Raw genomic sequence first — 144,179 nt, 5'->3', positions numbered from 1 at the left:
AATGTAACCCAGAAACAGAATTAGTTAAAGTCCCGTGTTGCTTAGTCCAGTCAGTGAGTTGTTGTCTGGACTCCACTACTTCTGAATATAAAACATCAGGGCCACTGTCTGTGTTGCTGTAAGCCTTTCTTATTCTAAGTTTAGCAGCATATGTATGTGAAGAGCACTGTATGTATAGACAGACCATTAATCAGAGACAGAGATCAGAATGTGATTTGATGGGCATTGTATGGGGAACACAGATCTAACACAGGCATGCAGTGTCATTCAGTGCATTTTAGATAGCAGGTATTGTGCCAGCACAACTCTCACTGACAAGCAGAGGGAAGAATGCTCGAAGACTACATTATAACCCCCGATCAGACACCGCCAGTGTTTGTAACACCTTCAGACTCCATCATTACCTATTCAGAGCCTATTCCACCAGACTGTCATGGGACTCATTACTCCATTGCTTTGTGAGGCTGCAGACAGTCGCGTAGCTGTGTGGTGGGTAAGAGAGAGAACGCGTACGCTGACCCAGGGCACAGGTGCTGACATGGAGTGTCTATCAACACGCACACACACAGACCACGGGGTTTGACTGCACTAAGGGAGGTTTAGAGGTAAAACAATGGTGTGGACAGTCCACCAACTGTTCAGGGCCCTACTGGGGTCCACGCAAGCTGCATATATGTGCAGGTAATGTAGTACTATATGGGAGTATCACTGGTGAGAGAATACGCCAGGTCTTCTCTCTCTAATGCGTGAGATTTCGAGTATTAAATCATACTGCAATACATGCCCATATGCAAATTTGAAAAGTGCCTGTAATCATTTCTTCTCTTCATGCTTGCTTCAAAAAGATTTCTTCAAACACATTTCCACTAAACGACGGTAAAAAAATCTCCACTCTTTTTAAAGCTGAGGCTCAGTCAGTCAGAATTAGTCAAACCTCATATTACCAAGTTTGTCCCTGTTAGTTTTTTACCACATATGATAATGAACACTTATCTTTGCACCTCCTTGACCAAAGCATGCGGTTAGTTCAGTATAAATTATAACAACTTATTATAACAACAATAGATCTGAGTTAAAATTCAAAATCACATTGTGTATCTGTGATATATAATAATGTCATATGACTCCACCCATAAATTCAACAACCACACCTGAGTTTAATTTGCACCTCTGCCTGGTTTCCAGTGCTCCTGCTATTTTTAGTTTGTTCTGTGGAGTCTTGTTCTCTCACTTTGCACTTTGTGATGGAGCTCCTCCACTGTTTCAGAGCAGTGAGCCTTTAACTTCAGTTTTATGGAGGAGTTGAAGAGGATGAAGTGACAGGACACAGATCTAAAGGTAAATTAAGAAATTTTTGGAATAGTCAGAAATTTTAAATTTTTGATGCAATGTGGTGATGTTATAGCAGAACATTGAAAGTCTGATCCTGGACAATGAAATCTCTGTGAGTTTTAATAAAAAAAAAAATACTGATGCTTATCTGGCATCTTTTGAGCTGGAAACAATGGAATCTTTTACTGAAAACATCTGTTTGGTCCCTGGGGCCAAGCCAAAAATAGGACCTCTGAGGAGCGTTATAAGAATTCAATTCAATTCCATTTAATTTATATAGTTCAAGAGAACAATACAATCAATAATGCAAGACTTGCCTCAAGGCACTTTTATATTGTAAAGACCCTAAAATAATAGAGAGAAATCAGAATCAGAATCAGAATCAGAATACTTTATTGATCCCTGGGGGAAATTATTTTTTGTTACAGTGCTCCATTTTAAACCAACATTAAGACAAGACAGACAATACGCTAACTAAGAATAGTACAATATATACATATATATACATACATACATACATAAGTCACTTATAAATAAATATTTGGAAAAGAAACATGTGTAGTTGTAGCAGCAAACAGTGTGTTAAGTGGATGCGTTGTACAGGGAGATGGCCACAGGCAGGAATGATTTCCTGTGTCGTTCAGTGGTGCTTTTCGGTAATCTCAGTCTCTCACTGAACGAGCTCCTGTGACTGACCAACATGTCATGGAGTGGGTGGGAGGTGTTATCCAACATTGTCTTTATCTTGGACAGCATCCGCCTCTCCGACACCACCTTGAGGGAGTCCAGCTCCATCCCTACAACATTGCTGGCCTTACGGATCAGTTTATTAAGTCTGTTGGCATCTGCGACCCTCAGCCTGCTCCCCCAGCATGCAACAGCATAGAGGATCGCACTGGCCACCACAGACTCATAGAAAATCCCAGAGCGTTCTCACTCCCGAGGCGTAACATGTCGACGTTTTGTCACGTCCCGCGGCGTTCCTGAGGAACGCGAAAGGAGACCTTCGGCGTTCTTATGGTACGCGGCGGGTTATGGCTGGAATCCAGTGCAATGACGCTCCCGCGGTAATAGACGTTCCAGCCCTGTATTCCAGCCCTAAACCTAACCTTATCCCTAGCCCTGACCATAACCTTATTCCTGACCTTAACCAGGACTTTAATGATGTTAAATAGCGTGTTTCTAAGCGATTTGAAGAAAAAGAGCGAACATGTGTAGGTTCAGTCCAGACGGTTCTCATATTTCCTCTTTTTCCGAGGTCGTCATTTAGGAACGTGGTGGGTAGCCGAAAACGTAATATGGTGACGATTTGTCACCTAGCGTAAAATGTTACGCTTTGGGAGTGAGAACGGGTTGAAAATCCTCAGCATTTTCTGGCAGATGTTGAAGGACCTCAGTTGCCTCAAAAAATAGAGACGACTCTGGCCCTTCCTGTAAAGTGCTGTGGTGTTTTTAGCCCAGTCCAGTTTATTGTCAATGTGTACTCCAAGGTATTTATAGTCCTCCACAATGTCAACACTGACCCCCTGGATTGAAACAGGGGTCAAGTGTTTCCTGGTCTTCCTGAAGTCCACCATCAGTTCCTTGGTCTTTGCCACGTTGAGCTGCAGATGATTCTGCTCACACCACGTGACAAAGGAGTCGACCACAGCCCGGTACTCTGTCTCATCATCCCTGCTGATGCATCCAACCACCGCAGAGTCATCAGAAAACTTCTGAAGATGGCAGGTCTCTGTGCAGTGGCTGAAGTCTGTGGTGTAGAGGGTGAAGAGGAAGGGGGAGAGGACAGTCCCCTGTGGTGCCCCTGTGTTGCTAATCACCTTGTCAGGCACACACTGTGGGAGACGTACATATTGTGGTCTTCCTGTCAGGTAATCAACAATCCAGGACACCAGAGAAGCATCCACCTGCATCGCTGCTAACTTATCACCCAGGAGGGTCGGCCTGATGGTGTTGAAAGCACTGGAAAAGTCAAAAAACATGACCCTCACAGTGCTCGCCGGCTGGTCCAGATGGGTGTAGACACGATTGAGCAGGTAGATGATGGCGTCCTCTGTTCCAAGACGAGGCTGATAAGCGAACTGAAGGGGATCCAGATGTGGTCTTACTATGGGTCGCAGCTGGTCCAGGATGAGCCTTTCCAGGGTCTTCAGGATGTGGGAGGTCAGTGCCACGGGCCTGTAATCCTGGGGGCCACTGGGACGAGGCGTCTTTGGTACAGGGACGAGGCATGATGTCTTCCACATCACCGGGACCCTCTGCAGACTCAGACTCAGCATAAACAGTTTATGAAAGACTCCACACAGCTGGGGGGCACAGGCCTTGAGGACAAGGGGACTCACTCCGTCTGGTCCAGCAGACTTGCCTGAGTGAAGTCTCCTCATTTGCATCTCAACCTGGTATTGAGTGAAGGTGATGGGTGGGGGAGGGGTGTCAGGAATCTCACAGGAGGCAACATGTGAAGAGAGAGGCTGGCACAGTGGTGTGGCTCTGGATTCCAGGCTGACTGCAGGTGAGGTTGTGGGGGTGGGAGCAGACACTGTGGTGTCGAATCTATTGAAAAACAGATTCAACTCGTCGGCTCTATTCTCACCTCCCTCAGCTCCCATGCTGTTGGTTGGCCTGAATCCAGTGATGGTCTTCATGCCCCTCCACACCTCTCTCATGCTGTTCTGCTGGAGTTTCCACAAAGCCCAAACTATGAGAAAGCGCTACGTGACAGTGGGAACGAAAAACTCCTTTTTAACAGAAACAAATCTCCAGCACAACCAGTGTCAGGGAGGGGCAGTGGACTTTTGCACTTGATTTCACAGCAACTGCAGCCAGCAACCACTTGCAACCAGTTTTCCATTGTGACCGGTGATTGCTAGCTGGTCATGCGCTGTTCTTTAGTCCTTTGTGTTTGACCTGGCTTGGGAAGTTCATGTTCATGAAATTTATAGTAATAATGGTAACACAAAGAGGCAATTTTGTACAAAAATGGGCATGAGAATATGATATTCACAGTGAACAAAAACTGCGACCATGTCATTTACACGTGTTTTCATGCACATGTGTTTGTGAATCTGTTTGTGTCTGTCCTTTATTTTCCCCCATGTAACAAACAGTGTGTGACTTCCTGTGTGCAAAGTAAAAAGAATAACAACTGCAGCATGTCAGTGAGGTGTCAGACGATGAATGAAAACGTTCTCTTTATCTTACATCCTCCGTCTCACTGCTGTGCTCCTCTCCTGCTCCTTTTCTCTGCTTTCCTCCTGTGAATTTCTCAAGACCTTAGGCACCAGTTCAATTAATATCAAACGCGTCTGTCATGGACCTCAGTTGGAAGAATTAACCAGATATTAACAATAAAGATGTAAAAGAACAGCAGGGCTGGATGGAAGTGCAAAAAACAAAACAAAAAATGAACAGGGATTGGTTAAACACACATTGGCATACATATTGATATACAACACACAAATACACACAGTCACTGCCAAATACTGAACACGCACACACTCACGCAGCCCTGTGTTATATGGTCCAGAAAGAGCAGGATAATGGAAAAGCCTGGGGGCGTTTGTGGATTGTGTCTTCTCCCTAGCTACAACTCTCCACTGTCCGCTGCCTTACAATCCTTCAGGAGCCTTCAGCCAAGCTTCAAAACACAGCTCATTACGGCAGTTTTGCAGCAAAAAAAGGAAATAAGCTCACATTGTAGAAAAGCCCATTTATTTAATCTGTCTTGTGTGCAAGAAGTGGCTGCTCAGGCCAGTATCAAAATAATTCTGTGTTTAAAATCTGAGCACTCGCAGAAGCTTCTGTTATCCTGGGAGGGGATGGGGGATCAGGCTAGCCTGTGTTTAAGCCAGCAGCTATCACAGAATATTTATATTTCCTGCTTCATGGATTCAATTCCTTTGGTTCTGCATATGACGAGTTCATGATGAGCCCACTTCAATTAGTGCCACCATTAGTGGCTCATTAAACAGGTGTGCTATCCCTACATTAGAGACCACTTGGAGGAGTCACAATATACACAACCAGATTGGCTCCTTGCAGAATGGAGACCCCTACGTTTTTCTGTTTTTCTTTCACCCATTTTCTTTTCTTTTTCTTTTGCTTGTTTGTTTTTTCTAATTAAGAGAGCCACATTAACCTCCTAAGACCCGAACTCTTCCATGGCATGCATGTTTAATTTCTCTTTGATATTTGGGCATATTGGGACCCGATGAATGTAAAAACAAAGAATCACCAGATTTTCTTTTTAACCTGATTTTTGTTCCTAAGAAAAATGAGAGCCACATATGAGGATATTTGTTTTACATTTTGATGAAACAGAGGCAGTATAATGTCCTTGTGAGTGGATATCAGGCCCTTGTAGAGCAAAATTTAGTATTTTGGTCTAGACAACCCAAAATGTGATGTCCACATATGTGGACGCCAGGTCCCAGGAAGTTAAGAGATAAGCAGAATTCAAGAATTCAAGAATCACACTTACATTTTTGGAAAAAAAATTCACATAAAAAGATTTTAACAATTCGGCCTGTGACTAAAGGCCATAATTCTCATGTAAATAAATTGAATTTCAGTGTATTTTGTTTGAAATTGCAATGTAATTTGCAATTAGTATTGATTTTAATTGCAATATTAGATTTACTTACAAAAACTTAAAGGTAGGCACACTGGAATAAGAGGTAACAAGTGAAGTTTTTAGAGGAAACAAAGAAATAATTGTAAGTAAATTTAAGTATAGCACAAGTCATTTTAAGTAGTGTGCAAGCTCATCGTGGTTTTTCAGAAAAGCTATTATTTTCACACCTTACATCATAAATATGCTGTACTTTTTGGGGCACAACCCATATGATATAGAATAATTTAAGTTATTCATACACTACCAGAAGTTACTTAGACATTACTTAAAATTATTTACAAACTACTTCAATTTACATGCAGTGTAGTCATTTATTTGTTTCCTGACTTACTACTCCCTTTTTCTAGTATGCTCATATTTACAGTAATTATTTTGTAATCTAAGGTGCTTGGAAAGAAAGGAGACTGGACTTCTTTAATTTTCTTAAAGACGTTTCACCTTCATCAGAGAAGCTTCTTCAGTTCTTCCTTATTGTTAGGTAAATATAATTACAATGTAATTAATAATAAAAAATTAAATGAAATTCAGGGGAATTAAAAAGTGTTACCTAACAAATTTACAAGCTTTAACAGCAATTCATTCTTTTCACTCATAACTGCACAGAACTAATTTTTTTATAAGTTTTATAAGCCTGTCAATTTTCTGTCTTTTTCAAGCCACATATATTCTGACCACTTCTCAAAGTTAAGGTGTGATTAAGCCTGTTGGACACTGGATAGGTCAGTAATTCAGTTTTAAGTTTCAACACTTGGTACACAGAGGTACACAGTCCTGTAAGAGGATATCCATCAGAATCACTAGTGATTATAGTCCAGTCCTACTGTGATAAAACATTAACATGAGGCAAAGTGTTTCCATCCAGCTGCTTGAGTTTATTTAATACCTGCAGCATCACAGGAAGCACAGCTACGCTTTTGCGTCTCCAAACGCGAGAGCATGATGCGCATTTATGAAGGTGCCACAACAAGGGTGACTTTGTTAATTATTCAGTTATTCCCAACACACAAACAGAGGACTGATATTGTGAATCACAATCTACTTTTATTCAACTGAGACGAGTGAGGTATCACACACGGAGTCCCAGTTTTACTGTTAAATAATTTGTTACACAGCGGTGGTCCTCAGGTCAGGAGTCCTGAGCTCCAACAACTGTCACATATTTTTATTAAATTTTTTTCTTAGTAAGTCTAAGCTGTAGGTCTCGTCTGTCTCAAGTCAAACGTGTTTCTTTTTGATTATTTTCTGTTTGTCTCAATCTAACAATATTTAACGCAGCACAGTTTTGCATGTTTGTGTGAAGGTTTTCAGAAATATTTTCAAAATAAGAACTATGATATTGAGGTTAGTATGTATTATTTGTTCACAGTATAAAATACATGAATTTTTCCATTTGATAAATGCTTTCATTTTACTCGCATCTTCTTTGGTTAGCAGTACTTTGTTTAAAATGTATTTTTTATGGCCCAGCATGCCATGTAACATCACAAAAAACTGGAAGAAGTATAAATATCTCCTCCACTTATTTTGACTGCTCTGTGTGCAGAAGAAGCTGTAGGAGGAAAAGTGTTTATTTTTAACGCGTAATGTAAATTCAGCACACATGACATTTATAATTCAACAATGTTTTAAATCCAAGGCTTATATATTGTATAAGCCACCCAGTAAATGTCAGATGGGTGAAATAAAGAGATCTAATGTGGTGAATTCAGATTTTATGTGATATTTCAGCAAATTAAGTCACAAAGGCACATTTTTATTGTTGGAATGAATTTCTGCAGGTATGAAACTGTGGCGTCTGATGTGCACTGTGAGCTGGAAATTTATTTGTATCTCTGCATGTACTTTTTATATCTTCATGGAACAAAACATGCCAGTTTGTCAGAGTGAGCAATAATGTGTTTCTGGCTAATCAGCCAAAATTCAGAGAGGACAGAAACTGTGTTTTTTGGGCATATTTTACAAACTGGCATTGTCCTGACAGTTTCACATTACTGGTGTTAGGATTCTCTTTAATGTCAGGCAGAAAAGCAGAGCTCGATTAACACTTTTCATTCCCAAACTTGTTAAATGTTCACCCCTTTGATTTCTGCGAAACACTCTCATATATCACTTTGACAATCTACCACAGCTTTATTAGCGAGTGTTGCACTTTGTAAAAAAAAAAAAAAGGTTTTGTGGCAAATTTTCAGTTTTTCAACTACCACACATTTGTTTTCCAGAACAATTAACTTTCATCAGTTTAAAAGTAAAGAAATTATAAAAGATGTAAATCTCCCTCCTTACAGTTCTCTGATGGAGTATCACTCTCGCTGGTAAGTGTACCGTTTCTAAAATGTTTATGCGTATTTCTTTCTTTTCTGCCTCTTTCTTCAATTCATCAATTTGTATGCAGTTAGGTCAATTTGTTGAACAAAGACACAATTTTTGTAATTTTATCTCTGTACACCACAGTGGAGTTGAAATCAAACAATCAAGAAGTAACTGAAGTGCAGATTTTCAGCTTTAATTCAGGAGGTTTAACATGATATTTTCTCCTCTGTAGTTACAGTCAGTTTTAATTCCATTTTAAGAGGCTGAAAAGTAAATGGACAGACAGACATCATTTTAAATATAAGCATTGTTTTTAACAAGGATGGGAAGCCTCTGCTATTAATGACTGTCTCAAGTCTGGAACCCATGGATGTCTCCAAAATGCTGTGTTTCCTCCCTTGAGATGCTCTCTTAGGTCTTTACTGCAGCCACCTGCAGTGGCTGCTTATTTATGGGCTTATTTGTGGGTCTTCCTGCATTTTGGTTTTGTATTTAGTAACTGCAAAGTATGCATTGTAGACATCCCATTTCTTTGACTTGTCTTGGGTTTCTTTCACTGCAACCTTTGGGTAATTACAGTCCATTTGCAACATAAAACATTTATGTTTTATGTCTTCTGTGGTCTATCAGGCCTTTTTATGTTGCTGAGCTGGCCAGGCCATTCAGTCTTTTAAAAAATTTACCAGGTCAGCCTGATAACGGCCTCCCTTGCTTGCACTGACACATCTTTGTGCACCATATGTAAAATTACAGTAAAAAGCCATAAAATACAAATTCAACACTCTGCATCAACTTTATCTATTATGTTTCACTGCTTCACTTGTCATAAATAACCAGGCTTCACCTGGCCTTGAAACTTGTCAGTTAATTGTCCAATTACATTACATCCTCCCAAAATAGGAGACAGTATAAAAATGGCTGTAATTCCTAAATGGTTCGCAAATATTGTCCAATTTGTCAAATAACATATGGATCTAACTATATTATCCTGTAGAGCTGTATGCCAGACTGTGAGACAGCAGGAGGAGAATTTTACCCTGATCCCTCACACAAAGTTCATTTTATTTCTGTTTGAGACCGTGTGAGAATAGAGCAGGTAAAAGTCGAGTAACTTTGCAGCGATTCCAAGGGTGTTTTATCCTGTTTATCCACTCTACTTGGGCACCACCCCTTAACTGACAAAATGCATTATTCCAAGAAGTTAGAACACTTCAAACAGGCTCCAGTTAAATGCTACATGAGAGACAGAGCAGATGTGAACCATATCCACACTGTAATCTTCCAGTGTTTGTGCGTGAAAACGACTTTACTCAACCCCTTAACAATCTTTCTGGCTTTTTTTTTTTTTATCGTTCTTCATGCACAAACTGCTATTTTAAGTGCAAATCTTTCAATTCAGGCAAGAAAAGACAACCTAAACTTGCATCTTCAGATAAATATGCAAATAAATTCACATAAATAATGAATGTATCTGTAAATCTAAAAATGCCAAACTGTGTCTGTTGGCTATCCCATCCTTCAATCCGTATGTGTCATTTGTTATGATATAATTAATGTTAAGCTATTAAAACTATTATGTTAATCCAGTCCCATACAGTATATTCTCCTTTAATGTCAAGAGAAAGTCTAAAACGTGATGAGTGCCCAATTCTAATTCTTATTTTTGCTATTTAAAACTACAGAACTCATATTAAATAGCTAAAGTAAAAAAGTTGCATTACCCAGTTTATATTTCTGTAGAAGTTGGCATCCTTCCTCTTTTGCTGGAGGCTACCGCCTTCGTTCACACACATTCTCTTCATCATGTCAGTTTGTCCTTTGAACACACAGAGATGAAACTAATATTTTCTCGTATATCCAGCAGCTGGTGGGGCTGCATAATAGCAGATCATGTACAACTTATTTTAATCTACGCATCCATACACTTTACATAAAAGACGTCGCAAAAGCTCTGGGTCTGAAAAGTGAAATCAGTGTTGTCATGCCTAAAACTTGCATGCTTTCTACTGGCCAGTAGGGGGCGTCTCCTCTTGTTGCTAAACGAAGTAGATCAGCGGTCCCCAACCCCCGGGCCTTGGACCGGTACCGGTCCGTGAGTCGTTTGGTACCGGGCCGCGAGAGTTGAGGCTCAGGTGTGAAATGTGTGGTTTTCAGGGTTTTTATCGGTTTTCAGCGTTATTTTGTTATCGTTTTTATCGTTAACTCGGTTTTCCTGGGTCTTTTCACGTGTGTTATGAATAACTCTTCTATTTTTCAATAGCGGTACTAGTTTTATTTTGTTGTATTAAAGACCACCTTAAAGACAGTTCCGTGAAAATATTGTCGGGCATAAACCGGTCCGTGGCGCAAAAAAGGTTGGGGACCGCTGAAGTAGATTACATAAGAATCTATGTTGAAATGACTTTGACGTTATATTAAATACAAGAGTATTTTAATTCAAACTACCATCCCAGTTTTCACAAAAGATATGTATTTTTTATGGAGTGTCTGGCACTTGCCAAAATGCTCAGATGGAGGCTAGTATAATTTCATGACACAATGGGTGGAGGCACAGTGGCTACTTTCTTATATGTCGTATATGCTCAAATCAAATTTTTGCTCTAGAAATTAAAACTTAGAACAGAGAAGCTGCATGCCATAGTTTTTTTTAACAAAGTTGTTGCCTGCGTGGTTCAATTACCTGCTTTATCCTCATTTACAAATACATTATTACTGCCCACTTCTTTCCTTTCTGCTGATACCAGCACTTACCCCTCTCAAGTTCCTTGTTGTGAACTTTTTGCTGCATTTCTGCCGGGTTCCCTCATTTCTCACTTCCTGTCATTCTGATAACTATTTAACATGTCATACTCTGGATCTACTCCCCAGGGAAACCAGGGGAATCCGAATTCTGAGCAAAATGACTGAATAACAGGGAATATGGGAGTTGGAAAGCGATGGTAAAGCAAGTCATGAGAGGAGTGAGACAAACCTGAGTATGGCTGCAGGAATGAGACACAGAAGGTGGGCCGTATAATAACTTTGTAAATACAGAGAAAGAAATAGAGTGGAGATGATTGCTGGCACATGATTGTTTTAAAGGGATTGCCTCTTAACAAGCTCCCTGGATATAAAAGGAACCCATCCCTGGGCTGATGAGAATGCACCGAGGAACTCATTAAAGCCACAGCCCGTCCCTGCTAACCTGCCATCTCCTGCCCTGCCCTACTCCATCCACATTTCAAACTGAAGGACAGGACGTGAGCACTGCACCCCACTTTGGACGGTGCATGCTAATGAATCAGCTCATGCTGCGAGGGAAGGACTGGCTGGATGATTGTTGGCGATGTTTGTGTGTAATTGCTGGCTCGGTATACAGCTATATTATTGATAGTTAGCACCAAATGCTTTGATATTTTGAGTGACCTTTCTCAGGTGGAGCATGATAAATTCGTGTTCGCTGTGATGTGAGGTTTTTACAATAACATGAATGCTGCATTGTCAATAGTGTCTCAAGTGGAAGCTGACAGCTGACTGTAGCCACTGGCTTTCAAAGAGGAACAAAAACAAGATTTTATTCGTAATTGCAGAGAAATTTCTTTTTTCCCTTTCACCTTTTGTGTCTTTGTTTCTCTCTTTGGTCTTTCTGTGTGACGCAGAGTTACAGTTCGTGGTGTAAAAATGCTTTTATTTTCTAGTCAAAAGCTTTCTTTCCACTTGTGGCTTGCAAACACATTTAATTGCATGTGCCATATGATGAGGGCTCAAAGCCTTTGTTGTAAACAGTGAAGAGAAAATAACTGGACCATCATTAGCTGCATTTTCTGTTGTAAATGGGTAGTGGGTGTTTTTTCTTTTTCTAACACAATTCATCATGCAACCAAGGGCCCTTTAGACAGAAGTTGTTATCATGTGGACCTTACAGCCAGTAGGCAGTCACGCTGATGATAGTGTGCCCAAGTATTCTAATGTAAATTTGTAACTTTAGTCCCAGAGTGTTCCAAATCCTTATTATCTCTTTAAAACACAATGATGTTTGTACAGCAAATTCAATGTGAGGTTGTGGTCAGTGAGCATTCAATTTATTGTCAGAATTTGGGCCACTTCTAATTGGAGCATCAAAAAAGGTGTTCAGTCTAAAAGTAACAAAAAAAGAACAAAGGCAGTTTTCTTATGTGTTTTTTTCTTGGCCTATTTTTTTGCACTTGCACCTTTATGGTAATTTCCTGACATCAAATATCTGTTTTAATGATATGATTGAGGGCAAAGTGCAGCTGAGGCAATTCGCCATTTTGGGTTAGTATTAAAACCTTCTCAGACCAACTATTATTATGGATTATCATAGATGCAGAAATTTATCATGTCATAGCATGGCATGATGTTGTCCAAGATAAGGACAATGCTGGACGATACCGCCCATCCACTTCATATAATATTTTTCCTTGAATTTTCTTTTGCTCACACTAGTTCATAGGGGAAGACTTAGGTATCGATTTATCTTCAAAACTGTTTTGGTAATCAGTTACATAGATAAGAAAGAAATATTTATAAGAGATTTTGGTCCATATTGACATGACAGCATCACAGTTGGTGCAGGACAGCATGAAGGTGCTATACTGGATTATGATCTCATGACAGTCATTTGACCAGAATGACATGTTCAAGAAACCCGTTTCAGATTCTCTGAGTTTTGTCACACTTTATATTGCTAGATGCAACAATCAGAAGATGGGTGCACTGGGATCATAAAGGGGTTGGCATGGTCAGCAATGATCCACCACACCATCACTGTCACGGACCCGGCTCTGGGGACTCGGGGTCCGTGGGCAGTGGGGACTGTGACTATTATTGTTATTGTTGTTATTATTATTATTATTATTATTTGGTGTGTTGTCTGCACTGCCCCTATGCACATCTGTATGTAGGCAGGTATGTGCGTGTGTGTGTTTTGCCTTTCTGCTGTGGCCAAGTTACAGGCACCTTCAGCCCTGGGGGCGTGGTCTAACTTGAGGGCTGGCCACACCCGAAGTCCTGGCCGCACACCTGCTCCTCATCTGGGCTCGTCGGGGGAGCTACACTCAACAAAAATATAAACGCAACACCTTTGTTACTGCTCCCATTCCCCATGGGATGGACGTAGAGACCTAAAATTCATTCCAGATACACAATATAACCATCCCTCCCAAACAGTGGTCACAAATCAGTCCAAATGTGTGGTAGTGGGCACATCTGCTATATTGAGATAATCCATCCCACCTCACAGGTGTGCCACATCAGGATGCTGATCTGACATCATGAGTAGTGCACAGGTGTACCTCAGACTGCCCACAACAAAAGGCCACCCGGGAATGTGCAGTTTTGTCTCACAGCAAAATGCCACAGATGCCACAAGCAATGAGGGAGCGTGCAATTGGCATGCTGACAGCAGGAATGTCAACCAGATCTGTCGCCCGTGCATTGAATGTTCATTTCTCAACCATAAGCCGTCTCCACAGGCGTTTCAGAGAATATGGCAGCACATCCAACCGGCCTCACAACCGCAGACCTCGTGTAACCACACCAGCCCAGGACCTCCACATCCAGCAGGTTCACCTCCAAGATCGTCTGAGACCAGCCACCCAGACAGCTGCTGGAACAATTGGTTTGCACAACCAAACAATTTCTGCACAAACTGTCAGAAACCGTCTCAGGGACGCTCAACTGCATGCCCGTCGTCCTCATCGGGGTCTTGACCTGACTCCAGCTCGTCGCCGTAACAGACTTGTGTGGGCAAATGCTCACATTCGATGGCGTCTGGCACGTTGGAGAGGTGTGCGCTTCACGGATGAATCATGGTTCACATTGTTCAGGGCAGATGGCAGCTGAGAATGTCCCAGTTCTTGCATGGCCAGCATACTCACCGGACATGTCACCCATTGAGCATGTTCGGGATGTGCTTGACCGGCGTATACGACAGCGTGTACCAGTTCCCACGAATATCCAACAACCTCGCACAGCCATTGAAGTGGAGTGGACCAACATTCCACAGGCCACAATTGACAATCTGATAGACTCCATGCGACGATGTGTTGCACTGCATGAGGCAAATGGTGGTCACACCAGATACTGACCGGTTCTGGGTCCCCAGGCCCCCAATAGTGCAAAAAACTGCACATTCCAGGGTGGCCTTTTGTTGTGGGCAGTCTGAGGTACACCTGTGCACTACTCATGATGTCAGATCAGCATCCTGATGTGACACACCTGTGAGGTGGGATGGATTATCTCAATATAGCAGATGTGCCCACTACCACACATTTGGACTGATTTGTGACCACTGTTTGGGAGGGATGGTTATATTGTGTATCTGGAATGAATTTTAGGTCTCTACGTCCATCCCATGGGGAATGGGAGCAGTAACAAAGGTGTTGCGTTTATATTTTTGTTGAGTGTATTTAGATGAGCGATGGAGCTTCCACCGACGCTGGATTATTGCGTTTGACTACACGTCAGTCTTCAAACAAGTCAAGTGTGAGTGTATGCCTGCTGGGATAAGTGTTAACGGCTGCCTCTATTGTTTTCCCCTCAGGAGGAGTGTGGGACGAGAAGGAGTAGTGAGCACGGGGAGTGCAGGGACACTGGGGCAGAGAGCACTACACGGGGACTTTTGGGAAGAAGACACTACACGGGAGTCTGGGAAACTGGGGATTTATTGTTGTTTACTTCACCACCTTGTAAATAAACACTGTTGCACTGAAGAGTCCGGCGTTTGGGTCCTATTTCCCCATCTCCCCACGGTCTGCCAGCCAGACCGTGACAATCACACCACCAGCAGCTGTGTAGGACGGACTGATGCTTTTTATATTGTTTGCAAAAAATGCTGATCCTACCATGTGAATCTTTCAATAGAAATTGAGACTGTAGCCCATCTGGTTCAATCTCTGATGAGCTGTGTGTTCAGAGATGCTCTTATGCATACCTTGGTTGTAAGAAGTGGGTACAGTATGCAAGTTATTGTTGCCTTCTTATCGGGTTAAAGCAGTCTGGTCATTCTTCTTTGACCTTTGACATCAGCAGGACATTTTTGCCCAGAGAACTGCTGCTCACCTGGAATTTTCTGATTTTTTGATCATTCTTCATAAACCCTAAAGATGGTTGTTCAGGGAAATCCTAGATCAACCCGTGTAGCATCAAAAAGTGCACTACCTTCAGTCACGAAATTACAATTGATGTATAACATGATGTATAACATTAAAAAGAAAATGGGACACCTAAAAAGTAAATAACATTAGACATCTATGTTTTATATGTTGTTTAAATTGTTTAAATTGTTTTTTAAAATATTTGTATTTTATTTATTTACTTTTTCACACAACAAATGTATTGTTATGTCCCTACAGTTCAAGATCCCAAATCTATATTAAAGATAAATAGATACATTGCATGCGATTTGTTTAGTTTGCTTTCATCTAAGCAATAATTTACCAGGTTCTTAATTTGTCCACTCATAAAAGTTATGCTGTTTTTCTTTTGTTCAGCCTGATAACGGCCTCCCTTGCTTGCACTGACACATCTTTGTGCACCATATGTAAAATTACAGTAAAAAGCCGTAAACTCTGCATCAACTTTATCTATTATGTTTCACTGCTTCACTTGTCATAAATATTTTTTTGAAATAATTGAAAATAATTTTTTACCTCCCAAAAACTGGCATCAGCATTGGTCAAGCCTCTGGCAGGGGGACTTGTTCTTGCAGCTGAGCCAGCAACATACTATTTGTGTTCATTGTTCCATTTACATCACTGGAGTAGTGGATGTTAACATTTAGGATATTATTTATTTTTTAAATATGTTCTTTTGTTTGTTCTTTTCCTCAAAGACTAGAATCTAGCATCCCCATTTCACTTGTTGCTGCTTTCAAACGTGTTTTAAGGAAAGCGTGTGTGATTTGTGATTATTGAAACTCCACCACTCCACCTGCTGATCCTTTCCACTAATATTATGTGCAGTTTCTCTTTCAAATTATGCCCAGCTCCACCAGGTTTGCATCACCACCTGCAGTCAGCAAAATTGCAAAAACGTACTGGTAACATTTATTTGTGATTGTGACCTGAGATTTTCCTTGCTTGTGTTTGTAGCTGTGCTCTCTTTCAGGAAAAGTAGAGCCCCATTTTCTTTGTTTTTTAAAGTGTGCTCTACTGTGAAACATATAAACTCTAGGTAGAAAATAAGTATACCATGTGTATGGTAGAATAACACATCTGCAGCACAGTCTGTAGTCCTTCAGCTGATGTTTTGGTAACAGTATCCCTTTTTCAGATCTTAAAGGAAATGGCAACATCACACTTAGCACTTCCTGGGGAACCAGAAATGTTAGACCATGTATTTTATGTATGATAACCATCTGGCCGCTGAATTAATTTCCTTCTGCATATGGCATGCAAAGTCACAGAATATATAACACGATTTTATCATAAATTTCTATCCCTTCCAAGAAAAGATACAGCATATAAGTAGTACGTTTAAATTGTAGAATGAAAAAAAAGGGGGTTAAAAAAACACTGACTCTTTTCTTCTCTTGACATGTAATAATGAGGGCCAGGGTGGCACCTAGACCTGTTCCTAGTTGCCAGCCTAGGGGAAGTTCACACTAATCAGCCTGGTGTGAAGGTATTAGCCTTGCCTGTGCACTTGGACTGCCTCATTAAACACCTCACCTGATGGGTACCACCAACCAGATTCTTATCTTAAGTCTTTTAGCTTGGCCTTTCACTTTTTTTGAAAGTCTCTCACCATTCACAAACTCTCTGGTCCCAAGGAACCACTGTTTGCAACAGGACAGCACATTCCTCACGAGTAGTGAGAAAGTATAAATTTAACTTCAGCTGCATCTTTAGTTTAGAATATAAAAAATGGAGCATAGCGTTAATGCAAAGGTTGATAACACTTTAACACACTCATTAACATGAATTTACACTTCTGATTTAAGCTTGCCAAATTTTCTGTTCAGTTTTATACCAGCAATTTACAACAACAGTTGCCTCAAGGCATTTTATATTGTAAGACAGGTCTGTCTTACAATATATGAGACAATGAGACAAACTGGTAGGGGTTAAAACTGATGGTTGTCCAAGTCTTACTGGGGAAAATGTTGGACTTTTGAAGCAGATTTGAAATAAAGTGACTAAAAAGAACCAGAACTGAAATTATTTTTGGATTGCAGTACACACTGTGGTGTGTTGCATAAGTCAGATCTGAAAATTATCCATGTTGTTGATGTTTAAACTAAAACTGGGAGACAAGGACAAAAAGTCTCCCAGCAAACTAACCTGTACTTGGTTCAGGACCGCCTGTTGCAGAAATTTTAAAGGTGATTTTCAAAAGCAGAGAGGATCTCTGTCTTCTTGACCCAAACTTGGAACTGGTTCCACACTAGAAGAGTCTGTTTTGCTTTTAGAAGCTCTAGGATCCACAAGCCTGTAGTCTGAGGTCAAAGTGCTATATTAGGATAATATTAAAATATGATGGGGTCTGGTCATTCAGGACTGTGAGGACAAGGATTCTAAAATTCTGGATTTCACTGGGAGCCAATGAAGAGGAGCTTATATGGGAGAAATATGATTTCTCTTTGAGTGGACAATGAAGCAGACCCAGACACGCTCTCTGTTGGGTTGACAGCACCTATTCTTTACATCAGCTATCATGTTCATTGTTACAAAGTTTCAAATAATATCAAAACCAACAAAAGCCCAAAATGTGAAATAACGCACACAAGCAAGACTGTGGTGGATAAGCAGCCCAAGAAAAAACATCACTGCTGTGATACTTTCTGACTACATTGTATTATTTCTATTAGGTAAGTACACAAAGGAATCTCTGTCCCACTGCATGCAGGGTGCATAATTAGTTATTAAAGGCATATTTTTCTTTTATGTTCTCTTCTGGAGGAATAATGAAAAGCTACATGGGAGAATAAATATTCTGGACGAAGAAAAAGTGACTTTATATGATTAAATGCTTCCCAGTGAATATTGCTGGACAGAAGAGAGCAAACAGAATGGCCGCCAAGCTCCTGTGGAAGACAAACAAACAGGGAACTTTCAACCTCTTACAAAACGGTACAATCTAAAGGGGAATAAGAATAAGTGCAATCTTTGCCCCCACATATGGCTGCCGTGGGGAGCTGTGTATTTGCTTTAACAGCATGGTGGATCAGAAGTCAAGTGGCTGGATTCATTTGTTGGAGTGCTGAGGGAGTGCTCAGAGTTACGAGTGCCACAGAGAGAGGAGGAGGGAGAATCAGTGTCAGAGGATAAAGAGACTGGCAAGCCGTAGGAGGTGAGAGGTAGGTAAGCCTGGAGAGAAAAGAGAGACAGACAGACAGAAAGCAACACTGCTAGTAAGAGGACAAGTGAGAGGGAAAGAGAGGCTTCAGTTCCCAGAGCTCTCTGACAGACACTTGTCCCCAGAGACTTCTTATCTGCAGGGGGCATCTTTGACTTGATAATCCTGTTCTTCGTCACCTATACCGCCCTGAACCCTGAGCACACACACACATACACCTCCACCTCTGCACCTCTGCCCAGGGCCCAGGGGACCGAAAATCTACCTGTCACTGTGCCTATACCTCCAGGCAGCTTGTGGGGCAGTGCGGTGAGGGGTGGGGAGTTGTCAGCGTGCCCGACTAAGTCACCTTTCAGGGATATGAATCTTAATAAGGCGGGGATGAAGAGGAGGTGGGAGCAGATGCATGCTGCTGTTACAGTATGTGTGTTGTGTTTGTGTATGCATCTGTGTATGTGTGTGACAGATGGGGAGTAGCAGAGTGCTGACAGGCCCTCTATGCTTCCTGGCTGCCAGATTATTTTTGGTAATTTATAACCATTGTTGCTTAAAGGGACTTTTATATTCAAGGGTTACTGATACCACAAAACCCCAATAATAGCAATGGAAGTGGCTCCTGCAGAATGGATCTGCGGTTATTTCTGTGTTCTTGTCTTTTTTTGTGTGTTTGAGCATTTGTGTGGTTCTTTTTTTGTATTTATATATATGTAAGACAGCACTGAGGATTCGAATACACTCACTCATGGAGATGAGTGTTTGTGAGAAGGTGTGCAGATAAAAAAAAAAGAGTCTGAAAATGTACTATACTTTATGTGAACACAGAACATGGAGGCCAGATACCATAACCTCTTGAGTTTCTGAAAAATGGCTTGTTTATTTGGAATCACTGATGTTTATTGTATGGAGCCTAGTGTTATCTCAAGCACAGCAGTGAGCTCACACATCGGCTTCTTCATGCATGAGTCAGTTTTACTGGCTCCCTCAGCATCCCCACTACCTATTCGCAAAGGTTTTGGTAACTGAGAATTTATTTCTAAAAATGACTCTGACTAAGCGATACAGTGCAACGCACTTAATGCGAGTGTTTTTGATACAACGAATGGGAACGGTTCCCTTAAAAGAACCAACAAAATCTGCATTAGGAGACACATGAGGTGCAGGTTTTTAAAACTCCCATTCAACAAAGAGAACGAAGTCTGAATCCCATTCGGGATCTCTTTTCAATTTGGCCTTTACTTTTTCCCCCTTTGTTTTTATTTGGTTTTACTGGTTGGGCTCTTAAAATGCCGTCTTTTACAATATTAAAGCTCCAGGTTCACTTTCACTCCAGCGGAAAATACCAATGTCTGAGCACATTTTAGGTTGTAATAGCACTCACACAAATGATATTTTATCAATTACAGTAAACATATGTTTAACGGTCATCTTGTAATTTACCAATGGATTGTGTGGGAGCTCAAAGGGAGCAGAGCACAAGTATTTGACATAAATCTATAAATGATTGGCATCCTAACAGATTTTTCTTAGACTGAATAAGTTTTTTTTTTCAATGTTTGGTCTTATATAGAACATATCATGTTTTTTAGTCTAGAAGTGCTGTGACATTTCTGCATAATTCTTAGAGTGCAGAATTAGAATCCAATTGTTGAAGCACAGGAGACAGAACGAGTCAACAAAGGGTGAGTCATTTAATTAAAAATCCAAAAGAAGCATGGAGGAGTATACAACAAAGGAAGTTCAGCAAAGCCAGGCTTTCTTTATGTTAGCTGGCTCGGCAAAACCTGAAATCCCAATTGGAGATAATTAGTATCAACTTTTTCTGTTAGGTTCTGCTTTAAGCTCCTTGTTCTCTCGTATAAAAAGGGGTGTTTCACTCATCATATGACGCTTCTTCTGAACAAAATAATATTTATGAGTGCTGGTTATGTTACGACTGGTTTGTAAGGCAGCAATACGAGGACGAACACAATATCCTTACAAATCAGTCGTAAACTAAAACCGGTCGCAGCAGATGGCCCCGCCCCTCCCTGAGCCTGGTTCTGCCGGAGGTTTCTTCCTGTTAAAAGGGAGTTTCTCCTTCCCACTGTCGCCAAAGTGCTTTCTCATAGGGGGTCATATCATTGTTGGGTTTTTCTCTGTATGTATTGTTGTAGGGTCTACCTTACAATATAGAGCGCCTTGAGGTGACAGATGTTGTGATTTGGCGCTGTATAAATAAAATTGAATTGAATTGAATTGAATTGAATTGAATTGAATTGAATTGAATTGAACTGGCAGCACGGTGGCACGGTGGTGAGCACTGTTGCCGCACAGCAAGAAGGTCCTGAGTTCAATTCCACCATCAGGCCGGGGTCTTTCTGTGTGGAGTTTGCATGTTCTCCCCGTGTTTGTGTGGGTTCCCTCCGGGTACTCCGGCTTCCTCCCACCGTCCAAAGACATGCAGTTTGTGGGGATAGGTTAATTGGATAATCCAAATTGCCACTAGGTGTGAATGGTTGTCTGTCCTTGTGTGTTAGCCCTGCGACAGACTGGCGACCTGTCCAGAGTGTACCCTGCCTCTCGCCCTATGACAGCTGGGATTGGCTCCAGCACCCCCCGCGACCCTGAAAAGGATAAGCGGTAGCGAATGGATGGATGAATTGAATTGAACGCCCTTCTGGCAGCTGCCAATAAATGTTGATTAGTGGGTCCGATAGCACAGCAACTATGTAGTATTTTGGCTAAGATAAACTCGGTTGGAGGGCAAAGGGCTGCAGCTTTGTTTTTGCCCTCCAGGTGCGCATGTCCTAGTAGCTCTGATGTCACGTAAAAACTATGGATGGTTATTGTAGCAAAAGTTATTATAGATAATATCTCCATTGAGTTATGATGGTCAACCAAACTGTGATGTGAACGTGTGAAAATGTGTGTGTAGATTTCTTTTTTTATACCAGTCAGAACTCAAGTTGACTGGGGCCGGCCTGACAAAAAAACAATTTGCCAGCACTGCTGATGAGAAGTTCCCAAATGATGGAAATTGCAGACAATTTTTTGAGCTATACAGAACTCTCACACATGTGCATGTGTAATTCAAAAATATGGCTTTTGATTCAAATGGTGAAATGAGTCAGATGAGATGAGCTCATGTTGCGCAGCTTGCTTGTAAAAATGAAAAAAGATAGGTCCCACTGTTTCATTCAAAAAGAGGACACAAATGAAGAAAAAACAAAACAGGCAATGAAAACCAATCCAAAAAAACACCTAAAGACCTACACATGAAAATGGACATGTGAGGGAAGAGGCGGTAAGCAGATAAATTTGACCAGGAAAGGTGACAGGGAAAACTGCAAATACACTCACATGTTAATGAGAGTGTGCAAACAAAAGAGAGGGAAACCAAAGAATGAAGTCCGGAAATAAAATGCAAAATAACTCATAAGGAAAGGACCTTTCAAAATAAGACAGACTGTAATGATTTTTCGAAAGTTAATTAAAAGAGGCATGAGAAGCACAGCAGGAATCACAAGAAGATTCAATAGATACCAGGACACAGCAGTACCTGTGAGTCTAGCGCTTTATTTTTAGCAAAACATGCACCTGTTAAACAGTTAGGATCACACACAGGAACACAGTAGAAGCTGAAATGTTGCTGAATCAGATGGGAATGCATTTATGTTTGATCAACGAGAATTTTAAATTTATTAGACTAGATTATGTGCGTGTTGTCATTGAGCTGAATGTGCAGCCTCTGATGCGATTGGCTACATCAACTATGTGATCTAAGGTCACGGAGAGTGTTTAGGGTCTTTTCAACATTAGACACACTCACCCATCCCTCGAGGCATAAATCGATCAGTTCCCAGCTTGTGTCCAAGTCTGGTCAGCGGCCTATGTATCAGCCTTCATCATCCATGGCCATCCTGAGGTTGTTTATATAATCTTGGATAGTATCAGTGGTAAATAAAGTAAATTCGAATTGCAGGTTTTGCCACCAACTCTCCTGGCTTCATGTCAATTTTTTTTAAAACCCACCAGTGTTCCAAAAATGAAGAATATTAAGATTTATCTGTATTTATTCATAAATTAAAACATGCAGAGATATTCATCTTATGATCAAATGCTAATAATACACACACATTCTCATATTATTTTTCTCTATGCTGAATACCACATTTGCATTTACCTTGTAGGCTAGAAAAGTATAAATCCCTGGGAAAATCACATCAACAAACATTAACTGAAGTCACAAGTTAGCAAACATGAGGTCTAATCAGTGAAACAAGATTGAAAGTGTGGGTCAGAGCTCATTTGACCTGTACAAAAATAAACATTTCAAGTTGTCTTATCACAACAGGCATCTGCTGATGTTAATTATGCCTGGAAAAAAAAGAGTACCTCTGAAGACTTGGGGTCAAGAATTGATGAGTTGATTTACATAAAGCTGGAAAGGGTTACAAAGTCATCTCAAAGTTTAGATATTGATCTGTCTACAGTGGGACAAACTGTAAAATCTATATATGGAGATGATTAAGTACTGTGGTCATTCACCTTAGAAGTGGATGACTCCAAAAGCACAACACAGAATGCTCAGTGAGATTTCAAGAAGAGAGAGAAAGACTTTCCAAAAAGATGTCAGTAGAGCAATATCAGCTCCCAGTCATGGATTTCTACTGTTTGCAATGCAATAGGATTAAATGGCACCTCAGTGATTTGTGATGCTTTCTGATACGCCTTCAATTTCTTCGATCTGTTATTCAAACTGGATTTTCAAAACAGGGGCTTTTTTTTCTCATCCATAACATTGAGCACATCTGAAGCTCATGAGAATGTGATTCAGCTGAAGATAAATGAAAGAATGACTTCTTTTTTAATAAAATCTTGCAAAGGCTAACATTAAAACGCATTCAGATCTGTACCCTCCATTCAAAACCACACTTTTAAACTAAATTTAGTCCAGTTTTACAACCTTAAAATCATTTTAGCTGCATGATAATCAGAAATATTCACATAATCTTCAAATTGATACCAAATGCAACAGAACTTTTTCCTTAAGGCAAAAAAAAAAAAAAAAAAAAAAATCAAAACACGACAAATGATTGAGCTCTGAAGATTGGCTGATGTCTCTAAAGCTGCACACAGGTACATTTTATTGAAAAATGTGCTGACTAATGTACAGAAAATGTCTCAATGCAGGCAAACTGGTTGGCAGTTTGCTCACATTGTTACAAAGAAAGACAAATTATAGGTTTAATTCTGACCTGAGAATTGAACAATTTTCAGCAATTCTTGTCTGTTTCCTACACCGATTACAAATCAATCATAAAAGTTTGCATGTTAAAGACAGCCCTTTGGTATTGAACTATTATCTACACATACCGTAATGCTTTTTTGAAAGGTGAATTTGTCAAAGTGTACATTTATGTGCTTTTATACTGAATGCATGAATCAGGAAATAAAACAGTCTATCAAACCGGTAACTGACCCGCGAAAAGTTGGCTCTTCCTCCTGAACAGAAAACCCAGAGTTGCCCTTATCATGATTAATAGATTAATCATATGACCAGTCACAAACATGTCTACAAGCATGGACTGTGGACTGTGATTTGAAATTACATGCATTTTGCAGTTGTGGAGAGAAATCTCTCCGGTGGATGTGTCACCTTAAATCAAAATTTTCCCTGCTAGAAACATTTTGTCCTGCTTAAACATCTATGCTATTTAAAATGCTGTATGCAGTATATTTTCTGATGGCCCTGACAAGGGCTGGAACCTATTGGTCAAGTAATAAAGTTGTTCTTCATATTACAAGTGTTTCTGCACCTTTCATCTCTTCAGATATTTCCTCTCCTCCATGCACCTTGAGCCTTTGCCAGAAAGCTTTATTCTGTTTCTGCAAACAAAAGAAAATGCCAACTGCATTAGGTATAGACTTATACGTATCGTGACCCCACCATTACAAAAGAATGTTTTGACTGTAATTATATTCCATTAAATTAAGGTGTTGCTAAAGATTAACAAGGGAACAAATATTAAAACATAATTCAAACCAGTAAATATACTTAACTGTGTTTTTATAGTTCTATCACTATACTAATGGTTATAAACCAATGAAAAGATTTTCCCAGCAGGGGAAAAGGACAATGCATGAAGTTGATTCTAAAAATTATACATTTTTTATTGACACTTGTCAGGAGAAAGGTAATCTATAGACTCCCTTACTGTCTGTGCACCAGAATGACCTTAATCTTCCAAGAATGGTAACATTATTTTCAAGAGAAATGATTGGTCTGTCATGGTCCTGTACTGGTCAAGGTTTTTTTCCCCTGTGCTATTTATTAAGACTGCTCTCCTGCAGGCAGAGTCTCCTGTTCCCACTCTTCAGCCGCCTCACCTGTTCCTCAAGGCCATCACTAAAAGACCAGTGTAAGCATCCACTCTCCACCAGATTGTCTTCAATCTATAGTTTTCAGTCACGTCACTATTCTGGCAGGCAAAGCATCACTCCATTGTGAAATAATTTCCCCCAGGGATCAATAAAGTATTCTGATTCTGATTCTGATTCTGATTCTGATTCTGGTCAATAGTGGAGAGGGGGTTGTATCTGTCTTGAGCCAAGACTACTTGGATCATTTATCTATAGAGCAAAAACAAAGATATGAAGAGAGACTACAAGTATTGGGGACTTGTAATCCATATTCTGCCTTTCATCTTTATTTGAATCCCTCAAAGTGGTGACGTCTTTTCAGTGATATCTAGCGGTGTCTTATAGAGAACCCCTCACCTTACACTGCCAGTTTGTGGCAAGTGAAAAACAAGCAATTATTCATCGTTAAAGGAAAAGAAAGTAGTACATAGCTAGCTTAAACGAACTACCACATGTAAATCTTGTGTTTTGTTGACTTGGACTTTTACAGTTTATGGCCAGGACAGTTCTGGCTGACAGCCAGGGTTGCTGTGGAGAAGCAGTGATTGGTGCAATTTGGCCTGTAAAGCAGGGTTAGGAGAGGTGTGTTCACAAGTTGGTGCCATATTAAAAGCCCTTCTGGCTGATGTCAATAAATGTTGGTTAATGTATCAATAGCACAGAAACTCCTCCTCTCCCTTGGCTTCCCTGCTTAGCCTCTTGTGTCCTTGTCTAGTCTCGTGTTTTTTGTATTACTTTTCCCTGGAACACTCTCTCACAGTCTGTTTTCTAAAACCCAAAGAGGAATTATGGATTTGATCAGCTGGTCCCTAAATGCAATTGACACCCTTTTCTCAACGAGAAGTCTGGGCTCGGGTGAGCCTGAGTGCTGAAGATATCTACCTATTCGGAACAATGATAACAGGGTTCTTGCTGATCGGAGCTGGCTTGGCCCTGACTTATCGAAGAATCAAGAAAGCGGAACCGGCTGTTCAAACCCCCACAAGGCTGCCCGCTGGGATTGAAACGATGGAACGAGGCGTGAGTTTCTAAAAATGGGCTCATTGAGTGCAGCACGGATAAGATCTTGGAGAAGCTTACGGCTGCCGTGAATACTCAGAACAAGACCTCTGAGTGCAAACTGGATTACATCTTGGAGGGGCTCGCTCAGAATAACACCTCTGAGCGCACACTGGATTACATCTTGGAGAAGCTCACTGCGGACGTGAGTTCTCAGAATCGGCTCTTTGAGCACAAGAATGACAACATCACGGAGCGTATGTTTGATAACATCATGGAGAAGCTCACGGCTCTCCAACGGGAGATTGAGAGACCAGTGTCGAACTGTTAGAACAGCTTTGAAATTCTCATGAGTTGTTCGCACTAAAGTAAAATCCACCATCACTTCATGCGGATACCCCTTCTGCGCCAGCTGCGGTCTCAAGGCTGGAGCTGAACAACAACACCCTGATAACGACTGTGTTTAGACTGTTCTTCCCATTCTATGCAAGGCCACCTGGGTTGGCTGGAAGACTGTTTACTTAGCCTGGCAGGGCGAAGGACACTGTCTCAGCTGAACTCTGGACACATAAACACACACACAAACACAGACATATATACACATGCAGATGTACACTCATCCCCCCTTCCCCTCCAAACGCCTTCGACGCTTATTCCCCTCCGATGCTGACGGTGGATCAAGGAGACCAGCGCTTATGCTGCAGGCCCGGATGCACTGTCTACACTGGCTGTCTCTCACCCTTTACCCACCCCTGTTGCTTGTCATGTGTTTCTTTGGTGTATTAAGAGTTTTTTTCATGTGCTTTGTGCAGAGGTGTTTTTTTCTGTTCTCAAACTGATCTCCCTGTTGGAGCTCAGTCTGGGGGGAGTTATTTTTTTCTCCTTATCTTTCCTCATGTTTTGCATTTTCCATTGTTATACCTCTCTGACCTGTCTTCCCCATGTGATGTTTGTGTCATGTATGTATGGTCAGAAGGGTGAGATGGTGCTGGCAAAGGTCGGCAGCCTTAACCCAATTTCCTTCGGGGGTCAACCTTCAGGATCAATAAAGTTTTATTGAATTGAATTGAATTGAATTGAATTGAAACTATGTGGCATTTTGGCTAAAGGGCAAAGGACCACAGTACTGTTTTGTCCTTCCATACCCCAGTAGCTCTGATGTCACATAAAAACTATTGATTGTTAAAAAACTGATTGGTAATCCAGCTGCTCTGTGGATCTTGTGTTTTCCATCTTTGGTTTCTTGTCTTCTTGTCTTCTTATTACCAACAAGACTCACTTACCCTGTCCTTGAAAGAACTGGGATCTTTGACCAGTCAAGCCCTTAGGTTCTCTCATGATTCTTCGAGTGAGAAAACACTCCAGTAATAATCCAGTGTCTGCTGCAAAACCTGCCTGGACTAATTTCCTTCTCCTGTCTCACAGAGTTACTCATCCAAACTGTGATTGCAGTTGCAAGTTTCTTCGTCATTCCTGGGTCTTTGCTGATTAATGAATGTAAGAAAACATGTGTTTTGTCTTGTGTTGGATTCTGCTTCAGAGTTCTCAGACTTCTTAAACTTAGACTTACCTTTAATGGTTATGCCATGACCAGACTCTTCTCCCAAACATAATGTGGCAGGTTAGAATTGCAGCATATGGCACTACGCCTCAGTAAAAAGTCCACCATCCCTACACTGACACCCTGAAACCGAAAGGACTGCAAAGAATAAAGGGTGACTGACTGACTGACTGACTGATAGACATTGCTGTGCCTAGAGTCACACTGCCAGTGGGTCTAAAAATCTCGGATAAGAGTCGAACTGAGCTGTTCTCGATCCAAAAGTTCTTCACATCAGACCAACTTCACCAGAAGTTGTGCACATTGTGTCACTGTCCAAATAATTCCTGTCACATATTATGTGCTGCCCTGTTCTGACAGACAGACGTAATCAAATCCAATTATTCCACTTCTCCCTTTGCTCCCCATTAGTGCTCATCTCCCATTCTCCTCTCAATTTCCCTTCCTGCAACAAAACATTTGAATGACAATGGCATAGTCCAAACACCAGCGACAGACACAGTGCTCCTGCTCTTCTCCTATGCCTCTCTCACCCTCTCTCCTTTCCACACGTTCTCCTTTCTGAAATCGATAGAAAGGAAAACAAAATGACAGGGTTTCATATCACTGCTGTGATACCCCGAGACTACACAGGGAAATGACTATTTCCACACACAAAAGGCTCCATTACTGCCAGGTGACCTCTCGTCATTGTGTTCCTTAACCTCCGAGTTAGACACCCCAGAATCGGCACGTCGGTGTGTGTGTTGGCAGGCGTGTTTGTGTGTGTTTATGTGTGACTGAGCGATGTAATTGTGTCTGTACCAGAGCTCCTCATGCAGTGAGGAGGAATTCATCCTGTCATTCATCCTCAGGTTTTTTTTCCTCACCCTCTTTTTGCTGTCATGTTTGCAATGACTGCGTGGCCTTCTATTTTTAGTCGTAAGACTTCCAGCTTTAAAAAAAAAGGTGCCAGAGGCAGTGCTAATTATATTTTCCTTTGTCCATTGAAACATAGGTGCAATTATTTAGGAAAAAAACATCCTATTGGTAGTTAAGACACTTTATTCTGTATATTCACAATGGACAAATTATTGAAGTGCTTCCACAACCCACTGCCTCTGTGTGCATTAACATATAAACAAGTAATCTTGGTATCTGTGAATACACACAAAGATTTAATAGATGTATTGTAACAATACTGATTAATTCTTTTGCATATTTTTCTTTCTGTTCCCCACATTTATCCCCATTTCTTCCTCTGTTACGGCTTCGCTATCTTTGTTTTTCTTCGATTGTCCTCCAAGTCTAAGTGGATTTATAATGTACATTAAGGACAGTATTAGCATCCACCCACTGTATATTATACATTCATATTCACATTATGCATGTTTAAAGTTTAAAAAATTCAAATAGTAAGTCAGAGTATGTTCAAGTAATCCCCGTGGGCCAAAAGCTCAGGCTTTCTGCTTATAACTCTTGGTCTTAACGCATGATGTAAAAGCAGCTATCCCAAATATGGTAATCTCAAGTACACAGCTCTCCCTGAGATTACAGAAATCTCACCTACCTGTTGTTCATACCTCTGCATACGAGGGGCAGCCAATCAGAAGAAAGTTGGCATTAAAACATGTTGGAGGAGAGCTCAAACCAGTCTGTTTTATACACTAAAGATTATTAGAATGATCGTAAACTGTGAATCATAAAAAGCTATATTCATTACGTGACGTAGATTTCCTGGAAATTGTAACTACCCATCGGGGTTGCAGTGGCTGAGGAGATACCACAGGAAGATTTCTGCCAGATTGGGTTCCACCTTCTAGGTTCCCACTCTAATGGAGATTGTTGATAATGGAGATGTCATGCACCAAGCTGCTGAAAGACTCAGTGTCAATAATAATACATGTGTTGTCAATTTGCTCATCAGAATTATCATGTTCTCAGTAAAAGAAATAACTGCAACACATTCATTGTTTAGAAACAGTTATTTCTCACGAAACTAGTGTCCCGTGGTGTTTGGAGCCAAAGCAAATAAGTGTAATTTCTCTGAAACAGGGGTGTCAGTAATGAGGTGAGGTAAAATACATTGTAGGCAATTCAACTGAGCCTGGTATTCTGATTAGAATTGGTTTAAAGCCCCAAAGAGGATTAAAAGCACTCCATATAAACACCTCAATCAGGCCAAAATCGACCAAGCAGATTCAGAGAGGTGAAATAAACATTTTCATAAACAATTTTCCAAAAATGGCAGCTTCAAAGTTGAACCGGTGCTTTGCAAAGAGCAAACTCTTAAAGACTGGAGAACAACACATGATGGTAGCTACTGTGCTGAAGAGACGATAGATAACCATAATCAGGTAGCTGATAGCTGTTAAAGACAAATGAATGACATTTTCATCACTATTTTGCATGTCACACTGTTACGATTAAATGTGCCGGATCACCTGTTTAAATGTAAACAGAATCTTCAATCAGAGGATTATAAATCAGAAGGAAAAATGATGTATGTGCGTTCACACTGTGTGCGTACTAGTACACTGTCTCTTTTCATGACAAAGGAAATCCCATCCAGCCATTGATTCATCATCCATCATCCATCCATTTTCTTGTGCTCATTAAATGCTAAAAAAAAGTCTAATAAGAGCAAATAAGTAACATGCAATACATTAATCCAGTGTACACTTTAACACATGAATTTACCCATTCTACAACAAGATTCCCTCTAATATAAATCCAGCTTTTTTTTCTTAGCTTCATCCCTTCCTCTTCCTTGAGATATTGCATCCTTCCTTCCCACCCTCTGCTCCTCCTCCTCCGTTGTCCATCTTTCCCTCTGTCCCTTTCCCCCACCACTGCCTATTCTTCTTGGCCTTCCACTTCTGCTTTTCCTTGGATTCTAATCCTGCTTCCACTACCTGCTTTCTCCTCCTCCGTCATACTCGCACCATTGTCCTCCTCTCTTATCCCTCTTTACCACCTTCTCTCATCCTCCACCTGGCTTAAGCTCAATCCATCAAAGAGCTTTAACGATAAAACGTGACCATTTTCCTACTCTTAAGTCTTCACTGTAATCTGTTTTCTTTAATGATACGTGTTTGTTAATTTGTTTGCGAACGCGGCGATGATAAACACGAGCAGCCTTTAAGTGTGCAGTTTTAGAAATGATGAAACTTTCTCCTGACATCTTGGGAGGCAAAAGAGGAATAATGATGCGGGGATGATATTTGTGAAAGTAGATGCACTCGGCTCTTGCTCGGAGCATGTTCATTCATTTACTATAACCATGCAGCGACTGAGTGACTCGGAATAGTAGTGTCGCTGCTAAGTGGAACAGAGAAGGGGAGCAGCTGGGCGAAATTCACCTGCCACTTCCAATGTGGATCAGAAATTGCACTCACACCAGCAAGTTCTTCTCCAGCAGTGGGAAGAAAAAAATTAAGGGAAACAGAAGGACAGAGCATGCTGTAGCCATACAAATCACAGACAGTAGATTGAATGGGGGCAGTGATGGAAATGGGAAATGGTCACATTCTTTGAGACCCGCTGTGTTTGATAGACAGCGTTTCATGGTCTGCTGAAGATGAAGCAATGGGTGTAACACACTGATTTACAGCAGCCGTAACACTGACAGAAGCCATAAGAGAAACTTAGTCTGCTGGAAGTAGTTTATTCTTTAAAATCGATGAATTACGAAGTAGAAGTGCAGTTTCATTATGTCCCAAATTGTTTAGCCAAACATCATGCAATATTTATTTGTATATTTTGAGAGAAATAAATGTTTTTACAATATATTTTATGAAAAAGTTAGTCAGGTTGGATGATCGGTGCCCAGCGTCCATAACTTTGACACTGACTTTGACTTTGTGCTTGCGTCCTCAGTGCCTGTGTGCACTTGGGTGCATGCAACAAAAACTTTGGTTTGAAAAAAGAATTTTCTATTCAGTTTGATACTACTAGAGAAAGCACACAGCAAGTGGTTGGATTTCCCAAAATGTACTGAAATTCTGAGTTTCCTAAATTCCAAAAACAAGCTGGATTTAGCTTCAGTTCCGCAGCAGATATTGTTTAAAGTAACAGTTGGCAGCAAAAACATGGAGATAAATCCACAATAAACATTTTATTGTAAAAATTACATTTCCAAACTGATATTGTTTTAAAATACTCTCAATTTACTGTGTTATGATATATTTAGCTGTAGATCACTGTAATTTTAAAGTGTCACTTCCCCTGGCATTATCTGTTGGTAACCCACAGATGACTGAACAAGATTTTTTAATAATAGAATATTTGGTCTTGATTTTTGTTCTAGTTTCCAGGATTGTACTGTTGAAATGATTAGCAGTCATTATAATCGTTGTGCCACTGCATTTCCTCATCACTGTTTGTGTCTTCTCAGCTGATTTCAGTGTTTGCCCCCAGTGTGCAGTGACGCTTTCCTTCGCAGGGAGGCAGTGCTGTGTTATTCACACATTGATGGGAGCTACAATCAGGCTGAAAAGAGCCTGCATCCCAAAGACTGACAACAGATTGCTAATGTACAATATATAAACTCACAGATAATCACAAAGCTCCAAATTTTTACAGAGCACCTCCTCTCCATCTGTGACCGACCAGCCCTACTTTGCAACCTCTGAGCCCATCAACATGGCTGCTGAAGCGGTCCCAGTAGCTGGCCTTGTCAGCACAAGACTAGAAGTATAATGGCATGCTACAGGTGAAATATGCTGTATCTGAAGAAGAAAGTAGTTGATCTGCAGACTTATATCCCCAGCTGTTGTTTCTCTTCATGTGCAGAAAATAAAATCTGCAATATTGCAGATGAGGAATGTGGAGAGAAGATCAGAGAAGAACATCAGTAATTTCTTTTGGGAGACACAGGGAAAAAGAAAAGTTGGTATACTGGATAAGAACCTCATAGTATAAATGTTGTAAATATTGGGTCAAGCTACTGACAGAAAAACAGGTTGAAAAACAACAAATCAGACACAGAAAAATAGACAGCTGGTCAGTCATTCAGACAGACAGTTATACAGGAGGGACATGCTTCATCATACGCCGACAGAAAGTCAAGACAGCCATTATGCTTATACTGAAGAGCCCGTCGCTCAGTCGCTGACAGCAGTATATAATGCCACGCAGACAGAAACAATTCAGCAGGCCAACACACTGATCTCTGCACAAACTTGCAAGACAGGCAAGTAAACACTGTGCATCCCAGATCAGCTCATTTTAAAGGTGGCACAATCAGGCAAGCGGCAGCTGGGACTGGCCATCAGGGAGAAATGTGGGGCCGCGCTGCCCCAATATATCCATGCAACATTAATATTTCAAAATTGTTTTTCTGGGAATTTATAGTCTGGCTAGCTTGGGTTGTTGCCCTCCATCACACACAGTCACCTAAATGTAGCAGTGGAGGTTTGAGATTTTTGTGTAAGATAATGATTGTTTAGCAGTCACAAAAAGGAGACAATGGCATACATTAGTGTTAGACAGTGTCTGTCTGTCTGTCTATCTATCTATTAAAATGCAAGTTGATTCCATCCATGTTAATAAATCCTGCATTACAGCCAAACAAACTAAGAACAAACTATATGAAGATGTCATATAGGAGGAAGTATCACACAAGACTTGTGCTAAAATTCCCTGCAATCTATGTGTTGATTAGTGTATAACATATCTCCTCAACTAACGTCAAAAACAAAAGCAGTCAAAGCAACGGGGGACGTTTTTTCAAACTGACTGATTTGTCCAACTAATGAGTCAAAAATATTCAATTTGCTGTCGCATATAACAAAGAAAGGGGAAAAACAACTTTGGAAACTTAAAAAAGAGACGTTACGCTTAAAAATCAGTCCAGTATAAATAAATATCCAACAAAAGCATCCTGTTTGACGAACAGAGCGTCAGATAGTGTCAGCAGTCACCTCTCGGTGTAAACACTGACTGGACAACATAATCTACATGCAGTTGTGGTCAGTGCGGTTTCCAATAAAGGAGAAGCAGCTGTGCGCCGTGACGCCCGCGCGAAAACAGGGAGAGAAAGACAGAGGGGGTGGGGGGAGGAGAAGGAGAGATAGGGCGCGCGACAGATCTCATCTCTCAAAATCAGCCAGTTAGTATCACAAAACACAAGAAGCGCAGGTGATCTTCAAACGTTCCGCTGTTTGCCTCCACCTTCCAAACTGACTTTCGCACCAAACTTCCGTCAGACGTCCAGCATGAGCGGAGGCAAACACCATGGATGTGCCACATGAGGCGGACCGGAGAAACTGAAACCACCGCTCAAAGTTTGTCTGTAGAAATCACTGTGACTCCGACTAAGCAAACAAACAACTTTATCCGTGTTTTTCTCAAAAACATCACTTGTCGCCTGCCACTTGGGATTGCTTGGATTCCGCGGTGTGTCTTTATATGTTCAGCTGGGGAGACGCGTAGCTTTTCGGCGTGGTCCGCTAAAAGGAAGGTGACATGCAGGTTCTCAGCTGGACCATAGTTCTCCTGAGCCAGTGGATCCTACGGAAGGTGAGTTAACTGTCATATCGAGAAAAGGGAATTAAATGTGTGTTGGTCCACGGAGATTTGGATGATTTCGTAGAGAATCGTCTTCCTTCTTCCTTTAGAGGTTTAGTTTCCTAGAGATCACTCACCTGAGAAAATGATGCAAGCAATAACCTTTTACTATTTCCTCGTAAGAAATCGCATTTTAACTGCGTAAATCCTCCAATTAGTCTAACTTGGCTTAAAGTTATATCTTCAAAACACCAGTTTAACCACGAAACAGACAACAACACGCCTGTTTGGAGGCTTAATTTTGCTTTATTTGACTGCAGAAAGGGTATGGTGACTTTTGCCCGTCTCCAAAAGGCGCAGATTTCTGCTGTCTGAGCATTTCCCCTATTAAGAAGCCCCCTCCTTATCTAGTTATCTATTTGTGCTCTTAGCAACTTCCTCTAATTTTCCTTCTGAAGTTAAACGCGCCCGTGGCTTCTTTTATTATCTCGTCATCGCTATGGCAAAGAGTTTGTGCGCCTAGTTTGGCTGCAGCAGCTGCTGCTGTGTGTGGATGAATATGCGCGTGCACGCACACGCGTGCTCAGTCGGCTGTGCACATTATATTAGAGTTTCTTCTTTTTTATTCTTTACACTGACTGTAATAATGCACAGACTTCCACACATGACAGAGTACAATACAGTACAACAGAATACAATAGAAGGCTGGCTGTCCCAGCAGATACACAGCATCTGTGCTCAGTGTGTCTTTGGCCTTAGCTAAATAAAAGAGAATAAAAACATGACCTTTCACCATATTCTTCCTCTTCATCTTTGCTCAATTTAGTTTTTCTCCAGTTTAGATCTCTTTATCACTATAATACGCCGTTTAATGCGTCTGCAAATAGAGTTTTGGGGGTTTTTTAAAAATAAAAAACTGTGAAACTGTTTAATAATTCTTGAATTTTGACAAAACATTTTAATTTGCTTTTTTTTTTTTTTAAAGTGAAGACTGTGAAGTCTTATTAACAAGCAAATGCTGCTTGATTTAAGTGACAAAGTGTATGAAAAGATGGCAGCTGGGCGAAAAACCTTGAGTTCCAACAGATTTGCCTCGTGGCCGACAATAACCAATATTCTCTCCAAGCAAAAAAACAAAAAGTGACTCAAAAATGACTTGTCTGTTTTGCAATTTTTTTAAAGACTTTTTGCTGCTGGCAGATTGGGGTTAGGTTGTATTGTGACAGGTAAAAGCCCCTGCACTTCTTTTGAAGATTGAATGCAAATCATTTCACCTGCCAAGTAGGACCGCTAAGGCTCATCGTGAGAGTGCCACTAGATTCAAGTATTAGGATTGACTTGGTAATAGATTGAATCAACCATGCTTTTCTGTAATGTGCCATTTGAAATTGTTGCGATAGAGATGAAGGAGGACAGAATCTTGTTTGTTTTCACCAACTATGCCGTGTAGATGATACAGTGATTTGGCTGGCATAATATGACAAGTTGCCTCCTTGGGAGCACTATTAGGTTGAGGGATTAAGGAGTGACGAGCTAAAGGAGGCAGTGAAGAAGTGAAGGCAGGTGAAAAATTGGGTAAACAGCGAGGAGGCATGAGGGAAAAGACAAGTCAGCAGAAGGAAAGAGAGGGCTACGCTAACCACACCTCTAACTTAATTTGACCACCTTTAATGGTCTATTAGAGTAACTTAAAGGGCTGTTTAAGTACACGTGTAAGTGCATAAGTGAGTTTGCAAGGGAAGACGGGGAGACAGAGCGAGAGAGAATCGGAATTCTCGCAGGGTACCTTAAACTCATTTTATGGTTTTTGACAGCATGTAAAATGTAAAACCTATTTTGTAGATCATTTCCATAATATCTTTAAAATGAATTTGCTTTAATGTATTTGAATGGGTGGTTTTCATATTCATGCAAAAAAAGAAGAAGAGAGAAACCTAATAAAACAGTTGCACTTCCTTCATAATATGTCCTCTGCTGCGATATTATAATTTTTTCCACCTTGTGCTTTGAAATGATAGCTACAGTAACAGTACTACAAAAGAAGAAAAGACGTGTGAAAAGCTTCTTTGCTGTTTTATGCTCCCTGTAGAAACAATAGCATTAGCCAGCATCTCAGCCTGACAAAATCCTCTTATCTCCCCCCATAAAACAACTAGCTATATACCCCAGGGATATTTCAGAAACTGAGTTGCTTTGATTTCATTATATATAGTCCTACTTCCTTTGCAATCATGTCTCATGTATTCTGCATAGCTTTGCGTTTCCATAGTCTCCGTAAACGTGTGTGAGAAATGCAGCCGAGTATGTTTCCATGCCTCAAGTGCGTGCCTACATATTATTCACTTATTCGCGCCATTGTGGGGGAAAAAATCTGGGCTATCAGAAACAGCAGGATCAGATGATTTTCCATCAGGGATTAAAGCAGGTGGTTGGTGGTTTCCTTCCCACTTGCTGTCTTTTTGCCCATCCTTCTGGCTGTCTGCGGATCATGTGAACTGTCAAGCAGACAGGAGCCACCACTGGCCTGTAATCTGCACAAATTATACTCTCCATTTACAAAGCGATTAGATATGTAATCTGATAAAACATGATGACTGAAGCAATCACATTACTGCTGTATGTGTTGCCTCTGAAATTATTCCCTGAGATCAAAGAATTAACCTACAAAAATAGCACAGATTCATACTGTATTTTAATTTTTTTAAATTTCAGTTCTAAGACAGTTTGCTTAAGGTCAACCAATGATCCATTTTATTTAATTTGATTTCTCCTTCTTCGACAGCACCATGCCCCATTTTTGACAAACCATTACTTGTGAAATGAGTCATCCCTTGCTTGATGCAGTGAACACCTCAGGCTTTGTATTAGCCTTAAGGAGAGGGAATTTAAATGTGCGAAGATTGATGTAAAATAAAACATTACATAGATTCTGCTTTGCATAAAACCACAATCATCATTGTTTAGTTGTTGGAGTGCACGTAAGACAGTAAATGCAAGCTTGATTGTATTTTGATCATTGAATTATTGCACTGTTTTTAAAATTTTGCAGAGGTAAAGTTGGGTACTAACAACCTTAAAATCCCACTAGTGTTATGAAAACTCTAGATGATCCACTTATAACAAATGGAGGCAAGCAGCAGGCAGAAAATCACTATAATGGTGCCAAAATTAAATTACAAACAAAGTGTACAACCCTCTGTTTGGCAGACAGCTCAGATACATGTGGAGTTGCAAGAAAGGAAGCATTATGTGTGAAATTATTGATAAGGCAATGGTATTATTTTTAAGATGCATGGAAAGAGAAAGCCAGAACATGCTGCAGATTCTGGAAAGAGCTGCTGCTCTTCTCACGGCTGAACAGGCCTTTGCGGGTGTTTGCTTCTTTCCCTGTCAGAGCTTTCAGTTTCTGTTTGACATGCAGATAGAAAAGATGACCCTGGGTCAGGCTTTCAGTTACCTTTCATGCACTGTGAATTTATTTTTCCAAAGTTTTATGTAGTTTAATCCAATTTTCTTTATATAATGCAAAAATTATAACAACAGCTACCTCGACGTGCTTGCAACCTTTGAAGCCAAAGCATAACACAATCTTTAATATAATATTCAACTCTCAATGCTGATAATTATTAGTTATAGGGAAATGGATGCAAACTGCATTTCGTTGCCTTGTACCTGTGACATGTGCAATGACAATAAAGTTGAATTCTATTCTATTCTATTCTATTCTATTCTATTCTATTCTATATGTTCAGTTGCTTAAGTAAGAGTTGTAATACTGACAACAGTCATGCATGCATGTAATGAGCTTCAAATAAAGTATTCACTAAAAGTGCTCATAAAAACGAAAAAGGATCCCAATCTTTTTTATATTATTCTACTAGATTATTGTTGCGCATGCATTAGTATTTAAGCAGGATTTTACTTTTGGCCAAACCAGTTTAATCTATACAATCAGTTAGTTTAATCAGTATCAGTTAATCCTATCTTTATTAACTGATCAGTTGTAGCCTCCAACTTTAAAGTAACTACAGCTGTAAGTTATTTATAATCAAGCAAGTTGCAAAAAATGGAAATACTACAGTGCAAGTGAATCACAGAACAGCCCTGAAGTGAAAATACTCAGTTATATATCACTATCACAAGGGTTTATTTTCATGTAATTCTGATTTTACTTCACAATTTCTATTTTTGTGTTGCTTCATGTAATGGTAGTGTCATCACAGCTGGTGAATTTGCATTCAAACTTTGTAATACAAGATTTCTAAGACTTAATTAATTTTGCTGGTTCTATATTTTCTGCCAGTTTTAATTCTGAGGATAAAAGTATGGTCATGCTGCTAGTAGTTGATGCTATTTCTAAACGCTCTAAGTTACCCAAGAATAAAAACACCAGGGGGAACTGATCCAGGTGAATTTCCTTAAATTCATATATACAACAAAAGCACGGGTCTTAAAAAGCCCAGGTTTTGTGTAAGTGTGAAAAAATCTAGTATGGAAGCTGTTGTTGATGTATATTGGGCTGTAAATGGCACGTCAGCTCATTTCCTTACTTCATTCTGCCAGTCTGAAGCAGAACATGCAAACAGACTTTTTCAGTTGAAGAGAAATATCAGGGAAGCAAAATTCAGGGTTCCCTTAAAGTTCTAAAAACTATTTTTAAATAAATTTTAAATATGAATATTTTGCATGTGTCAGTCCTCTTTTACATGTCCTGTTTTACACCTACTTAAAACCAAAGTATATTTGTGTTACTTTGTGAATTAAACACATTTTCAAAATTCACAGTTTTTTTTAATAGTTATTAAACTCTCACTCTGATTGACACCATCATAGTACAATCTGTTCAACGATCAGTAACAAGGTAAAAAGGTTTAGTCATTAAGAGTGAAAAACTGTGAATACGTTGGAGTGCTATTTGAATGAAACGTGAAACAATTTTCCTTTTTGTTTAGTTGTTGCTCATTTTTTCTATTGTAGGTGAAACATTAAAAAAATTTTGCCTCATCATTATCAGTAAAATGATCAGTACCATGCAGTCGTGTATCACTTTACTGCATTGATGGTGCTAATTCTGTTAGCACTGTTAGCTTTTCTCTGCAGAAAAGAGAGAGGAAGAAAATAATATAGCATGTAGGTATTGGTAATTAAATACAAATAAAGCTAAACTTTAATTATTAATAAAGTGGAACACATTTTCAGTCATATTTTAACAAACTGATAAGTTAATAAATAAAAAAACAATTAAAAACACATAAAATGAGCTGAAAAATGTACATTTTATATGCTGCATCTTGAACCAAATGCTGGCGTATTAGGCTGACCGGTTTCCTTAAAGCTAAAAATAACAGCAAAGTGAAAATCCAGAACCCATCACCTGAAATATTTGAACGTTTATAAGACTAATTCATGCTGATGCAGTGACGTTAGTTGGGCTGTTTGTGTGTTCTTGTATCAAATTGAGGGCTTGTGCAACAACTGCACGTGTAAACTCGCTAAAATCATCGGTTCACCCTTTTAACAGTACCATCCCCTGTAAAGGATCAGATGAAATTTAACTTAACTCTTAGTGTTTATTCCATGTCTGCTGTTTTCTATAAATATTCCAGAAAAACAAAATTTTAATTAAATTAACTAGGACAAGCTACTTATAGTAAGAAACAAAAGCAGTTTTGCATGAAATAAGCCAGTTTCTCTGTTGAATTTTGCAAACTAGCCCGCAGCTGTCAGAGGAGTCTTGCTTTGGTTTAGACTGACTGGGCTGTGAGTGCCAGATGGTGGGCTTTCACATTACTGCAAATAACACTGGCAATCGGTTGAAGCTTTTATGTTGGAAAGAAACACATGGAAATCAGAGCGGCAGAAGCAGACAACTTGAATAAATTCCCCTTTTCGTGTCTCGTCTGGTCTCTATTGGTGCTTCAGGAAGCTCAAGTTAATAGAAAATGGTAAACACAATGTCTTTTGTTTGGTAACAGTTTAAAGCATCATGGGAGATATGTCAAAATGTGTTTTCATTGGTTTAATGTTTGGTGATTCATCTTTACTGGCTCAATGAAACATATCTTACTGTGTTCCTGTGTCAATCTGAATTCAGCAAATGAGAGTTTAATAACTGAAAAAGGCTTTAGTGCTGCTGACTGCATGTACAATTTTCTCTTTCATAAAACACTAATGGGGAGTTTGGGGAGTTTATTCACTAATGATTCACATCATTCTTTTGTATATAACATCATAATCTGCAAATTAACACAGTTGTTAAAAATACTGTCCTTAAATTATAGAAACTGTGTTGTAGGGTGTATTTATGTAAAACACACACACACACACACACACACACACACACACACACACACACACAAGACCATTCAGTTACTAGTAAAAAAACATGAAGTTAAAATAGGTTGAAAAATGAAAATTAATAAAATGTTATTTATATTGCATATTTAAGGAAAAAAAATAGCAAAAATACTTTAAAACAAAGCTTAATAAGATGAGTTTTAGTTGGTTTTTAAATAGGCTGTCATTTTAAAATAAAATGCTATAGAGATGATTTTTGCTACCTCATAAATTTAATAGACACAGCAGGACACAAGCGGTTTTAATGTGTCAAATTACAAGTTCAGTGCAGTACATATACTTTATATATAGGTTAGACTGGCGCATCCATTGATTCAGAGTGGTATGTGTACTTGCATTCTAACTATATCCAAAATGAAGGTTGACATATAACATGGATTAGAGTAGCAAAGGCATTCCTTTATTCATTCAGACCCTGGTGAGACAAACACACAGCAAGCCAGTAAGTGTTCCAACCAACATGTCACAGTGTAAGCTTTAAAATTAGCACAAAACATCCCTGACCTGTTGCTGGAAAAGTGAGTTCTTGAGCTTCAGTGAAAACGCGGCCAAACAGAGAGAGGCAGAACACTGGGCTGCACATCGGACCATGCGACCCAGGTTTCACTGCCAGGATAATCTGGAAAAGAAGGCCTGTGGACAGCTGCTGCCTTAGCCTCAAGAGGGTCTCACGTCTCCCGGCCCAAGCTACCGTCCAGCCTCCGATGCTGATCTTTGTGTAACTGCCAGCTTGAGTGGTGGAGGATGTGGCAATAATGGAGATAGCTAGAGGTTTTTGGTATGAAACTGTGTTTCTTGTTCTATTTTCTGTCATTATCATTTTTGTTTTCTCACAGCCTTTTATAGTGGCTCAAAGTTTGTTTGGTCTGTATCTCTCGAGTGAAGGTGAGAAGGATGAGGGCAGAGCGGGCAAAGCACATATGGAGGTCCGGGTCAAGATAACCACACCTGAACTGTCTTGAACTGATCTCTAGGCACACTGCAGAACACACACTCACACAGCATTTTAATGCATCCCCGCCTATCTCAATGGAAGGTCTACCATTATTACAATAGTACTGTGTATGACTCACCAAGTCATATAGAGCAACAGTGGAAAATTGCTCCTCCAGAGGAGTTGGTTGGTAGCTTAGAAAAAGGGGGTGGGGGGTGGGGGTTCTGAGGAGCTGATAACATCAATTTGAAAATATGCCTCGTAATCTGTTGGCTGTAAATATGTGCGACACAGACGTGTGTGCAAAGAATGGACCTGCGATAAAATGAATTATCCCCAAACACTCGCATTTACAGCTGAGAGATGAAATTAAGGAATGCAGGGAATAAGGCTTCGTGATTGTTCCGTGTTGTCATCACCAACGTGGGCTTACACAAAGCTTATTTATCACACAGCAATTACCACTGAGGTGTTACAGCTATGATGGCAGGGAGGAGAAAATGAACACTTAGCTGACGCCGATAAAGGGACACTACAGCTGGGTGTGTCGTGACCCTGTAACGCATCTGCCAAGAGGGCAGACATCCATCACTGCGTGGTGTCCTGACCAGAGGAGAAGGGCAGCTGGAACTCCATCACTTTATCCATCACCTCCTTTTTTTCTAATGGCAACTTTAATTCAGAGTGAGACCCAAACGTTTGAGTGCATTCTTTTAAATATTCAGGTTGATTGATTTAGGAGTTGCTTTTTTTCTGGTGCACTTTAAACATGCTGTCTGGTCAGGTATATATTCTAATTATTTCGCAGTTTAAAACATCTCCCAGTTTTATGACGGGTTATAAAGACAAAGTCTTTGTTTGTCTTGCTTGTTTTTAGCCATGCTAGCAGTCAATCCACCACTTTGCTGCAAACTAAAATATCTCAGCAACTATTAGATGGATTGCTATGACATTTCGTACAGACATTTGTGGTCCCGATAGGATGTATCTTAAAGACTTTGTTGATCCCCTGACCTTTCTTTAAGCACTGTCATGAGGCTGACATTTTCCTTTTTAATGCAATATCTCAACTATAGGATGGATTACCATGAAAGACACACACTAATATCATTATAAAGATGAAATATTATCACTTTGGTGACTATATAACGTCCTTTAAAGCTCCACATCAGGTCAATAAGTTATTTTGATCAACGCTTTGAATTATGACCAGGTGAAACTAGTCCCAACTGTGTCTTGTATTTATAGTGAGAAAAAGCATGTTGCTAATATTCTAACATGGAAATAGTCAATATTTTAGCTTTGAAGCATCATAATCTTATTGTTGTATTTTATAAGTTAAACCCATAGATACAAAAGATGGATTTAAATCGGAAACGTTCTTTTTAATGGTCAGCAGGGGGCGACTCTACTGGTTGCAAAAAGATGCTTGGTTGTAAAGAAAGCTACAGGAAAACGACCCTTAGTTCTTTCAGTCAATGACCTCACTAAACGCTTTGCTGATGAGTTTATCAGTGATTGATGCATATTTTTGTTTGTTTGCTGTAATGTATTCTGCTGTTGTTTTTCCTGAATCTCCGCTGGGGTTTAGTTGTTGTTGCCCTCTTTTGCGTGACTTAATAAAATAAAGCAGCAGAGGGAGATTCTAGGTGAAGTGGTCAGCCCTACTTTGGATTGGTCTACTCGCGTTGCTCCACTTTGAGAGGTCCCCAGCCATCTTTGTGATGTGAGCAGCGTGTTAATCTCTCTCTCCCTCGCTCTCTTTTTCCTGGCTGCAAGGAGCAGAGTCGAGCTTTGGAAATAGATCACATCAGAAGGGACGCTTGGCTCCTGATGATGGGCACTGTGTTTGTTTCATACATGCATGATGAGTAGCTCAGCTCTCGGCGGGGGCCACCAGTTATGGCATAACGCTCAGCTCCCCCTGGGAGAAAACACATGCTGTGCTTCATACTTTTGCTATTTGATACAGCAGTGTGTGTTCACGTGTGTTTACTGGTGCGAGAAACAACCATGTGAACTGAACCCGAGCTCACACGGAGCAGTGAGACAACACGCAGAATCTTAAGACGATGACAGATTGTGCAAGTGTGTGTGTGTCATTGTGTGGCGGTTTGCATGCACAATTTCCAACTACTTTTATTAATACACTAAACAAGCACTTTAGTGGGAACACCTGTGCTGCATTATGCAATGACAGTTTACAATCAGGTCTTATACATTTTCAGAAACGTGATAATTCTAGGTTGTGCTTATTATTAAGGTCATAAAGGGTGGACGTGGACTTTCATTGAAAAGTATTGCGTATAGTTTGCTCCTTTTGCAATCTCTTGTGAAGTGAACAAAATATCTATATAATGCAGCTGAGTGCTCGCAAAGTGTGCACCTTATTTTTCCACCTTTTTTTATACATGTGCAAAATATTTGTTTATGAATATCACGCACCTGTAGCAGTTAGGTGGTATGATTGAGCCCTGGGTATTCACAGCATCTTATGATTAATAGTAACACACCTGGGGGAGATATATAGAATAGGATTTTGTAATGAAATATTAAAGCGTAATCCAAGCGACACCAAATATCATAACTCATGGTGCAGATGGCAGAGAATGCTCAGGGTCAGCTCAGTGTGAGGACCCTGCCTCACATGAGACTGTGGAGGAGGGATTCGTTTTTTATCATTTTTTAATATCGCAAGCACAGCTTGTAATGCATTAATTCAGACAAGCATTGAATTTATTGGAGAAGGGAGGGAGGATGAGATGGGGGAAAAAGACATAGGTAACCCAGCTGGATTGGTGACTCTTTTGGTAAGCCTCAGTATGCATCGAGACTCACAGTATCTTAATAAATAAAAGATCACGCAGCGGACATATGAAGGGTTTCATGTTATGTTTTTTAAGCAGATGTGTAATAATATAGTCTTGTCATCTTGCATTCTTTTTTTAGTCTGTGCAGGATTTCAGAAGCTACACAGGATGTATTATTCGATACACTTTCACGTTTTTGTTTGTTTTTTGTTCTTTGGGGTTTTTATTTTTATTTGTTTCCTGCACATTGTTCTCCCATGTCAAAACTTTCTTTATATATTGTTCCCTGGACTCAAGCTTAATGGAGAGTGGTCAGGAGATTTCAGTGGAGAAGCGAGCACTCCGCAAAGACCATTTGGTCACAGATCCCTCGCGCCTCGCACAGTCCATTTCCCTGTCTTTCGCTCTGGCTGTCTTTCATCTTACAGCTCTCTCACCTGCACCTGTCAAAACCTTCACAATTGAGCTTCTATCTTCCACTTCATTGTGCCATTTCTCCTCTTGCAAGCTCTTTCCACTTCCTTGTCTTCCCTGCTCCAACACCTTGATACTGGTCATGCCCGGCCTGCGACTAATTTTCCCAGTGTGTCTGATTAAAACGTAGCCATGGAAGAAATAAAATATGTCGAGAGAATTTCATAGTTTTGGCTTCCAGGTTCTCGTGTTCTGATATTTTTGTGCTAGGGAGACAAAATTTGGCCTTTACTTTTTCCTTTTTCCTCTCCTGGTGGTTTTTGGCTTCAGTCACCACTTTTTTCTCTGTGTGTTTCTGGATCGAGACGTGGCAGTTCTTGCTGCTGAATTATATAAAATCTCTGCTTGGTTTTTAGTTAATTAGCCCGAGCAACGAAGAAGCAGGGGGCACGGGGAGATTGATGGCAAGAGGAAAGAAATGGTCTGTGTGGAGGCGGCGAGGGTAGACTTTCCCTCCTTTAACTTAGTCCAAGTTGGCCCAAAGGAGGCTGCTGTGGAGGGAGTCTAGGTCAGGGGTAAAGAAGGAGAGGAGTGAAGAGCAAACTGAACTTGAGGCTGTGTGGGCAGAAGGAAACATCAGAAAAACATCTCACATCTTAACTGCCCTCACAAAATTGTAATATACTCCTTATGCAGAGCTTAACTGTCAGCATGTGTTGGAGGACCTTGACATGCATTTTACCACTCTGTGCTTTTAATGCTATTATAGGTTCTGAACGAGAGAACGATGCATAATGTAGCTCTGAGTGAGGAAGTAACCTCGTAGAACCAGTCAGCACATATTGTTCTCATAAAGCTTGTGGTATGTTTGTTTTCGCTATTAGCTGGGGTGCAACATTTTCTTGGTAAGAATAAAATCCACTTTTAAAAATGCCTGAGAGGAGAAATGCCTGACACAGTAGGCTGCGATTATTTCTTCATTAATCTGAAGTTAATTGCAGACATCTTGAATTTGTGTATCTGGAATGATCGCTAGATTTTTTTTTCCAGGAAAAATTGCATGGGCATCAGATTTATAGTGCGTGCCTTTTGACTTCTTTAGCGGTTCCTACACATTTTCATCCCGGGCTGTAATATATTGCTGTCCTGTCCCCTCTGTTATGTGCAAAATGTCCTTTGGCATTGATGCTTAGACACACAGCCCACTGCAATATTAGTGGCCAGAGATAATGGTTCTATTTTAGAGACCTGCAAAGTTCACCTTTGGATGTTGGAGGGAAGGTACTGGCATAAGTAGGAGGTTTGTCAACCAGGAAACAGATGTTTTTTATCATGTTTTAATGTGGTTTTTTTTTATTTATATATATATATATATATATTTAAAATTTTTACCTTCTAATGTCACTCCATTTTTTTTCCTTTGTGCTTTGGCTTCCATTTGCCGGTTAGTTTTAGGCACTAAGAACTAATTGGTTGGGTTTGAGAAAAAAACTGGACCTCTTATGAATAAATGAACCACGCCGGCAGCTTTGACAAAACTGCTTTACTTTACAGAATAACAATGGACTGGTATTTCTAAAGCAGGGGTATTCAATCTAATTTAAGTAGATCCAGTCAGAGAAAATTTTCTCAAACAAATGTCTGGAATATCATTCATGTCCTTTTATATTTATGTATATTTATATTTATACGTTTATCTCTATATTTATTTATCTTAATATTTATCTATCAATATCTCTTTTTCTACACTCAGTTTATATGAGTGTTTGATGTTTGTTGTATATTTGCTGCTATGACAACTCAGTTTCTCTCTGGGATTAATAAAGTTTCTCCGATTCCTATTCAGTGGCTCTTCTGTGTACATACATTACAATGACAACAATAAAGAAAAAGGAAAACACTGCACCAATTAAAATAACTCTACTGTAAATATGAAAAAAATAGAAATGTTCCGTCAAAATCAAATAATAGTTCTGTGTTTGTAAACGTGGGCCTCTGGGTACAGCTCTAAGTTCTAAGGTAATAAGAGATGTTATTTAAATTTTGCTGAGTCGTAAATGTTTTAGCAGATTATCTTTCATGTAAATCCTTTAAATCTTTGTGATGTTTAAAGGCTTATATAGGAAACTGTCCAGTCGTATTACACCAGACTACGCTGGTTGATAAGCACTTAAAATATCCATGCTTTACACTGTAATATTAAAAGCAACCTTTTGTATAACCACAAAAGGTCAGTATATTTAAACAAACATGGATAAAGCTCCTAATGGGAATAAATGTTCCAGGACAGTTATCAACTTGCAGGGAGACTGGTTTTTCATCATAATCAATTAGTTCCTACAAAATCACAATTGTTCCCCATCAGTAATCAAGTGTCTGAGCATATAAACTTACCAAACCTAACACATAAGTGATATATTAAGAATAACAGCAATGCTATTGTTGTCCACATTAGCTGTGCAACTTGCTAATGTGCTTTCCTGTTGTCATAGGAATGTTGCTATAAAAAAATGAACACACTTTATTTATGTTTAGCAGAGCTTTGACACTTTTGCTCACTTGTGCAGCCAGTAAGAGATAATTTGGTGCACTTGACTCATCAATGAGACATTGTGAAGTTAACCGAAGCAGCTCTAGGAAGTAGATATAAATACACATGCTTTGTTTTAGGCCAGCTTGGCAGGACTTATGCTAAATGTTTTACACGGTGACGTAGATAAGCAATGAGAGGAATCTCTGGCCTGCCAAAACGTTTACTGTAGGTGTTTTCTGTGGGAGAGAATAACTGCATGGACTTTGTGCTTTGTAACACTGCAGACATTTGACATGCTGAAACAGCTTGATATGTCTGCTTTAACACTAGAACCAATTAGGTGACAACAAACTCATCAACACTTTAGATTTAGATTCAGTAGAGGGAACCTCAGATTCTGGCATTAATGGAAGCAAGTGGGACTGCAGCACCCATCACTCACAGCTGGAGCAAAACCACTCATAAAGAAAATCTCGTTTCTTCTGTTTCCTGATCAAAAAGGTGCAGATGGAACCAGTTTCCTAAAGCCTCAGTTCACTCTGCTCAGCAGATGTCACCCTCCCCTCAGCAAACACTTGGACAAACCCCAACCTGCTTGTAGCGACATGACCAGTCAGTGACAGTGACATAATATGGCACCTAGAGAACCAGACAGACAGAGAATGAGTTCTAGGAAGTGATAGAGAGACAAATGAAGAAACAGAATCATATGTCCCACCAGTGAGAGGCTGGGCATCTCTCTGCAGAGAGCTGTGCTTCAATAAGTTCAGCTGAGGAGAGCATGAACAATACGATGCAGCAACAACAAGGAGAACAACAGCAGGATGCTATCCCTGAAGGACCGAGCAGGAGATTGCTGACCATACTCTTCTTTCTCTGCCTCTGACTTTGGGAAAATAAGTTGCAAACAGCATAACCTTAAACTCCCAGTGCATGTCTGCTGTAGGGAAATATGTTGCATCATAGAATGCATGAAGTGCAACTGACTAGAGTTTAGGGATGAAAACACAGTCATGGGTGAGCTGAGCTAATATGCAAGTTCTTTGATGCAGCTGGTCCATCCTGTTTTCAGTGCAGGACTTTAGACTTTGGAATTCATATTTGCGTGGGTTCTCTCCGGGTACTCCGGCTTCCTCCCACTGTCCAAAGACATGCACTTAGTGGGGATAGGTTAATTGGTTAATCCAAATTGCCCATAGGTGTGAATGTGCGAGTGAATGTGAGCGCGAATGGTTGTCTGTCTCTGTGTGTTGGCTCTGCGACAGACTGGCGACCTGTCCAGGGTGTACTCCGCCTCTCGCCCTATGACAGCTGGGATAGACTCCAGCGCCCCCCGCGACCCTGAAAAGGATAAGCGGACGCGAATGGATGGATGAATTCATATTTATTTATTATTCATATTTATTAACTGAATAGCTGCCGACCTCCATCAGGTAGTCTACATAACAAATTATAAGACGACTGCATTTGCACAAAGAAAATTTCTCACATGAAATAGCAACCCATTTTTAAAAATAAGAAGATATAAATAGCTTTGAAAGCTTTGCTTAAACACCTCTGTTCAGCTCATTCATCACTGTTCATGAACAAGTGTTTTTTTCTGGCCAATATAAACTCCTCGTGCCTTAAAATGGATTGGATGGCACTGCACACCTTTACCTTAAGCATGCACAGGTCTATGAACATTCATATTGTTCCCCACCCTTGTTTTCACCAACCATTCCACTGTAAAACACCCAGAAAGTGATACTGAAGAAGCATGCCAGTGTGTCAGACTGGAAATGTATTTAATGTAACCCTCTTTAACATGGTGAACACAGCAAAGTCACGTCCAGCTTGATAACACAAGTCTTCTGCTTGATTACATTTTCAAACAGCGAATGTTATTTTACTAGTCTTTAATCAACACTTCTGATCGACAGCTACACCCCACACGTTTTCAAGTTGTCTCTTTAGGTGTGTAATTAGCAAGATTTTTGAGATTTGAGTGGGTGAGATTGTGTGAGATTTGCCACTGTCGCCCTTGAGATCGGCGGTCCACACCAAAAGCGGTGTCACAGCTAGGGATGTTTCTGGCTACTGGCTGTTTAAACGAGAGAGACAAAATTAGGCTAGGCCTCGTCTGAAAGACAGAAACACCTCAGAAAACATTTAACACTGAGCACACTTCAAATGGACAATGTTCAACACTGGCCAGACAAATATTTAGGAGCTATATGAAATTGGTAATCATGCTACACGTTAATCAAGTGTTGCTGAAACATGCACAAACTTGCGCCATGTGTAACATTGCAAACACACGATGTCTGATTAGTTTGGCTAACGACAGCAACAGCATGGCCTTGGTTTCTGAGGGTGTTTTCACACCTGTAGGTTGTTTTCTTTGGTCCAAATCAGTTTAAGTGTTTGTAAACTTGTAGCTTTTCCTTGTGGTTTGGTTGTGAAGTGAAATCCAAGCGAACCAAACTGCGTCACTGCGGGAACGACAAAAGTAAATACACGAAGAAGCTGCTGTGTTCAAAGACTGTTCGAGAATCTACAGTCATATCACAGCTAGTTGTTAGCACATACAGACATCTATAGTGCCTTGCCACATTGACAATACGAAGCTTAAACGGCTATGTGACATTTTTAGCTCAAACTTACATTGTACGCCTGATTTGGTTCAGATTGAGGTCAATCATAGACCAGCGTAAGTCTAAGGTTGTTACACTATTAGAATTTCAAACTCAGTACCTATACTCGATACCATTTTCAATACCATTAAAAGACAATGGCAATACAAACAATAACATTAAGAACAAAACTACTTTTAACTTGTCTGAAGCAGGGCAATATTATAGATTAAGATAACTAAATAAGTGAATTTTTCCCAGAGATAGTGTTAAAATGCAATATTTGTAGGTTGACTGAGGGAGTGTTTTATACTACAGTTCATTGCTGATCAAACAGAGTTGGCAAGCTAAACGGCAACTGTTTTGTTTAATTGTTGGCAGAGTTTTCTCAACCTTAATCTGGAACGTAACACTTGTTAGAAACAAATGACTGGGCTCTTTAGTCAAACTAATGCTGTCTATTAACATTAAAGATGGGCAGGATGGATAATGTTTGCTATCTAGCTCCTGTATTAACAATATTCTTTTACTATTGGTCATTCGTGCTAGCTGCTACCTAAACAATAACTTAACAGATAGTGGATGTTGCTGGCATTAATGTGGTAGATGGGTTAATATTCATATTAACTCTTTAATACATAAACCAAACTCTCAAAATTCCTCATGAAATGTTGTTCGGGGTTCTGAATCTGCTCCAATTCATTTGTTATCCCGCTAGTGAGGGTTGTGTGAAGTTGTGCATCAGCTGGAGGAGGCATGTATTGTTGGCATCGATACTGTTACAATTTTTTAGTATCCATTAGTGAATATTTAAAAAAAAAATTGAAACCTTATTTAGGTCAGAGCAGCGCTGCATAAACATGCGGTCTCATGTATCCCTGCTGTCCTTTACCACTTCTCTTACCTCCTCCTCTCAACTTCGGTGTCATCCCAACTCTACTCGTTTTGTAGGTATTCATTTCCTTTGCATTTTTTTCTCTGTCACTCTGTGCTAGGATGTTTTTGCACACTAGAGATAAGGAGGCCAGGGTGAACTCATGTCTTGCTACATCAGACACCAAAGTACTGTGAGGCCAGCAGTGTGCCCTGATGGCCTGCTGAACCACATAAATCACACGCATGCACACACAAGGACAGAAAGAAATTGATTAAAAAGATATCTGTGAGAGATTGACTGCCCTGTTGCCTTGTAAAGCAAAGTGTACATTAAAAAAAAGAAAGGGAAAAAAACATAGTATTTCATATACGTACCTGTGCAGTAGTCTGGTATCAAAAAGTGCTGTGTGAGACCTTGAATGAGTAAAACCCTGACTTCTGGAGCACCACAATTTACGACGGGGTTTAGTAGATGAACATCATTCTTATGATGAGGACTTAACCTTAAAGTAACATCAAAAATGACACATCCACAAATTTTGCTCTGGTGTAATTGTGCACCTCAAGGTTTATAACATCTAACAAAATCTCATCAGGCAAAGCAATTTCTGTTGAACTAGATGGACATTATTTGAAGATAGCAACATCCACTAAATAGAGATTAAAATGAGATTTACAAATGAATGCTGCTGATGAATGTTTTTGTGTAATTTCCTCGGATGTTTAATCCATGAGGTCAGTGCTTCTCGCTAGCCCCTGCTGCACCACCATTTCAATTGTATAAATCACATTCCTCCCCCATCTTTTTTCCATTTTTATACCAGATGCACTCCCAGGTCTAGTTATGATCTTTCACAGGGTGCGGCATTAAAATTTTATGCGTTCTTAAATAATCTGTGTGTTGTAGACCATGTTAACATTTTTCCGCAGCACCTAACTAAACACCTCTGCTGCCTTTACGCCGATTGCATGCACAGTGATTTCTATTTTTGCAAGAATTGATTTTCATCTGTGATAACAAATGTTCTTTGTTGAGATATCTACCCACCCTCCTATTTTCATTTAGAACGTCTGATGTAGCAAAGATTAGATTCTGTTGCCAAACGGTTTAGTTAATGATTTCATTCTTGTTTCTTTATTGAGATATCAGACCCCACTGTCTCCTTTCCATTCACATTTCCCGTGTTGCAGAGATTACATTCTGTTGCCAAATAATTTCATACTTGTTTTATAGATCAGATTGAATGTCATGTCAGATAAAGAGATGTCAATTCTTAAAGTCTTAGTATTGTATGTCCAACCAACATTGAATGTGTGCTGTGCTATTTATTCATATTTATATTTTCTTCCTTCTTTTACCACAAGCTAGGAAATTATTTGTCGTTCAGCTGATCAAATGAAAAGAGTTCCACTACTTTGGAGAAATCCATCTGATTAGAGTTAAAATAAGATGTGTTGATGCGTGGAAACATAAAAAACATAGAAATGGGTGAACCCCCGTTCATAATGTAATTTGTTAAATTGTTATGAAACTCTTCCCCAATAACCTACCTATTTGAGGGTTTTTTGTTTGTTTTTTTGTTTCAATATTTGCAAAAAGAATGTGTTTTATTTTGTTGGAAGCTTTTAAAATGAGTAGAGATTCTGTTAAATATCAACCTCCTCATTGCTTTATTCAAAGTCTCTGTGGTGCTGCTTAGATAAAATCCTCTGTATAAAAATTACTGGTTCTCAGTTGATCGGCAGTGACTCACTTTGCTGACGGTTTTATCTGTGATACGTGTCTTTAATTTAAATTCAGTCTTTTTCTCTGTATTCCTCATGACTGTACTTTGTTTTATTGATGCTATTTGCTTTGTGCCCTCCGAATGAGTCATGAAGAAATATACACTCACCTGCCACTTTATTAGGCACACCTGTTCAACCGCTCGTTAACAAAAATATCTAATCAGCTAATCACACCGCAGCAACTTGGTGAATTCGCAAATTGCCAAGACCCCTGCTGAAGTTCAAATTGAGCCTCAGAATGGGGAAAAAAGGTGATTTAAGTGACTCAGAACATGGTGCTGCTAGACAAGCTGGTCTGAATTCAGAAAATGTTGATTTTTCTAGGATTTTCTGGCACAATTTCTGTCAGCTAAGAACTGAAATCTGAGGCTACAGTTTGCACAGGTTCATTAAATTGGACAATAGAAGATTGGAAAAATGTTACTTGGTTTGGTAAGTCTCGATTTCTGCTGTGAGATTGGCCGTGTGGCATAAACCACATGACAGCATGGATCCGTCCTGCCCTGTATCAACAGTTGAGACTGCTGCGCTGGTGTATTTGTGTGGGAGATGTTTTCTTTTTGCCCCCTGAGCCCCTCAGGTGGAGCTACAGTCTACATGAGGATTGTAGTTGGCCATGTCAATCCCTGTAACACACACACATCTCCTGATGGCTGCTTCCAGCAAGATAACACAACATATCACAAATCTCAGATCATCTCAAACTTGTTTCTCAAAATGAATCAATTGTACTTGAATGGTCTCCACAGATCTAAATCCAATAAAGCATCTTGTGGAGCCTTTGGTGGAATGGGAGATTCACATCATTCACATCATGGATGTACAGCCAGCAAATCTACAGCAGCCCTGTCATGTTGTCATGTCAATATGGATCAAAAACTCTGACAATGTTTTCAGCGCCTTCTTCAATCCCTGCCATGAAGAATTAAGGCAATTCTGAAGGCAATAGAGGTATTACTGTACCAAGGTGTAAAACAGGTAGCGGTGACTGTATATATTTAAATATATTTTAAATCACAAGGTTGAAAAATGTATGCCATTTATCGTCTTCATCTAATTTGAAATATTAAAAAAATACAAATTGTTAAAGGAAACCTTTCCTGGAACTTTTTTCTTTTTTGTCTTTGTTATTATGACGTTAAAGTCAGCGTAACTGAGGCTTTGCTTTACTTTTTACAGTGTAACTATTCCCTTACAGGAGAGGGAAAAAAGTAACCATAATCATAGATAGCATTACTTCCTACTGACAGTTAATTACTAGATCTTATTTTAACACACAAATTTTAGAAGAACTTAAAATCAAAGTATATACTTCAAAAAGCGAGAAAAAGAAGCAGGTTCAAGTTTGACATATTTTTTTGCATCAAAGAAAAAGGTTGAGATGGTGCACCAGCAGTAGTGTTCCCTGTTAGAAAAAAAAAAACCTCCACACTCAATTTTATTTTGAAGAATTCTCACTGCTTCACACTATTCTGGTATGATCCATGCAGCAGTTTGTAAACACCACTGTATGAATTTAAGTTGGCTCCACTTTTGTTGTCATTTAAATTGATCTGGATTTATTATAATTCTAGCACTCTCAAGAAGGCTCACTTTCAGTCTAGTTTCCCATTACCAGTTAATTGGGATGGCCCAACAGGGATGTGAACAGCTTTACCAAGACCACAAACAAATGTGTAAATAAAGAACGGCTGGCGGGCTGTATTGACTTGAGGATGTATTGGCAAAGCTAACAGACTGTGTTAGATTGGTTTGTTTGTGGGTTAAACGCTCCCTTGACATCAAACCAACTGAAATGAGACAATCTTAAAATTGTTGTTGCCTTTTAGAGCTGTTCCAAGGACACTGTAAAGGTTTATAGCTAGGAATTGTACAAGATAGTCCATATCTGCACTGGGGAGAAGACATTCATTCTTATTACAGGTGAAGTTTACGCAAGAGAGAGAAAAATATAGTCTTCATGTCTGATTTCACTTTGTACTTTTACCTACTTTACTTAAGTATTTATACTAGTTTGTTTTTGTGCCTCACTGAATTTAAGTGGAAGTACTTACTAACAACATTACACATTGCTGATTTAAAAACTGAGAACAAATGAATAAAGTTTATTCTAAACAAGTGAAATTATCCATTTATAAATGAGATCAGCAGAAAGTTTCCATTGTATAGTAATAAAGCTTGCTTCCCTTGCAGGTACCTTTATTTAGTGCAATGCTCACTGTCATATAAATAAGGAATCATAAGAGTTCTTTGACTAGTCTTACATTTTTCACCATGCCCACTTTGAGTCTGGTTGGACTCCTGTGTTGCATCTTTCTTTCTTCTTATCATTTTAAGCCTTTATTACATGTCTGTAATAAAGGCTTAAAAATATAACCTGGAGGATGGCTCTTGTCAGCGAAGGAAATAGAAACTGCAGTATTGATTTTGAAAAATTCACCTTTGTATTTTCTTCACAGTGTAAGCATGTCAATCTTAATTTCACTCATTTCCTTTGTCTCAATTAACCCTTTAAGACCTACAGAACCAAGTGCGCCAGAGCTTATATTATATTTTTACATGCTGTGGAGCCGTTTTTGGGAGCATTTCAAGTTGATATACATCAATACAACCATTATAGCCCAAATTTTAATAATATGTCTGCATTAAGTGCATAGTAATTACATAAATTGCAAAAAAGTGCAATAAACTACAAAAAAATTTTAAATCGTTTTTGTTTTTTTAACATATATTTCTAGTTAGAGAAATTTAAGAGGCTTATCCCTCAAAACTGTAAATACAAAAAAGTTGCACAAAATAGTTTCCCACCACAGGAAATTTATTTTGAGTGTCTTCATAGTTTTATTTTTGAAATACACCAATTTTTATATACTGCAGGAAAAACAAAAATAAATATTATAATGCAAATTTGCAAAAAAACCAGCATATGCATCAAAATAAACTATTTCCAGCAGTGCAATATGAGTCCTAAGCATCCCAGAAACGACACAGAAAGTCATAAAGTCAAACATAACTTTTAAAAACACCAGTATAGGCTCATAAGGCCCTGATGGTAAAAAACTACATTTCCGCAAAATGAAATCACTTTCGGTTTCGGGCAGGACATGGCGGACATGCGATAGTTGATGAACGTAGGAAGTGTTACAAACAGCTGATCGGATTGGCAAAGCGTGTTTCTGGAATATTATGTTTTTGTTGCTGCAAGTGCTTTTTATGCAGTTTTTGCAAAGCTATATGTGGAAGGAAACTGTGACCTAGGACAAGCTGATGGCACATGTATGTATGGATGTAAGTACGACTCCTCCGATTTCATATGCAAAAAAAATTATTGTGCTAGCTTACGTGGTTGCAGTGCTACCGGGATTTTACAAAAGTTATGCAAAACGGAGCGTGCCGCTCCGACCGGCTTTAAAGGGTTAACTGAGGACACCTCACTCCCGGAAATCTCTAAGTTTAAGAAAATGAAACTAAAATTATCTGCGGGATTAAACTATGTACAAAAAATATATATATATGTTTACGTTTGTTTGTTTTTTCATTTGATTGGTTGGTCAGTTGTTTTGGTTTGGGTTTTTTCTTCTGGATCTGTATGTGCTCACAGAGTGGCAATCGCCTCAGCATGCTACACACCTGGGTGTGAGCACTGAGCTCAGAAGCCCCTCCCACATGTTTGCAACGAACAGCCAGTCAGAGTTGGGTCATGGCCAGTTTATGCTTGCTGTTGTCATCACCATTAGTGAGGGCCCGTGTGTGTCACGCTATGTATCAGTTTGGCACAGCTGGGTTGGAGAAATCAGGTTGGTGACAAGTGACTTAGTCTTTACTACCAATGGCACATCGATGCAGGAGCTCAGATATGGAGAAGAAGATGCTTCAGCATCTTGAAAGGATCAGGCTTTCTGGAAAAACCCAGCACTGAAGGAAGGATTTTTTTCTTAGACTTTTTCTTAGCGATGACAGAATAAAAAGATGATTCTATAAATGTCCATAATAGATTCACGTGAATTTTCCATTAGAATGAAATTAATCTATTGTAACTGTACATTAATGTGATAAAGTTGTAACACTGAGCCAGACAAAAAAACCCTTAATATGAGTACAGTGCAGATCTCACCCTTTTCCAGTCTAGGTGCAGTAAGGGCAGAAATTGAATTGCTGAAAGTTACTGTTTGTTTTGGTGAAAGTTTTATAGTGCAAGATGCATTATGCCATTACTGATTCAGTCAGCAGAGGGGGTTGTCAGGAAGGATGGAGGGAGGGAGAGGAGGAGGAGGAGAGTGCAAAAAACTCTGGCTAAAATTAAAAAATGCCACAAAATGAAATAAAGATGAGTGCTCCACTGAGCCACAGACTGAATATAAAAGACAATCCTGTGAAATATACATGGCTGGCAGGAGAGATGAGCAGAATGCTAAGCTTCAAACCTGTAACCCACAACACAGGCCCTGATCCTGAGCCTGTTGATCACCCAGGAACATTAAGGGATCATGCCAACAGCAATGATCTGTCCAACGTAGTGGTTTCCTGATCACCTAGGCAACAAGAGACAGGAAGACATGCAGTAGAAAGGAAGAGACTATCTCCCATATTTAATAAGATTTGATGTTATTTTTCCCTGTCTGTAATGCTTTTATTATTGCAGATTGGCTTAGCTGTGAAAGGTATTGATTGTGAGCCAGAGCCCCAACCGGGACTGAAGGAAACAGAGATGGAAGGTGTGAGCTGTCAACTGCAGGTGATTTGTATTTATTAAAAAACAAAACAAAAGAAACTCTTTCCCTCAGTTCTGTATATGGTGATATTTTCCAGCGTACTTTACTCTAAAGCAGAGAATGGATCATTTATTAATTTAAATCAAAGCCGTTGGAACTTCAGGGCCTGAAACACTACCTTAGGGAGATTTAACCGTAATAACAGGTGTGTGTGCATGTAGCAACATGTCCATGCTCTGTTCATGTAAGGGCTAAATAAGTATATGCTTCTGCCTACTCCTTTTCAAACAACTGCATGGAAAGATTTTTATGACATGTTGGTGAATGTATATGTTTGAAATAAAAATGAACTGAACTGAAAACTGAAAAAAAAAAAAGATTAAAAAAAGGAGAAAAGGAATTTGATTAGATTTGATCATCAGAAAAAATACAGACATTAAAGACATACTGATTCCATATTGGGCTGGCTGTACAGATAATATTAATAGTTTAACTACGCTTAATCAGAGCTTTATGGTCTAATTCTGATTTAATCCCACTTATGCTCATATGAGGTACAGCAAGATGTTTAATTGTTTTAGTCGCTCCAGCAAACCCTGATCTAAAAAAGAAGAAGAGAACTGTGTGAAAAAACAAAGATGATGACTGAGTGATTGTGTTCACGTTCCTATTCTTAGCCCTGCAGTGGGGAAACAGAACTAATGATGCTTCCTGACCTTAATACCAAGAGCTCAAGGTCAGTCTCCACTGATGCATCATAGGCAAGGTGTCCTGGACGCCGAAGACTGCTGCCGGATTGAGTCTGTATAGCTGTTGTTGTGGTTGACTGTGACTTTGCCCCAGAATTTATCACTGTTCTTCCTGAAGGAATACAAACAGATACAATCAAAGAACAAGCAATCTATTCAGCGGTGGAGCTCTGAGGGAACTAGCAGCAATTCTTTGGCAAGTTTACAGACCATTTTTCACTGTGGCTTCAAGTTATGCGCTGATTATTTCACAATAATGCAAGTGGAAAATTAATGTAAGAGAGAGAAAAGCTGCAGGATTCAGAGATGGGGGAAGATTTTGATTTTAACGTGTGACAAGCTTTATTAAAACTTTCTTTTTATCTGGCAGCGTCAAAAAAGAAAAAAATCTCTAAATGTATAGGCAATTCAAGCTTTCAAGTGCTGCTGCTGCTAAAGTGAACCCTTTTATCCACATACTGAAACCAGCTCCATTTGGTATAATAATAGCGGATGGGAATTTAAAATGACTAAAAACATGCATTAAAGTGTTGCGTGGAGGAGATAGTTGAACACAGCAGGGATCGTATGTTCAGGTTTCATGTATGCCTTTGCATAGTCAGATTTCTTCCATTATGAGAAGAAGAAAACGACCATTTATCATAAATAAGAAGCAAACAACACTGGGATATACAGCAAAAAATATAAGCTTGCAAGATTGGCCACTCGCCTCCTATGTTTAACAAGCTTTTCCATAATGCTAATAAACAGATTTGTTGTAGTTGTTTGTTTGTTTTTTTGTTGATGGCACAGCCGATAACGACGCAAAACCTGAAAGAAACTCAGGTGTATAAGAAATATAATAACATTGGATGAGATTTAATATCAAAGCTACCAATTTACCTTGTTTACATATTTACTTGTTTAAACATTAGCAGAAGAAGTTCTACAGCCATCTTCCACCTGATTTTGTCAATAATCTCCCAGTGAAAGATCACAGAGTGTCTGTAAATAATCACACAAAGTCTGCTTTACTTAACTGATTAGAAACAGCTTGTTTCCACTCACCTGTTACAGAGAAACGAAAAAGGAGCACAGCGAGGCAATATGGAACATTATGAAAGAAAAAAAATAAAAGCGAAAGGGTGAATTGCAAAATAAAATGGAGGGAGCCAGCACAGAGGAAGTGGGAACTCAGAGGAAGGCTAAATGTTGACTAGAGGGAGGGAGAGCCAGCCTGTCTCACTTGCTTGGATCATTAATTTGTGTTCTAATTAGCAGGAATGCCACAGTTGGAATGTGATGCCTGCGTAAGGACGACGAGCGTGTGTGTATGTGTGTGTGACCTGCCCTGGCTCCGAGTCTCCTGGCTTGTTAGTAATGACAGATTGACGCTCTCCTGCACCCCCCACCCACCAGGCCCACCCCATACCCCTCACCCAACCCACCCATCTGCTCTGGAAAGACACCAGATCTTTAGACCTGTCTTGTGTTTGTGCCATGTGGGTGTTTGTGCGTGTGGGCGTGTCAGTCGGCTCAGTTTTTGTCATTCTTCAACTGGTCGGACCAGTAGGGAAGCTCAAGAAAATTCTAGTCATGCTTTGTAGCGACCATCAGTTTTTCTTCTGTAAATGCCAAGGCCGAAATGGCTTTATAGGCTCTTTTGCTTTTTAAGAATATACTGTTCAAAGTGAGGCTGTGCTACACGGATCGCAACATCACTGAAATTTTTCAGTTAATCAGGTTTGTTTGTTCAAGATGCGAAATATCACGAGTCCTTGGATTCAAAATTACAAAAGCCCGGCGAGTAGCTGAGTGAAAGGATGAATTCGCTTGAAACAACAGTCAAGAATTCCATCTGCTAAATCTGAACGAGTTCTGTGAAACGGCAGGAATTCGGCGGCATAGGTCACTGTTCATTTCCTGTGTTTTCTCACATTGTGGATAAACTGCATCGGCCAAGCTTTTCATCATCTGTCCCCTGATTTTTAAAGACCCAGACGGTGCAGTGAGCCTTTGCCTCCCCGGGGCCTGAAAACATTCATTTAGATAGTGCCAATATCCAATCTTCCAGTATGTTTCTTTTGGACATATCTTTAAGGAAGAAACGAGAGAAATGTATCAGCGCTGCTGTCCTTTGGTCAGTGACATCACATTTATAAAGTCTGTGTGTTTTTGCACTCTGGTGTGTGCTTCTGTATATGTTTGTATGTGTGTTAGTTATTCCAGTGAAGCATCTAGCCCAGGGACAGAGAAGAGCTGGTCCACAGTGTAATTGAACCACAGATCCTGCTAGACTATTAGTCACAAGACTTGTTCTGTCTATAGCCACTCTTGAATCCACATGAGTGAAGTGAATAGGCTGGTCAGTAATACAAATGCAGCTATCACAGTTAGCCAAATGTTAACTTTTTATAGGTTTTGTTTAGAGAACATAGTTAAACACCAAAATAAGCATCACAAATAAATGAAATCGGTGAGTAATTAGGTTCCAATATAGTTTGTAAACCATCTTTTTGGATCAATTTTAAGCTAGGTTAATTTGTTGGTAGCAAGTTTCAGAGATAAATAACCAGGCTTCTCATGTGTTTTGTTCTCTTGCACTTCTTTATTCCAATTACACTGCTTTTCAAATCTCTTATATATTGATATTTTGTTTAGGCTAGTGCCATAGTATATCACCTGTGATAATACCGCATACATTTTACATCAGCGGTCCCCAACCCCCGGGCCTCGGAACCGGTACTGGTCCGTGAGTCGTTTGGTACCAGGCCGCAAGAGTAGAGGCTCAGGTGTGAAATGTATGGTTTTTAGGGGGTTTTTTGGTTTTCAGTGTTATTTTGTTATCATTTTTATCGTTAACTCGGTTTTCCTGGATCTTTTCACGTGTGTTATGAATAAATCTTCATTTTTTCGGTACCGGTACTAGTTTTATTTTGTTGTATTTTTCCGCGACACCTTAAAGGCCGGTCCGTGAAAATATTGTCGGGCATAAACCGGTCCGTGGTGCAAAAAAGGTTGGGGACCGCTGTTTTACATGATATAAAAATGTCATATCGCAATATCTTTGTATTTACATTTCCTAGTGAGGTCTATAACAAGAAAAGGCCAGGAATGTCTGAGAACAAGAGCCAGGAGTGAGCCTCCAATAACAATTTAGTTTCTAAAAGGGGAATTTCACCAATAACCTCCAATGAAATACAGCATTTTAAAAAATACAAAGTTTAATTTTAACTTGTAATTTAATAAAATTTAAAGAACAAAAATACAGTACTTTGTAAACTATGCAAAAAAACTGTTCCCACTTGAGGTGAAAACCAACCTGTGTTTTTACTTCCCCAGTGAGGTAAAAACACACTACTGAGCACAAACAGGCTGTGAAAGAAGAAGTGCTAACAGCTGGTGATGTGTGACTCAAATGTAGACTCAATCGAGCATCACTGGAGCTCTGGCTAACTGCACCTCACATGACAAGAAGAGCAAAGGTGGATGCAAATTACTGTTGTGGTTAGATCTTGAAAATATTTTGTTATTAAATTATATTTTATATTTTTTATTGTGTGATAATAATGTGCAGCTGCTGAAGAATAACAAGGTTGCATTGTATTCAATACCACACATCAGCAGTGCGCAAGCTGCTAGCATTAGACCTAGTACAGTATGAAGGAAGCTAACAGAAATCGTTTAGCATTTTGAAGGCATTTCGTGGCTAAGACGCCAGCATCTTTTATTTGTATGTTTGCAAAAGCGTTGTACTTCACCACAGACTGTGGTCAAAGTAAGCTGAGACAAATGACGAGCTCATTGATGACGACAGTGCTTTCCCTGTCAGCTGCTCTCTTTCTCTTACTCCCTCCCTCTCTCTCTCTCTCTCATCTTTGCTGTCACTCGTCACATTGTTGGGAAGATTTTATTGCACTTACACTAACATATAATCATCAGTTCAATTAATAATATTACACTTCATCTGTCCTTAGGTGCTCTGTGATTTTACAGCGAGCCGGAGAATGGGTAATATTTATGGTCACCGTATTGATCACGTTGCAAAATTATTTTCATTTGTTACATTTTATTTTGCAAAGTTTGGAAAAGAATGTTTAACTTAAGTGTGGTTTAACTTACACACATAGAAAAAATGATTCCCAGTCTCTTCTTCAGAGTCTTTTAATATTTTTAATGCTACATATAACCAAACCTCAGGTATCGGTATTGTATTGTAACTAGAGACAGTGTCATTAGTGCAACCCTAACTGATAATAGCTTCGACGCGTGTGTTGACTGACAGATACTCCCTAGCGACTGTCTTTTGTTGGGGGGTGGAGGGAGCTCAGTTATTTTCAGCCTGATGGAAAGACAGCAGACAGGTGGCTCACATATAGGCCTACTTACACCATTGGATACCATGACACAAATAAACGCAGTGGACACAATTGTCTGTGGAAAGACAATCCTGTGTTTCTCTGCTTCATATCTACTTTGATATTGAGCCTCAGAGTGTGAAACTAACTTGAATGATGGAAGACCGGGGTTTCTGGAGGAGGGCGAGCAAAGAGGGGGAAAAAGAAAAAGCGAGCGTGTGAACGAATGCTTCGGACAGTTCTGGATGAGCAGACACTGACAGGTTTTCTTTCTTTTTTTCTGTTCTGGCCCCTGTCTCTCTCTTTCTCATTCGCTCTCAAAATATCATTACTGCACAATTCGACTTCTCTACATCTTTAGAAAGGATTTTATATGAGCAGTTGTTGGATTGATTAGGTTTCTAGCTACAGTGTACACCCACCCCCCATCTCTTCCTGAGGAACAGAATGAGAGCAGGGCCGCTGGTCAGCACTCTGGTTTTCTGCATCCAGATGGTAGATGTGAAAGATCCCAGTTAGGGGTCCCAATGCTACGTCCTTGAAGCTGGGTGATTTATACACTGGCAAAGGCATCTAAAAGGCAACTAAGGAGAAAACTCCTATACATTGTGTGATAGTATAAGGATGTGCTGGATCGTATGTTTAATTATCTTTTCTGATATGGGAGTTTTTTTAGTTCTTTATATTCACAATCATATTTGATATATTTCATACCTTTGCACTCTTTGTGCTAATAATGCTACAGGATCCTTGTCACTTCATGCTCTGACGCAGGTGTGTGTGTGTGTGTGTGTGTGTGTGTGTGTGTGTGTGTGTGTGTGTGTGTGTGTGTGTGTGTGTGTGTGTGTGTGTGCTTAACCTTCAAGTGAACCTCACTTGAACCTCAGCGTTTCTGAGGAGTTTTATTCACTGGCACCTCCCACTGTTTTCTCTCCAATTAAGTCTGCCATCACCCTTGGTGAAGAGAGTCTGCCCCAAGCGCGAGAGCCATGTATCCCCCCACAGGTCTGAGCTTTGGCCCCACTCGTCCCCACTCAGCTTAGGTCCCAAATGCATGGAGAGCATCCTTCACACCAGGGAACGTCCAGATATGTATTAGTATTCCCTTTTGCCAGCAGTTCCGAAATGGGTCTCAGAAGTGTGAAAGAATAGAGGATAAAAGAATCGAAGTGTGAGGAAACATAGGAGAGAAGAAAGGACAGATTTATGGAGAAAGAGTGGAAGTAATTAAGTTAAATGGATCAATAGATCAATAGTTAGCTGTGTTCTCGCCATGGGGTGTAGATGTCGGAAAGCAGGAGGTGCTGGAATAAAAGGAAAAGAGATCAAGGTAAAAAAAAAATTAAAGAAATTGGAATATTGTGAAATTTACCTTGTTGTTAATTAAGAGACTGCCATATTTATTTAACTTTTTTTTTTGTTAAAAAATAAACATGACCAAATGGTATCTGAATCAGATCTTCCATGTTGTGTAAACCATCATCTTTGCTTGGTTGATTCAGTTTTGTTCATTTAACAAACTGCTTTGGTACTTGTTTGACTTGCAAATCTATTCCAGCTGAGTAAAATGGTCTGTTCGATAAACTTTTGTTTTGTTTATTTGATTTATTTATTTTTATCGCTCAAAATCCTGTAGTAGTTATTTGCACTTATGCACAATGTTTGAAAAGGACTGTAGCTCCTTTTTTAACATGAAGTATTTTTTTATCAGCAGCTCCTTCTGTTGCTGTCATTTTGTAACAGAATCCGTAGAAATCGTCATGGTGAGCATGATTTTATGATTATGAATCCGTGCTGTAATTTAACATTGTTCAAATCACAGAAAGAATTTCCATCATATTTTGTAATACGTTTGTTTTATTCAATACTTTAAATATACTTCAGGTTGAGTGATCTTTAGCAGTACATTCATTGATCACCATTTTGAGTCAAAAGGTAATGTTCAAATCGAGGGATGAGAAAAAGAAAAGGAGCAGGATGGAAAGATGGAACTGAGCAAGGATTGTGTTCATGTGTAGTCGATGATAAGTGGAAATGTATTGGGAAAAAAGCAGTTATGGAGAATGGAATGAGGAACTTTAGGAGGAATGAATGGATGGAAAAAAGGCGAGAGCTTAAGGAAATTAAGGATAATTCACAGATCTGATCATGAGCTTAATGATGAGTGATTGGATGAAAAGATAGAGGGTGTGATAAGGAAAAAGAAGAAAGTGAGGGCAAAAAAAGTGGCAAGGAAAACATTAAGGATAGAAGTGGAAAAAAAAGGAAAAATAAAGTACAGTACCAGAAGACTTTCATAATCTCATCATGGATAGATGGATGTAAATGATGAACTGTCAAAGAAGGAAAGCAGCAGTGTAAGGATAAGGAAAAAAGGAAATCAAGGAATATGAGAGGACTGTGGGCTGGTGGTAAAACAAGGCAAATGGTGACATGAACAAGGTTTGAATCAAAGATAAAATGACTAAAGGAACTAAAGAAAAAACTAGAAACTAAAGAATCAAATCAAAACTAGAGACATATGCTAAAGAAATTTTAATTTTATGATTTTCTTTAAATATTGAGGTAACAAAGGAATTTTTTTCAGATAGAAAAACAACCAAAAAATGAAACTGTAGCTAGCAGAAAGATGGCATAACAGAAATTAAGATCCATCCAGGTATAAATGAAAGAAAGGAAGCAGGTAGAAGGTAATGGATAAAAAAGAATAAGAACAAAAGAAGGGAGGAAATGATTGTGGCATTATATTTATTAGCAACCATGCGAATGTACCAACTTCAATACCCTAAATGCTGCAAATTAGTGGAAAAGCACATAGAACAAGCATAAGACACAAATGAAGGCAGCTTAAAATGAAATGAAATTGGTTGTAGGCAGCAGGACTGCAAAGGGATTGAGGGGAGAAAAAAAGGGAAGGCGAATGGAAAGGAAAAAGAGCAGGTCTTTATTATGGTGAGTAACTTTGACACGCTCGCGTTGCGCCCAGTGCCAGTCCATCCGTCATCCAGCTCTCCTACTGATGAGCATTGGAAACAAATCTGAGGAAGCCGGGCTTTATTTTGCCGCCTGGGTGACTTGTCGGAGTCGTCACAAGCCCATGTGTCCCTGTACCTCTTCCCAACTGACATCTCCCAAGCTCAGTTTCACCCGCTGGGAATCTCTGCCGCTCTTCTCTCTGTTTTCCTCCATCTCGTCTATTCATTATGCAGATAAGTTGGTTTTTTTTTTTCTTTGCCAGTCCCCTGTGTTCGTTTGATTCTTTATTTATCTCCGGTGTTTTTGCTGTTTATCTGTTTGCAGAGAGTGTGTGTATATGCGCTTGATAAGTTGTGAAACACAGAGGGCATCAATCACTGTCACTTAGCTGCTCAACATGTCGCTCGTTGCGACAGAGCCCTCCTCCGAACCTAATCTCGATGAATTTCAAACTCTTCCAATACATAAATCTGCAAGGGAGGGGAGGAGCGTGGGTGGGGGGGAACTTTAGTGCTTTTCCAATCTGAGTCAAATATATGTTTACACATTTACAAATGAGAAATCCAGGAGTACAACGTCAGTTCTCATATTCTCCACGCCCATGGCAGCCTGCTTGGCGATGCAGCCCCTCCTGCAGCAGACTTCTGCAACAGTTATTTAGATGAATGATTAAAGTTAAACCACAGCCAGCAAGAGTCTCACCATTCTTATTTAAGGAAGAATGGGGAAGCTGTCATCTTTTGATGCATTACCCAGCATCTTGCATGCAAACAAGGCACCCCTTCTCTGCTGATGACACCATGCTCTTCTGTCCCCCCCCCCCCCCCCCTTCCTTTAAGATGTGTCCCCAAAGACCTGCTTTGGCTGATTGATCAGGTGGTGCGGTTGCATCAGTGGAGACATGAAGGGAGTGTGCCCACCCAGCAAGCCAGACAAAAACACTTCAGCATGTTGATCTGATGTGATCAGTAAGATAGAGGGAACAAAAGTGGACAAATATGACTCCTGAAGTCTGGCCCTTCAGTGGGAAGTTTTCTAATGGCTTCATAGATAAATTGTGTTTCGTGTCATCTTCCTGCATTTTAACTTTTGGTAAACTTCGTAGAGCAATACTGTAAATATACTGAATGCAACAAATGGGACATTAGCAGTGTTTTCAGCATCCTGTTTTGTAAGTTAGTTTTAAAGGTATTGTAAGCTTGTGGTAAATTGCAAAAAGGAAAGATTTTAAGAAATCACAATTAGTTATCTTTGTCCAGTAAAGTTTGTTTTTGCTGTCTTAGGTCTTTTCTAACTAATCTATATTTTAGTTGTTTTGTAACGATTCTTATGCATTGACCAAGGAAGGTTTAAACACAATGAGTGACCTTAACCTCACTAAAATTCGTCATCATTGTCCAACAGACTGTGTAGAAAGAAGTAACCACAGCTGATATTTCTTTTTGTTCAATACTTCCAATATTTTTAATTTCTACTTCTTCTGTTAATAAAAGGAAAACTGCACATTAAAACATATAAACTGCCCTTTGAAGCAAATCAAATTAATTTTATTAATAATAAATAATAATACAGCTGTAATGCTTTCAAATCCCTTCAAGTTAGAGTAAAATTTCACCAAATCTTTTTAGTCTTTTCTTAAAAAGATTTGGTAGTTGTTTGAACTTGCTAGTCTCTCTATTTGGACGTTTCCCATAGTGCGCTAAATGCTTTTTGACATGTTCGTGCTGCCAAAAATTGAACACAGCAAGATGAAATAGAGATTTGACCGTGAGCGTTGCTCTGACTTGTCAATCCTCGGACCACACCGTGCTAAGTCCTTCTGCGGTGATGATGACTATTTTAACACATAAGATTAAAAAAGAAAAAGTTTAAAAAAACAGTGCTACAACATTCTGTATGTAGCATGTGTGCTTTATGCTAACTGCCACTGTCAGTTAGCATGCTAGCTATCATAGGAATCAAGAGTGAATTCTTCTCTTACTGTCTGGAAATTGTTTGGTGGCCTCTCTGCTTCCTCTCTGTAGCCAAGATGACAACCATAGATGGTAAGAAATGGCAGTTTTTTTGTTTGTTTTTACCATTATGAGTACACCATCCAATGAGCTTCATTTAGCCGCAGGTTTTTCCCTTTTTGTGCACTCAAAAAGTACTAAGTGTGGACTTGAGACACAGCATTCATCTTAAACTGTTGCTACTTGGATGTAAGATAAAAATGATAAGTTAAGCAAACGTTTTTGAAATGTTTCTGCTGCTTGCACAGCAGGTCGAGTTGAAGGTGGCAGAGTTGAAGATGTAAAGGTCTTCACTGGGATTGCCCAGGAGGAACAGGATTAAAAATGAGTGCATCAGCAGGACAGCTCAGGTCACACGTTTTGGAAAATAAGTTAGAGAGACAAGGTTGACGTGGTGTCGGCATATAGTGAAGTTAAGAAAAGTACAATTAGTTATCTTTTGTTCAGGAAAGTTCCTGACCTTTCTGAGGTGTAAGGTTAGTGGATATATCAGACAAAAGATCTTGAATTTTGTTATTTCTTTCCTCTGAGTTTTTCAAACTTTTAACTTTCATTTTCCTAACTCCTCCTTTACAGACCCCTGGTTACTTTTTAGTTTTTCATGTTTGTAATTATATATGTGGATGATTTTCTGAGTTTCTGAGCACTTGAAAGTAATTTACGTATCCACAAAACTTTTAATATTATAGTTGTATTAGCTAATCTTAACTAACCACAGAGAGAGCACAAAGCTCTGCCAAGGCAACTCACTCTCTGGGCAGTGTTTACGCTTAAGGGAGCAGTATCATATTTTGTACAGATTCAATTTGTTTTCTTTCTTCTTTTTAAATGTACTTTAAGAAGTTTATAGTGTGGTAAAAAAGAATGCATTTTTTGGGTTAACTTAAAAGAGAGGCAGGTGTAAAATGTAAAAGTGAGAGCAGAGGTCAAATGTAACATGATATTTGGATGCAAACTATAATGGGACATTTAGAATTGCTATATGCCTGAATGTACCTAAATCATTTCCTAAATGTTGCCAAGACAAACAAAGGCAGTAGAATTTTAAACATAGTTTTAAGGATGAAAGACATTTTATGAAAGTTTGACCTTATTCGACCTTAAAGAAGAGGCGAGCAGGACAAAGTAACGTATTATTTAGGATCCCATACATAGTTTTAAATAGTTCTATATAGCATTATTATCACTTTGACCTTCAGGTCAATCTATCGACCTTGAAGGAGAGGTCAGAGGTCATATTTGCTGTTATGTGAAATCTACTTTCTATATCCTGACAATACACACTACACTTGAAACAATCATGATTCTAAGTTGTAAGACTTTTTGTTTTCAACCAATAATTGTCCTTGATGTAAATATGTAAAAATTGCGTAGGTTTCTGTTGTGTGTCTTGTGTACTGTTTGTTTGTATACGTGTCTTTCTTGCTGCTTGTACACCCAAATTTCCCCTTGTGGCACAATTAAAGGATTATTCTAAATCATTAAGTTGACCTTTAAGACCTTGGAGGATGTAAGTCAAATTTTGGTAGATTGTTAACGCAACTCTACACCCCTACAAAGTTTTATCAGAATTCATTCAAAACTTTTTGAGCTATTGTGTTTACAGACAGATTGACAGGCACGCAGGAACGCACACAAACGCTACCAAAAACATAACCTCCTTGGCGGGGGTAATAAATAAAACAAAGGTTTTCTGGAGGTCTACAGCAGCACATAGATTCTGTTTCCTGTGGGAGTAGTTACGTGATGAAGATTAAATGCAACTGAAAAACAACTAAAACCGATTTGGCTGTAGCAGCACTGCTTAAACATACTTGAATGAAAGCACTTACATACAATGCTGGCAGCGATGCCCAGTGTTTTGTTAGCATTGTATGTTTATTTGGCAGTGGCTGATACTTAGCCAGTCACTGTGGAGTCTCCTGATTTAATATAGTACCATAATGCGTTTTGCAAAAGACTGTGTTAACAAGAGCAACGTTGTTTATTTAATGTGGTAATCTCTGTGGTTGCAAAGGCTATTTTTAGTCCCATGTGCTATAACAAGAGGTATGTCGTTCCAAATGTAAGAAGAACATAATTACTTCAGTTTGTCGTTGTAGCAGGCCTTGCTGAATTTATAAATCACTGGACAGCAATATTTATCTTTGGAATACACAGATAAGAGTGACAGGTGGATTTAGATTATGATGCAAATAAAGAAGCTTCAGGTGAGGCTTTGCTGTTGCAGGTGTAATGTTTAACTGTATTGAACGAGTAATAGTCAAAAGGATCGTAAGCCAAATGGAGCCTCTTATTTACTGCAAAAATATGAGAATATGTTTGGCCTTGTAATCTCAGTCTTCAAAAACAAAAAATACAGCAATTTCTTTCCAAATAATGTTTCATTTGCTTGAATACATGCACATATTTGTACATGATGGGTCCACTGCAAGATATTTGATGTTCTGTTTATATTTTTTTATTTTCTCTGTTTGTTTTTATGCTTTTTTTTGTAAAGAAAAGTACATGCAGACACATGGATGTGTTGTCTAACAAGCTGCCTGACCTCTAATGACCTTTCTTTCACCGCTGGGTTTTTGTTGTAGATCTTCTGCTTGCTTGGTGAAAAAAAAAATGACTGGCCAGTTTTTCAAGCAATTGAACTCCCACTCACGCTGGCTGACTTGGTTAAATTAAAATGTTAATTAATTGTGTAAAAATATGTCTCAATATACAACAGTTGGAAGTTCTAAAGTTGCCTTGTTGTGCCAAGACAATAAAACAAACCTGAAATTCCCATAACTGTGAGACATTGTAGTTTTCTACATTTCCCCCTTAGTCTAATTTTAGCACATCTGCAATATTTTGCAATATTGTCGGCATATTACACTTAAGCCAGCATTCAATACCCTCATAAATCCTCTAATATAGACATCAAATGGTAGAGTAGCATCTCTTTCTTTCTTCCTTGAAACTAAACCTTGTTTTTATTTACCTTATTTTCTACACACTAAAAAATACAGATTCTTTAAAGCTGATGATGAACTAAAATGCTTATTAAATTTAGTCTGAAATATGGAAAAATACTTTATTTCTTCTTCAAGTGATTTTTTTCAGAACTGAGCTGGTCTTCTTGAAACAATATTACAGATATTACTTCTCAAGAAACCTCTGATTATTCTCTATGGGGTGAAGTGTTCCTCATTTTTGTCTTATTGCACTCATAATCTCACTCTGTGTCGTATATATATTGTCTTTTTACCTTTTCTCTCTTTGCACTTTCGCCTCATATTGTCTTACAGACCTCTCTGCTTTCTCTACACTCATTCTCTTATTCTTTTTCTTTTTCTCCCTTGCTGTGTTATCTGTCTCAGCTCCATTTCCTTGCTCCCTGATACTCCCTGACTCAGTAGCTTTCATTTTCATGATAATCCAACGACACCAGTGGACTGCAAAATCGCTTTTACTGCTTTTTTCCCCCTCTTCTTCCCCCCTCTTCCTCTCTCTCTCAACAGTCTCTTGCTCCATTTTTCCCCTACTGGTTTATCTTTTTTCCTCCTGGCTTTATTTTGCTTTTTGTAATTAAATGTCATTTTCAGCTCTCTCATTTTTTTGGAGGGGGGGGGGGGCAGGGAGTGGGAGGCTAAAAGTTAAAAAGTTTCTTTTTTTGTAGTATGATTATTGTTAAAACAGTGCAGCGTGACTGCTGTTAAAAACTGAGCACGTCTGAGCTACAGTACCACACTACCACCATCGGATATGTTCAGTTCAGCTTTATTTTATTCTCAGTCTACACGTAGCTCAATTACTACTCTGTCATCAAACTTCCATCCGTTCTCAGAGATGTTTCTTTTTATCCACATCTTATATTTCTAAGCATCATATTCATAACAGATGCAAATTATAATTCCTGTCTTCCGGCAGGCATCTTTGATGTCATTTCAACGCACTGTAAATGCCCCAGACTCCACATCTTGCTCCTTTTACTAGAAGCAGCAACATCTAACACTGCACCACAGACTGGTTTATAAAATAAGGCATAATAATGCTACAAATATGACCTGAAAAATAACACAAGCTGTGAATAAGGACGAAAAGATGCAGTTACATAAGTTGACCTGCACAAAAGAATTCATCACATTTTTGTGATTTTTTTTTAATCTGAAAAAGTTGTAATAATGTTATTACTCGAATTCATGTGTAACCTTTTTTACTTTTTTTTTTTAAATCAATTAAACGTCTGAGTTCATATTCATAAATATTCAGATGCATGACAAAAGCACAACACTGCAATGTGTGATGTTATCATATGTGCTGAGAACATTTCACTCAAAAACATCATAAACTATCAGTATATTGTGACATCCCTTGAGGGGATTTTTCCACATCAGTTTTTGATTTGTGTTTTTTTGATTATTATCTATCACTAAAAAAACATCACAGTAACTGGATAATTCTGAGGAGGCATAGTTGAAGGGAAGGATCCAGTCAGCCTTAAGTCAGTAATGTCCAAAATCAGTTTGTTATATCCTATGTTTTGTCAGTGACATTTAATTACTCCATCAGTCACAAAAACTTTCAAATTTAATCAAAGAATAACTCTTTATGTGAAGAAAGCACCTTAAAGTAATCATTGAATCACACAAGCACAAACGCTTGTGAATCTGCCTTTTTATATGCACAGCTGTATGAAATAACACCATACATGCATCAGGCAGGTGTATTTCTTAGGTTGCCTATATTAAAAAATAAATATTATTAAATCACATCAACTGAGTACAAAACTCTTCTCCAGTATTTAAACTGCTTTTGTCATTATTGTACAGATGTATCAGCTGAGAACACACACATCATCTTCCATTTAGTTGTGCTGTGTGTTCAGGTGTGTCTTGACTTCCTAAAGAATTTGTGCTAAGATACTGTCACCATCCATCACTGTGTTTGGTTCGGCTGATTCAGAGTTATGAGAGCGGCGATACGACTGTTTTGTTAAGTACTGCAACCTCTGAGCTATTTTCTCACCTCGCTTTGCAACGCAGCGAGGAGGAAAACAAAATGGCAGGGGTGCTGGGAGAATGCATGCTCTGATCACTTTGGACTTGTTACTGTTAAATGCATGCATTAGCACAGTAAAACGGGACAGTTCAAATACCGCCCTTCATTTTAAAGGCACAGCCTTCTTCAGATGAAGGTGTTCATACATCAGCTATGATGAAGCGAACCAAACTAATGTAACAGCTTATAATCTGTCGAGATTTTCCTAAACAGGACTCTGACACTCAGATTTCCTTTTGCTTGAACTGTTTCAAAGATGTCAGGGTCATCTGAGAAATGAAAGGCCTTACCCTTTCAGGGTTTTCCGGCATATTTCAGAATGCAGTGGTGGATGAACAGAAATGTCTACAAATTTCATCTTTGAAGTTCGAAACTACAAAAAGAGAACTTTTTTACTGCAAGATCCTTCGCTTTCCACAAGCACAGATTGATGGCATTTGCCTTTTTCAGAAATGGTGAAGGTGCATTTAGGATAAATAGGAACTTCAAAGTTAAAAAAAAAAAAAAAAGATCTGCATTCAGCTTTACATCTTATTGTCCTCAGTTAACATTTTGCAGCTTTTCCAAGTCTTCTTGAAGAAAAATGAGATAACTACTTTTAATCGCAAAGGCACTTGAAACAGAAAGTTAAGAAAAAACAATCAGTAGCTGGCATCAGAGCCTGTGGTTTGTAGTGCTGTGGGAGGGGAACTGTACATTTGACTCTCCTGTGTGACAGCAGATCAATGCAGCCTGGAGCGCAGATAGAAATGAATTGATTGTCAACAATAAAACTCCAATTAAACAAAGGAACATGCCTGGGAGAGAGCTCAGAGACAAGCAGCTCTCATCTTCACATCTGTCCTCGGGGGAAGAATGGGAGAGCGTGAGGCAGGAGAGGGAGTCGGGTGTGGGCTGAGGAGCCGGGGAGCATGGTTCATTTCCTCTGAATACTCTTGCTATCAGGAAGGTGTGGAAGTTATGGATGAATGTGAGAGTGAGCAAACTGCAGACAGAAGATCAGATAACCGATAGACAGAGAGTGCAAAAGAAAGAGGGAGCAGAGGGAGAAGTGCTGGCATTGATCTAAAGCTTCCCTAATGATGAAAAGAGATCTTAATTGTGGTGACATGTAATATAACAGGTTTAAGCAGTCAATTGTAGAGCTCATCTGACCTTATTTAATAGGGTAGTGTGAAGCCTCTCATCACATAGTCTTTCTTTCCCTCACTACAGCCTTCTCTACCTGCCTGTAGATGTGTCTCATCGCTTTGTCTGTCAGTTTTGTCTCAGCCGCATTGATAATCTCCTCATTGAACAAATTCCTACATTTCATTCTTGTATGGACTTTAAGGTAGGTTGGAGGCCTTCCATCTACGCAGCAACTAAGGGTTGCTTTTTGCTCATATGAACCTCCAAATGAAATTTAAAGATGATTAATGTTCCCTATTCCTAGAAAATGTACAAGATCTTCTTACTCTCTCCTCTCCTCATCTCACTTCTCCACTAATAACATTTTCTTCACTATCTCCCTTTATCTCCCGAGCGCTGTAATCTGATTGTTCTTTCTGTGATTGTGCTGTTATTGAGTTGTCTGGATCATACATATGTATAAGCTCACCACAATACTTATGCTGTGCTCTGCTGTGATTTCCTGCAGCATACAACCAAACAGGAGTCCCATCCCTAATTGGAGGAAACACTAATGCCATGTTGAAGCGTGTAAAAGCTTCCCTCTGAAAAAGAGGGGACTCACACCAACCCCTGAGTCAGGTTTATACGGAAATGTTCCTTTTGAGTCATGCTAAGTTTGCTGGAAAGCTGTAAAAGTCCCCAAGTCTGACTGTGTGTGTTAATGGAGTTGTTTTTTCTTGACAACAGTGGCTCAGATATAACGTGAGAATAAGAAATACAACCTCGGAGTTATGTAGCTACTTTGGTAGACGAGTGATGCATGTGTTTCTTTTAAAGTACAACGTAAAACTAGCTGTCATCCACAATTTTGTGTTCTCCCAGCTAGCTGCACCTAGATTCATTTTTAGCCAGCTGTGGGGCTGTGGGGATGGCAGTCAGTCTCTTTAGTAGATGGCCACACTTTTTCATGCATACAAGCTTATATTTGATCAGATACAGTGCTTAACAAATTTACGAGTCCACCTGTCATATGCTCCAGTGCTCCAATTTGAGTCGGCACCCTGGACTTCTCTGAGAAGTCAGAAATTAATCAAGCATAACATTCAACCACTAAAACAAATTTTTCTGTTCAGGAATCCAAGTGAATGACTGTAATTTGGGATCTTAATCAAACAATAACTATTTTTTTCTGGGGTTTTTTGTTTTTTCTGTAAAACTGTACATTTGAAAATTCAAAGCTAAACACACTAATTATATTCTAGTATTAAAAATATAATTTGGATTAAAGAACTCATGCATTGCGGTGGATTTACCATTACTGTTGTATTTCGGTAATTACGAATACTGTTAATTTAGGGATGCTGTAGCATAACCCTTACATTGGGTGGTGGTTGTCGTTGCAATTGTTGGCAATCTTTAACAAGGAATTGTTAAAGAATGATTAACAAAACTTATAGATATATAAATAGATAGATATAGATAGATACACACACACATATGTAACTGGCTTAGAGTCATTCAGTTCTTGATTTAAGGAGTTTTCATCTTCTCGGTTTCAAGAGATATCTTTTCTGTCTTTCACAGAGTTCTTCCCACAGATTTTCAATCATGTTTAAGTCAGTTGACGCTGACGACCACTTCAAAAGCTTCAGCTTGCATTTCTTGAGGTATTTTTGGTGAATTTTCTAGTCTGCTAGGGGTTATTGTCTTCTTGTGGGAGTTTCACTTTCTTTTCTGACATTGAAATCCATAATTTGCTGATACCTGGTCAACCCACAAAGTTCTAAAATTGCCAGGTGGCTAATAATGCCATTCTCTGGCCTCACTTATGAGTTACTTATGACCTGACAACTATTTTGTGAGTTCCCGACAAAAAAAAAAGTTAAAGAAGAAAAGCTGATTTTCAAGGTCTGTCCACTGAAACATTTGCAAAAACGTCTTTTCAATGAAAAAATCACAAACTATATAATTTACCCAGGGTTGGCTACCACTTACAACTCTAAGTTCCATTCAAATCGAAATCATAAGCTGAAAGAGTGACTACTTTTTAGTTGTGTGTGCGCACCTGTGTGCTTTTAGCTTCAGCACCTCTTCATCACTTCAGCAGTGCCCCTCTGGCTATTGCTCTAAAAGTTACTTCTGACTCATTGTAACTTAACTGAATAGGCACTGAGGAGGAAGAAAAGCATGAAGGTTTATTTCTCAAATCTTTCACTGAGTGCGGCAGCCTGATATGACCTTATAGCAAACATCTGCTGTTTCAAAAAGTCTATAGCTTATGGATTTCATGTCAAGAGAAAATATATGATATTTATTCTAACATATCCTCACCCTTTAAATTGATTTACTGTCAAGCACAAAAAATTTCATATTCATGCTAATAAAAAGTCCATCTATTTATTGGTTTGTGTTGGCATTTTATTATTTTCATGCCACAGAAGAAGAGGGCCTTTCTCTGTACTCATCTTTTTCACTCGATCGACACTTGTTAAAGTTGCTGACTATGTACAGTTGCTTTTCCCCCTTCAGAAGGACTTATGTCAGCCTCAGACCCCCCCCCCCCCCCCCCCCCCCCCCCCAGAATAAAATCACTTTAAAACTTCGTACAGCTGACCCTGAAGGTTAGGTTGAGGTTCATGGTGAGATGTTGCCGCTGAAGTTTCTGGATTATGATGATTGTGCTTGTTTAAACTCTGGGCCACAAGCTTGAGTAATGATTAGGACTGCACCAGCAGAGTGTTAGCCTGACAGATGGCAACACATGGAGTTAGCTGACAGCACTGCTGACAGCGCATTCACAGGAAGTCCCCATATTGCATGCACTGTACACAGGCTTTGTTGCTGTACATATTCTGATGTTTTTCTGCCATCAACTGTAGCTTGTTTCTACCTGTCAATGCCAAAGTCAGCTCACATCATCTATTCACAGACTTAAAATTGCAAGACCTCTGCACATGCCTGCTGTCAGTGCACCAGAGGGAATTGGGGTCTGTTGAAAATCTGCAGTTAGACATTATCCCAGTCACTGGTCATTCATCTAAAGCTTTCTTCTTTTATAAGTTCATCCTGGAGCAGTCGATACACTACCGTTTATTTGCTCTTCAATCAATCTACTTAAAAATCAGCTCTGCGGGCATGTTAATTAAATTCATTTCAGTTTAATTCAATTATATATATATCACCAAATCACAACAGCCTCAAGCATGGAATATATCAGAATCTATATAAGTGCTATTGTTTTGCATCTGCAGCAATATGTAGTTGTTTTTAGGTCGGAGGTTGATGAAAGATGAGGCAGGCATAAAGCTGCTGGTCCCACTGCATTGGATACGAATGAAGGAAGACAGAAAATGTCCCAACCTAACTAGACACAAAGATGTGATCCTGTACCTCTGTTTTTTGGGTTGGTGTTGTTTATCAACTGGGAGAATAGTTTTTTAAACTCCATCCAAATGCAGCCTCAGGGGAAGTGCATGTAACCCCTCTGAATAGTTGTAATACTTGGCACTGTCACTTCATGACAGCTTCAAGCTCAAAGTCTGTGTGTGTGTGTGTGTGTGTGTGTGTGTGTGTGTGTGTGTGTGTGTGTGTGTGTGTGTGTACATATGTGCATATGGATAGGAGCATGGCAGTGATGTGATTGATGAGACATATAAGAGAGCAGAGCAAGATTTCTAGTCAATCAGTCCTGTGAATAACCACCTAGGCTGTGGATTAAAGGCAGAAAGCTGTCTGCACAAACAAAGGCTCACATCCATTACCTTACATGTAGAGTTGTTTTGCTCTCTGTGGCAACACTGACAACAAAATTAAAGTGTGTTAACAAAAATAGATCTATTTTTTCTCTTGAATTCAGGACATGAAACGTAGCAACATCTAACAACTAGGATGCTCGTAGAAAAAGAAAACTTGTGGGAGGTAAACATGAATGCTACCAAAGAGTGACCTTTGAAATATTTATAATTTTAACAACGAGTGCAAATTGAAATTGGACACATTTGAATTATATCACATTATGTGTATTTACTTTTCATTTGACAGAACAAAGAATAAACTGTAGCACCTCTGATCTCTGTCTTTACCTCTTTAAAAATGAAGATACAAAGTCAGCCGAGGACTAGTTGCAAGCCGTTGGTTCCATACTTAGAGTTCTATATTGTAGCATTTAGCCAGCACAGGGAACAGGAGTGATGTGGCAGCCACTATTTAATATTAAATACCTCTGAGAAATGCACCAAATCCAATAACTGCTCCAAGACTGTAAATACTTATCCTTCCCAGACTGAATCCCCTCCAAATCACTTTCAATTTGACATTTTTTAGTGGGGTCCTGACACTTGATCAGTTTCTCAGTCAATCAGCTGTTTGGCACTCATCTAATATGAATGGAGTCCTATTTTACAGGATGCTGTTCTTGACAAAGAATAGCTAAAAGGTTTTTGGTTTTTAGGCAAACATGCAGTAAAACTAAATCTAACTTAAAACTCAAAACATTCTCGGTATATGCGGAGCTTGGCATTATAGTTTGAGACATGAAAATATAGATATGAGTGAGTAGCATTTGTAAGAATGAATTACAATTCCTAAAAACTTGGAACTATGGTAGTAGGAGCTGGGTTAAATGGATGGATGGATGGATGCTGTTGTGTTTTTGAAAGGTCTGTCTGGTAGAAAAAGACATGAAAAGGCAAAGTGCAGCATTGTCAGTTACACTGTCAGTAAAATTTGATTGTTCTTTGTCTCTTCTGCAGGTCCAAGGGTTGGAGAGGCAAGTGGACTTCTCAGATCTGGGCCCAGTGGGGGCGGTGATGAAGACTCTTCCATACGGCATGGGCGGAGGCACCGTTGGAGGAGTAGTTAAGCCGCCGTACCAAACCATCTTCTCCACACCGATCGATCAGATACCGGTGAAATCCAAGCCACCCCCGTACAGTTCCTATAGCCCTTATGAGCTGGCCCGGAACCAGTCCCTGCTAGTGGATCAGACAGGCTACCGCTCCAAGCGTAAACCTGCACTAAAGACAGCCATGAAGACCAAGAAAATCTTTGGCTGGGGGGACTTCTACTTCAATGTCAAGACCGTGAAGTTCAGCCTGTTGGTGACAGGGAAGATTGTGGACCACATCAATGGGACTTTTACTGTTTATTTTCGCCACAACTCCTCCAGCCTGGGGAATGTGTCGGTCAGTATCGTGCCACCAACCAAAGTGGTTGAGTTTGAGGTCCTTCAGCAGCATCATCTGCACCCCCACACCCAGCAGAACGTCCAGATCCAGGAGACACAGCAGTCCACCATCGATCCAAAAGAGGCAAAGACCTTAAACTGTCGGGTCGAGTACGAGAAAACCAACAGATCCAAGAAATCCAAACCCTGCCTGTATGATCCGTCTCAGACCTGCTTCACAGAGCACACCCAGTCCCACGCTGCTTGGCTTTGTGCTAAACCTTTCAAGGTGATCTGCATCTTCATCTCTTTCTTCAGCATTGATTATAAGCTGGTTCAGAAAGTGTGTCCAGACTACAACTTCCAAAGCGATCACCCTTACTTTGGATAAAGTAAACGAGACTAAATAGAGAATAAAAGAGACACTGATGAGTAAAATGATAATGATGGAAATGATAGTCATACTGATCCTGTTAAAAAAAGCAGGGGACAGTTTTTTTGCCTCTAAACAGCTGTGAATTGTGGATTTAAATCATGTATATTCAGACTTATGGATGATTAGGATGTGGCTGATTTCACTGACGTCTTTTCCAACTTTGTATTTGTTCTGTTTTTCTTTGTTTTCTTTTGTTTTCTGTAAATATTGTACTCAACCCCAGCAGACTTATTGTTTTTAGATATTTGTTTCTTAGTGTCATTTCTTTCTGAAGTTGGAGGCTTGGTTACAAACAGCTGGAATCAGTATTATGCCCTTCGAGTACAAAGTAAGCCTCTGAGGCAGCCGAACAGTGCCATCGCTGTATGGCAAACGTAATGTTATGGTAGACTGACTGTTAATCATCCTCTCAGCTCTACATTTAAACCCTGGATATAAGAGAGTTATATGTATGAGAAATGCCATGCTGGATATGCATACAATATACTGTATGAAAAAGCACATTAAAATCTCTTAAACTGTCTGCCTTTTACTGAGTGAATGTTTTGGTTCAGAGCTTGAAGCAAATTTGCAAGGCGCAAGCTGTGCAGCGTTTTCATGTTATCTAACTCAGCAAGGACACTATTATGAATTAAGCTACATTTTACTCTGATTAGGAATTCATGTTCCAGCTTTCAGCTAAGATATGTAATTTTAATTTTCTCAAATATATCGAAGGAAAGTTTGTTATGGATTGAATTTTAACATGAAAACCAACCGTGAAACATTCTTTAGATGATAAAGTTTGACTTTTTGAAGGAGTTGATATGTACAGTAATAGAATCCAGCAGCCTTATCTGATGTGATTTTTAATTACATATATCCTGGAAATGGAAAAGAATAACTATTGTACTGAAGGTAACATGACTGACAGATTTATGTTTGTTTGATCATGCAACCAAATAAAGTATTGCACACCCGAGTAAACATTTTTTAGTTGTGCCGAAACCAAAGGGTATATTGTATTATTTTATATGTATATTATGCTGCCAATGCTATGATCTTAACTACCTAATAATACTTACTTGATCAAGGTGTTTTATGCTCAAAATATGAACTTAAAAGAAAATAAAGTAGGACTGGCTCGCCACCAAAAGAGTAATTATTAAAACTGATCGGGGGTTATAACCGAAAGCAAGGATCGCCCCACCTGCCTCTCTCTTAAGCAAACCAACCAAATGCAGTTTGAACAACTATTTAAGGCTGATTCTTCGTTCTTCGCAAACTCTCAGCTCAAAGTCATTTGGGTCCACACACCTTTGATCCGGAAATATTGGTGCACAGAATTTCATTAGAAAACACATATTCAGTGTTAATTAAATCTTCACCTTCTCTGCCTCAGTATCTTATGGTCATGATGATTTAAACTGAAATGGAGCCTTACACAAGTTGCTATGGACAAATGCAGAAGTTGGTGAACTTCCCTTCTTTTTAGACAGAAGCTTAGTGAAGAGTTGTTAAAAAAGTGCTCGGGATTACTCACAACTATATGTAAGTGTACGTTTGAGTGCATGTTTGTGACTGGATGTAGATGCATGTGAAAGCTACAGTAAGGTCCATAAGTATTCTGTTAATGAGGCTTTTCTGTGTAATTTTCTCTGTGTATACCATCACTGTGGATTATAAAGCAAACAATCGATACGTCTTTGAAATGCTGACTTTCCACTTTTATTTAAACAGCTTAGGAAAAGAATTGCTTTAACTATTAATGAAAGATTTTTTTGCATACTAGTCTCCCATTTTCAGCAGTAACTGGACAAAATTCCCCTCACATAATTTTAAATATAATGATTGCTGTCAATGACAGTGTGAAACCTAGAACCCAACAATACATGCTGTGTTCCCATGCTCTGTTGGCTTGAAATCGGGTGACTAACTTAAAGATTATCGCATTGCTGGCAGACTCTGGACAGAGTCTTTTAGATGTTTTATGGCAAAGTTTTCTGTGCTCTTCTCGGTCTTTTAGTGTTTCAAATGTAGCCAATTTCTTTTTAAAATGAACTATATTGTAGATTTAGACACTTCTGAAGGTTTTTCTATCTCTCTGATATTTATTTTGTTTTTTCAAACCAACCACTTATTCAAAATCTCTTTTAACCTTGTATTGAAAGTTCCTGTTAACAGCCAGACGCAAGTTCAACACTTGGAATCACCTCTGGATTTTTTTTTTCATTTTTTAATTTGGAGTTGATTTTAATTTTGTCATGAAATAATGAAGGAATTGGTCTCACCTGGCCATGAAGCTGCTTATCAGTCAACTGTCCGATTCCTTTCAAGCCTCAGAGGCCTGTTTATAAAAACAGATGTAATTTTTAAACTGTCAGTGAAGTACTTTTGTTAAACCTTATTAATTAAAGCTGAAAGTCTGCATTTTACTGCCCTATTTGAAATAAAATCCACAGTGGTGTTGCATACAACAGCAATAAAATGTAGAAAAAAGTGTCATTGCCCCAAAACTTATAAACCTAACTGTATGTTGAAAATGTTTTTGTGTGTCTATGTTTGTCCAGGAATGTCATAGGAATTGAGTTTTAGTAAAATAAATAATAAATTATGAATGAATATAAATAATATAAATAAGTCGCACAATCATCAATGCATAATACAGGGCCCAGGAACAGGAACATAAAAATAACTCCAACCAACAGAACCAAAAGCTGACCAATCAAACAAGACACAAGGAGGAACAACCACTAACAAATTATACAACAACAAACAATTACTTCAACTTAACAGTTATCAGACACAAAACTAACCGAATACTGAACTCAGAGAAACTGAAAGAAAACTTATTTAACCCTTAGATAATTCTGGGAACATTTCGTGCCACTCAGGGTTTTTTTTTTTTTTAATTTTCATGCTATTTTGGCTGCCCAGGATGAATAAAGCTCACATTTGCCAGAGGATAACTGCTCCCTCAGTTCCTGAAATTAGCTTAAAATGGTTAAGCAACACAAAATTCTAAGCATCCAATATATACCTGCACACCATGCTACCAACTATGACGAAGAGCTGGCAGCTTTAAAATACATAATGATTTAAAGTAGAAGAAATTATTACTACACAGTATTTTTGCAGCAGTTTTCGGGAACCTGTCATTTTTTGTCGTTAGGATCAGGAGTGTCAGTTTGTTTTTGTTTTTTTAAAGAAAAAATAAATCAATGCTGTTACCAATTATTGACTGTGGAGCTATGTAAACATACTGGCCTTTAAACTATGGGTCTTTTAAAATGGAAAAAAAATTACCATAATTTTACTGCAGTTTTTGGAAGGTGGCATTTTTTTCCTTAGGGTAAAAAGAGTCCAGATTCTAAGGGTCATTTAAGGGTCAAGCTAAATTACATATTCATTTGATGATTTCTAATTATAGACAGTCATCAGAAAATCTAGGGGTAACCCAGGAGTGTGCTAAATTTGTGAAATCCTGCTTCCTAGTTCAGACCAACCTGCCTGCCTTGGTTTACCCTTGTCTCTGTGTCCTGAATCCAAACTGTAAGCAGGTTCCACAGAAGCTACCTCCCATTCAACCTTTAAATATCCTAGGAGACACCAGTAAACCAGCAGTTTGAGAGTGAAGAGCTCTATTGAGTTACTATGAGGCCTGATTATTCAAGACCTTGTACGTGAGGAAAGGGAGTTTAGATTCGATTCTGGATTTAACAGGGAGCCAATGAAGAGAGCTAGAGAAAAAAATATTGGCAAAATATGCTCGTTCTTTACGTAGCATTTTGGATCAACTGAAGGCTTTTAAAGGAATCTTAGGACCGCCTGATAATAATGAATTACAGTAGTCTAGGATAGAAGTGATAAATGCATGAACTAGTTTTTCAGCATCACTCTGAGAAAGGATGATTCAAACTTTAGAGATGTTGCGCGAATGGAAGAAAGCAGTCCTATATTTGTTTAATATGTGCATTGAAGGACATATCCTGGTCAAAAATGACTGCAAGGTTCCTCACGGTGTTACTGGAGGCCAAGGTAATGCCATCCAGAGTACACATGTGATTAGATGCCGTATTTCTACAATTTTCAAGGCCGAGTACAATATTTGAATTTACAAGCAGGAAATTAGAGGTCATCCAGGTCTTTATGTCTTTAAGATATTTCTGCAGTTTAACTGATTGGTGTGTGTTCACCAATGGCTTCGTAGATATAAAAGCAGGGTATTATCTGCATAGCAATGAAAATGTATGCTATGCCTTCAAATGATACTGCCTAAGGGAAACATGTATAATCAGAATTGGTCCTTGCATGGAACCCTGTGGAACCCCATAATTAACCTTAGTGTGTGAAGAAGTCTCTCCATTTACATGAACAAACTCTATTGGATGGATATGATTCAAACCACTGCAGTGCAGTACCTGTAATACCCACAGCGTGCTCTAATCACTTTAATAGAATGTTATGGTCAACAGTATCGAACGCTGCACTGAGGTCTAGCAGGACAAGCACAGAGATGAGTCCACTGTCAGAGGCCATGAGAAGATAAATTGTAACTTTCACTACAGCTGTTTCTGTGCTGTGATGAGCTCTGAAACCTCAGTGAAACTCAGTAAAAGCAGTCCTCTGCACATTATCAGTTAGCTGTTTTACGACTGCTGTTATAAGAATTTTTTAGATACAAGGAAGGTTGGAGATCGGCCTATAATCACTGAGGTTAAGATCAGAGACTGTAAATCACAAATTAAAAATTAAAGTTTAACCTTAAAAGGATTGGACTTGTACATGACAATGACCAATTTATTACATGAACTTAAACTTAACTAACTTGATATATATTACCTATGATTAACAATGAATTATTAATTAATCATGTTTCACAATTTTTAACCAATTGTTTGCCTGAAATCGTTTTATAGAATAAAATATAAGAGGCAAGAGAAAAACTGGAAAGATTATACCTGACACACTGAATTAAATTTACCCACATTTTATAGAGATAGTAGTGCCATGTAGTTCATGCCATACATGTATATTTCCAGGGAAATTCTCTTTTAAAAGTCATATATAAAATGTAGCAACCAGCCAGTATTGCTGGTTCAGCTGTGATGAGCACAGAGCACTGTGTCCCTTTCTTTTCTTTAGTTTTTAAGTTTTTTTTTTTCATATTATGTTTTGCATTTTACTATATTAAATTATATGCTTGTTGTGCTTGTTTATATTCATAGTAGGGCTGCATGATTTTGCATAAAATGAGAATCATAAATATTTCTTGCACTTATTAACTGCACATCAACTTCGTAACAGTTGAAACTGAACATAAAAAAATGTTGTACTGCTTATAATCCCATCCCCACCGTTGCTCGACACTGCGTGTTTAGAGCAGGTAGTGCAACATTTTTTAAATAGTTGCCGGACGGCACTGTGTAGCGTTTGTCTAGGGCAGACCTTCCCAAAGTGTGGGGCCCGCCCCCTAGGGGGGGGGGGGGGGGGGGGGCGCAGAGCCATTGCGGGGGGGGGGGGGGGGGGGGGGCGCAGTATGAAAAGGGGGAGAAAATTCCCCCTGTCTAAATCACGGACCAACAGTATCCCACAGTTGTTTATGTTTTTGAACCCATTTTGCACAGAGAGACACTTTTTGAAAATGTATAGGGGCGATCATGGCTCAAGAGTTGGGAGTTCACCTTGTAATCGGAAGGTTGCCGGTTTGAGCCCTGGTTTGGACAGTCTCGGTTGTTGTGTCCTTGGGCAAGACACTTCACCCGTTGGCGCCAGTGTCCGGCAGCCTCGCCTCTGTTAGTGCGCCCCAGGGCAGCTGTGGCTACAATGTAGCTTGCCATCACCAGTGTGTGAATGGGTGGATGACAGGTTGTGTAAAGCGCTTTGGGGTCCAGGGACTAGAAAAGCGCTATACAAATACAGGCCATTTACCATTTTTATTGATAGCAATGTTGAATATTGTTACACAGGAAAAAAAACAACTACAGGTAAAATAATCACAAGGTGACGCCTCTGGCTTTCTAAATAGAGGGACAGTAACTGCATGTGTGTATGTAAGCCTGTAAAAACTGAAGATAGTCAGATTAACAGAAACGGTATTCTGTCTCTATCTGCCATTCTGCAATTCATCTCATGTAAACAATAACGTGATGTGGAAAAAGGCACAAACCTTTGACGTTGCAACGAACTCTGTATTCCTCATCCACAGGTAAACGCAAAAAAGGAGTTTTAAAAAATCTCCGCTTTCGGTGATTCGAAACGCCGTTTACGTGGACGAAACAGCTGAGTTGTCAAAAATACTCATGTAGGTGTGGATGTAGCATAAAAGAATTATAAGTTTATTTTATTACTACCTGTAATTTATTGCAGATTACTTGTATTTGCTTAATTGTTTACTGAATGTTTGAGGTGTGAAATAAACCGAAATGGAGCAAAATAAGGGTGTGGTTGGAGGATGTGTTTGTGCGCGTGCACGCGCGGGAGGGGGGGGGGGCGCGAACATTTTTCTTGTAAAACAAAGGGGGCCCAGCAAAAAGTTTGGGAACCACTGGTCTAGGGTGTTGATCATTTTCCTAAATCCCTCGTTTTGAACAGTGTTATCTTCGGTCAGGTGATAAGTGATAACCTCCGTAATTTCTTTGCGCCTGCGGAAATTCGACAGGTATGGGGAAGCGCTGTATAAGGTTGTCAAAGGAGCTTGCAAAGAAAAGCGTCTGGACTTCTTTAAGTTGCTTGAAGACGTTTCACCTCTCATCCGAGAAGCTTCTCGGATGAAGACTGAGAACCTTCACAGACATACTGTATAAGGTTCCCGTTATTGATGTTTGGGTGGTTGCCGGGACGGATTTTCTCCTGTCACTTTCTTGGCCTTTACAGCTTCGTTATCTCTCACGTGCTCTCCGTTGTTTTTTCCCTGCCAGCTGACTTCTGTATCACGTGGTATAAGCCTCCGCCCTTGTCATTTGTTGAGTCATTTGTTGTTTGAAGAGTGGGCGCTTGTTTTCATGCAGCTTATGTCCCGGAAGAAAATCCGGTACATACGTCATCTTTTTTTTTCTTTTTTTTTTAATCGTTGTCATTTCGAAATGAGTATGGATTGAGATTGCAATTTTCTAACGATTAATTGTGCAGCCCTAATTCATAGGTTGTGTTCAATGTTTATTTCTGTTGTAATTTGACATTAATTAAGGGATCTTATCTTATTATCTTATCTTATCTTATCTTATCTTATCTTATCTGATTATTAAATAATTACTTCATGCTTTAGGAGCTGGACTGTAGTGCGACCACGCACTCTGGGCACTTCTGTATATGAGCACTGTAGGCACACAGCTAGTTTTTGTGTTTTCTTCACTGCAGTGTGCCTACATTTCCCATCGAACCCTTCGGTAGGACGAAAGTGACTACACTTTTTGTTTTTTTTTTTCAACCAGCCCTTCGTTTCTGTCAGGGGTGTGGGCGCTGCTGTGCTGCTTCTTCGTCAGGTCTACCTGGAAATATGCGGCTATTCGCTCTGAGACGACTCACACGGGTAACTGTAATATATTTCTGTGCTATTTTGCCCCTGAGGTAATGTTTCTTACTGCTGCTTAAGTAAACTGTAGTGTTTATATTTAATAAATAGAAATGCTCAGCAATAAACCGCTGGCTGTTTTCTGTCTGCCCTTTATGCACTGCATTCATGGAAACTTGAGGTTGCCAGAGGTTAAGTTTGGTGAATGCAGCTGGGTCCACGTGATGATGCCACAGCGACTGCCACAGCTTACAAGCATAAAAAGTGAATTCATTATTATTATTTTTTAAGTGTAAATTAATAATGGTTGCACAAGAACCTTCATTAAAGATAACATGATATTCAGTCCAAATACTTGGAACCGGGATGTGTTATCATGCTGCGTGTTATACTTGTATTTGTATGTTTTTGTGCTAGCTCGACAGATGATCACTTTGTAAAAAAAAAAAAAAAAAGACTGGATGAAATCATACTGAACTGTGTACTGTCTACCTTTGGATTAAAACATACTCTTATAAAGTAAGTATATAAAACAAGTGAGGTTTTAAAAATTAAAAAAGAAGGACAACAACTCATTAGGAAGTCAAACTTTGTTGCAAACCAGATTTGGCTTTGTTTTTATTTATTCTGGAGTATTAGATTCATATCAGCATGCTTTAAAAATGAAAAAACAAAAAAACCCAACCAAAACAGTGTATTTAAAGTTTGTGTGGCAAGTCGGAACGGTTGGGACCTAACAATTATATCTACGCATGAAAAACGATCTCTCATATAAGTTAAGCTCTAATGACCTAGCTTTGTAAAGTTTTGTTTGCATGGGAAAAAGTGCTGGAAAAAGTGGAGAAGAAGTGGCATGGTTAGGTTGGAGTCAGGTACAGTTTAATGCAAATGCAGTTAATGTAAGTACAGTCTTAGATTATTTAGTCTGATAATAAATAACTGTAAATATTTTAGATGTTTATTGATTGCCATTCCTGCTGACAAAGGGTTTATAGAATAGAATAGAATTCAACTTTATTGTCATTGCACATGCACAGGTACAGAGCAACGAAATGCAGTTTGCATCCATCCAGAAGTGCTTTAGTGATATAGATATATTACAATATATATTAGCAATAATATAGATATGTGAGTATATTACAGAAAATGGGTCTATTATGGTATGTTATAATGTACACGGTATGAAGTATGTTGTGAATATTCTATAACTATAAGTATGTACAGGCTGTAGTGAGTACAAGCTATGTACAGGATATGAACAGGATATAAATATGAAATTAAAAAAAACTATACAGAAATCTGAGATATACAGTTATACAGAAATGGGAACTATGCAAGTTATAAACAGTTGTAGGATTAAAAAGTTATCGTATGTACAGAATGATTATTTACACAGAGTATGAAGTCAAGTAAAGCCCTGATTCTGAAATATTAGGATGCCAAAAAATACCAAAGAGTGCCTCATTGTGTGATAGGAGTTACATGACATGTGAGAACTTGCCTGTGGATTGCTTAACAACATTCGTCACCAATTAATTTACAAGGAAACAAAGCTACAGCTGCTGTTCGCTGTAAATGTTAGTTACATTTAGAAAACTCATGATCTGAAGTACAGTTGGATTATTGAAGAATGTGTTTAACAATTTCAAATGGCTCTTAAATACATGCAGTAATTTTGCAGGCAAATATCTTCCATTAGATTGTGCTTAAATCCTAATATTTAGTTACTTTTGGATTAGTCGATTATTCTGATTTCTTCTCTCCTGCCTCCTAGGCACCAGGACCACTCCTATTACTTCCTATCACGTCTCCCCCAGACATAAAAGAGGATGTTACCCGGATTTGCACATTGGCATCAAACCTTGTTTCTGGGTATAATAAGGACAGGCACACTCCAGATTGAGCTTTTTAAAAAAAACACAACATTTTCCCAAATTTAAATGATCACATCTTTGAAAGAGCAACCTGTGAGTGACAGATATGGAATTTGAATTTTATAATTAACATTATTTTCAGATTTGATTTTCATCAGTTCAGTTTTTTGCAAAGTGAGACGTGAGGTGTAGAGACAATAATAAGATTGTTTGTGAAAACATTGGAGAGTGCTGCTGTTCGCACAGACTGTAGAGTGAATCATGTACATCAAACTTTTTTTTATAACCAATGGTTTTTGTGAGAGCTAGAGGTCATGTTGAACTAAACGTAGCTCAAACATCTAAACTTTTTGGGTTTGCTTTGCTGAACACTTGAAAATCTTTAGTTGTCAGTAAGAGATGTGGCCTCCTACAGATTTACTGATATGGCCGAAGGCCTTTAACAACTTGACCAGTAGGAAGGTCATCCTATCAGTGATGTAACCAAGAAACTGACATCAATTTACCAAAAGAAACTTTAAGAAAAAACATTCTTTGTAAACTCTAGAGACATTTGTGTGGGAAAATCCCATTGGATCAGCAGTTTCTGAAACACTCAGACGAGCCCATCTGGCACCAACAACCAAGCCAAGCTCAAAGTCATTTAAATCACCTTTCTGCCTCGTTCTGGTGCTCAGTTTGAACTTCAGCATGTTGTGTTGATTGTAAATGGTAAATGGCCTGTATTTGTATAGCGCTTTACTTAGTCCCTAAGGACCCCAAAGCGCTTTACACTACATTCAGTCTTTCACCCATTCACACACACATTCACACACTGGTGATGGCAGCTACATTGTAGCCACAGCTGCCCTGGGCGCACTGACTCCCATTCACTAAACATATATGTTTAGTCAGGTCTACTACAATTGCAATACAACCTTTTTTTAATTTATTTGTATTTATTTTGAATTAACTGAAGAAAACATTTTAAAGTTGACATTCTCTCCTTGTAATTTCGGTAGAATCACAACTAGTGCATAGCTTTTCATTTTGACAGATTTACATTAATCGGATTATGTTGTTGGACAGGATTAGCTGCATTGATAAGGTCCAAAGTAGCTTTTAGCTGTCCAAAAAATGATTTAAAAGATTTAAAAGCTAGGATGACTTGAACAAAAACATATTTCACACTGTAGACCTGATAGAGTTTATGAGCGGGGTTTCATGGACGAAAGGCTTTGAGCCAGCCTTGAACCCAAAAGTGTTAGCATCCACAGCATGTGTCTGAAGCACTAGGAAACCATCTTTAAGAAGTGCAGTGCAAAGATTACAGTATAAATGTGCCGTTCCACTGCCTACGCCTCCTGAAGATTGCCTTTGTTGCCAGTATCGCTTAAGTCTCTGATTGTCACCCTGACAATCCTTTGATCCGAATGGAGTGTAGTCGTCTTGACTGTGCCTCTGTCCCTTTACGCCTCCTCACCCCGTCCAGATTTTAGTCTAGATTTCCAGTCTAGTGTCATCCAGAGTGTATCACAGGGCAATTTGTAATGGGCAGCCCTGCTATTAGTCAGTGACAGAGGAAGAGGCAACGCTGTGTCAAACTGACGGATGCTGCTGCGCTGTTGACACTTCTTCTCTGCAACCTTAAATATCTGTTGTGTTCTTCTGTGGGCTCACCCAGGACTGCAGCTATCGATTAGTTTAGTGATCGAGGATCGATTATTCTCTGAGTTAATTACATGATCGAATAAGAAACACTTCTGTTTTGTTGATGAGCTATAGTAAATATTAAGAAAAGGAAAAAAAAGACAGCTCTTTTGGGAATGAACTGCTCATTGGTTTCCATTTTATTTTGATAATTCAACTGCATACAGCATGTGGCCTAAAAAAGCTAAACACTGTCACTGAAGTTATATATTTTAAATAAAATATTTCCTAAATGCATAAATGACTAAATTATCATAAGTACAGTAATGTCCTAAAATGTCCTAAAATGAGGCTTACATACAACCTGAACTAAGAGGTCAAATAAAATAACCTTATCCTGTCTTTTTGGAAGACTTCCTTACATTAGTCAAAGGCAAAACAAAGAGTTCTGACAGTGCTTTATTTCCTAGATATGTACATAGATTTTTTTTATTTATTTAAAAAAAATACATTTCTCTGCTTGTGTGTGTTTTTGTTTCACCTTCTTGTTGTGATGCTCCAGGCGCCTTCCCAACCTCCACAAGTCTGTTGGCCGCAATTTTATGTGTAAAACTTCTCTTAATTTCTCCTTTAATTCTCTGCTAGCTGCTGTCTTTTCCACAGCTGCTGATTCTTACTGATTTTGTGTCCATTACTATAATTTTGCTTCGGCCGCCGTGCTTGTGGGGGCAGTTGGTCCAGCCCCATAGCCACCTGTATCAACACACTGAGAGATTTATTTAATATCATTTTCATCACAGTTAAATAGACTAGCAGGCAAGACGCCCACCTTTGCACTGCAGACTACATGCCAGTCTCCCAACACACTCCTCTCTGAGTTTCCGCTTTAAACTCCAACATCATTCACACCCTAGTCATTCAACACCTTATTTGTAGTATCATAATCAGCAAAATCAGCGTTTTACTTACAGGCATGTATCATTGTTTGCAAATCAAAATTATAAAACTCAAAAAACAGGAAGCAAAGTCCTCTGTGCGCGTCACAGCTCATTTGCATGTTCACACACCGTCTAAAAATAGCTCGCAGCGCTGCAGTGCGCTGTCGTCACACACAGGGTCACACAAAGCTCAGACGAAACTCTTCTATTTTATATTACAAAGACGTCTTATATTTACAATCACTGACAGGCCTGACAGATTCAGCACCTAACAAATTTCGACAAATTTAAAATAACGGGTCTCACCGAAGAAAGTCCAACTTTTTTGTAGTCAATCAAACAGTATCTGTTACTTCTGGGAACAGTTTCTGACCTAACTTCTAAATCCCTAACTCAATTTAACTTTGTCCAAACAAGCACATCACACCATTTAAACGGTGAGGAGATTCTAACTCCTAGCTTATTTCGGGATGCCCTGTACCCCACAGTTAAAGCCAAACTGAACTACCCCTGTTCGCCGACAGGTCAAGACCGCGCGTCCACGGCCAGGAGGGGGCGTAACCCCCGGGCTATGTGCTTCTTAGCAGACTTCTGGGCTGCCGTCCTATAATAATTTTAACCTAACCGATTTTGAAAAATTTTACCATAACGGGTCTCACCGAAGAAAGATAACTTTTTTACGACCAATTAAACAGTCTCTGTTACTTCTGGGAACAGTTTCTGTCCTAATTTCCCTACCAAACTACCTGAGCCTTCAGCTCAATATCCAGGGACTCAAACCCAACATTCTCTGTTACTTCTGGGAACAGTTTCATATTTCTTCAACTTCATTAAATAGTCTTAAGCAACTTTAACTGCATAACACACGGTGATTCTCATCAAAATCAAAACAGACACTCTACCAGTAATTTCAGTGAGTAGACTTTAATTTAGTCATATCCAATTTGGCACATTTTGGAAATAATTCAACAGGTAGTGCCTTACCTTTAGATAAGCCGGCTTTTGTCCACTCAAATCAGACCACTGGCTCGTGCCTGTCCGTTCGACAACCTCGGACCGTCCAAACTTTTAAATTCCACCCCAATACCACAGGACGAGCCCCCAAGCTGTTAAGGTTCAAAATATTGGGGATGGAGACAAGAGAAAAAACCACAATAACAACACTGGTCCGGCCGGGTTGAGTCAAACGATGATTTAATGATCACACACGTGGGAGATGGACACTGATGCAGACAGCCTCAAAATCTCAAAATGGTGGAGCATTGCTCAAACTTTTATAACCTCTGGTGCCTCCACCTTATCATAAAAAGCCTAAACATTCACATGCTCTCTCTCACACAGCGCCTAAGCTACGACCTTGGCTCCCTGTTTATCTGCTCCTGCTGAAATGGGGCAGAAAACTCCAGCACACTCTGTTCTCTTCTACTCAGACAAATTAGACAATAACCTTCTGCGAACAGTATTTCTTATAACTCAGCAATATAATGCATCATAAAACAATATCATTCATTCACAACAAGTCAGCAATTTAATGTAATGCAAATCAGTTTAACTAATGCAATAGTTATCAGCTTCTTCTAATTCAGGAGAATAATGCAAACTAAAACTACATAATAATTCACAATCTTTAATTAGGGGTATAACATGGCATAAAATAATATCATAATTTTACAACGCCCAGTCCTGGGTATCTTCAGGAGCAGCTGATCAGCTGACCTGAGAGAGCGGGTGGGTGTATAAGGCTGTAGCAGCTCATGGAGATAAGATGGAGCTAGGCCATGGAGAGCTTTAAAAGTAAATAAAAGAATTTAAAAATGAATCCTAAAAGAAATGGGCAGCCAGTGAAGTGAAGCTAAAACAGGGGAAATGTGCTCAAACTTTCGAGTGCCAGTTAAAAGACGAGCTGCGGCATTTTGCACCCTCTGTAGATGACTAATATATGATGCACTGACCCCAATATAAAGTGCATTACAGTAATCCAGCCGAGTGCTAAAAAAGGTGTGGATCACTGTCTCAAAGTGCTGCCGTGAAAGAATTGGCTTTATTTTTGCCAGCTGAAAGAAGCTAGATTTTACCACTGCCTTAATTTGATTGTTAAACTTCAGATCACAGTCCACTTTGACCCCCAGGTTTGTGACAGTTGGCTTAACATACTGGGCCAGGGAATCTACATACACATTGGGGGTCTCAGTGGGGCTACCAAAAACCATCACCTTTTTATCATTGAATTTTAGACATCCAAGCCTTAATGTCATCGAGACACTGAAGTAATGGCTGTGTAAGGTATCTGTCTTTTTTCTTTAGAGGGACATAGATCTGACAGTCATCAGCATAAAAGTGGAAAGCAATGCCGTGCTTTCTCAGTACAGAACCAAGAGGAAGCAGATATAAAGAGAAGAGGAGGGGGCCTAGAACTGAGCCCTGTGGGACACCACACAAGAGGGGAGCGGAGGACGACACATAGTCACCGAGGCTGACACAAAAAGTTCGCCCCGCCAAGTAGGACCTGAACCACTCCAGTGCTGTGCCCCTAATGCCCACCCAGTGCTCCAAATGAGAGAATAAAATGGCATAATCCACGGTATCAAACACAGCTGTCAAATCTAAAAGCACAAGAACAACACAGTCCCCAGCATCAGTCGCTAAAAATATGTCATTAAAAACTTTTAAAAGGGCTGATTCAGTGCTATGAAAGGGTTTAAAACCAGATTGGAAAACCTCTAACACATTTTGCTTTTCCAGGAAGGTCATTATTTGGCTGTAAACTACCTTTTCAAGAATTTTGGAAAGAAAAGGTAGTTTGGAGATAGGCCAGCTAATTTGCAAGGTTTTTTAATCAGGGGTTTGACTACTGCATGTTTAAAATCTTTAGGGACAACACCTGACATCAGACTATGGTTTACCAGTTCAAGAACCAAAGGACCAACTGTAGGTAACACCTCTTTTAAAAGTCGAGGAGGGACAGCATCATTTGGAGACCCTGTAGGCTTAAGATGACCAACAGTCTCCTTTAAAAAGGACAGAGTCACAGGCTCAAACCTGTCAAAGACAGCAGAGCAGGAAACAGAGACTGAGAGGTCATGAGCACAAGGAGAGATTTGAGCCCTTGTGGAGGAGACCTTCTCAATAAAAAAGTGTAAAAAATTTTCACAGGCTTCTGATGAGGGCTTGATACAGTCAGTATATGGTGCATTAAGAACAGAGTTAATAGTTTTAAATAAAACACGCGGGTTGTGACAGTTTGACAAAATAATGTCAGATAAGTGTTTTCTTTTGGCATCTTTTACAGTTCTTTGATATTGACGCCAACAGTCCTTCAGCATCTGGAATGACACTTGTAGTTTGTCCTTTTTCCACTTGCGCTCAGCTCGACGGCAGTCGCGCCTGACAGCTTGGGTCATGTCGTTCAGCCAGGGCTCAGATTTAGTTTTAGGCAGTCTGGTGTGTCTGAGTTATTAAATGTTGTAATGAATAAAGGAGAAGGTGTGGTGTTAAGCCTTTAGAGGAACAAGCTGTAGCTGGAATGAAGTGAGGAAATCAGCATTGTCTGAGGTTTGCACTATGCTTCGATGCAACGTTTCCTGCTGCGGAAAGCAGACATTCTGATGGTGTAGATTTTAATAATTCATGTTTATAATTATTCAGCGTCAAACAGCACTGGGTCAGTGACTTCTGCTAGCTTATGTATATTTTTACTGGCCTGCGGGTTGAAAAAAGGTTTTATTTTTATATTTTTAAATATTAATATAATTTAATCAATATAAAAGCAAAGTAATGTTACTAAAGCTTTGAAATAAATATGATCTAGTACATCCCATGCCCTCCTTTAAACTCACCCCTGTTCGCTGAGTATATCACTGCAATAGAAAAATGGGATGGATAGATAGATAGATAGTTATTCCAACACCAACACAAGGATATCAGATCGTGCGCACAGTGATCAGTTCTTATTTAGTGTTTGGTTTGTGCAAAAACTACTGCTTAGTTGTCCCCGCCCCCTTTGTCCTCCTGTTTCCCCTCTGCCTCCCCTCCAGCGAGGAGTTAAAGAGTTTAATGGCGTGTGGGACAAAGGAGTTTTTAAGTCTGTTGGTCCCAGACTTCTCTGGTTATTAGTGACCAACATTGTCAATAATGTCTTGCAGTTTTTTGCTGCGGTGGATAGGAGCAGCTACAAAAACTTTTTTTCAACATACTGGATCCTGTAAAACAGGTTGTTTGATGCAGGACTCCTCCCCGGGTTTTTAACAGAAATGCTTTTAATGGTGATTACAGTATCGGGTTCTGCTTCTCAGTACGGCTCCGCCTCTTTGTTCTTCGACGTGTGTGTGTGTGTGTGGACAAACTCTACATTAAACTACAACAGCGTCATCTTCACTGCTACTGTTGTGTTATCAGTTTTTTGTTGGAAAACCCAGGGCAAAAAATTTGCGTTGAGGATTTTTTTTTTTTATAATCGAATCGTTGCAACCTACTTTCACCACTCTAATCCCATGTGTGTGTGTGTGTGTTAGTGTGTGTTTTTCTGGGTTGATTGTTGTTTGGTATAGCTGCTGATGGACAGCAGTCATCTGTAAAATTGACTCTCCTCAGGAGCTGCTTCAGGAAACGGGCAAAAACAATACAGAAGTAGGATTAATGAAATGATTTTCTTCCTTCCCTTTTCTTCTGTTTCGCAATTGTACTTTGAGCACAGATGTTTGACAGGGAAGGCAGAATGCCAACAATTACCTTATCATTGTCACGCAGATGTAGTGCATCTGTGACTCTGTCATTATTTTGTGCTCAGCACCCAGGTTGACGCGGCCTATCCCGCCCCTTTTCTCACAGCAGAGTTTTCATCAAGTTCACCTTCAAACGACAGCGTAATCTGTCGCCTAAAAATAGTCCCGCTGTGACATATTTGGTGCTTGTATCTTGGCTCTCGCTTCTCTTGGATCAGTTTGTTTTGTGTTTATTAATTAATCTCCCATAATGATCAAGGCTGAGAAATGAAGCAGGGAAACAGAAAGAAACACAACAGGGAGTAACCTGTCTTTTGGCTGTTTAAGCTCAGAGCTTTCCCATTTGGACACTGTGAAATTCACATCGATGACAAGAGGAACTAACAAAAATGCCACACAAATGTTACTTGGTTGAGAGTGCTTAGCGGCGTAGGGTGACAGGATAGTGCGGGGAAAGGATGAAGGTGAAGAGGAGAAAGGAGAGGCAGCCTTGTCTGTTTTTCAGTCTTCAGTAACCCTGTAGCCACTCAGTTTGGGTTTTTTCTGCCACTGCGTTTCCTGGCGTTGGTGTGCCACAGTCGAAAAAGAGACAGCAAAGGACAGTTCCCGTCAAGGTTTAATGACCCGTGTGATTTTTTTTTGGCGAGAAATGTGTCCTCAGAGGCAGCTCGACCTGTCTCCCAGGCCCTGTCTTTTCCAGGATCCTGGGGAGGGAAATCTCCACCATCATAAATGCTACTGGTGACAGAAGGCCAGGGTAGAGACTATTAGAAATCAGTCATTAGTGTGCCAGTTGGCTCCCCTGGCGTGTCACCGTTGTCTCTTTTGCCACACTGGGGAGCAGAGGAAGAAGTAGACAACCACAATGAAGGTGATAAACTATCTTTAGGGTATTTTATTTTATTTTTTAAAGAGTGTATTGAATTATACTATAGCTAGACCTCTTTATGTTGTAGAGATTATTTAGAATGAGAATATACATATATCTTAAAGCCTGTGAAAAACAACACTGGTAAATATTATAAAGTCATTTCAAATGAGTAAAAAGCCAAACTTAATTCACACTGCATGGAATAAGCATAATTACACGTTTTTCATATGGGTGTCCTTAAAGAGTCCTAAGTATTGTGTTAATTGCTTTTTAATGGCGCTATTAAAAGGAGGCTGTCCCTCACACCCCAGCACACCTGTACAGATGATAACTATAGGTTTGTAGTGGGGCGATTGATCTCAGCACAGAGTCATCATCATCATATTGCTGATTAAATGAAGAGAATGAGCCAATTTGTTTTGAGTGCAATCAACCTGTCAACATTTTATTTAACCTTACAGCTCTCCCACACAGTGCTTCTTTTTTGATTGAGAGTTATAATGGGAATCCACTTAAATAGAACACAAACCTTTTTTTGTGTGTATTCAGAGGTTTTCTGATGGTCCAAGCACCGTGTCGGTGGTGTGTCATACTAACAAAGAAAAGTGGGATCAGGATTCACTTTAGAAAAGAGCCAGTGAAAATTGTATGGAGTCTGCACTCTCACACGATCAAGCATTGCAGCAGAGGAAGAACTCGCCAGCCCCAGTCCAGATTAGATAAGCAGGAAGTGCTGAATCTGTTCTCTGTATGCCTCCTTCTGGTACACTGAGGCTGTAAAAGTCGGTCCCAGTTTATAGAAGTGCTGATAGAGGCATAATTGAACAACCATGCTGATTATTGATATCACGAAAACACGCCAGCTTCTAATTATACCAGGCTGCATTAGAGTGTAAGGGAAGCGCAGTAGTTGAAAGGAGGCAAATGTCTCCTTTTTGTACAGGACAAATTAGAATCACACTTTAAATATATGAAATGATCAAATAAAGACTAGAGAATTGATGTTCTTTGTAATAGGACAGCTAGCAGCAGCATGGTGACCAAAAACTGACAAATGTCCATGAAAATTCAGCAACTTTAGGAGATGACAGGGACTTTAACTGCACCATGATCTGTGGCTACCAAGTCAAACTAATTTGATTTCTCAACTTTGAGATGATAAGCTTTCAGCAGGCTACAAAGAGAACGACATGATTAGGTGGGAAATATACAATAGTTGTACCTGGAAATCCAATACAACCATCTGTTAGCTGCAGGATGATGGACACACACACGCACACTCTCACACTCTGGCAACTCATGACCCAGTTTGGTGCAATGACACAGTTTTAGAAAACATTTCTACTGTAACTGCGATATCTGTGTAAAGCTGACAAACTCTAAATCAAACCTTTTCCTTTCTGTATTTTCTTTCCTCATATTCCCAACTCGTCTTCCACCCACAGCCGCTGTGCCAGCGAGTCCCTGTTTGTCTCAGTGCACGTGCCCACCAGTCTCACGCTGCCACCCGTGCAGCGGATGAAGATCGTCCTTGGACGGGTCAGGAGAGCCTGGCTCAGGATGACCCCGAGATGTGGAATCTGCTGCAGAAGGAGAAGGACAGGCAGTGCCGTGGTTTGGAGCTCATTGCATCTGAGGTACTAGGAGCCAGATTAAGTGGCGCAAAATAGCATGTGAGCGCAATCTCCAAATTTCGCTTGTGGTTGCAGTTAGTTTTCCAATCATAGACATGAGTTTGTTTAAATATCAAGTGTGAAAAAATATCATTCAACATCAGCGCAACTGGCAGTAAATTGCATGTGGCAAACATTAGTAAATCAGTTTGTTCTCTGAGAAAGGAACTCTCAGAAATGTAAATGCAGCAGGGTCAGTTGCAAAAATCTCTGAGTTCCCATCTCTTACACACTGTAATCTCTTTGTAAATATGAAAGAATTTTTGTTTATACTAAAACCCAGTTTGAACTGGTGCAACTTGCTAGTAAATCTATATAGAAACCTACATTGAAAGTCAGAATACGTCAGCGCACACCTTTTATGTTAATCTATAAATGGTTTTGTTTCCTCTCGTCATTTTGATTGAAGCGAATGGTTATTTGAAATATATAACTAATGATTACCTTAAAACACTCAGTTGAGAATAGGCGCTTGAATTTTTCACAGTCCTTTAAAACTGTTGTCACGGAGTTGTAAGGCGACAGACTCACTTGTTTAAAAAAAACATATTTTTAAAAGGGTTTAGTCAGTCAGACACTCGTTCCACTTTTTTGTATTGATTCAATTGTCTTTCTTTTTTTAAGCAAAGATGGTCAATGTAAGCAGTTATTCGGTGTCTCAGAGAGCTGATAGCCTCTCCCTGACATGTTAGCAGTGCAACTGTCTGAGAATAACTAATCCCCTCTCATTAATGAATGAATGCGCCGACTTTGGGATATTTATTATAGTTATTCTACATGTTACTGCTGGCTGGAAAAGTGAGGGAAAAGCCTTTGAGGTCTTGTGATAGATGTGCACACCAAATCCAACACATGATCGTGGGTATAGCATTTGAAATTCACACTCTGCCAAGTTATTTATTCTTGAATCCTCTTGCTGTCTGCATTAATGTTGTATACCTCCAAATGTCCTGTTTTAAATATTTCCATTGGCCTTTGAGGCTTCTAAAACTGAACTTTTGTCTCACACATACAGCTCATAAACTGATGTCATGATCTCTGACAGGAATAAATTCATATCAAGCTTCCTGTTAATTCATTATTCACTCACTGAGGAACTGTACACAGTAGGCTGGAAGTCATTCAAACTCAACTTCTTTAATAGTAAAAACACTTACAAGAAACTCTGCTTGTTGTGAGCGAGACTAGCTCAGTTATCAGAAAGATTTGGGCAGCTCTTTGTTTTCATTCCAAGGCTGGATGGTGTGAAATGAAAAATTTTACTATTCAGAAGAGCAGACAAGGTTTTATCTTCTACTGTTCCTTCTCTCTCCTCCTGTTCCTTCTTCGCCACAGTTCAGTGGAGTATGTCAGCCCCCTCTCAACACAAAGCCTGACCACTCTAGTGTGAGATAAAGCTGATGTCTTCATTCTGCCTCCTCCCCAGCTCACTCTGCAAGTCACATTACAATACAGCTCAGACAGACATTCCTCCGATGAGAAGACGTACAGTTTTGCACACACACACACACACACACTGACACTAAGAAGCAAATTCGTTTCCTTTCTAATATATGCACAGTAGTTGGCATGACAGACGGATGCAGTAGAAAGCTGTTACTGGAGCTGTTATCTGCCTTGATCTCCTCTTGGCTCACAGGTGAAGCATTTGCATAACAACACACCACAACCACCACCCCACTCAGAGAGGCAGCATTCAGACTTTATTTGTCTGTGTTCATTTTATGTCAGATGCTGTTACTGACCAGTGTGACGATATACAAGAGAGACATGTTACACAGTCGGGGCTGCATCACTCAGATTTTAAGATTTTGGTCAAGCTCTACTGTATTGCAGTAATTGCAGATTTAAAAAAAGGCAAAGGAATGCATCTACTAACATCATCAGTCAATGAGTCCAGCCAATAAATTTCATCTTGAGCAAACTGAAAAGATACAAAGGAAACAGTATGCTTTTTTTCCTCTAACAATAATGACTAAAATTTGTTTCTCAGTGCGTCTCAACGATCCTGATGTAATTCAGCATGTGTAGAAACATTTATTGCATTATCTTGTATCCTCCAGCTGCAAGGGGATAATCATTGGAAAGTGCAGAGTGTTAGTCTATGGAAGTCCAGAGGTTCAATACTGTAATGATTGCCTCTTGCCGGAGGGGGATTTCTCACTATCACTTAACAGACTTTAATTTGCTGTCCTTGTCCCTTCTGTCTACTCGTGCCATTGATCTGTGTGTGTCCGCCTGTGTGTTCTCATTGCAGAATTTCTGCAGCCGAGCAGCTCAGGAAGTTCTCGGCTCCTGTCTTACCAACAAATATTCACGCAACCCTGTCATAAAGTACGTTTTTATTCAGCCACACCTCTGTTTGTTTTCACTATTAATATTATGTGCTTGAGGATATTTGTTACAGACGTGCACAAACACACACCGATCTATACTGTGTAGTCTTGTTTACCCATGATAGTAATTTCTTACCAGGTACATAATCCACAGCCTCTGCCTTTCCAAAGAAAATTCCTGAGGGGTTATATTTGAAGAATTTAGTGCCGGGCTGATAGTTGCATGTTTTCTATTTTCAGTTTAGTTCTGTTATTTCCTTCAGATAAGTCGCATTTATCAGCAGCAACCAGAAAGATGACATGTTTTGAAATTCATCTCATTTGATGCCTTTGATTCCTGGAATACAATCCTACCACAAATCTCTCTCCCACTGACTGTGTTTTTAATTTTTGTTTTTTTCCCTCCCGACATCCCACTCATCTGTTGTTTTTTTCTCCCACTTTTAATGTAATGTAACAAAAGGATGATCTCATTGAATGAGTGGTTTGTAAAGTAGCCATCTGTTGCACCTTCATCTGTAATTCCACTGAAAAGGTTTGATTTTCACCAGAGATGCCTCACATCTGCTGTGGAAGTTTTGGGTCTAGGTTGGTGTAGATCTTTCTTGACTAAATTTACTGTTTGTGGAAAATGTGTGAAAATATGTTAAAGGGGCCGTAGTCTAAACAGTTTTACAGCGATGTACCAAATGACAATGCAAAATTAGTGCTTTACTTAGAGGGTTTGCTTGTACTGATGACTCTAGACTATGGAGAACATTTGTGTCCATAATGTATACCTGTCATAGTGTTGGTTTTTACCAATATGTCCTACCTGCTCAATCCCAAGCAACAGACAAATAGATGGCAAGTAGCTGGTGATTGCTGTTGGCTATATAGGCAGTTCCCATCAGGGGCTGGCTGTAACAAAAATAGATTTAATGGACTGAACAGACTGGTATAGCTAATCTGATGAATGATAATTTCATTTTGTATTTGCATGGAATGCAGTTAACAGCAGTTCACCACACTGGCTTGTCCGTTGTGTTCACGGCATTGTTCTGCTGGCCAGAAATCAACTATCCCTGGTTTAAGGGACCAACGACATAGTGAATACAGATAAAGCATGTCATCAATGTTCCCTCTAATTTTCCATGTGTCTGAGCGAACACACAAACTCCCTGAGCGGTCCCTTGGACCACTGTGAGCGACATCAGACGTGTGCACTGTGGTCCCACCAGCATTGAATCCATCCAAGTTACATGGTTTATTAAGATAATCAAATTACAGCATTTATATTTATGTTAGACTACTTTTAATTAACTGCTTTAGCCCACTTACAATGAAAATGTAAAACAAAAATGTAGTCATTGACCTGTGTAGTTTGTTAACACTATTGGGAGTAAAAATAACTTGAATTCCAATTTTGAAAACATATCTTTCTTCTTTTTTCTTTTTTTTTATAAAGCTCTGACTTGTATTATGAGTCTGTGGTCTGGGAGAGAGTCCTGTAACTCTCTGACTGCAAAATACAGTATATAATGACCAATGTTGGACAATTAATTATATAGTTACTTTTTAAAAAAAGTATCTCAGTTTGGCAAACAAAGTTTTTTGCAGCTATTTTTTTTAAATGCAGCCAAGGCGTTTTTTTTAATAAACATTTCAAACTATTTACAGAACAATCAGCTGTTCTGCATCAAATTTAATGCAATACAAATATTTTTGGAGTGCCACTCCAAAAATTATTTCTTTCCACTATGAGATAAAGGAGAACATCAGCCTGCAGGCTGTACTTTTTTCGACCAATAGGAAAGGGTGGGGGTGTTTTTGGTTTTGTTTTTGCTCACAGGCAGAGCGTTTTTTCTTATAGAACGTTTCTTCCCGCAGTAAATATAAACAACAATAGTATTCAGGAAGAAAACCAAGCATTTCATATATTTTTATCATAACTCTGGTTTTACGTGGCCGATCAACACAATTTAAAAACTGGTATAAAGTCCACACTTTTTCCATCAATTGTTCCGTCTGTCCTGCTCACATCTCCAATGGTTGTACACGTTGTCATTAACGTGGCTTCACTCCACATCAGCCACGCCGCTTTGCCAGCTAAAACACCGGTGTCGGCACATAAGGACGCTGTCATAGCCTGTCAACCACGTTGATTAGCTGCGTATATACGAATGTGAATCGCATCATTGGCTGGACTATGGGATAAGGTGGCATCGTTCTAATCCCATACAGGAGCAGCCAGTCACTCACTGACTAACACTGCAAAACAGAATTGTTGAAATTTTAATTTTAATTTCAATTCAGGTTAGATTTTTTTTGTGCGCAACGAAGATTTTCTGTGCACAGAGACCGTGTCAGCAGTGCGCAATTGCGCACGTGCGCAGCTTAGAGGGAACATCGCATGTCATGCATGTGAACTCAGCTTGCACTTAGTTCTTTTCCCATCCTCAAGCACTCGTCTTTGTACCAGGAAGTCACAATGACATACCAATAGTACACGGACATTAGATGAATTGAAACAAATTTTCCATTACAGGTCTCATGGTGGAGGAGGAGTGGTTGACCAAATTGAGCTGCTCTGTCAGAAGCGAGCTCTGGAGGCCTTTGACCTGGATCCAGCTCTGTGGGGCGTCAACGTCGAACTGTACTCTGGCTCTCCTGCCAACTTTGCCACTTTCACCGCTGTACTCAATCCCCACGATCGTATCATGGGCCTGGACGTATCTGATGGTGGACAGTTAGTATTCACTGTTGCTTTATTTTCATTGTTGGTCCTGTTTTTTCTTCATCCACACACTTTTAAAGCCACCCAAGTTGTTGGTCAACTGTAGTGTGTTACTGCCCTGTTTTAGTTTCCTACAAATCTGATATTCATATTGAATAAAATTTTGTGAAAAGGTTTACAAACAGAGTCTTTGAACTGCCATGTTTTATTCTTTATGTATATATTGTTTTTTCTCACTCCAGTCTGTCTCACGGCTACATGTCTGATGTGAAAAGAATCTCTGCAACCTCAATCTACTTTGAGACAATGCCTTACAAGCTAAATGTAAGTAGAAAAACCTTCTACTAATATCTACTGACACCTGTTGATTAGGGCTGTTTGATAGGATGATACATATGGGATGATATGAATATACATATCGGATATGAAAACATCGTTTCATATTATGCTATCGTTTGTTTTGTGGTGTCGCAAAATAAGCTGTTTACGGCAATATTTTTTCATCGTTTTGATGGTCACTGTAGTGGCGATTTAAAATAACCACACTATGGACGGACAAGCGACTGTTTTTACACGTACTTTCATTAGCAACGGTAAAATCATTGTGTGGTTCCGCCGTCTGCTTGTTTATTTTCTACATAAACCTTTCACAATAAAGCTCAACTTTTCAAAATACACTGAAATGATATACATTATTCTCAAACATCAAATTTCAGAATATGCGTCAAACAAATTACCTGAAATAAAAACATAAGGTAACTATAAATGGTGCTTACAGTCACCACGTGGATGCGGGCACAGAGAATGCCAACATGGCCAGTGAAGATGAGGCAGAACCAGGTAGCTCCAAACAGAAGGACCAGTCAAAACAAATCGAGGACCTTATTCCTAAACGAGGGGCTACCTCTGTAGCATGGACAGGATTTGGTTATGAAAAGTCTGACACGGACCAGAAAACACAGAGCAGGCAAACCTCTTCAACCACCTACGCAAGAATCACGTGAACAAGTATGGAGAGAGTTAACGGATGAGAAGCAAAAAAGAGCCATCAGGTGTTCAAAATACACCTTAGACTCAAACATTAGAACAGGCTTTTCCCCACAGCACACCGTGTAATAAATACAAAGAAAATGACAGCCAGTACAAGTTATGTCTAAAAATGTATAGTTTAATGCATCAGTCAAAACACTCGACTCCAGGTACACGACGCCCAGCTGAAAACGCTTCACACAAGTCGAGTTCCCCGAGATTCACAGAATTTACAGAAAATGCACTATTTTGTGATATATATTGTTATTGGGATAAGAAATGTCATATCGGGATATGACATTTTGATCATATCGCACAGCCCTACTATTTATACCAGTGTAGTACGATTCGCTTTTTGGAGGTAGAGTATGAAAACTGGGAGATATACTGATGTATTTTTGATGTCTTACGAATGTCAGTGTGAGAAGTCTTCCAAAAGCCAATAAGCCAGCAAATGTTAAGACAGTCAAGCTTTCAGTATGTTAGAGTTAGATGTAAACACATTGCACAAGGCCGACACACGCAGCTTTTTTGCTAGTTCTTCTTATAATAGAATTTAAACTTAAAAATAATAATGTAATAATGACTACTGCCACATTACAGTAAATGTATACTGAGCAATAAGCCATGTCTTAGATTGCTGTCATAATATTGGCAGTTATGCTGACAGTGTTGGTCAGCTTGTGTTCATCAAATGTGAACACCTGGGATAACTAAACTATATTTGAATCTTTTTACAGTGTTACTCTTTTTGTTTAAAATCATTAACTTATTCATTGAAAGAAACACAAAACAACAGCAAGAAATGTAAAGACAATAATAGCCTTTTAGAAAATCCTGTTTGTTTCCCTGCCCCAGAGGGAAGACATGAGGCAGTGTGGCTAGGGATTTAGTGTCTAACTTCACAAAACTTAAACGCAACAGACACTTGCTGGCAGCTGTTTGCTGACACAGGGCAGTTCGCAAGTTTATAGTCAATATACGGCGACCATGTAGTCTTACTGCTATACTTGTAACACATTCAAAGTATTTTCCACCTGCACCAGCATCTGTTAAGTTAGGTTGCATCAGATTTAACAAGTGATTTTTTAAAATTAACATAAACTTTTGATCACTCGACTATATTTAGTGTAGAATATTTTATTTCTGGGGTCATAGTTGCAGTATTGGTAGCAGCTGATGGATGGTCATGAGAGTCTGTGTGTCCAGACCTGCTGATGTATGGGCAAGCAGGACCCCTCTGTGAGAAAGATAATGGGAAATCGACAAGCTGGCCAGCACTACTGGCTCTGTCTTCACAATGAGCAGGTTGATGGAGTGAGGGGGCATCCATAGATGTGCTCTGGAGATGGGAGATTATCAGGCTGTCTAAATAAAGCTTTCCTTCCTCCTTTTCTCTCTTCTTTTTCGTGTCTCTGTCTGCCTTATTCACCATTGTTTTTGTCCCTCACTTTGTTTTTCGGCTGCATTCTGGTGTCTTTCACTGCTTCTCTTTTCTGACGCTTAAAGGTGGACTAGAGGGGCAAAACTTCACTATGAGGCATCAGACATATCGGTCACTGGACAGGGTGAGCCTGGTTCCATTTCATGTGACTTCAAATTGCATTTACTGGAAAAAATGGATTGTCTAATGTGTTTCTTACATTGTTCATTTTAATAAAAGGGGGCAGAGAGAGTCTCGAAACCAACCTGAATCTGTTCAGGTTCATTGCACCAGCATAGCAGGTCCCTGAATGGTTAAATTAGGATAAGTAGGGGTGCATTACTGCAATTGCTCCATCTTCTTCCATGATATGATGGGTATAAATGCCTCCTTTAGATAAATTCCTTCCCCTTTTAAGGTAGCCAAAGTACTTCAAATACAGCTGCTTCGAATGAGCTTCAAATGGAAAAAATCTCTCTTCCGTGTAGATATGTTTGCTCTTGATACTCAGATATCTGACAGTTTTTTGATCTTTACATATTCCTTTTTTCTCCTGACCCTTACATTCCCTCTAATATTCTCACATTCTTCTTCCACTTTCTCTTTATTCTTTCACACTCTTCCTTTATCTTCTCTGTTTCCTCAATCTGTCTCCCTTTCTGCAGATTGCAACAGGACTTATAGACTACGACCAGATGGAGATGACGGCCAAGCTGTTCCGGCCCAAGCTCATCATCGCTGGCACCAGTGCCTATGCCCGGCTCATTGACTATGCCCGCATCAAGAAGGTGCACGGAGAACTCTCTGCATTCACAGCTCACCCCATGTTCACCCCGTCTTTTTCCGTTCTTTGCATTGTAATGCCAAACACACCAGCTTCCCATACCGACAGGTCACATCTCGCCAGCATTACTTCAAACCGTGTCTTTGCTAATTTCGTCCGACAGAAATGGAGACTCGTCTGCTCTAAATAAAGAGCATTCACTTTGAAGCTTCAACATTTTCCAAACACACTAATTTCAGGGTCATTACACACTTTACACACAGCTGCTTTCTTCTTCTGTTGACTACTCAACTCACACTGAGTCACAAGTACTCAGTAGCAACTTTTAACCACACACTTCACTGTTCTCTTTGACGGTGCACAAGAGGCCCCTTTATCTGTTTTGTTATACCCACCCGCTGATTCACTTCATTCACTCCATGACTGTTTCCCTTTGTTGCAGAGCTCCACTTTAGCTAGTACCATCAGATGGAGTGTCCCACCATTACAGAGCTGTGTTTTTATTAAGCACCATAACTACTTTGCCACTAGGCCTGAAGAGGGGCCATATTTTCCCCCTGGCATGTCTCTGTGCAACTGTTCTCTGTTTTATGGCCGAATCTGTTAGGCAGACTTCACATTTTAGGCGGGGGTGAGCTACCTAGATTGTAGAGTTGTTCATTTTTTGTGTGTGTGTTTTTTTTTTCTTTTACTATCGGTATTCATCAACTGCCGCGCTTCACCCTCTTGTGTTCTTTACCCTCTTTCCTTTTAATCTAATAAACGTGCAGATCCAGTTCAGATATGAGAGGAAGAGAGATTGTCACGATAATGCATATTAATTGGAGCACTAAAAAGATTGTTTACTGCTCTGATCATTCGCCAGCGAGTCATTTGCATGTTAGCGAGCTATTTATTGTTTGTGCCTTTTTCAATAAATGCTGGCAAGAGACAGCAAGGATTTATTGAATTGCGTTATAATATTTCAGGCCTCTGAAGACTGCTGAAGGATGTAATTACACCAGCTCTCATTTGAAATGTCTTTCCTTAGAGAACATGGGTACCGTTAACAGATGGAGTTAGTCCTCAAATCTTAACTGTGGGGGGGTAAATGTAAATGTAGTGCCAAGACATTGTATCTGAAAAACATTTTATATGCATACACAATGTAATTTATCTATATTTGAGCAGTGTCAAAAACTCACTAAAGCTGAAGTGCTAAGTTTGAGCTTTATCAGGGCTTGGGTGTCTTCATTAAATCACTTATTTTTGGAAAAGACGTAACCGCCTGGCAGAGTCCACGGTGAGTTTAGGGGTCATATTTAATATGTCTGCAGTAAAGTCCAACTGAGCACTGTGAGCAGAGAACTTTACAGATGGCAGAGATCAGTAGGAATTTAAAAATATTAATTGAAAGGAGCTGCAGTGAGCTTATCATAAGAGCAAATCATAAGTGTTTACAATTTTTAAACATGGTGAGCACTGATTTGTTCCAAAACATAAAAAGTAAACCCCAGGAAGACACCCCCCCCCCCAAAAAAAAAAAGGCCCATGAAAGAAATGCTAAGTAAGATTTCGCTAAGTAACAGAAGCTAGTGGAACAGAGGCTTGTCCAGATGGGACATCATAGCTTCGGCTCTCTTTTGAACTTTTTTTCTGAACTCAGGACTGTGTCACCTTAAAGCAGGGGACAGTGTCTAAGAAAGGCCAAAAACCTTACACTGCAAATCTAATCCAGATGGAAAAGAGAAGGTATTTTCACCTCATAGTTTTCAGGCTAATCCTGGAGGCTCAGTGATTTTAATTTAAAGTCTTTGTGAAGCACAGGGAACTGCACCCGATTCAGGATACTTTATTAATGCTTAAGGAAATTGTCTTAAAAAAGGACTTGGATAGTTAGCTATAGATGATTTTCTCAGTATTATTGTAGGGTCTTTGCCTAATAATATAAACATTCAAGATTCAAAGCGTTTATTGTCGTGTACAAAGTAAGCATTTCTCTGTACAATGAAATTCTGTCTCTGCTGTCCACAAACAGATGCCGGTTAATATGTACATTAGAACTAGAACACATAAAGCACAAATAGTATAAATAAATAAATGGAGACAAGAAATTGAAGTATTAAATAGATTTGTGTGCATTGAGGCCACTGGTTTAATTTGGGCTGTATAAATAAAACTGAATGGAATTTCACATTTTATGTTAGTTTTTGTTTTAAACATTTCACCCATTAAAGTATAAAAAGTTCAATTTTAAAAAATGTAAAATCCATGGATGAAACTTTACAGTCAGTTCGACCATTCAGACATTTTACACAGCAAATCGCCAAAACTGTTTTCAGTAAGCAGTTCTTCACTCATCCATTTCAATCTAATCTAATAAATAGATCAAATTAAAAAGAAAATTCAATACAGAAAATAATACAAGCACACAAGCTTCTTCATAGATACCAAACCGCATGTGAAGGTTATTTCTGAGACTGGTAGAACTTTATTTTTTATTTAGCCTGTTGTTTGCTGGGTCGTTACTTCTACAGACCTCGGTTTGATTTTTGAGCATGTCCTTCATTTTATTTGTTAGGTTGAAATTTAATATTTTGATTTATTCTTTAGACTCTTTAAACTCTTATATTGTGCAAGAGTCTTGAGTGCCCCATAATTTCTCTACATTTCGCATAAGACATGCCAGATCTTCTCCTAGTTTTCTTTTATGAAGGTGTTTCAAAGTTGTTCTTTGGACATTGGCTGTGTTTGAACGTTGTTTCAAACGAAATAATTGGACCAGTTTTAACTTCATAGATGTGCGTGGGTGTGTAACTTATCAGCTGTTTGGGCCTGGTCTTTGGGAATATGAACAGACAAAGCAATCTCATGGTGCCTTCCCAAAAACGGGGCATATACTACTATGTGAATTCCATAAATTTAAGGTTTTCCTACTTCATAATCAGTTTTTGTTGTTTCTGTTATAGCTCATCACTCATCCAAGTGACTCCTTGGATGAGTGATTAATGTTTCTCTCACTGAAAACGCTACATCCAGATGAACAGAATCAACTTTTTGGGATTTACTTACCTGGCACGAATCAAGAGCTTGTTTAAATTTAAAATTGACTATTACATTGATTTAGTAACTGAAAGGTTGGAAACCTTTTGGGGGACCAGCACTGTATCTGTTGTTGCATTCGGAGTGTCCATTTCACAGTGCAGTATTATAAAAGGAGTCAGACACATGTGAGGTACAAGTATTAACGGCAGGCAACTTTTTGCTTTAACTACTGCCAAAGCAACCGTGCATAACTATGATCATTACTGCAATGAATGTTTGTTTATTTCCAAAGCCAATGCATACAGTATTTGGCATGCGCAGATTGCCTCTACATGTGCAGTAGATGCAAGGGCAGTACCAAAGCTTTGGTTCCCTCTCCTGCAGTTCAGAAGTGTTTCACTGAGTCCGAAAAATTTAGAACAGAGCCCAACATATTTCTGTCATATTTCATAGTGGCACATACATTGTTTTTGCTATCATGGTGCTCTCATGGTCCTTTGATATCACATCTAAAAAACACTCTTCTCTGACAGGACCAACCTACTATTAATTTGCGTTTAAATTTCGAGTTACTAAGTGCTTCCTTTGTAACATTCACACACGCATTCATACACCAATGGAGTATTCATACTCTGATCGTAGAAAACATGGAGGTTAGTATCTTGCCCAACTGGAGCAGACCTGGGATCGAACCACCAACCTTCCGGTTAGTAGGTGAAACTTTATTAGGTAAAACTTTGTTATTTTTGTTATTTTCACAGTAGAGGGTGTGCAAATATTAAGGGTATAACTATTGCACTGTGTATTAGATGGAGGAGTTGTAAAGTGAGACTGATTCCCTGTGTCTTTCAGTGGTGCATTTGGGTGATCTTAGTCTCTCACTTAACACTGCTCCTGTGACTGGTCAGCACAGATGAGTGGGCGGGAGGTATTGCCCAGCATTGTCCTTACTTTCAACAAAATTCGGCTCTCCGACACCACCTTAAGGGAGTCCAGCTCCATCCCCACAACATTATTGTCCTTTCAGATCAGTTTATTGAATTTGTTGGCATCTGCGACCCTCAACCTGCTGCCCCACCATGCAACAGCATAGAGGATGGCAGCAGCCACAACAGACATAGAAAATTCTGAGCATTTCTGACAGATCTTCAAAGACGTCAGCCGCCTCAGAAAATACAGACGACTCTGGCCCTTCTTGTAGAGCGCAGTGGTGTTTTTAACCCAATCCAGTTTATTGTCGGTGTGTACTCTCAGGTATTTATAGTTCTCCACAATTATCACATCGACCTCCAGTATTGAAACAGGGGTCACATGTTTCCTGATCCTCATAAAGTCCACAATCAATTCTTTGGTCTTTGTCATATTGATCTTGTATTGAAAAAAACTGGAACTTTCCTGCCACATGTGTATACATGTTGGTCTTAATTTTATAACTGTTCCCTCATCCTGCCTCTTTTTCTTCCAGCTGTGCACCAACATCAATGCCTACCTGCTTGCTGACATGGCTCATATTAGTGGCCTGGTGGCAGCCAAAGCCATCCCCTCGCCCTTTGAACATGCTGACCTGGTCACCTCCAACACGCACAAGTCCCTCCGTGGAGCAAGGTAAGGTCAAACTGTAAGAGACACGGGTGGGAACAAAAATCAAATTACTGAGAAGCAAACCTGGTTTGGTTTTTAGAGAATAGTAAAAGTGCTTCATCAGTAAAAGATTCTGTTCTGTCCAGGGCTGGTCTCATCTTCTATCGGAAGGGTGTTCGCTCAGTTGACAAAAAGGGAAAGGAAATCATGTACGACCTCGAGGACAGGGTCAACTTTTCCGTCTTCCCCTCCCTGCAGGGTGGACCTCATAACCATGCCATTGGTGCTGTAGCAGTGGCACTCAGACAGGTCTGCACAACCTTAAGAACATGTTGCATAAACTTCAGTCAGCAGAGGGGAAGTAATCTGTTCTGTCACAAGATGCATATAACATTAGTTTTTGTTAATAAAACTCTAGACATGATGCAGTTACATCATACAGTTTCTTGATGTCTGTATCTATTTTTGATAGCCAAATGATAAACTTACTGTATGGTTTTGGTTCTGTGTGTCCAGGCACAGTCTCCCCTGTTTAAGAAGTATGTTGACCAGGTGCTAAAGAATGCCAAGGCTATGGCTGCAGCTCTTCTCAGCAAAGGCTACACTCTGGTATCAGGTAATCTAGTGTGTATTTACTCAATTCTTTATTTTCCAAGTCACAGACTCAGCACAGAGCATTTAACACTGAAAATTCACATAAAATGTCCTGTAACAAAATGCAAATTACACAGCAAGAAAAAAAGCACAAATCCATTTAAATTCATGATGTGCAAATAGGCTAATGTTGCTGCGCCTGCCTTGTCAGTCAAGAAAATAAAATCAGATGAAAGTGGTCACTTTGCGGTTGTGAGCAAATGCTTGAATCTTGTACTGAATCCAATACGCTGGCCTCAGCTGTTTTTTGATGTATAGCCTTCAATTGATACTCTAAAAATACAGACTTGTCCTGTGCTTACTCTGCAGTGTGTACATACACCCTTCTTTAATCCCTTAGTAAATGTTTTAGCCAAATAACTGGAAAGAGTGAAAGACCGTACCAGTAAAACACAAATTCAGTGCTTTTACAAACCCTATATAAATGTTGGTTGACTTAGTTTCAACTGTTACACTGCAAAAACTCAAAATCTTACCAAGTATATTTGTCTTATTTCAAGTCAAAATATCTAATCACACTTAAAATAAGCCATAATCAGCTAAAGAGTAACGTTTCAGTGAGATATAGGAACTTGTTTTTAGACAGTGCATCTTGGATATCTTGTTAAGTGAAAAACTCTAGAAAACATATTGTTTTGAGTCATATCTCACACGAAACAAGCTTTTTTGGAATTTCATAAACGTTTTAAGCTGCTGTGTTATTTGTAAAAGATGTATCATCTTGTTTCAAGAAATAGACCTAACTTGAATCAGGACATCAAATCTACTTTATTGAGAACTGCAGGTTAATATCATGCCCAACATTGCATTATTATGAGTCTTAGTATCTTAAGCACAGTGTATTTATTTTTCTTACATACCAGTCAAACCATATCAATGTGACATTGAAAAGGAGGCAAAACACTGAAATTGTTTCCCTCACTGAACAGATTGCGCCAAAAGTAAAATAAAAAGTAAATAGAACAATTTTTTTGCCAGTCTTTAAAAACCTTATTTCAGCCCACATATTCACAAAAGACTCAAGAATAATGTTTGATGATGTCAGTTAGATCATACTTCGCTGGAATGTACTTGCTGTTATTAAAGTTTACATAGTGGTATGCTGTATAATCAACAAGATTTCCAGCATCCACAAAAATATTTGCCTGAGCTAGACAGGGAACTTCTACCTCATAAGCTAAATATTGATCATTCCACCCAACTGTAGAGAGAGGCTGGCATTCAAAACAATACACAGATGCATTTACAATATAGATGTTTTTAACAAGTGCAAACTCTGGAGCATCATTTATGACATCAGAAATAACCAAAGATTTTTCACATGAATGTATATTTCCATGTAGCATAATCCACTGTACAGAAACTACATGTTCAACTTGCTCAATGAAGTCTTTAATCTTGCCTTCTACATAATGAACATTTTTCACCTCTTTGGCTGGACCCATGTCGACTTCACTTGAAAAAATGGGATGTTTCTCATGCACGTTCTGACTACATTCATAAAGTTGGTTGTGCTTCACAAGAGATTTACAAATATTCTTAAAACTACTTTTCAGAGCCCACTGCTTGAAGAAACAATGTTTTGACTCAAAACGCATACACATATGCCTCACTGTAGGACCAAGAGCCTTAATCTGAGAAGGAAGATGCAGTAAATAATGCTGTTTAGGTATAATATTTTCATCTGGAAACAGTTGTTTGAAATGTTTTAAAGACAATTCCTGTCTGACTTTCCTGATTAAGTTCCCTTCAGGTGACAAACTATCACAGAGACCAATAATATCGTATCTTATAACGTTTGGATGACTCTTAAAACCTTTGTAAACTGGAAGTGGAATCTAATTAGTTAACATCTCCCAGTTGCATTTTCTCAGTACAAAGCTAGAATAAGTTCATACGATCTAATTACTAGGAGGTACACTGTACAACTACCTTCCATAGTCTCAGCTAATGGAGAGCGTCATTACCAAAGTGGGAAGAGGCCTAAAATGTTCTTGTTCCACCACAGGTTATAAATAATGCTGTCAGTTCCTAAATGTTGTCTAATTAGCAGCAATCTTCAGACATAATGTGTGCTTAAGAAAACAAACAAGCAAAAAAAAGAAAAAGAAAACGCAGTCCAGAACACGCTTGGCCTGTGATTTACTCTATCCCATTAATCTCCTCACTGTCATTCTCTTTGGGGGTGATTTTTGAGATTTATGTTGTAGAGTTCTCTATTTTAATGGTCAGCCATCTTGAAAATTGAACTCTGTACATTATGAACTTGTAAATGATAATTCCAGAGTAGTAGAATTACACACAGTTGCACATGGGCTACTCTGATAGATTTTCATAATGTTTAACTATTAAATGAAGTGCTGTGGAGAGCTGCCTTTGTATAGTTGATGTAAGGAGCACCAAGATAAAAAAGCATCAGTATAAAAGTCATCTTGTCCATAACCAACAAATTTGTGAACTAATGAGCAAATCCTGCAGCCCAGGCAAGGTAAACTAGCTGACAGGTTGTGTAATGACTTATCCATGTTTTTAAAGAAAGCAACATTATCAGGTACTTCCATTGATACTCTGAACACATAATTATCCACTCATGTCCCAAAATCAGCAATTTAGTGAGTCCTCACTTAAAAAAAAGAAAGAAAACAAAAGGAAAACAAAAAACTGCCTCACACAGTCATCCAGCAGCTCGGATTATTGTGGGTTTTTTGGTTTATTATGTCTAGAATAAAGATATTTATAATACCTTTGGTGGTTGTCACTATTATTGGTTAGACTTTTACGTGTCCTGCTTAAAAAAGTGCATTTTGACGGCCTGTATTCCAGGAACATGTGCATTTACTCTTGTGGAAGCTAACGGGGATCTAAATAAATGATCTATTTGTCTCCTTCACACTTAAATCTTATTAAATGAACAAAATCTAATTTGGCTTTTTTGGTTTCAGCGTTGTGAAATGTATAAATAGCATGAATCAGATAAGCACATAAAAGAGGAGAAAATGTCAAGCAGTACTCCTTCTTAAGCTAAATCTAATATCTGTGTTTCATACATTGGTGTGACAAGGTGCTGTGATCAAATGCTTCACAGCGAGGTTTGTGTGTCTACAAAACAACATGCTTCTGTCCTCATTAAAAATTCCAGGTGGGACCGACACCCACCTGGTCCTCGTGGACCTGCGGCCCAGGGGTGTTGACGGGGCTCGGACTGAGAGGTTACTTGAGCTTGCGTCAATCTCCACCAATAAGACTACCTGCCCTGGAGACAAGAGCGCCCTGGCGCCTGGTGGCCTCAGACTAGGTAAGAAGCAGCTTCACATCACACTGTGTTTGGCCGAACACACACCAGGGGTGTTGTGAAACCATGCGCTTCCCTGTATATTCATTTTGAATGTTAAAAGAAACCGATCAGTTGTCCAGCAATGTTATAAAGTTTTTTTTGTCAGATTTATTTTACATTCACCACCTTCTTCAATTAATCTGTGTTGCTTTTTTAAAAATGTAGTTCTGCATATGGAAATTAGTCAGCCACAAATTAAGCCACAAGCACTGAGCTGTTCATGATTAATTAAACTTGTTTGGCTTTTTAATCATCTTTCAGGAAGTTCAAGAGCTTCTCATCTACACTCCCTCATTTTTAGCATTATCTTAAGGCAATATTTCGTACCTGTAATCCAATGCACTGCACTTATTACTTTCTCTTTTGTCCTGCACTGTGGCAGCCATTAGTATTTGTGTAGTCGAATCTGTATAGATTAATTACTGACCTTTTAAGAAGCTCCAAGTCTATACAATTTTTAAAAACTATATGGCAAAATTAGCAGAAAAAAAGCAAGAACAAGAATTTAAAAAACGTAAAACTGGAAAAGTACAAAAGGAAGTATATAGTTCATAGTCTATTTCAACCTGAGTGATGTGTTCTTCTCTGTCAGGTGCTCCAGCCCTGACCTCGAGACAGTTCAAAGAAGCTGACTTTGTGCAAGTTGTCGAGTTCATGGATGAGGGTTTGAAGATTGCCTTGGATGTCACGAAAAAGACAGGTGAGCCTGCTGTGAGGAGGGGGGCAGATTAATCTGTAGCTCAGTGGATGCCTAAAACATGTTGAAATTCTTTTTACCAAAGCACAGTTTGAAACTGTTCATTATTAACTGTAATAGCATTAGTGAATTTATAAAGTCAAATATAGTGCACGGTCTTTAAAATTGCTGCATGAGAGAAGACAAAATGCCCAGTGGTAGTGAAACAGAGGAAGCTAAGAATAAACATCTGAGCATTTCTCTTTTCTGTTGTTGTTTGCAGGAAAGCTCCAGGACTTCAAGAACTTCCTTCTTCAGGACCCAGAAACGGTGGCTCGCATCGCAGATCTGCGCCACCGTGTTGAAGCTTTTGCCAGGCCCTTTCCCATGCCAGGGTTCTCCGACCATTAGCCCACTGTGGACTCACGGGTCTATCACAGCCAGATGGCAGAGAGCCGGCAGGGCAGAAGTGTGGATGGAGTGAAATGTGGCTGGAGCCTGTGAACTGAAATGGCTTCAATTCACTTTTTCAATCATATACGGGAAACAATTTTTATACTGCTTTGCAGTCACGAGTCATCTGTTTGGGTAGAAACATAGCTTCCATTTTGAGTTAAAGAAACAATCAAATGTGACAGATTTTCTAGAGCAGAACAACATATTTTCTATTGTGTGTGTGAAGATTTTCTTCTTCACATGATTTCTTAACAAAAGTGTGTGGAAGAAATAATTAGCAAAAGTCGGTGTCATAGTGTCTGTGATCTCAATGAAAAAGAAAAATCATACTGGATATGTTTACTCACAGTCACCTACTAACTGGAAGGTTGGTGTTTCGATCCCTATCTGCTCCAGTGTGCATGCCAAATATCTTTGGCTGGGCAGGCTTTTGCAAGATACGAACACCAAATTGCTCTCTATCAGAGTATGAATGCGTGTGAATGTTAAATAGAAAGAGCATAGAAAAAAAAAGTGCTATATAAGTTCCAGTCAGTTTACCATTTACCCTTTAATGTGTGTACCTGCTCTCATCACTGAAAAGCACAAGGCTAGTGACAATTCTGGTATTCTATGGCGAATGCTAAAAGGTGCCAGGTAATACGCACAGGGCGCACTGGAGGATGTCAGGCCCCAGCCACCTTCATGAAGTCTGTCTCTTAATCTTTGGTCAGAGACATTCACACTAGTGGCCTGCTGGAGGCCCTTTCTGTTCTCATGTGCTCATTCTGCTCCTCCACAGTGCACATGGTTTCAACAAATGCGAATAAACTGTCTACATCACAACTCAGTCAAAACATATTTTACTATAGTGTTCAGAAGTCTCTGATTTTTTTTTTTAACTGACAACTGCTGGTTTGAACCAATCTTTTTCATGTTTGTGTTCATTTTAGTAGTGCCATTCTAATAAACCCCAGTAATGAAAGTATGGTCTGTGTTGTGTAATTCTGTTATATTGTTATGTTTAACGTATTTGCAGAGGATTAAAACAGAAATCTTAAGCTTTGAAAAACTAATTTAGTCAAAATATATAGAAAAAAAATGTGAATGCATGCATCTATTTGATATTGACATAACATTGTTGGTGGCATTTACCTGGCAGAGTTTGCAGATGAAAGTTTCCTAAACAGTACAGATTTTCTACAGCTCCACTTACATGCATACTCATATAATTACACTTGAATTTTTTAATTTCATGATACCTCATTTCTGGTTTTCAAGAAGAAAACTTTTTACAAACCGTTTTACAAAAAAGTGTTGGTTTATAAAATAAGTATGAAAAAGTTTTTCCTTATAACATTTTTTTGCAGTTTGGTTGGTTTTCCACAAGTCAGCCTGTTACACTCACTGGCCATTTGGTTGGTACACCTCACAGTAATATTTCTTCAGGACAAACCATGAATTAAAAACTCATCTCATTTAATATGTGCATCTGTTCACTTGTTTTTTTGCCCCTCAAAGCTACGCTTATTTCAATCTCATAGCAAGGTGTCTCTGAAGGTGTGCCCGTCTCACCTTAACACTGATTGGAACAGGGTGACTGGTGGTTTGCGCATGGCCATTGTAGATAACATTCATGTCTTTGACAGTAAACTAAGGGAAACCAAGACAGCAGGCATGCTGCCACTGGCCCTGCTTTCACAGCTCTGAGATCAGTTACGATCTGCGCTTCCTTGCAAGCTCCAGCTAGCATTAGCAAGTAAATGAGTTTCTGTGATTTATCATTGTACCAGAAAGGTTTTCTCCTGTTAACCATCCTTGGTCAACATGTTGACCATGATATAGAGAAGATAGAGTTTGAAAAAGTTGTACTTCATTGTCAGTACATTAACAATCAAAACTCAGAGAACTGCCGTTCACTGTTCAAGGTTCAAGGTTCTTTATTTGTCACATGCATAGTTATACAAGTATAACACACAGTGAAATGTAGCCTTTTTTTTTTTTTTTTGAGGTATTTGGATATTAGGGCTGGGCGATATGGCCTAAAATCCATATCATGGTATAATTTGAAGCACGAGCGGTAACGATATATATCGCGATATATTCTTTTCTTCTGTATAACATATTTTCCACACTATAAGGCACACTTAAAATCCTTTAATTTTCTCAAAAATCGAGAGTGTGCCTTATGTATGAATTCTGGTTGTGCTTACTGACCTCGAACCGATCTTGGCGTGCAAAAATCTGTTAAAAATGTTTTAGTACAACTTTGGTAAGCCGCACTGCTTGATGGATTGTCAGAGCATTACGGCTGCTGTGGTGAGGAGCTTCGCGGAGTAATCTGGGTCCAAAACTCCATCGACTTCAGGTCCCAAAGTCAAACGAACACTGAGAGTTAAAAACGGTCTAAATTATTTCATCTTTAATAAAATCATCAGCGTTGCTGCTTTACCAGGTGCAACAATTAAGTTTAACATCCATGAAAACAGAAGTTATTAAATTTAACGGAGTTACAAGTTAACAGGAAGTTAGCTCGCTAGTTTCCACCTAAACATGACATACCATGTTCTGAGAGATTTTTGAAACTAATTAAAACGTACAGCTCTGCTACCACTTCCAACATAAATGAAGACAGACAACTAAACAGCAGTGGCGTTTGCAGGGTTAATGAAGTTGGACTACCTGGTATATAATGTTGTGCTACGTGATTGCTAGCAACACAGCTATGTTAGCATAACATTAGCACAGTGAAGCTGGAGGATGAACGCCAACTTTTTTTCCACTCGATGATAAAAGTTAACGTGAGGGATTCTGGTGGTTAGGGACAAATGCAATCGCATAGCAGGATGCTATACACGGGGCAAACTTCAGTCAGGAGAACAACTGAGATTATTCATCCACAATAAGAGGTTAGTTATTAATATACTGCAACAATATGGGAATAGAAGAGCTGAGAGAGAATTCAATATTAATGAATCAATGTTATAGAAGTGGAGGAAGCGCAGTTTTTGGCTTTCCCCATATTTCAAAAGTGCTTCATCTCTGTTAACATCTGTTCACCGGCATAATTTGATTGTAGCCGCTGCGATGCTTTCGACCAAAACAGGCGCAGCTTGATGACATCATCAACATGCGCTATCGCGATAGATCAAAATCTCTATCGTTGGTCAAATTTATATCCTGTCTATCGTATATCGTTTATATCGCCCACCCCTACTGGATATATTTCTTTTAAATCCCAGATATGGTTGTGTTAGAAAATCAGAGTAGATCAGTTGTTCCCAAAACACTCAGTCCGGCCCTTCTGGAACAAACAACCACATTCAAAGTCAGCTTGGTCAGAACGGCAGCAGATTATCTTGACCATGTCAACGTGCCTAAATAATAATGGATACTTTATTGATCCCCATGGGGAAATTACTTGTTTTTTCTCTGCATTTGACCCATTCACTCAGTGAAGCAGTGGGCAGCCCACTAAACAGGCGCCCGGGGAGCAGTGTGTAGGGACGGTACCTTGCTCAGGGGTACCTCAGGGTAGCCGTTAAGTGGATTCGAACCGCCGACCTTCCGATCATGGGGCGACCACTTTACCTACTGAGCTATCCCTGCCCCAATACAATCGTTGCTGCCAAGAAAATGTTTGCACTAGCAGGTGAGTCTATCATAGTGGCTGGAAAATGAACTGCAATTTGCTAAAAGGACATTTTTAGAGCTGGTTCCTTCATGTGGCACACTGCCCGTGCCTCAATGCTCTTTTTTTTTATACTTAAATTGTTATGCCCCGCCCACCGTTCGGCTGTTCTCTTACCTGCTGACTGCTTAACAGTGGGTGTGAATACCTGGCACTCATTTACCATGAAAGTAAGCAAACTTGCTAAAAGTTGTTTTTGGTTTTATAATAGTTACTTTCATAAACATAAATACTTTTCCTTTGCTCGTTTCCAATAGGAAGAGTTGCACCGGACAACTCACGCCTTTCCCACTCTACGAAAAAGGTTCATCTGCTAATGTCAGTTGGCTGCATCCACAGGTAGGTTTTTGTTTGCTGCTTGTGCTAATATGTCCAACAGAGGCTGAAGTCTTCTCTCTATTTACTGCTACTGCCTTATATTGTAACATCTAACCACTGCATGCAATAGAATCCATCTATTTTTTTAAACGTTTGCATGAGGTTGTTTTCTCTTGCTGAGCTGTTTGTATGACGATACCAGTTGGCTAATTTGCATAAAGTAGAATGGCATTTGGGACTATTTGTCACGATCCTGGGTCTTATGACCCAGTGTTTTGAGTTTTAGTTCATTTTGATGTTTTAGTTTATGTAAGCCCTTCAGGTTCCTAAGTTCATTTGTTATCATGCTTAAGTGTTTCTAGTTCTTATTATTTTCCCCTCGTGTTTCCAACTATGGTAAATCTCCCCTGCTCTTCATGTGTTTCATGTCTGTGTCTTACATTGTGAAGTTCGGGTTGTCATGTCTACGTCTCATTATGTTTCCTGTTTTATTGTGAAGAGGTCTGGTGTTTCTGTGTTCATCGTGTTCAGTTTTACTCTTCCCCTGTGGCGTTGTTATGTTCATGTTGATCTACTGTGCCTTTCTGTTCCATGTTTCAGGTCCCTATGTTCTGTCTCCCCCAGTCTGTTAAGTTCACATGTCTTGAGTTCCGTCAGTGTGTTTCCTGTTTTACTTTCACAGTCTGTTCTATGTTAATGTTTCTAGTTTTGCTCCCCTTGCCTCGTCCTGCTTAATTACTCTCAGCTATGCTCTCCTCCTGTGGCTCATTCCCCCTCGTTATCCCTCAGTGTATTTAAGCCCCATGTTTCTCTTTGTCAGTGTTGCGTCCTCCCTCATAGCTGTGTGATTTTTCCCTGTGGCTCCTTGTGCTTTAGTTTTCCCAGTTTAGTTTATTTTGTATTGTTTTTCGTGTCCCACTTCACGCCAGCAATAAAGCTGTGTTTTTTGAGTTTACCTTTTGACTCTGTGAGTTTGCGTTTGGGTCCTACTCTTGCCTGCACACAGCCGTATTGTGACACTATTTTTGTGCCAGTGTTGGGCTGAGTTGTTTAGCATTTCCCTGTAGACAGGGTGCTGTTGTTTTGGAGGTTTCCTATAGGCTTGCTATCAGTGTCAGAAAATATTGGCATTGAAAAGTGAATATTAAATGCAAACATTCACATATTTCACTTAATTTCAGGAGTAGGACAAGAAAAAATATTTCAGTGGAACCAGTGTTCATTCAGCCTTTGCCACTGTCCACTGTTAGGTTATCAGCTGTTTTGTGTTGATTATTCATGTCATATCTATGAAGACATTTTTATTGTCATTTTAATTAAATTAATAAGAACACCTGTGGCAGTGTTTAGATGTGTCTGAATCTTTTCGGAGCTGTGGACTGGTCCTTGTGCAGCGAGTCATCACAGACCATTTGACCTCAGCAGGATTTACAGAGATGCATTAAAGCTGGCGCCGGGATTGTATTTTTGTGGAGGAGTCTTTTGTTTGCGTGAACATGTGTTGTGCCAGGTTCCTGCTTGCAGGACTGATCAAGTCAGAGTCCCTGATATTTCAGCTATGCATGTTATGTGATTTGTAGATATGCATATTAAATCTGTGGATTTACATGTCTGAGCATGAGGTGGCACATTCAAGTTGGTTTCAATGCGTAACAAGAAACACTTCTTTAAATTCACTCGTGTAAAATGTGTCATGGTTTCTGGGTCTTGAACCCAAGGCTTTGTGTTTCTCTGTGGATTTAGTGAATCCTTGTGGTTTTGAGGGTCACTTGTTTTAATTTGGCTCTTTTGCAATTTTAGTCAGGCTTCTATATTTCTTTGCCATTTATTATATCCTCTGTTTGTATTCTAGTTTATCTTTTTGGTTATGCAATATTTAGTTATCGTCTTTTGTGATCCCTTTCTGTGTTCCCAGTCATGCCCCCCTTTCTGTCTGGTCTCTCTGTCTCCTGTTTGCATGGTTGTCTGGTTTCCTCTTTCATTCTGTTACTTCTATCTGGTCACTGTGCTTGTTTATCATCTGTATCAAGTTCATAAGTCTTAGTCTGGGTCTCAGGGTATGTGTTAGTTCCTGTTTTATTTTGATAGTCCTGTGTTTCATGTACTTCGTTCTGAGTTTTAGCTTCTCTGCTTAGTTGATTGACGTGATTTGTTACAGCTGTGTCCCCCCCCATATATTACCTGGTGTGTATTTATTTTAGAAGTCTCTGCTGTTCTTCCCATGGTAGTGTATTCCATTGCCCTGTTTTTCTCTAAGTTGTTCCTCAGATGCTTTTGGGGGTTTTTTCCTTTGGAATACCAGCACAAAAATGGTAAAAATGGCCTGTATTTGTATAGCGCTTTACTAGTCCCTAAGGACCCCAAAGCGCTTTACACATCCATTCATCATCTTGAGCCACGATTGGCCCACAAAAACTGTGATCTTGTTGAATCGTGCATTAGGATCCACACTACTGAACCATGACAAAATAGAATTGACTAAGGGTACATTTATGTCATACTTTCCTTTACTTTGAATTTAAACGATAACAGCTTATGTGCATTGTTGAATATGTAAGTTAAATATGTAAGTTAAACAATTTGAAATGGGTTTTTTTGGAAAATCTGAACATTTTTTTTGTGTATCAGCCAGCCACGACAATAAAACCAGTGAGAGGTGAAAAAGTAGCATTGATTATTTTGTGATAACGACGTGTCTTTAGAGGTGGGATAATGAATAAAGCTTTGTTTGGGTTTTTTCAGTCTAAGATGGCTGCAAGAGGCTCTGGGTTTGCCGTTCAGGTGGGAAACCTTTTTTCCTGGCATTTATGCTGATACATGTTCATGTTGCTCTTCACAAGTCTTGGCAAGTCTATGCCATGCCAGCAAGTTATTTTTGAAGCAGAAAGCTGACCTGCCAAATATTAGGCAGGTGCTTTTAACAAGCAGACTGATTTGTAGGAATCATGAAAAGCAAATTGCGCCTGTACCTTACTTGTCTCCAGATGATGTGTGTGACAAAATATGACTATAGTAATGTACTGTCAGTTTCTAGTGCTCAGAGTAGAAAAGCAGTATAGAAACATTGTACTTACAGGAACTGCTCCAACATGGAAGCCCATGACACAAAGCTCAGAGTACAGAGGTTTTGTGTTGAGGTTAACGCTAGACGTTTGGGGGTCTGCAGTTAATGAGACAGCAGAGTGTTGGTCACTTTTGCCGGAGTACTCAGAAAACCTTAATCTGCCAATTTATGGGGTCTCGAATTCAATGAGTGACAGTAATTCATACCTGCAGTTATAAATATATTCAGGTATAGTTTGGGAATATTAATTTTGTTGGTATCCACTCAGGTGGTCTTCATTCTGTGGTCATGGTATTTTTCTTCTATGAGTTTGTTATTACTTAATGCCTACAAAGCCGAGGTTACCTGCTGTGCATTACAGCTACATAAAGAGTGATGTGTGTGACTACTGACACCAGTAACTATTCTTCTGCAACCAAAATTTAACTCAGTTTTACATCAGAAAATACTGAAAACAACACTGCACACCTGCATAGTAGGTTTTGGAAACTGCTTTACACATGCACACGCGCGCACACGCACATACAAACAACTTGGTGAGAAACCTTTCAGTCAGCACTAATGGTTCCGTCCTTAAAAAAAAAGTATTTGTTTTTTGTTGGACGTCTTACGTAACGCAGCTTGCTCTTAATCCCTTGCAGGAGTTACCACAATATTTTCATTGTTCCGTTCTGTAGAAGCACAGCAGATGAGTTATATGTTTTACCAGCAGAACAGATCATAAAATCACTCTGTAAAAGGAATGGGTTCACAAGCAAGAAAAAGTGCAATGAAAAAGTACTCTTCAGTTGTAATTGTCATAATCGTACACAGTATTACCCATCTGGTACATTTCCTCATAATGCCGGTCATATATCATAGCCTTAAAACTCCCTCTGATCTGCCCTCTGCTGTAAAAACAGAAGCAAACACACACTGAGACACACATACACACACACACACCGAGACACGCACACAGTTTAAAATGAAAGGATGATAAAATTTAATTCCCTTGGTAGCTGATCTGACAATAAATCATGTCCTTTTAATGAGGAGAGGGATAAATGACAGTGTCAGCAATTAATTAGAAATGCATCTTCAGCCTGTCATGTCTGTGGAGCTGTGTGTGTGTGCGTGCGTGCATGCGTGTGTGTGTGTGTGTGTGAGAGAGAGAGAGAGACGGTATGAGTGTGCCTCACAGTATGCATGAATGTACCTTTGTCACTTCAACACCTGTCATGATTAAACCTGGCAGAAGTTGATACGACCATAAAATGATCTAAATATAAACAGGAGGAGCTGTCTGTCTGTCTGGATGTAACCATGTTACAAGTCATATTTATACATCCAAGCCACACTAATGCGTTGTAATTATTCCATGAGTGCTTCTCATAGTGTCAGTGGCATCACATCAGAGCACATGGATGATGCTGGTCTGTACAGTAATCCTAATCCGGCTCCTAATCCTTTCATGCTACCTCAAATGCTGCTGCTGCTAGTGCTGATAATCATAGTCAAACGTGACCCTTTATCGAATCCCCTGCACCAACAATGCACAACCTAACAAAGTCCTGCATAGCATGGAGTTTATCTTTCTGCCAGCTGTACCTAACAAACGTGAAACACAGATTTAGACATGAGTGGAAACAACCTGTCGTCATATCAGACACCCCTTTTTAAAGTAACCTGAGACAACTTTTTTTGATCAGTGCTACGAGTAACAATTACAAGAGAATCATAGCTACAGGTCATCTCTGCTTTTTTTTTTTTCTTCCTTTGTGTTTTTGTTTTTTTTTGTTTTTTTTTTGTTTTTTTACAGATGGCATCATATCAACCAGCTCCTGCTCTACTGAGTCCTTCTCTGCTATTTTCCTGATCTCTTATAAAGAGATAAACTTACAAAGTTTGCTGTTTCAGTGATAGTTGTATATCATATTATATCACTTCAAACAGAGGTGATCCAGTAATGCTGCACTAATGAATTAGACTAACTATTCACTTTAGCTAAAGTTATTAAGTTAGCTAAAGAGTTGGGATGCTGTGTAAGACATAAATAAAGCTAAAATACAAAGGTTTGGACACCGTTTTGCATGTTTCCCTACTGTAGGGGTCTCTGCAAGCATACAGGGCTCTGAGAGGGTCCAAGATGACAACTTTGGAATTCTACTAGAAACAGTTGATCATATTTGTTTGTCAAAGATGAATTCAGGGGAAACTACGCAAAATTAGCATTTTTAGCTAACAGCTACAATAAGCATAAAAGTTACTGTGCGGTATCATTTGTTAACATGACGCTTGTTCTTATACATGTAATACATTTATTACCAACTTGAGAGTTTATCCGCTGGTCATTCGACATGACGAATGACTTCTGAAGTCTTAATTCAGCTCAAGACACTGTAGATTCCCGTCAGTAACACTTTCGGTCCTCTAGTAAAACGTAGTTCTATTAATCTGCGCTCATTACTCTTGAACCGGAACCGGATGTAAGTCCCAAAAAACTGAATTTTGGAACTACGTTTGAAACTGAATGGTGAGAAGTGAATCTGAAATTATTTGAGAGCTAAATTTTTAAAGGATGAAATACAGTTTCAAAGCAAATGAATTCATTTTCAAAAATAAAATTCAATTTCAATTTAGTGATGATCATTTTCAAACCAATAAATTGAATTTCAAATTAGGCTAATTCGTATTCAGTTTTTTAAAAGCACTTATTCAAGTTACAATTCAGATTCAATCCAAGCAATTCAAATTTAACTTTTTCAAATTCAGTTTCTGATGGCACAAATTTCTGCTCATACATATGAGTTTGGCCCCAAGCTAAATGGAATAAAAGTTGATTCCTTTGAGCTAATTCGAGGCCTTAGGTAATTAGGTTTGGCCCTTCAGGGTGTTTCAAGGATTAGGCCATCAGGGCCCCTAGACTTTGGTACAGCATACCAAAGGAAATGAAGCTGCATAATCATTGACTTCCTTCAAATCACTTCTTAAAGTACATTTTTATACGCTTTGTGATCTGTTTTTCTTTTTGACTTCTGCTGTGTCCACTTACAAATGATAGTCATATGATATAGTAACAACATAAAAAAAACAACTTATACAGTTGTTAACCTATAGCCAATTATAATAATGGGTCATTCCATATTAGTTAGTACAACCTACTAAAGGTATGTCATTGAAGTGTTTTAGGCCAAACTGTGACTTTAGGACTATGGAATTTCAAAAGTGTAATTGAAATTCTGCATAAAATTGTGGGAGCTTGAATTTGCTTGAAAATTTGACAGTACAGCCTACACTAGAATTTTTGAAAAGCTGTTGAAATGTGTAGCACAGATTACCATATATGACGTGTACCCAGTACCATAAAATGGTACTTTGAGACCGTTCATCTGATTTGAATATTACAAAGACATTAACCTAGGAAATTGGTGGGGGGGAAAGAGTATCCTGCAAAAACATTGTAATTAAAAAAAATTGCATCTAACAACTTAAATTTCACTTTCATTGATAGATTTGGTGTCTGGTAGTATCAGAACTTATGAAAGTGTTCTGTGTCACTTTCCCAATATGAATATTTGAGTTATTTATATTTTTGTTTACAGGCAATAACAAAAGCCTCCATCTCAGTCGTTGGCCACCCAGCTGGCCTCCTGATTGGCTTCACCTCAGGAAATTGTCCTCCTGACTTACCAGTCTTTCTGTTTGTTTGGACTTGGACTCATTGTTCTGTTTTTTGGTTCTGTTCTACGTTCCATCTGTGGTCTGTCCCCACATTATCCTGTGTGTGTATATTTTGTCTCATCTTTCCCTTGCCCTTTGTCGCATTGTCCCTCTAGGTTGCGTCGCTCTTGCCCTGTTCTCTGTGAGTTCCAGGTTCCCTTGTGTGAACCTAGTTCATAAGTTCCTTCTTCCTGCCTTGTCCAGATTATTTTGTAATATGTATTTTGGACTTGGCTAAATTATATATGCACTTGTACTATGGTGACCCTGAGAGGCTAAATGTACTGCAATATACAGGAAGCAAAAACACAACAGAAATAGAAAAAACCCACAAAAGTTAAAGAACCTTCTGCTTCTTATAAGCGTGTCTCAGGGCAATCCTTTGCATTTTTTTGATTTTTGTCACTTCCACACTGGTCCATCACATTATTGTGTCCGTAGAAGCACTTCTGTTGTGTTTTGTGAGCCTTTTTTCTACTTTTGTTGTTTTATTCAGCATCTTTTATGTATTTTGATTTGCTAGTGCGTTCTTAATTTGCAGTCTGTTTGACCTCTCAGATCTACCATAAAGTAACAGTCTTTTGCTGCAGAAATAATAAAACACCACAAGAGATGAAATGCATTTACTATAATTTTATTTCACTATCTTACTGTACATCAAAGCATCAAGATCAACGAAATCAGAGATGGTCAAGCTGTAAGCATTTGGTCAATTGACACTGAATGACCCTGATGACAATACAGTGAGTGCACTGAATTGGTGCTCTATTAATTAAGAGTAAAACTGTGTTATTTTTTTCAGAAAACAGATACAAAGGATCAGTTGAGCTAGTCTAAAAAGCAAGGCAGAGAGTTATTGTCTATGACTTCCTCTTCATGTAACCTCTGTTCGTGTGTCCGTGTGGCAGTGAGTGCTCTCTAAGTGAGCCAGTTACACTTGATTTACACACAGATTTTCTCCTTTTTACCTTGACCTTAAATAAACAAATATTTTCCCACACCTGCAGCAGGGAGCCAGTAATTGAAACCTGTTTTTGTTTTTGTTTTCACCCTTACCGCAGTGGAAGCTGTTCTCATTCCTAAAGTGAAGAGGGATTCAAGGAGCCAGACTGCCAATGCAGCATAATTCTTTGTCCTGCTTTTCACACAGTGGGAGCTATTCTCATACACCACATTATAAAGTTGCTGCTGGCATATTCAGAGTTTCATATAGAGCGGATGTTACCTGTGCATTGTTGTATTTTTGGTGGGATGTGCCATTTTCTGCTTTTTCTTTTCAGCTTTGTTCACAAGCAGCTCGACTGTGTTGTGGTTTTGTGATGTTATAAAGGTCAGCTCTGCACACTTCTCAATAACGCATCATTGTAGGCGATGTTCTTATAACATATGAAAGACTGGAATACAAAATCATGTGTATATATCACCAGCTGATGCGTGTGAATAAAATGCTTAAAGGTTTAACTGTATTGGTTCCTTTACATTAAAATAAAATCCTGTTTTTGTTGATTTTTGCAGGGAAGCTTTCTTTGCCTTTAGACAAAATTATTTCAAAACATTGTGTCTCTATAAACACTTACAGTTTATTTAATAATACTCGATCTTACTGGTATTGTTTTGTGAAGTTGATAAATACAACTTTTTTCTCCTTCTATTTACTGATGATAGTCATATGAAAACTCAGTATAGGCTGTATAAAAACTCTGTATAAATTCATCAGTCACAACATTAAAGTCAATGACACCTGGAAATAAACATTCAGTTCTTGAAGTGGATCTTCATCTGTATCTGTGCAGCTCTGATTAGAGCAATCAGAACATCTTATTGAGGTTTCAAGTGGTGTTTTTTGTTTGCATGTGGGTAGGGCTGGGCGATATGGCCTAAAATCCATATTGCAATGTAATTTGAAGCATGTGCAGTAACAATATATATTGTGATATATTCAGGGATAGCTCAGTAGGTAAAGTGGTCGCCCCATGATCGGAAGGTCGGCGGTTCGAATCCACTTAACGGCTACCCTGAGGTACCCCTGAGCAAGGTACCGTCCCTACACACTGCTCCCCGGGCGCCTGCTTAGTGGGCTGCCCACTGCTTCACTGAGTGAATGGGTCAAATGCAGAGAAAAACAAGTAATTTCCCCATGGGGATCAATAAAGTATCCATTATTATTATTATTATTTTCTTCTGTAAACCGTATTTTTCACACCATAAGGCGCACTTAAAATTCTTTGATTTTCTCAAAGATCGACAGTGCACCTTATAATTTGGTGCACCTTATGCTAAAAAAAATCTGTCAAATCTTTTAGTACAACTTTGGTACGCTACGAATGGCTGCACCGCTTGATGGGGTTTCGGATCATTATGGCTACCGTAGTCAGGAGCCTCGGGAAGTAATCTGGGTCCAAAACTCCATTTGCTTCAGCTCCCAAAGTCTAACGAACACTGTGGCATCACTGAGAGTTAAAAACTGTCTAAATTCTTTAATCTTTAATAAAATGGTCAGCTTTGCTGCTTTACAAGATGTAACAATTAAGTTTAACATCCAGGCATCCAAAGTTAGCAGGAAGTTAGCTTGCTAGCTTCCACCTAAACATGATATAGCATGTTCTGACTGAGAGATTTCTGAAAAAATTAAAACAGCTAACATTCAACTGCAGGTGCATATGACCGACGTCGCAACAGTCTTCCAAAACAGGCGCAGTTTGATGACACCATCAACATATTTTCACATTTTACGAGGACTGCTGGGTGGAGACAATATGATACTTGTTATAAAGTTGGATGCATTCGAGTATTGGTAAAGATCTCTGCTATAAAAAGGTCTGTCTGTAGTTAAATTTAATAAAAATCGGAATTACATAACCCATTTAATTTTAATCTAATTTATATCCTTTTTCTATTCACCTTTTGGCCATTTTTTTTTTAGAAACTAAAAAAAGTAGAAATGCAGCATTTAAACTGACAACCTGTTCCTTTATGAAAGGTCATGAGGGAGAGGCGTTAAAGACAAACATTGGTTTTCTCTTTGATTTTTACATCACTCCAGCTCTGGGAGAAAACATGAAAGGCCTCTCTATCTCTGCTAGATCAGTGGATCTGCCCAGGGCCTCGCAACAACTGCCACATTACCCTCCACCACCACCACCGATGCCTCCTGTTTTGCGGCATGTCCTATTTACTTATTTATTTGTCCCTTCTCCACCCACAACTTACTTCTTATCTCAGCCATTAAAATTAATCCTCTTCTAAAAATATCTGCTCAGAGACGATTTAATCGAGGAGGAGATGGTCTTCATAAGTCTGTCTCATTCTGCTTCGCTGATGAGAGCTCTCACATCAACTTATGTAATGGAAAAGCAGCACTACCTGTGTTTGTGAAGCAGAGATCTTAATCACACGCTGCCATAGTTCATTGCCTTCTGAAGTCTGATTGGGGCTGCATGTCTGCATTCATGTTTGCAGTTATGGAAAAGGATTGCCTGGGTTTGTTGACACGGTGTCATGGTCTGGGTGGGCACCTGCAGGTCTCCGACAGTGGCCCCTCCTCCTTTGGGCGGAGTTCGGTTGCTCCTCCCTGGCTGACCACCTGTGAGCAATCATGCCAGCAGTATATCAGACCTGCGCTCTCAACCATTCATCGCCTGAGTATCTGCTATCCCCATGTCAGTCGAGTGGAGCATCATAACTCTGTCAGACGCTGTGTGATGTCTTACTTGTTTTTCTTGTCCTCAGAGGTAGCACCTGGAGTGGAGATCTTGTCTCCCTCACTCCCGCCTTCCTGGACCTGGGCCGCCTGCTGCTAACACGACGTGGCCTGCCGGCCCACCACTCACTTGCCTGCCTCCCCACGCTTCGACCGCTTCCGGGCTTCCGCCCCACCTGTCACCTCCACCTGAAACCAAGTAAGGCAACTCAATTCAACTGTGGAGGATCGTTGATTGTCTGCTGGATCCCACTGACCGTGATCTCCTCTTATTCCAGTGCCCCGGCCCCTGCCTAGTCCTGTTTCTACCTCCCCGCTGCCTCTGCTGTTCAGCCGTCTCCTAGAGGTGTCTAGGTCGCCCTCTTTATCGTAAATAATCCTACGCGCCACGAGTGTGGTGGCGCCGCTTTGCTTTTGCTTTTGTTTGCCTGTGGGCGGAAATAAATCATTTGTTCCCTACCGTCTCGCTTCCGGGTTGGTTTCTGCACCTGTGTCCATCTTTGTTCCCTCGTGCCGCTGGGCCGTGACACACTGAGTTTTGAAGCCGTATGAATATACTAATTCAGCTCTATAGTCCTCCTTAAATAGCAGTGTTGCCTTGACTTCTGTTGAGTTTAGAAAATAGCTAAAAAGCAGTCAAGGAAAGCGTATTATTAGACTACGAGAGCTTAAAAATGATGTTTGTGAAGGAACAGGGTGCAGGTGATGTTTTTGAAAAGTCATATTTGAAGTAAATAAGGAGGGAGTGAATGGCATCAGAATAGATTATAAAAGGAAGCTTTTACTCCTAATTAGTAAGTTGTTTCATAGTGAGCTGCTCTCGCCTCTGTGTGTTAGTTTTATATTACCGCAAAGAGGCAGTGCAATCACGGCGACCTGTGAAGCTGTTCAGGTTGGGTAATAACTGTCCCCCCTGTGTGTGTCTGTGTGTGTGACCTTGCGATTATGCCCCAGTGTGATACTTTGGCCCAGCTGATTACCTGTCAGCAGGTTTTGTGCATCTGACACAAACACACACACAATACCCAGCAACAGACAATACCCACAGGGCAGGTCACCACATTGTTGGAGAAAGCATATTACTGTTTAAAAGCTGCACACACACAGACACACTCACATAAATGGACCCATGCAGGGTCTGGAACATAGATTGTCTATTAAGCAGTGTATTAGAAGAACCCAGGGGTCTGTCATCGAGACAGGTTGTGTGCCATTAGAGCGGGATTTTATGTTGTCAGGTGGCCAGTGATACTGAGCGAGGGCGCGCGCACATGTAGACTCACACAGACACACAACATTCATCATTCAATGAACTCTCCAAGAGGGGAGAATTGTGCCAGCAGGAGACATATTTGTAGAAACGAATGCTTCTGAGTGTCCTTTTCCTGCTCCATACCTTGAAAAAAAATGTGGTTTTGGTCTTTAAAAGACACGCAGTGATCAAACAGTTTTGTGTCTTTGGACGGCATCTTTCTGGGACAGAAACTTGGTTTAAGAGCTCAGTAACCCACACAAACATTAGTCTCTCATGATTGATTCTATTTCTGTCCTCTTTATCTGCAAGTTCATTTCTCAGCATGTGTCCATGTGTGGCTTACTCATCCAATCAGCCGCAGATTTGTGAGGTGATGAGCCTAATATTATTTTTTGTCTGGAGGTTGTTGTTTTTTTGTTTTTTTGTTTTTATAGAATATGAAAAAGTTCAATAGAAAAGTCAGCTACAAATATTAGAAGCTTATAGTGTATGTAACAATTTTACAAACCGTTTAATTAACACCAACAGCGTGAGTGGAATTCTGTGTTAAATTTTTCCTATATGCGGATGCTGTTCTTAAAATCTTCTGCTTAATAACTAAATAACTAACCCCGGACCTCTCCTCCTGCTGGCCACTAGAAAGAATGCAGGTCCACTGTTTCTTGTTTTTTCCATCTACTTTTGGCTCCATTGTTTCTCATCTATGAAACCCTGGTGCATAATAAAGTGTAAATTGCTCATCTGTTTATTATTATTATTTTTATTATTATTATAAATAATTCTTGTTGCCATCATAAGGTCTTTGTTTGACAGAAGCTCCCTATTGTTATTTGCGTGTGTGTGTTTTAAGTAGTAGGAAGTTGCTGATCCTGTGTTTTTTGGTGTGTTATTCCATTTCATGATGTGAAATACATCTGCATAAACACAATAAGCATGATGCAAAGCACTTGGTAAAAAAGAAGATAACAGCTTGGCATTATGTTACTTTACTTTATATCACATCATTAAGTTAGTGTGTTAGAAAGGTTAGAAGGCATGAAACACACACTTGCTTAATTGTTTATGTCTCAAGCATGTTTATGTTGTAATGCAGAGTAGGGTGAGAAGTCATGAAGCTGCACATATCAACATTGCAAATGTGTGATATGTGCAGCTTTGAGAAAATAGGCTGGATCACTTCCAGCCTCAGAGATGAATTTCAGAGTAAGACCCTGACCTTTGACCTCCTAGTTAAAGTGCCCTTACAAGAAAGAAAAATGATAAAACTATCACAGATTGATTCGTGCTTATTATTTAAGCCGTTTAAGAATAAAAAACTTAATGTTTATATTTAGAGTCCACTGAAAGATTTTTTTTAATGCTGTGTATGTCAGTTGGATAAACCAACACTTTTTATGACAACACTAAAAATCCAGTCATCTGTCTCATGTGATCTTTATTTATTTTTGTTCACAGTGTATATTAGAGAGCATCAGAAAGAAGTTTCACATCAGTGAGATAACAGCAGGAGGTCCTGCTAAACTTGGTGCCCCTGGAGTTGCCTGGAGGACCTTTTAGAAGTCAGGTCCCTCTTTTTTCAGGTTCTTGTAGTCTGTGTTGATGGCCACAAACTGCGGAAGGAAGGAGGAATACATTTAAATCTGTTTTGCTTAAATTAAATTCATCAGTGTCGTCTTTAGGATAGCATTTTACAAAAACAGAGGGGAATATAAAAACCAAAAAAAGCCTAGAACTTCTCACCCTCTAGTATAAACAAACACTACCATGTACTGTGACCTCTGTCTATTTTTTTTTCTTATATTTTCATCCCACTGATGCTTTTAGGACAACAGTTTGCTGTAGGGGTTGGCAGATTATTGCCCTGGCCAAATCATTTTTCTTTAAGTTTTGAGGCCGAGTTCCACATAAAGTAAATCAACTTAAAGGCATGGTTCTTTGAGAGGTGGGTATATCACAGCCAATCTGTGCTCTTGAGAAACATGTCTCTCCATTCCACTGTCCAATCAGAGTGCTGTGTAACCAATGAGCACTGCAGGTTACGTCACAGATAATAGAATAGAATAGAATTCAACTTTATTGTCATTGCACATGCACAGGTACAGGGCAACGAAATGCAGTTTGCATCCATCCAGAAGTGCTTTAGTGATATAGATATATTACAATATATATTAGCAATAATATAGTTATGTAAGTATATTACAGAAATGGGTCTATTATGTTATAATATACACGGTATGAAGTATGTTGTGAATATTCTATAACTATAAGTATGTACAGGCTGTAGTGAGTACAAGCTATGTACAGGCTATGAACAGGATATAAATATGAAAAACTATACAGAATATGAAATAAATATTCTGTATTTATAAATAAATAACTTTACAGAAATCTGAGATATACAGCTATACAGAAATGGGAACTATGCAAGATAAGCTCTGTGAAGCAGTTCTGGTGAGTGATCAGAAGCGGATATGTTTGTTTTTATTTTATTTTTTTTAAATTAAGGGTGTGAAACTCCCTTGACTTTCGTTCATGGGCTACATGCACCCCAACGCTGTCATTGTTGCTTGGATTTTTCTTCTACTTTCGACTGCTTCCTTTAGGGTTTGCTACAGTGAAGCATCTGCCTCCATCTCACAACATCTTTAGCATCCTCCTCTGTCACACCAATCCTCTGCTCTTCATTACATCCATGGATCTTCAATCTTCTCTGTGGTCTTTCTTTTTCTCCTGACTCGAAGCTCCGTCTTCAGTATCCTTTGTCTAATATACCCACCATCACCGCTCCGCATGATCAAACCATCTCAGCCTTGCCTCTGTAATTTTTGTCTCCAAACCACTCACCCTGTCCTTCTGATGTGCTCACACCTAATCTTGTCAAACCTCCCATCTCCAGTTTGGTCTCCTGTCTCTTTGTTAGTTCCTCCATCTCCATCGCCAAACCTTGCCTTTCACTTCTGCTGTCCTTCTGTACCAAATCCCAGCCTTATGCTCTTCTTCACCCACTCCACCCCATCTGCACTCTCTTCTTCACCTCTCATCTGCTGTCCTTTGCTTTGGATGGTTGACCACAGGTATTTAAACTCATGCACCTTCACTACCTCTGCTCCTTGCATTTTCAGTGTTACACCTGTTTCCTTCTCATTCTCACACATATTCTATCTTGCATCTTCTGACTTTAATTCCTCTTGTTTCCAGCGCATACCTTCATGTCTCCAGACTCTCTTCCAGCTGCTCCCTACCCTCACTACAATCATGAGGTCATCTTTAAACATCATAGTTCATGGGAACTCTGACCTGACCTCATCTGTCAACCTGTCCATCACCACTGCAAACAAAAATTAGCTAAGAGCCAGTACCTGATGTAATCCCACCCCCTAATTCCTGATGTGAAGCCATCTGTCACTACCACATATCTCACCACCATCTTTCTTTGCTCATACACATCCTGCACTGCCTTTTTGTCTCTGCATGATCTGGCAAACGTGGCTAATGTAGTATAAGAAAACTATAAAATAGACTTTGCAGCGAGACCTTTTCCTCAGATAAAATAAACAGTTTTGGCAACATAATCCATTCTTAACAACTTCGTCCAGAATAAAAAAAGTTTGCAGTTTTTACTGTAAATACCAATAAAATTTTGTGTTGTTCACCGAACACCGAAATGTTCATTCACTGCAAATTGATTTAAATTCCAAATATCAGTTATCATTCTCTGGATTATTAACTGCTACTGGCGTTGGCCCTGATAAAACTAATCGGTCGACCCTTAGTTTGCATATGCCATGGATAATAAATACTGTGCGAGTGCATGTGTGTGTCCTGCACGCTTCTCAGACCTCCAGCCGTTTAATCACTGGCAGTGATTATTTTCTCCACATGTATTTTTCTTGATTGGTCTGCCACTAAAACCCTCACCTCCCCCCTCATCCCTTCTCACTTCACCCTCCTCATTATGATCATTGTTTGGACTTCAGTAGAATTTCGATGCGAGACCTTTGCCTTCCTATCGAGAATTAAACATGCCATGTCCTGACCTTTTGTCTGCAGGGACTTTCATTCCACTAGCGTGCAACGCAGCCTTCAAGCCCCAAGAAAACACTCTTTTTCTCTGAAAAATATCATCCAAATGTTCTTTAGTGGGTCCTGTCAAGTGGCTGTTTTTCTGCTTTATTTTGGGTCAGTTTTGTTTATATTTTCTTTAGTTTGTTTGGAGCTCTGGCCTTGTTCAGAGGTAAGGCAAATTATTACCAACCACTAAAAGCTCCTGGTTCCATCTGCTTTAATTTGTTTTTGAGAGACACTTTGTTTTCCTTTGTTTGAGCAGATGTGAAGAAAGCCAGGAAGCAGCGTCATGTATTTGACATTTTGCCAGAACTGATTTGTCAGAATCTATTTTGGTCATTTTTAAGCTGATGATAAATGTGAGATTTTCAGTGAATGAGTGAAACAATGCCATTCTTGTCTAGATTACTATTCTGGCATGATTGGTGCAAATGTGGTCTTGGTGTGTGATGGGATTATAGTCACCTTGTATTGGTAGGTTGGGTCGAGCTTGCTCCAGGGCTCCGGGTTGTTGTTCTTATCCCAGAGGCTGCAAATGTGCAGAGATTCATGGCATGCAGGATAAAGAGGAGCAGGACAAAGGAGAAAAAAGACAGAACATAAGCATAAAGCAAGGCAGGTAAAGAGAAAAAGACTTAAACAAGGGTAACAGACCACGATGCAACAAATAACAAGGGAAAGAAAGACAGAGCAACAGAAGGACGGAGACAAAAGAAGATAAATATGTGGATGTCGAATGGAGACAGAAGTTGGGGGGAGAAGAGAGAGTGATTATGAGATAAGGTGAACTCATCCCAGTGACTTGGCAGTTCTCCTCTGTTCATTAACCAAAGTCTGGATTTCACAGCACTCCTCTGTGACTGTCCATCCCTCCTCCTCCTCCCCTCCGGCAACACGTCACACCGCCAAAGCACAAACAAAGAGACAGAGAGACCGATGGCAGAGAAAGCATATCTCCCCTCCTCGCTTTCCATTACCACCAACAGTAGTGTCTGCAGCTGGTGATGAGGTCAGGCTTTATGGCTGACCCTCAGAACAAGTGGGTTTGTGTAGCTCAAAGTAGGACACGAGCAGTGAACATTTACTGTATGTGAGCGGTCACCGAGTTCAGTGCGGTTAGTGCAGTTCTAAAACATGACAGTTTAATGCTGCTACCTGATTAAATTGTCTTATTCTTAGTGTTTACGCCTTGTTTTGATACTCGTATTGAAATCAGTGCATACTTACAGTTCTGTGTTTTCAGCACCACTCGGCAAAATATCCTTTTGGTTTTTAAAGTTGGAAATAAACACAAGCCATCCAGCAAATAGGCATTAACCATACAAAGTCGCTGCTTAAGAACTTGCTTTTTAGCAAATGCTCCTTTGTATTCAGCTGAGAGAGTTTGTAGTCTTGATTAAGGTAATTTCAGACAATTTTGTTCAATCACTTCAAGTTCTAAGATACTTTAAACTTGCATGGATAGCATGTTTAAACATGTGTGGCTGGATTTTAATGATGCTGAAGTGAGAACTTCTGTTTTGTTTAATAGGCCATGTTGTGTCATGAACTTTAATTGTCTAAGACTCATGTTAGAAGGAACTGGGCAGTTAGAGTTGAATTTGGGTCTTTTGTGGCTGTGACTAAGTGAAAGAATAAGAACTCTGGTCTTTGAACTTTGTTAATTTAGAGGCTGCATGAGGAGGGGCTCTTTAGGTCTGTTGGCCTACAGGTTTCATAGTTGTTAAAACCAAAGTAATTCCAAGTTTGACCAGCTCTCCAATGGTTGCAAGCTGATGGTGACTAGTTGGAAAAGTCAAAACTCCAACAACACTGGTCGTATGTAGAACAACTGTTTTACTTGACCAACAGATGGCTTGTGTCCTTCATCAGGATTGAAGATGACTCTGATCCTGGTATTTTAATCCACTATTCCTTCCAGCTGTGGAGTGTTTCCTCTGTGACACAAATTATTTGTTTTATTCGTCTACCCTTCAGACACTGATTTTTGTAATGATCATGTGGGATTTATCAGATTTTGGACTGTGAAAATTAAAAGCATGAAGACATTGTCAATCGTAGTTTGGCTTCAACAAGTAGCTGAGACGGGAGTAAATTTCAGCTACTGAATTGATTGTCATGAAATTTGGAGAAGCATGGGCAAAGATGGTACCTGGTTTTTTTCTTCTACTGTACCATTCTGCTGAGTGACTGTCTTCTGCTCGTCAAATACATTTCATTGCGATGTTGACCCTGTGCTAACTTGCATATGACAAGTAAAACTGAAAACTGAAAAAATGTTGTTTCTGATCTTTTATCACTTTATTTCAAATTGTGATATGGAACATTGGCTTTGGTAGAAGATGGACTCTGACTGTCTGACTATGTCGCAGTAATTTGGACCTAATTTTCAGATCCTTGGTGGTTAAGAACTTCTTTGTTGTTATCGCCACAATTTTTACCAATTTTTGAATACTTAGCTGACTGAATTATTCTCGAACTTTTTAGGGGTCTTACCAAATCCATAATGACTTTAAGAGAGTTCAGCAGCAGAAAGTAGTAGCGAATTAACATTTAAAGAGAAGCAGGGGTTACATTTGGTTCTTTTTACTTTAGAAATTAACACATCTATACAAGTGACATTGGGGTTCAGAGGTGATAGCGTTTTATGTATTCCATCCACTTGCTGACTCCAAATCTTTCTGATTTTATGTTTTAAAATAGAGTATGTCATGTCAGCAGAGACCCAGATCAAAACTGGGACCAGCTATTGAAACCAAACCGTCCAGGCAGTTTGATATCAAGCTTTAATCAGCCAACGTTTCAAAACCTGTAAACTCACACTAGCAATAGCAAAGTGGAAGAATCCTACGGTGTGCAGACAAACAATATGAAAACTTACGTGACATGCGGCCCTCTTGCCAGACGGATCAGGTAGAGAGAGGCCCCTGTGATGCCCAGAGTCATGAAGAAAAATTGAGGGATTAACTGAGGAAAGGACAGTAGAGGAGAGGAGGGTTGCATTAGTCCCAGAGCACAGAGACAGAAGGTGGTAAACAAACACATTCCATCAAGTGGTTGGCTGTGATATGTACCATGAACATACGCCCGTGTGAAATACACACACATATACTGGTAGTTGTTATTCCTGTTTTCCCTCTCCCTGCCCTCCTCCATATGCATGAGACCCAGGCCATGTGTGAGGCAGCTCACTGTCAGCCTGGGTTGAACGGGCAAGGACGCAGTGGAAGAGAGAGCTGCCGCGTCTCTGTGTGCCAGCCTCTCCTCCTATAACGCTATACCTGTCACAGTGAGTGACAGAAACACAAACACACACTGAGGCGGAGGCACACCTAACGCATACACTCACACAAATGTGCACAAAAATGAGCTTACACACCCAGTGGGTGCTCTCAGACGCACAGTCATGAATGTGTTTATGCAGACACATTTATCTGATATCCTGAGAGGTGATGATGATGGGATTTAAACATTTTAAAAAGTACATTAAGGGGAAGGGGGAGGAAATGTGATGTCATCCTAAACACCCAAAGCTTAGGTGTGACAATCCCTTCACCATGGCGCATCTATTTATCAGCACTACATAGGCATAACTTTCCTAATATTACTGTGTGATACTGTGTATACAAGATGGAGAGGGAGAGTCACACCACTGGCGAACAGCTGTTCGCAGCCCACACAGATCTAGTCAAGCTGTAGAGAGATGACAGTTTGATCAGGTTGAACTGAAGGATGTCTCTGCTCAGCTGTATCTCGACATCTGTCTTCTGTCTGATTGCGTTGCCACTTGCCTTGTTGTTGATTAGGAGAAAGTCTGGTGATGATAAAACTTTGATATTTTCTACTTTAAAGCATAGACTATATGATAGATAGACTTGGGAAGTTATTGCAGAAGTTCCTTTAAAAGGGCTTTAGTTAGCAGGATTTGACAGTTCTGGTTTCAAAATGAAGTGCCGTTGTATAAAAGTCTGAGAAAACGAATCCAGTGCTGACTCGATTTGTGATCTCAGTAAAGACTTTCATGGTTTCAGGTACTAGTTTTAAGTTTTAAATCCAAATATCAGTAGAATTGATACCAAAGCCGGCAGCCGGTATCATATTGATACTTTCTTTCTATCCTGCAAGTCCAGTATGTATCTCACAGAACTGTAAGAAATAAATCTTTTTGAAATGGAAAAACTATACCTATGCACTATGAAAAATGTCACAAAAAATATATTTTGTGTTGACTGTCACGCCTATTTTGTTTACAGCCTATAGAACATTTAAAGAACAGAAGACAGCCACATTAAAATTACAGGTCTCCCAAAAAAAAGTTTGAAAAGCTGAAAGATGTGTTTTGTTGTATCAACTAATTATTGCGGAAAGCAAAATTCACAGTGATTTAGTGGTCATTAAAGTGTGTTCAGCATTTGCAAATTGATGATGATTCCTCTCATAAATCATGACACACTGCTCTCCCCTACATAAGCTGCCTTTATAGTTTAACAGTATTGGTGTCATTCAAAATCAGGAGTGACATCACCGTGGCTACGCTCTCGTTTTCATTCAGAGCATTTTATAGACTTTTGGTCCTCATGTCCATGTGTCAAAATGAAGTTTGAATAGTTTTGCAGCCAGCAGTTAGTTAATACAAATGGTAATCTGCAGATTATTTTCCTGCTTGTGTTATTAATATTTTGTCTTAATTCATGTTAAATATCACCCAGAATCCAAGGTGCCAATTAACCAAATATCATGATAATTAAGAAATTATGCACTAACATGAAACTAGTCGTCTGCATGCGTTATCAATTAAGATTAAATGATTTCTCACCTTTCTTTATTATCCTTGTCAACACGTTGTCAAATGTGTTTCATCTTAATTATCTCCATATTTCTTGTTTGATCATCAATAGCCTGAAACCTAAAGATGCTGATTTGCATTTGTAAGCTAACGAGCTGAAACCAGTGAGTATTTCCAGTTTTGTTTTTTTTAATCACAACTGAGCGTCAGTAGGATTGTAGTCAGTTTTCATCAACTAAAACAGACTTTTTCCTTGTGTATCTAGCACATGTTGTCTTACTCGTGTACTGCACAGTGTGCCCACGCTGCATGTTTTTTGTTTGCTTTTTCTCCAAGTAAGATCTCGATGAACTTGGCATAACCTTGAAAAAAGGTTCACGCTGTGCGCTGCACACACACTGTATCTTACTGCAGATGCCTCGCTTAGATCATCACTGAAGCGGCAGCACATATAAACACAAACAAAGCAGGTCAGCTTTGATCGCTGACACTCAAACAAACACCAAGAAAATAATGAAGACTGTCGTGTGCCGGGAGCTGTCCAATCCCCGGGTGCTGATCTCTTCATGTCGAGCCACGCAGCAGAGGGTTTCACCTTTCACCATCAGCCTGACCGATATAGGAAATGTTTTATGCTCGCTGGGGTTCGATACTGACGCTGCCCTTATTACTTTTCTGGTGCACTGCCAAGCCAACAACGTCAATCCTCAAATTTGGGTCAGCCCAGCACAGCTTTGAAGCAGAAAAAAAGACAGCTTCTGTGTCTTTCTTCTGCTTTCATTTTATTATGTTGGTAAAGCAAATTAAGATGCCAGCGTAATTATACACTGCCACAGTACTTGTTTCAAACAAGTTGATCAGGAAAGGAGTTATAATTGTTGTAACAAAAGAATCCAGACTTTAAGGTCCACTTATTAGTTTTCTGAAGCTTTCTGTAATCTCTGAGCTGTCATTGTGAAATTGAAAGGGACTCAGTTACTAATTAATAACATTAGTATGTCTTGTAGACAGTATTTTACTGCATTTTTAAGACATAAGTTGTAGTTGCAAATTGGTATTCTAGTGCCACGCTTTAAGCTGCACAGTAACATATTGCTCTCAGCGGCGTCGAGGCAGTGTTGCACATTATTCATGCCATTTACACGGTTGGCTTCAAATGTATCTTCTTCTATCATTCTTCACTGTCATGTTTTCAGTTTTGTGTCTCTTTTTCAGTGACTTGCAGTTTAGAAGTGCAACTGTTAGCAAACACCAGTCTAAAATTACAGTCAGCTGTTTAGGCCTTGTTTATAAATCTCTGACTATATAAAAGATAAATGAATGACGGAACCTACCCCTGGATGTTTCTTCGCATGTTGAAACATGGTTTTAATCATCTTTATAAGTCTTCCACAAACAAATCCACCAAAAAAAAAGACAGTTAAAGGCTGATGAAGATATCCATATAAGAGACTCTCTATCTCTGCAGATTATTACAAAGAGGTGCTTGCTAGCTTAAGTACAGTATGTTGGCCAGTGTGGCGAAACCTGTTGCCAGTCTATCCCGTCTCTCCACCCCCCCACCCGCCCTCGTGTTGGATAAATGAGAGGGTCAGAGGCGAGTGGGAGGAGGGGAGCAGAGCGGGAGAGACAGTCCTAATCCACATAATGACATCTGTTGAGGACACTGTATGTTTCCACTGAGGCTCACTGAGTACTCTGTGTCCTAAAGTGTTTTGTTGTACAACAACAAAACTGCAGATTCTGAACACTGCAGATAGAGACATTTACCCAGACATTTCCTCCTGAAGGTGCAGCAGTAGTGTTGCTATAATAGATTCATGTTTAGACAGCACACCAACAATACAGCCATTGTGCTGGCTAGTTTCACAATGTATTGTCATTTCTGAAACGATGAGCCACTATTTTTATGGGTAGCCGTTACTCTTAAACTGTAAAATCATCCCTCGGTGGCCATAAAATTGTGCTGCTTTTGCAGAGCACCTTGTTCTGTGCGAAGAGGAGAGAAACGGCAGAATCCAACACGTCCCTCGGGTCGAGACCTTTGTCCCGGACATGATAATGGCAATTGATTAGTCGGCGATGCAGCACTTGCAGACCTTACAGGTTTCTTAACAGCATTTTCCGACCTAATTTAATTAACATCAAAATGCTGTGCACTGCAAAATGTACAGGTCATTGCAATTACCTACTTAAGGTGCTATTTATCATGCGATACAGCAAAGTGGTTGCATTTTAAGCCACATTAGTGTCATTATTGTAATGCCAGACTAATATGTTGGTCAGTGGATCTACCACTATGCTACATAAAGAAGCATCTCAGCACTGTTTTATATCAGTTCTAACTTAGACCACCCTCATGAGGTTGGTTTGAGATGTCCGGATAATTAATTTTTTGATTTCGGTGAAATTTGATAGAAACATTCATAATTGCCAGATGATTTATTTTGAAATAGTATTTCTGGTCAACACAGAATTGAAAGGACAAGCATGAGTTTTTGTTCAGATGTTAACAGTAGGCCTGGATACACATTAGTTCATTCAGGCCTAAAAGGTAGCTTTCCCAAACACAGGTTAATTGCTGATTACTAAAACCTGGACTACGGAGTCTTGGACTTAAAACCACCTGTGCTAATCTGAATGAGCTGGACTGAGGTTGGACAGAGTTACACTCTAAAAGCTTAAAACCGTTTGGAACAGTAAAGGCAATGAAAACGATGGCACCGGATAAGCTCTGCTCTGAAAAAACTGTAGAAATCTATAGAATCTATGGGAAGAATTCATTGATTTCAGGTAACATTTGTTGGCTTCATCTTGTTACTTTTTTGTGAAATCGCTGAGATGGCATGATAGTAGAGGTCCTGCACATATGTTGAGGAAGAATATAACAATGAATTAAAAAAAACTGCTGCTGATTCATGAACAGTCTAAAACTGATGAAGGACCTACAAATAAGGAAAGAGAATCAGCAGCCTTGAAGAACATAACAGATGATGACGATGATGATCAGATCAGGCATCATACGCACTTACACTAAGTATATGAAAACTTTCAACTTTGAAAATAGAAAAAGAAAATGCAAACTTTCAGTTGCTCCTGTGTCATCTGATATGAAATATGTTCTACTTTTAACTAATTCTACAAAATCATCTCTGTATGCAACTCATTAATACATCTGGATTATCAGACTGCTGCCGCGGGAGCTTGGCATCCACACTGCTGACGGTAAAACAGCTGTTGTGATAATGACAATGCAGCATCTTTAACGAATAAGAACTCATTTAATCAAATTGCATAAAAATGTCAGGAAGAATTTGTCTGGCTGGTGATGCTCACTGATCGTCATTAATATAGTGCAAGTAACTCATTGATCTTCTTTGACAAATGACGTTAATCTAAAATTAAACTTAACTCCTGGAGGTTTAATTTAGTCCTGGAGTAGCTCCAATTTGTCTTCAGGAAATCTGTTTAAATAATCCAGGACTAGGTTAAGTCTAGGTAACGGATGTCAAACATAAGGCCT

General features: G+C 39.4%; 4 protein-coding genes across 5 annotated transcripts; 3 read left to right on the top strand and 1 right to left on the bottom strand.

The window, feature by feature from the left end:
- Positions 1-33,604: 33,604 nt before the first annotated feature.
- LOC147331306 (neurexophilin-2-like) lies at positions 33,605-79,843 on the top strand. Its single transcript, XM_086294312.1, has 2 exons — positions 33,605-34,037; positions 78,040-79,843. Exons 1-2 carry the CDS (start codon positions 33,984-33,986, stop codon positions 78,841-78,843), a joined length of 858 nt encoding a protein of 285 aa, XP_086150438.1. The 5' UTR covers positions 33,605-33,983; the 3' UTR covers positions 78,844-79,843.
- A 6,465-nt stretch (positions 79,844-86,308) lies between these two features.
- Positions 86,309-117,082, top strand: LOC147331305 (serine hydroxymethyltransferase, mitochondrial-like). Its single transcript, XM_086293545.1, has 12 exons — positions 86,309-86,398; positions 97,859-98,050; positions 100,344-100,420; positions 102,950-103,150; positions 103,381-103,462; positions 106,256-106,378; positions 110,864-111,003; positions 111,126-111,288; positions 111,496-111,595; positions 114,773-114,928; positions 115,560-115,667; positions 115,927-117,082. The coding sequence occupies exons 1-12, from the start codon at positions 86,366-86,368 to the stop codon at positions 116,052-116,054; spliced, it is 1,503 nt and encodes a 500-aa protein (XP_086149671.1). The 5' UTR covers positions 86,309-86,365; the 3' UTR covers positions 116,055-117,082.
- A 2,474-nt stretch (positions 117,083-119,556) lies between these two features.
- Positions 119,557-131,045, top strand: LOC147331304 (uncharacterized). Of its 2 annotated transcripts, XM_086293544.1 has the most exons (4): positions 119,557-119,730; positions 120,027-120,108; positions 130,580-130,749; positions 130,829-131,045. In XM_086293544.1, the coding sequence occupies exons 1-4, from the start codon at positions 119,652-119,654 to the stop codon at positions 130,921-130,923; spliced, it is 426 nt and encodes a 141-aa protein (XP_086149670.1). In that variant the 5' UTR covers positions 119,557-119,651; the 3' UTR covers positions 130,924-131,045. The 2 variants fall into 2 exon arrangements, with proteins under 2 accessions (XP_086149670.1, XP_086149669.1); XM_086293543.1 differs by having other exon boundaries at positions 130,580-130,923.
- A 2,178-nt stretch (positions 131,046-133,223) lies between these two features.
- LOC147331303 (cytochrome c oxidase subunit FA4-like) lies at positions 133,224-142,208 on the bottom strand. Its single transcript, XM_086293537.1, has 4 exons — positions 141,991-142,208; positions 138,752-138,837; positions 136,336-136,399; positions 133,224-133,415 (listed from the first exon to the last, which is right to left on the bottom strand). Exons 1-4 carry the CDS (start codon positions 142,030-142,032, stop codon positions 133,359-133,361), a joined length of 249 nt encoding a protein of 82 aa, XP_086149663.1. The 5' UTR covers positions 142,033-142,208; the 3' UTR covers positions 133,224-133,358.
- Positions 142,209-144,179: the final 1,971 nt, after the last annotated feature.

Source organism: Aulonocara sp. 'chitande type north' Nkhata Bay, linkage group LG5 (genome assembly GCF_057382095.1).
Source record: "Aulonocara sp. 'chitande type north' Nkhata Bay isolate Kocher_YH1m ecotype deep benthic linkage group LG5, A_spYH_male_GT1.1, whole genome shotgun sequence".
In the NCBI taxonomy this organism is placed as follows: domain Eukaryota; kingdom Metazoa; phylum Chordata; class Actinopteri; order Cichliformes; family Cichlidae; genus Aulonocara; species Aulonocara sp. 'chitande type north' Nkhata Bay.
The sequence above is the reverse complement of the archived record's forward strand: the minus strand, read 5'-3'. Positions and strand labels throughout refer to the sequence as shown.

Excerpts from the sequence above, each read along its gene's own strand:
- LOC147331303 (XM_086293537.1), bottom strand. The coding sequence starts at position 142,032 with ATGATTAAAACCATGTTTCAACATGCGAAGAAACATCCAGGG. Across the intron at positions 138,838-141,990 it reads ATGCGAAGAAACATCCAGGG|TTAATCCCTCAATTTTTCTT; the intron begins GTAGGTTCCGTC and ends TCCTTTCCTCAG. Across the intron at positions 133,416-136,335 it reads ACCCAACCTACCAATACAAG|TTTGTGGCCATCAACACAGA; the intron begins GTGACTATAATC and ends TTCCTTCCGCAG.
- LOC147331305 (XM_086293545.1), top strand. The coding sequence starts at position 86,366 with ATGCGGCTATTCGCTCTGAGACGACTCACACGG. Across the intron at positions 98,051-100,343 it reads TGGAGCTCATTGCATCTGAG|AATTTCTGCAGCCGAGCAGC; the intron begins GTACTAGGAGCC and ends TTCTCATTGCAG. Across the intron at positions 111,004-111,125 it reads AAGTCCCTCCGTGGAGCAAG|GGCTGGTCTCATCTTCTATC; the intron begins GTAAGGTCAAAC and ends TGTTCTGTCCAG.
- LOC147331304 (XM_086293543.1), top strand. The coding sequence starts at position 119,652 with ATGGGGCGACCACTTTACCTACTGAGCTATCCCTGCCCCAATACAATC. Across the intron at positions 119,731-120,026 it reads GAAAATGTTTGCACTAGCAG|GAAGAGTTGCACCGGACAAC; the intron begins GTGAGTCTATCA and ends CGTTTCCAATAG. Across the intron at positions 120,109-130,579 it reads TCAGTTGGCTGCATCCACAG|AGGTAGCACCTGGAGTGGAG; the intron begins GTAGGTTTTTGT and ends TCTTGTCCTCAG.
- LOC147331306 (XM_086294312.1), top strand. The coding sequence starts at position 33,984 with ATGCAGGTTCTCAGCTGGACCATAGTTCTCCTGAGCCAGTGGATCCTA. Across the intron at positions 34,038-78,039 it reads GCCAGTGGATCCTACGGAAG|GTCCAAGGGTTGGAGAGGCA; the intron begins GTGAGTTAACTG and ends TCTCTTCTGCAG.